Here is a 144,179-nt window from a genome sequence, read left to right on the forward strand (position 1 = left end):
ATCTAGTGCCATGACACATATTTTGAAATGGATACCTAGAAAATGTTGGTTGCTACAACATGTTGCAAAGAACCTTTACATGTTTGTTATTCTTTGTGTAAACTTTGTGTAATGCCTTCTGTGAGTTGCCGTTTTAAAGGTTCCAGTTTACTTGTCAACCAATCATAAATTGTATTTAAATATTGTGTTTTATTCCTTGTTTTTATCTTAATGAATAAAGAAACAACCGGCCTTGTGCTTGTAGCTTTTTTCACATTAAAGCCCTGTGATAACCATGAAAAAGTGCAGTTTGCTGACTAATCTTTTTTTGTAGAATATAATCCTTTGAAAGATGACAAAGAGTTAGAACCCGAACAAGAAGAAACAGACGAAGAAGTACCCACTTTGTGAGTCATTTTCCTAATAATATTGCTTTGTTCAACGATAGAAGTAGACTATATTTCTATAGACTGTATAATCAATTTGGCAGACCATTTCGGCCCATAAAACATCTTAAAAAACACCGAAATACCGCCTAGATAATTTTCTAACAAGTCGCAGGTGATGTTGACCACAACATTAAAGCAGTGGATGGTCGATTGGTCGTGCATCACACACCTTACATAGGATTTTTTACATGAATACTGGGATTTTTACATAAATACAGGTTAAATACTGGAAATATATTTCGGAAAACGGTTTTTCAAGTATAACATATCACCTCGAGTGGAAAGTCTGTTGGAAAAAACAAAATATTTTTCTACTTTTATGTACTTTTTTTAGCACAAAGTCTCTTTGAGTGCAGTTGCATGTTTTCTGAATATTAGTAATGCACATATCATCGAAGGTCTAACGGTACTATTCAAATTATAGTTTTGCTAACTTATAGAATCTAGATAAACGATAAAAGTTATCCCCCTTTCCAACTATTTTTATCCACATTTTATATATGATAACAGGCTAGCAACAGGGCGACTCGAACTTTTTTGCGCGAATATTTAATGTTTTTCCAATATTGCCGTTGTATTTTGTGTCGTCATATCTTTTGAAACAAGATTAACTCGAAATTTTTTGCGCTCGACATCACAGCGCTACAACTGTGAAGTCAATGCCCTCACAACACGTTTGCCATAATCAGCTTGTGTACAGCACGAGCAATTTGTTGTGCCAAATGCGAAAAGCCTCCTGAATTACCTACAGTTTAGCCAAATATAGATGACGTCATTGACGCATATCAGACACGATATTTTTCCAGGAACTTTTTTGAAGTAGTTCCTAACATCTTTTATGTCATGAATCAACAGAAAAACTTCTGTTGCATTTTTTTATTCTTTTCACTTGTTACTAGCTTGTTTCGCCACATGGCCAATTAAACTAACTGGGCAATATTTCATAAGAGGACAACAAATTAAATATCTTACAGTTTTTTAATGTATTTTTAAATTTCTAGAGTTTCGATTATGCGCCAGATAAAACGGAAACCGAAGATGGACATTGAGGACATTAAGGCAGGAATGTTAATGGTAAATGTTTTTATGCATTTTATTGTTTCGGTAAACCAGTTTTATGCACTCATTTTTAGTACAGAAAGCAGCAATAGTTTAACTCAGCTTTACGTTCATAAATGTTGTCGATTTTTGTGAGCATTTTGTTAGTATCGTCAATATTGTCGATTGTATAAACCATAATGTTAACATGAATGATTTTTTTAGATGATGCCAAAAAATCTTCAAACCTGGGATAAAGAATGCGAAAATGCTATGCAAAAGCTATTCAATGCCGTTGACCTAAACTCTGACAACGTGGTTGACAAACACGACAAAGCTTTTCTTAAAGGTTTAAACCGCAAGGTATAGTAACTACTTTAAAAATATTTTAACATTTTTAAAGAAAATTTTTGTTCATCTTAAGTTAAAGTATCAATCTTAGTATTTTTCTTTTCCCTGTTGAAAATCTTATGACCCATTTATACAGCTAACGACAACGAATATGTGTTTTAACTTTTTGTTTTAAAACAGGAACGTAATGGTGTAATGGATGAAGTCGAACTATTATATGAAGGACTGATAAATGCCTTTTCCAAGGCGCAGCGAGATTTCGAAACGGTAAGTAAAGCCCCCTTTTAAACTGTGTAGAGGCGGATTCAGAAATTTCGTTGAAATGCTTATATTTTATATTTTGAGCATTACAAATTTACGCTACTTCGTCATAAAATAAGAATTATAAAAAAAAAAAATATATAGCCTTATTTAAAACAATAATTTATTTTGCCTATATGAGTCAACTTTACTAAAAAAAAAAACTGCCAGTTAAATTAAAATCACTAGAAAATATCAATTCACGACCGTTCGTTAGGTAGATATTAGATTAAAATATTTATATTTATAGGATTTAATTAAGAAGATGGTTCGAATGGGCGAGGTCGACTTTAGCAGGGCAAAAGACATTTACGGCGATAAATTCCTTGAAGGGGTAACTCCGTTGAGATCAGTGAAAGAAGAACTTTAATTTAAGTAAAATTTGAATCGTGGATGTTCGGGAAAGCCGCTTTTTTGTAAAATCAATTGTAAAGTATAACTGGTTCTTATATTACCTTATAAGTTCGATTTATGCCGGTATCGTTAAACGAATTAAATTAGCTGAACAATGGAATTCTTCAATTAATCTTTTTGCGTTTTTTGTTGTTAAACTATGTTACAATACTGCCAAAATATTTGCATTTTTATTCTGTTTTTGTATTTCTGTTTTGTATGTGTGGTATATCTGACTTCCTAACCATCGTTCTACAATACTGTTATTTGTAATACTTTGAGTGCAATATTTATAATGCCTTCAGAGATTCTTAACGTTAAGGACGTGCCACTTATATTACAGATACCTGAGAGTTTATCGTACTATGTTCGTTGTTTTTACGCGACATGCTGATGTCAGAAATAAAACCTTTTAAGTCAACTGGTTCAGTATAATTGAATATAAAATTGTTGAAATTTTTTATTGCAATTTTAGAAACAACCCAAGAATATGCTCCCAAAATATTGCTTATTAATAACAAGTTATATCTCTAAAGCTATTTTCCATTTTAACGCTGAAATTACTTTTTTTCCCGAGTTTGTGTATAAATTTTGTTAGTGTCTTTTTAATTGATGTATACCAGGGAGAAACCAAACTTAAAAAAGGCCGGGTAATTAAGGATTGATGATTTTGGGCCGCAAACTGTAAAGATCTCGGGCGGGGAGGGGGCATACCAGTTTGTATTTACCTTGATTGACTTGATTAAACCAAGAAAATAATTAGTCAAAAAATGTAGTTGGCTTTATAAAATCGTCGTTTACTTAGGAAGTTCATGAAAATTTGACTTTGTTTTGCATCCGACAAACATACCCGGTATAAAACAGGGGACTCCAGCCATGAGACCGAAATTAGAACAACACTTACGCTAAAAAATCCAATGCCAAAACAGCGGCGCTTTAATGGCGCCGGTTAAACTAGGGCAGCCCAAAGTCGAAACCAAAACGTTCGATGCCAGACCGACGACCCCCGATCGTCCCATACCCTCTACCCACAGTTTCAGGCGTTATTTTGGCCATTTAGGTTTATTCCGATGAATTTAGGACGTATTCCGACAGGTTTAGGTCTCATTCAGACGATTTCGATTTTATTCTGTACCGGTTCCGGGTATTACCATACTACGTTTTTAACTTTATTATGTCGTTGGTCTTAATACTATGGTTGTATACATTTTTCTGCTGTACACTGTTAAAAATATTGGGTACTTCATTGAAAAAGTTTTGGGTAGTGCAACAGTTTACCCCGAAACAGGGCCAAAATATTTGGGTACCCCTAAAACCTACCCAAGTAGAATTGGGTAGCGTGTTTTTCATAAGAAATTTCCCTTTTTTGTTGGGTAAAAAAAAATGCTACCCAATTGGAAGAAAATGTTTTTTTGGGTAGTAAGATTTCATACCCAATTATTCATGGAACGTTTCTACCCAAAACAGGAAAATTGGGTATTAATCACAAGTACCCAATTCCAATTTCTCGAATTGGGTAATCATAACACCCTAAAAGAATTAGGTATGAGCTTTTATACCCAAAACGCCAAAATCGGTGAATTGGGTAAGGTTAACAAATACCTAATTAACAAAATGGGTACTCTTAACTTTCTAAAAACAGTGGTTTCAGCTTAGCATAAAACAAGACTCCAAAGCAAATTTTAAAACGTACAGTTTGGTTTATTTACAAAATCAAGTCAACTTAAATACACAAAAATCGGTGAATTGGGTAAAGTTAACAAATACCTAATTAACAAATTGGGTACTTATGACTTCCTAAAAATTAAATACACACAAGCAGACTGTTTCAAGGATTCTAACCTAAATTTTGGACAAACAAATTCCTCAAATGAACCAAATGGGGATACTATACATAAAGGGCGAGGAAAAAAATAATGGTTACTTCATTCAGTTTGGGTAGTGCATGAGTTTACCCCGAAAAACGGCAAAATAATTTGGGTACCCTTAAAAACAACCTAAGTAGAATTATTCAATATAATTTTGATTTTTTCTTGTGTAAAAAAACATGCTAGCCAATTAAAGAAAAATATATTATTGGGTAGTAGGATTTTATACCCAAATTCAGAGCCGAGATTTGTACCCAAAATAAATAAATTGGGTATAGTCAACATGTACCCAAATAATATCGGTAGAATGTTGGGTAAGGAATGTTCACATAATTGGGTTTGGGAACTTTGGGTATTCATAGATTTAACCCAAAACAAACTTGGGTAAAGTTTAGCACCGGGTATAAAAAACAAGTTAATGGATCATACATTTTATTGTTCATCGTAATGATCAACACAAAACTTGTTCGATAGTGGTTATGTTAGAAACAAAGAGATTTTAGTATGCCAGTGTTCAGTGCGCAAAATAAATTTATGCTGTACTGCTGCTCTAAATAGTCTTCTATATACTTGTTCCAGTGTTACAAATTAAGACACATAGAAATTGATACCATAAACTGAAAATTAATACCAAATTCTTTGAAAACATCGTTCAAACAAAAAGTTTTTGCACCTCAGTTTGCTGTGTGTAATATTTAACTAGCAAATATTATTGGTTGTGTGCTGTTTGTACGAGTGAAGCAAGCAATTAGCATTTGTAGTTACATTTAAAAAAGGTAGTTACATTTGAAATCAGTAGTTACCAAATGTCACTGAATTCAGTTAATAATTTTGCAAATTATATTATATTTGATTGCTCAGTATTGGAGTATGTTATTATAATGTTAAACTTCTCCACTTGGTTTATTTTTATAGAACTTGCTTGTATTTACTAGTTAAACTATAATAAGAACACATATTCGTCTATAACTGTGATTCAGCCATTCTGGGATTATGTTGGACATTGCTTAAAGACATATCAACAGTACACTGGAAAAATAAAAAAATAGTCAGTCTATTCCTCAAAGATACAACAAATCTGTGGTAAGAATATTGTGACAATGAGATCATAGTGTAATGCAAACCATTATAGAGTATTTATTTTACTTATAAACAAAACTTTAAACTGCCATTTGTCCATGGGTAAAGTTTAGGCCTATCTAGTTTAGGGCTACCCGAACTTTTCAGTCTGTGACTGCTTTTATTATATTAAACTTTTTGACCCACTAGGTTTAACATTTTAAAACATAACATTTCTCGATGTCTGCTTTGGCATGTATTTATTGAAGTAATGTGCATTACATAATTTGTTAAAAAAAAAATAAAGTATTCGCTCCTAATTTGTACGTTTAAAGCAAATATCTGTTTATTTAGAATTGCTGAGCCGATTTACAGTTTGAAGTATTTTCCTATTTCCACAACTACCGTTTGGTGTCATCGTTAACTGTTCACTAAACCTTGAATTGAAAGCCTCTGGCGAAGCAGACATTTGGTAAAAAAGTAAAAGACAACGTCAAGTTGTGCCAGTTTATTAATTTTCGTTTGTGTAGTAGCCTATATCTGACTTCCTAAAATAATATTGTTAATCTTGATCTCAATAAAAAAGTCAAATAACTCTTCATGATGTTATGTACGTTTTATCGTATACAATCTTTGCTGTAAAAGAATGCGTATGCAGCTTTTGTATGTAGGCTATGACCAAGGGCATGGCCATATCGCCCCATCTAGATCCGCCCCTGATTGCCAAAACGTTTGTAAACTGCAAAATGTCGATTTTATTGAATATAATGGCTTTAATATTTTTATTGAAATTACTAAAGAACATGTATTGTTCCAAAGCTTCTTCCAAGTTTTGAACAAGTCTAATGTATATAAAATAGATTGCAGACTGTGTATGTTTAATATTTTAATGAACTTTTCGTTGACCAAAAAAAAAAACGTTTACATATTTATTTTCGTCAGACGAAATAAAGCCTTCACTGACGCATCATTTAATGTACTTAAAAATAATGTGTTACAAGTAGGGCTGCCATCCCGCGAATAGCATACAAAGTCTTGCAGGGTCGGATGCTTGCTGTATGAGCATGTTGACTTGCCCACCTACACTTAGCAGCGACCCTTCTTCTTGTCCTTGTAACTTTTCCTGAAGCCTCAAAAGGACGCGCTCGGCCAACTTGTTGGTGCTGAGCCGATCAAAACTGTAGTTTGGTGTTAGTAAATGTCATTTAATTATTAATTATTATCAACAACCACAACAAAACGATCAAATATTCAGAAAAAAACATTAGATCAATAAGAATAAACAATATGGTTTAACATTCCCATTTAATAAGTGTTCCCATTTAATTTATTTAAAGAAACCTTTCTTTCTAAACAAAACTATATATTTTCCTAACAGTTTCTAAGCAAAATCCCTTACGCCAAGTTCTGTACAATAAAAATTAGCCGACCTTCTGTTGTGAGAATATTACCGTTTAACAAAAAGCTATAATTACAATGTGTTTGAAAGTAGTAAAAATGCAATATTAAATCAGGTATAGGGAGGCACTTATACCAGATTGGCCTCGGACAAGTATATAATGGAAAATGTTTTCAGTGAAAAAGTGCCCCACACAAACATGTGTGTTCAGTTATAAAGCTCATTAATCATGAAGCTATGAAGAAAAATAATTATAGATAATTTTACAAATGTGATTACAAAGTAATTTTGCAAACCTTGGCTTCTATCATTTGAATGGTGCGCTAAGTTCGATGATTTATGAAATGTTAAGCCAATTCATACCGTATTAAACAAAAACGTGCGAACTACAATACGCACCAGTGGGTGTCCATTCCGCATTTCGACGCTATACTCGCGGCAGATAACACCGAGGCGTTTAATGCAGCCTCTGTATTCTCGGCAGTTTGACGCTGTGTTAGAAGAACAATTATATTACAATATGACATTGTGTAAAACAATTTTTTTATTTATTTTATTTAGAACACAATATTTTTCTGATTTGGTTTGTTTGGCGATTTTTCATTTGTTCTGTTCGTCAAACGAAAAAAAATCTGAAGGACGGAAGACACTAAGCTGCACCCAGCACGCCAAGATTTAACAGAAATCATATTTAGACAGATAGATTAACATGAAAAAAATAATCCCAGAAAGCGATTTCGCTCCAACGTAAAACAAATAAAGCAAAGCCACCAGTATGAGTGGTGCGCTTTAATATACTTCTCCCTTGGTAATATTATGTGATGTGCTTCGCCAAGCCGAACGCCGCCCGTTATAACATTGGTACAACCAATGCCACTAAATTAAACACCAATACGTCAATATGCGAAAATGCTAATTCACTCGAAAAACATGAAATGACGAAACCTGAATAAGACGAGCTTTGCTTGGACTTAACGTCCAATCGTGTAGTGGGTCATATAATAAGACTTCAACTATTGTAGTGATGATATCGTTGGATGTTCTCATGACTTGCATAGTGCGTTCGCAACATCTAAATAAAAAGGCGGATTAAGAATATACCTATGGCTCGTCCGTGGATGACTTACATTTAATGCACACTGTAGTGTATACACACAATCAAATCTCAAGGCGTATTTAGTTGTGTTTTTACCGATTTAGAAAAGCCTAATACCAACACGTAAATTTTAACAGAAAATTTGATAGTCGTGAGTGGCAATTATTGAAACCCTGAAGCAAACCAAGTCAACTAATTTCTGGTTCCATTGGGTTTATCAGATCTCTGTTAAATTTAATCAGTAACATATAGTCAATAAAACCGGTATTGTGACCACTCTATGTACGCAGTCTCCCTCCAGCATAATTGCTGACGTGTAACACCTCCAGGGTGACCTAAATCAACGTCACAGTCGAGTTTCCACCTTGCATGACGAAGCGTACAATTGCTATTTTCTTGCGTGCGTTTTTGCCGTTGTTACTCGTGTACATGTTTTACACACTTCTATGAGCGCTTCGAACAAGCATCATTGCTACAGCAAGACAAAAAGTAGTGGCAAAACGGAGGTTAAAATCTTCTCTAACCTGCGAAAAGCGCCCTCGACACCAGTAACGCCCATTCCATCAACGATGTCCCGCGTGAGTCGGAAAGGGACGGTTTCGGGTGTGGGAAGGCACCTTCCTTGCTCAAAAGCGACACCTAAAGGTTTGGAATTGTTCATTATAGATAACGATTCTGTGGGGAAAAAGTTTAAAAATCCTGATCCCATACCTAGATCAATATGCACAAGCTCAGCGGTGGTGAAATCGACCAGTATGTTTTGCACGTGTCGGTCGCCCAAGCCAAGCACATATCCGACAATAGAGGATGCTGCCACACTGCGGGTGTACGCGCGTCTGAAAAGCGAAGAGTTTTGTTGTAAGCACTACAAAAATAAAATAATATAAAATTTAAATCAAATTTAGTTCCACTAGGCGGGGCAATGGCACTCTTTGCTATCCTCCCTGTTCACCTGTTTGACTCACAACAACTAGCAAAATCGATAAGGGATTAACCTTTTAGAAAACCACTGGGCAGGGTCAACGTAGCGTTCGGTGAAGAAGTGTCTAAAGACGGGTTTGAAAGACGCACAAATGTCGCGGTACTTTCGCAGTTTGCTTGCGGCAGGTTTGTTGGCAACTTCCGTCATTGCCTTGCGACATTTTAGCACGGCAATGTCATTTGGTCGATAACGTTGATGAGCACCTCCATCTCCCTGTTACACAACACAAAAAACGTTACATCATGTATTAGACTAGCCTACAGTCAAATTGTTTTTCCCTTGCAAATTCCGTTTGCGACAAATCCTTAATACCGTCAAATTTAGCCGCGTTGCATAGTTGGGTATTGCTGTAAAGAGCCGAGGTAAATCAAGCACTGCTAAATATTTATCACAAAAACTTAACACATAGAGCCCGAGAAATTCTGCTAAGTAAAACTACACACGTCGACGTATTGTTTGTTACTGTGCGGTCTACAACAAGAGTTTCGCGGCGGTTTTTGCGTGGCGGAATAATGGTACTCCTAAAATGGCATATTTCGCTCGACATTTTTGTTTTGGCTTTAGGGATATTTGAGGAAACAAAACAATTTTATTATTTTGTCAAAAGCTGGGTGACCGTATCGCCCAACTAGGACTTTCTGCGTTATTTCTTAAACAGAAAAATACCGAGAGCAAAAATATAAAATACTTCAGCAAATAATTCACCTGTGCAGGATTGCCGGCCAAGTAAACACCGATTGGCACCGTGCCAACACACCACTCAACTAGACCGCTTCGTTGTGACAGGGGAACAACTTTGTACGTTCGGACTCTCAGCCCAGAAGTGGAGTGATCTTTTGACAGAAGGCTGTTCACCGTTTCAAAAACCTATTGCAAACAAAGTAACACCAAGTAGTCATTAGACACAAAACTAATATTACAATAATCTTTTAAGAACAAATCGACACAAAGCAAGTCGCTTAATCAAACGCACATTTGTTCATCAAGAATTTCCACCAATACGACGATAGTACATTAACCAAGGACTATTTTATTGATAAACGTTCGGATGCTTTTTACCAAAATGATAGAACTACCTGTTGCATGACAGCATCCTGTCTCAGGTCATCCTTTCCTTTCACAAGGTGTTTCTTAGACAAACCATCCGAACCGACGGCAATCAGTGCCTTCGGCAAATTCACCCCACCACACGTTTGGAAGTGTGGCTTAAGGTAGCGATATTTTACCAAACCTGTATCAAATGATTTTTGGTTTGGTTAAATAAAAAGCAAAATCACCTTAAAAGATAAATGAGTTAAGTGAAAAGGGCGCCTAAGGTATTCACCTGATAACGATTCATATTTGGCGGTTTTGCTTAGAGGCGTCGCTGAGACGGGAATTGCTACATCTTGTATGTTGACACACGGTTGCGACTGGGATGTGAACTTGGCAATGGCAAGTTGCTTCGGTATATCGATGAGCTTAGAAGGTTGGCTCTTCCATGGGGAAGCGTCAAAATTGGCGAATTCTGCAAACCAACTTTCTTAATGATATTTATTCGCTTTTCAGTTTAGCTTTTGCATTACGATATGATATATACGTTAATTTGTAGCAGAAATAAAAATATAGGTTTTCGTAAAACCAAATTGCGTCTTGCATCGTTGTGTCATAGTAATGTCACAGGCAAAATGTTTATCAATTAAATATTTAGGTGCACCGTTGTGCGATAGTTTTGTTTTGACCAGTGTTATTGCATAAATCGCACTACAACGAAGATACCGATGTAGGCGTTCATGACGAGCTCAGTATGGGAAACCAGAGATGCTTTCTTTTTTCTCACTCGTTCCACGAGACTGCGTGCAGCTTCCACCCGCGACGACACATTTTGCTTGTTCTACAATTAATATCAAATAATCCATCTTAGTTTGCAATCACTTGTTATACCAGTGTTTCTCAACCTTTTATGGCTAGCGGCACCCTTCAGAAATAACAAATAGATTGCGGCACCCCTACAAGATTTTTCCGTAGGTAATTCACTAGAATGTCAGAATAAACGAAACTGGAACAACACACATCAACTCCACGCAACGTAGGAAGTTATAATTGGATTTATTCGGCTCTAATATTTACAAAAAAAGTTGTAAGAGTTAAAAAAAAATCAGATTCCTAAAGATTGACAAATATCTCTCGGATCCCTTGAGCATTAGAAATGACAACCCAGGTTGAGAACCACTGTGTTATACTATAAAAAATGAACATTGCAATAATCAACTCGAAAAGCATAACGTGCTGTAACCACCGCAGTAGGACAAAATATACGAAGAAGTATACTAGAGTGGATTTCTTCGACTGCTTCCGCTTATGTGACGGGTTGGAAAGTGAAGTCAGCTCATCATCCTTGTTTGCGTTAGCGAGCGCCAGGACAACTGGAAGGACGTGATAAGGGTGGTCAACAGTGACACGTAGCAAAACCTGTCGAAAGTAGTAAAAAAGTGATATTGTCAAGGCATTTCTTACTTTGTTTTTGGTAATAAGCAGGTTACTTTTGTAGTCGACACTCCTTTTAGCCCAGTTAGTAAATTGATTATAATTATTGACGTAACCCAGCATATGTCGAAACTAGCTTTTACGAATATATAATGTTTGACTTTAAATAATATTATTTTTTCCATCTTCAGGCAAGACCCTAGCTCAGTGTTTTTCACCCTGTTTTAGCCATACCTCACGTCACTACACCCAAAACACTGGTGTCCCCGCCCCATATAGTGAAATATAAATCCGATTTAAAAATTATCTGTAACGGAATTCGAATCTAAATACAATAGAGGAGACACGAAAGGTTTGCCGAAAGAATCATTTTTGTGACCATTGGTGACATGTGAATGAGCTTGCGAAGCAATAATTTTTTCGATATATATTATATACATATATAAACTTTGTGCGAAACCTATCCTTCTTTAATAGTGAAGATTTAAAAAAGCGTATTATGCATTTCTAATCATAAAAACATTTCTGTTTATAGACTTCTGTCGAGCACTACTTATTTTCTGCATAGGGTTGGGGACTAAAAATTACAGGGAGTTAATTACGTTGAGTTAACAACGAGTAAAGCAAACTTTTTAGGTTCTAATACCTGCTGTTAAATTAAATTTTAATTCTATTAAAACAAACATACAATATATATTATGGCACGTTTTAAACGTAAAGTTAAAATTAAATAAAAATTTTAGTGATTGTCAGGAGGCAGTGCATTTAGGTTACTTACACAAATGGAGTACGAAATAATTAAAAATATAAAGGTAAACACGACAAATTTTATTTATTGCAATGTGACTGCTAATGGATCAAAAAGACTACGGTGACTACTAAATCTTGCCAAAAAAATGCCCCCTATATATGAAATTGGTTCCACGTGGGGCGCACGACCCGTATCGGAAAGCATTTTCCTAACTAGTAATTAGGCTTTATTAAAATGGTATCTCAAAATGTCATAAAACCGCCGTTCCTTTAACATTTTATTAACACAAATGCTTTGTTTCTGGATAAGGACTACCCTACCTCCCTAAGCGTGGTTTGAAATCCCGTCGAGGCATTTGCTCCGTGCATTCTTGCCGCTAGTTGGTAAGCAAGAGGTATATACTTGTAGGACGCAATGTTGCTGTGCTGTTCAGCTAAAAGACTCGCCACTGACGATAGGTTGGCGTTTTCAAGCCACAAAGCGCAAAGTCTGTGCAAAACAAATTTTTTACGTTAAAGATATAGGAGAAAAGTCTCTCAACTATTTTTTGTAAACTTAAATTGTTAGATAGTTGGGTACACTATGCACAGATCTGTAATGTATTGATGATGAATTGCAAAGCCAAAAAGTTGAGTAGATACATTAACTGAAGATGATACAAGATCGAAACGTCTTAATCTAGATGATGTCGATATTTTGGCTTTGTAATTCATTGTCAAGCTAAAATTGTTAGGTTGATTAAATTGAGATATGATTAACTGTATTAAACGATTATACCATATAACAAAGCAAAACTATTAAGTTTTAATGAATTGCGTTTTGTGTTATATGTGCAATGTGCATATAACCTGTGCATGACCATGTCGCGATCGTCTGACATTTGCAAGCATCGGATGTAACTGCGCAAAGCGGATGATAAGAAGTCGTTGCCCTTTTCATCGATTCTCGCCAGCTCACGCTTGTCAATGGTTACATTCTTGTCCACGAAGAGTACAGTCCTTTAAGGACAAAAAATCGTCTATAGAAATACTCACGACGAGAAAAAAATCAGAATACAACTTTTGGCGTACATTCAGGGTGCGTGCTGCGTTCAACCCATTTACTTCATGAAAAGCTGTTACACAAATTTGTGTGTTGGGTAAAGAACGAACGGCAGTTTTACTGATGTCTATATTTTTTTATAGACAGCAATTTCAATTTGTTTAGGCCGAGCGTTTTTTTTTTTGCATTTTGGCCTTTGTTTTCAATTTTTCCGACGGTTATCTTATGTAAAGAGCATCTTACTTTCGGCCAGGGACTTGTCCGCTCTCCTGCATGCTAACGAGGTCTTCTTTGGATGCCGATGCTAAGTGCTTCTTCTGCGCATACTCGCTGGATTTCTTGTACTTAATCACCTAATAAGGAACATCAAGTAGTGAAACTAATATAGAACAAAAAACAATGTAGGCAATATAATAAAATAATAGTTCAGACTTTTTCTTTTATTCTATAAACGCCAACGTTGGTCAAGCGGAAACTTTGTTGCCCTGAAGAAGAATATCCGAGTATGTAATAATCGAGAAATCATAAGAAAAAATCTTTGACAGAATAACCCTTTGACAAAATGCCCGACAGCAACAAAATATTAAAAATGCTATTATATGTTAAATGTTAAAAAATGTAGAACTTGATAATGTTTATAATGGCGTTGAGTAATAGGCCTGTGTTGAAGGCTATTATTTATAAAGCAGCCAGAATTACATATACAACTTTCGGGTGCTATTTTAAGTAGCCAAGGCATTCTAATCGCTATTTGAATATTTAGATGAATATTGTTTGTAAACAAATTCAACCAAGAAAATTTAATTAAAACTACATATAACCATCTTGGGCGCATTTACCTGCTGATATTGCTGGTCAGCGAATTTGGCAAGCATATAGTAGTTTTCAACCAGTTGGTCGAGCGCATTGTTTCGCAGTCGTTCGTCTGCAGTAGAGTTGCCACAAGACTTGTACACGCGCTCCACCATTGTTGCCGACTAAACAAAACGATAGGAAAACGCTCAACTCAACAACTTTGTCCGTAAGCCCACAATTGTAGAACAAAAATTTAAGCCAAACTACATCACCTGGTGGTACAAAAAAACAACTTTAAGGCGTTGTCGGCGAATATATTTTAGATCACATTAAAACTGATTGCACGCGTGTATGAATTAAGCAACATAGATAAAAATATTTATTTATGAAAAATTATTTTTGGTTTATTGATTACATTTTTCAGAACCTCTTTAACCGTTTATATCACTGGACAACAAACAAATTTTGGCATGGAAGGTAAGACCGATTTTAGAGTATATTAGGGACGCGGAGCTCGAAAATGCCATTAGTTTTTGCAAATTGGCTCTAGTTTTTAAGATATGACCGGATTTAGGTATTTTCGTACCTTCAAACAACAAAAGTGAGCAAAAGATAAAGACACAATGTGATTAGCTAGATGAAGTAGTGCTACAAATCTATTCTTTTCCACATATTCAACTCAAAAACTCCCCCTTTTATTCGTATTTTCATCAGACTCTCCTAACATATTGCAATTTGTGAGACTAAGGTTGCTATACCACCAGTATGCCTAAGCCTACACAAGAAAGACGACAATTTTGTGAAAAAAACAACACTTATAATGAACATATCTCTAATGCACAAGCTATTCACATATATAGGCCATTCCTTTTTAATCCAGTGTTGAACAGTGACCCAACTATTCCAGTAACAAATAAAGCAGGAATACTTGGTGTAGCTTAATGTCCTAAGAGAAAGTTGGCCATTTTCAAATCAATGCATATCTTCCAGTTATGCTCACTGTAAGAATTTCTTCAGGAGCATCTTTACACTTTGGTAGAATGGTAGTGTCCTTTAATACAATTAAGTAGCCAATGGGCACACGTAGGCAAACTTATTTCCGTTGTGAAGTAGCACACATTTCAAACTTCTTGGAGGAGCTGTCAATGAATAACCTTCATTCTTCTGGTTTATATTCAAGTAGACCCATAGATAAACGAAGTCCTTCGATGTTATTACAGTACAGAGAAAATCTTCTTAGGATAAAAATTGCAAACTTAGCAAAAGTAATGGCATTTTCGGACTCAGAGCCCCTGATATACCCCTAAATCGATCTAATATATCATGCCTTTTGAAAAAAAAAATTTTGTTGTCCTGTGATTTCACCAAAAAACACTGTTGCTTAAGGTTCACATTTTTCCTAAATGACTTTAAAGTTTAAACAAAGGTGGCTGTTTCAAAGACTAAAGGGAAATGTGTTTTTATAAAATCATTGCGTAAGCTTGGTCTAAGAACCATACCTTTCTTAAATAGTCATCCATAATGACCGTGGGTCCTTCGAACCTGGATGCTTGCAGCCAAGCTCCGTGCGTCCGCAGTGTTTCGGCTAGCAGGAGTTGTAAACTGGAAATGTCTCTGGATGGATACGAAGACATGGCCACCTCGATCTCACCTTGTAGATTTTGTAGTGAAGCAAGGGCAAACGACTCCTCCTTAAGTAACCACGAAGGCGGGATTATAGTAATACATCTCTTTAAACGTAAAACTGTAAAAAGTGTTTTTGTTGCATAAAGTGGTTCTCAAACGTTTTTAGCTTGAGGTGCGGCACACTCTTTACAGAACAATATAGTTGCTTTAAAATTGTCCTTAACACACCACAAGATGTGTCGATGTTTTAATCGTATCAATTTTGTTTCAGATAGTGCGCATAGTCTCAAATGCTTTGGTGTATGCCCATTTGTATGACATTTGTATAAAATAACTTCTAATCCAAAATTATAAAAAAAGTTTCACTGCACTTTAATTTAAAAGGGGGACCAATTACAGAATGGACTAATGGAATAAACACTTAAGTAAACTGCGATAAATCGGATTAGGACAAGTTTTAATTTTATACCTGATCACGACCAAACTCATGCCACTAAAGTCAAACGTCGATCGACTTACACTTTGTCGCCACAGCAGTTTTGCCTCTTCCAGTTTGACCCTATGTTTCCACACTAGTCCGCTCATGTTGGATGATCCAAGCTGCTCAACGACGGCCGCAAGTTGATAAAGAGATTTGTGTGCACTTTGCAGTCGCCCGTGGTCGCAACAAACGAGAACCGCGCTCAACAGATGAGAACGCCAACGTTCCTCGAAGTTAGTGTCCATCAATGTGGGCCTTGATGGAAGTGCACGTTAACCAACATTTAAAGGGACGGCTTTATACAAGTCCGAAAGATTTATGAACAAAAACGGTCATCTATAAAAACTAATAACAATTATTTGGAGCAAATGTTTATTTAACTTAGCCAAAACAACTCACAGAGACAAGAAAAGCTAAAACGTTTTAGCGTATTTTGTTTAATATGCCTCATTACTTTGCTATTGTAATTTCAATGGCATCTTTATTTAGCATAATATTTCTTAACTGCCATTTCCCGATAAATATTTACCGGTCCACTAAAAAGTGTTGACGAAGGTTTTTTATATTCCCCGGTCCACAATTCGTGAGAAAAATAACATTAAAAAGTTCATATAAATGTCTTAATTAGTAACTTATTAACTGTAGAATCATAGTTTACGCAAAAATATTCTACAATGTAAAACAACTACAACTACTATTTTGCCACCTGTGAAAACGCAACCAGGCTAGTAATGCATTAAACAGTTAGCGTCGAGTTAAAACGGTATATATTTTTTTCAGGTGTAGGTCGTCAACATTTCTCAACAGGGTTGTCAACTCAAGTTTTACTGAGGACATAATTTGAGTAAGTCAGGGGGCGGACCAAGATAACAATAAGCTGTTTTATCAATTGTATTTATTGTATCTGCATTAGCCTAAACCAGTGTTTATCAACCTTTTGTACTTGGGGGCCACCTAGAGACATTTAAGAACGTGACGCCGCACTTGCGAGCGAAGCGAGCGGGAAATTTTTTAGGTTTACCTGTATTTCTCTTAAATTGCTTGCAATTTTGTGTGATATAGGCTTTATAGTTGCATATCTGTAAAGGGACTTCAGCCTTGAGACCAAAATAAAAACAATATCAACTTCGGAACAAAAGACAGTTAGGAATAAGGCGAAAATAGGACTAATACCTATAGTCGCAATAATGACGAAATCGGAATCAGACCTAAATGGCCAAAATAAGGCCTATACAACCTTTTAACCCAAAACCCCACCGATAACTATCACTAACTCCCCAAATATTTTCAAACCTAACACAATTGCTAACACAACAAACTACCCACCCATAAGCCCAAACAGGGGCAAAAAAATCCAGGGCCAAAACAGCGCCGCCCAAATGTCGACAGCAAACGGCCAATACCAGACAGGTGTCTCCAATCATCCCATACCCGGCTTTCCCTACAGTCTATGACTTATTTTGTCATATTCCGATTAATTTTGGACTTATTTTGACTTGTATAGGTCTTATCTAGTTTATTTTATATTTTAGTCTGTCGTGGTTGTTACTGCGAATTTGGCGTTATTAGGTCGCTGCTGATTGTTACTTTGTAGGTCATATATTGCTGCTTTGTAGGTCAAATTGTGTTTTCCACTTGAAATTACTGTGAAATCAACGGGCTAAGCTTAATAGGAAAGTAAAAAATACATGTTTTATATATATTAAATTATTTTTTATTTTGCTCGCGGCGCACCTGGCAGACTTCCATGGCGCACCGGTTGAGAAGCGCTGGGCCCTAAATGGTAGTGTGGAAAAACATCTGACGTATTAGCAGCATTCACAAAAGCAATAAGTAGAGTGGATCGGCGCCCGCTTAAATTTTAATGTTTTCTATTGCCGAAAATTCCACGATTAAGGAAAACGTTTGTATTGTACCGATTTTAAGATCGCAAAAAATAGATTAAATTAAAATGCTCAAATTTTTTTCTCCAGATTATTACGTCGTAAATATTAAAAGTAAGCCGACCCCATTATGTACCATTCTGCGAGTGACTTGAAAATGGATGAACGAGCTGATAGAACAAGATAAATATCATCAAATTGAAAATCCAAAGTCAGGTTGGGCTTATCGTACTTAACCCAAGAGTTAAACATTTCACTTGCCGAAACTTTCTCACTCTTGACTCTACAAACAAAGGAGTAACAAAAAAATCATTAACAGGATGAGAAAATTTCTCGTTTTATATGATAATAAAATATTGTTTGTAGGTAATAACGAATTAAAATATTATACGTAATAACGAAATTGATAGGTTAGTAACACAGACATTCTCCCAATTATTTATCAGAAATATATTTAAAAAAGTTTATTTAAAGATATATTTTCAAACCAGTTTACTTATAGACATCTTCGACTTCCTTCAAACATTGTAGTCGACTTGAGGCTTGATGAAGGTCGTGGACTATTACGTTGTTCGATTGGTATTGTGTAAAGTCTCTAAAAATCGTTGAAAATTACCTTTCAAATTCAGCAGTTAAATCAGGTAAATATTTCCTTGCAATCAGCCCAAACGTTTATAAGCCAGTCAAACATTTTGTTGCAGTACGTATATCAGAAAAATTTCCGCTAATGAATATGCTCGACAATCCAAGTAATGCCCTTATAGTCAGTTATTATTAACTCGCGAGTCGCCGTTTGATTTAATTGGGTCCCCGACTGCAGTAGTTGGCTTTAAAAAAATATTAAAAAAAATGAAAATATTTACGTTTTGTTTACTTATGCCCTGGTGAGTCGTGCAACTTTTCTAAAGGCGTCGTACAAACAACACCGGCAAAAATTATTTGAAAACTTTTTAACTCCCCACTTAGCACAGTTTTGTTTTAACTCCTTACTTTACAAAATAATGGCACGCTTACCGCCAGGGGTACGCGAGAGAATTTTCGGGGGTACGCGAGCAAGTTCATTCTGCTAACACTGCGACGTTTTTCCGTTTAAGTGAAATTATTCAGTTTGTTAAGCCAAATACAAAAATAATCTTATTATATGCAACTATCACTAGCAAAATGCAATTTGTGTCTTCAATGTCTTACTCGTGATAAATTAAAAGTTTTTGATTGTTTTGTAATTATTTGCTTTTTTGCCAAGCAAACACGCTGGATTTTGAATGTTTTGAAATGCAGTATGAACGACTTACGAGTTATGTATTTATAGTTTCTGTTTTAAACGACGTGCCCCAAAATACTGCCAGTTTAAAAATCTGTTACGTCTGTTTCTGCTGTCGACAGAAAGACGTAAATTTTGCCCACATTTAATTCCGAGATTTTAAGCTTTGCGCTAAACTAGTTACAATTGATAAGACAAACATTTTGTCCACAACATTTCCAACAATTACGGTGCTGTTTTACTTCTACCTTACAAATGCCCTGTGTTGCTTTTACCTTACACAGTCCATTCTGGCCTGTTTGAGCAGAAGAGAGAAGTTTTTCCCTTCGTCGTCAAACAACGATGCGAAGCAACGATAAAGATGTTGGTGAAAACCACTTTTCCCCTTCGCTTGGCGATTCTGTATGCTAACGAGGCTCTCATCCCACTGGCCTGTATACCACAATGCCTTGTATTGCAGATCCAGGAGATTCTGTAAATTTTATTCATCAAATTTTTTTTATTGAGTATAGGAAATCCAGTATTTAAGGAAAACAATTAGATCCAATTCATACCTGGTCCATGTTGCAGGATTCAGATTCATTCGTTTTTGTTTGGAGGCTCTTCATGTAAACATTGCACAAGTATTCAAAACCAGACTGCTGCAAACTCTCAATTATGTTGCTCTACAATTTGTAAAAATAAAATTAGTAGGTACATATTTTTTTATATTTGTGAATCGTGATACTGACTAATGACAGAGATGTAAACCCGAAAGACATATTCTTTCGTTAGAAGTAGTAAATATTAAAAACACAATCAAGAAATATTTCTTTCCATTGCAAACTAAAGGCAACAGCGTATTATACACATAGGTTAGGCTGCCACTCACAGCCTGACTGGACATCGTGTTGTCTCGCGAGAGCGCAAAATCGTGAAGTTTCAACGCTTCAGTCCACCTTCCTTCTTTTTCACGAACGTGAACCAGGGTTTTGTCGTGAACAGACTTGAGCGGATAGGATCGGTAGCAGCCGTGTAAGCCGTCCAGCTCGCCGATTAAGTCGTAAGCAGCGATCAGCGTACATTTTGCCTCATCTCCTAAACGGTGGAAACGAATTATTTCTAAGTTGCACAACAAATGTGGCAAAAACAAATTTATTAGATTCTCAGTAAGAAAATAAAACCTATTTTTTCTACAGGAGATGTACATGAAAAGATAAACGTATCGCATGTTCAGATTACAGGATTGACCAAACGTCTTCTGTTTAATATATTTTTAGATCTTGTGACTTCAAAACGAAAAATATTTTTTTAATTTTAAGTGATTATAAAATAAAAGAGGAAAAGTTTATCCAGTATTAAGTTAATATCAGCACAGGGTTGACAGACTTTTATAGCACTAACGTAGCGTACTGTGTGTGCCCGCGAACAATACGCAAGTATAGTTGTGTAGCCCATATGTGCTGGCAATATCCTCACTGTGTTCGTTTAAGATAATATAGCAAAGGTATTTGCGAAATAAGGTGTTTTAAAATCCAATACTTTAGAATACTAAGTGATTTATGTTTGCACACCAGACAAGTTACATGTGACATGTATTATTTGGTGATTTATATATTTCAGAATAAACCTTTAGGAGAGGTTTGCAGGACAGACATCGGCGACTTCATTCCCTGGCATCTCCAAAGCAAAGTTTGCTGCTTTAGTTTGGCGGTTTGGTCCTGTTCGGAGTTATCCGCAGCAAATGAGAGTGCCCGGGTTGCACCTACATATGAAATTAAAATGCAAACATTTTTCAAATTAAAGAATTCTTAATAAGGTAGAACATTGTAATTTTTCCGGAGATCGACTTCCTACCTGTTCGCGACCTGTCTTTGGCAAGTTGTTCAGTTTCTAACTCATCTTCAATTTGGTCTGTTCGGCAAAAAATGTGTTAGACATTGTTAAAATCTTTAATAGTGTACCAATTATAATAGATTTATATGTACGCAATTCACATTGCGGAATATTCGTTGATAACCATTTCCCTTTTTAACTTTTATACTATGCAGATGGTTGCCGCCAATATGCAATAAAATAGCTAAAACGTGGGTCTTGTCGAGTTGTACCTTATGATTGGGTTTTACTCGGGTTTAAAAGGTTTCGTATTAAGTTGTCGACAATTTGAGCATCACTAATACTGTCACCGAAAACAACATATTTTTACAAGCTTCTATTTAAGATCGTTTTTTTTTAATAAAACTTTCATTTGGGTAGCCTTATTAAATAAGTACAAAAACAGGACAATAGGTAACGACGTACTTAAAAGTTAAAGAAAATATATTTACATAATTTTAATTGTACTTTAGAGGTTATTAAAACAAACAATAATTGTACCTGTCCAAATCTCGATAAACAGCACAGCAATAAATGGCTGTCTACATATCAGAGCAACCTTAGTTGCTAACAGCAAATCGATGTCCATTCTGCTAAAGAGTGATTGCTTGTTGATCTAACATAAAAAATCTTGTTTAATGACGCATAACACCGAATGATCTTTAAATGTTGGTTAAATTCAAGAAGACTACATAACGGAAATACAAATACAAAGTTTCTCACTTACATGTTTTCCTTTGATAGAAGGTGACTCTGTGAAATATTTACACAATAATAAATGTTTTTTGTATTAATTTATGAAAGAAGTAGGCAACTATTTTATAGAAAGCATGAGAAAAGGAAATATTATGGAAGGCAAAGTGAACATATATTATATATATATATATAATATATTTATTAAAAATCCTAAATTGTGTTGATAATCTGGTTATCAAACAATGAAAATGGTAGATTGCCATACAGATGTAACTTATTCAATGATTGTTTTCAAGTTATTAACCAAAATATTTAATTGTTTGTCAGTCTCAGGCTGGCTTTTTTGCCCAATTCTGATTTAAAAGCCATTAAAAAAAAACTTACTATCGCCGCTTTCCTCTTCACCCAGACCTCGGATATACTGAAGGACTCTAAGACCCAAAAGGAGGCACTCAGTGTTTAAAGGTGTAGTATCTGCAGATCACATACAATTATATATGTAACAAAATTTGTTGTTATTTTACATAAGCGTGGGAGAGAGATTAAATCAGGTAACTTGACGAATGTACTTGTTGCCTTCTGTAACATTGAAAACATGACACTGAAAGTTAGGCCTTTCCAATTTTGCTATTTTGCAAACACTACAGACTACATCGAGAGACTTAAATATAGACCAAACCGTCGACCATTTAAAGGATTTTTATGCAAGACAGGTTATGCTAGAAAACCTAGCCTGTAAATTCTAATTCACAACCTCTGCCACATAAAATAAACCAACTACTTTTTTACTTCGTGTGCATAGGCAGATTTCAGCACAAGGCCATGCGCCAAAACTATTGGTTGGCTTTTTGAACTATTCGTAAACGCTAAAAACATCATGCTTCTTGCAAATCGTATATTTTTATTTATATGTAACAAGCATAGAGGAAACCTTTCGAGTTTGAGTAAACCACAGTGCGTAGCATAGCACTCTGAAACCCCACCATAAATAGAAAGTTTAAGGAGATGAGTGCAATATATCCTATTTAGCCATTTAGCCAACCTTTACGATCTTTTTTCAGGAACTTTATAGCTGTCGTCTAAAATACTCACAACTTGTTTTCTATGTTAAAAATATGTCATGTTTCCTTTAAGCAAAAAACTTTTGAGTTTAACAAAAAAAAAAACAGCTCCCTGATCTGCATACCACATTTTTTATTGCATACCTTAAGTCAAACTAACCTTCAGAAAAAGCTGACTTAAACAGAATATCAAGATATTTGGCCATGGTGGCAGCACTTTCCTTGTTAGAAATTGATATCAGAACAAACAGTTCCGGAAAAATCTTCTCACAAAACAAAGGTGAAATTCTATTGATAGATGAAATAATTACAAAATGTTAATATTTTTATGTTGCAATTATTATTTCTTTATTGTTTTAATGCAAATATTCCAATATGTTGAAGTTACTTGGAAATATCTTCCATGTAGTGAATATGGTATTCTTTAGAGCATTTTATCAGTTCTTGTGTTAGTACACATAACCATGTATTGTAGGACTTCGTTCTACATGACCACATACTGGACAATGTTGTAATATCTCCAATTGCAAAGCTGATTTGAAAAGTCTTACTTGAACTAAAATTAATAAAATTTAGTAGCATACATAATACTCAAAAATAAAGACAAGCCACCTAAAATCCAAACAAGCACAAATGGACAAACCTAAAAAGACACAAATACTTTGCTGTTATGTCATCCTGGCCTTTTATTTTTTCCAAAACCTTATAAAGAGTATCACACTGACATATTGTTGATAGACATCCTGAAGCGGCTATTTGAACTTTGGGATTGGCGTCAACACAATCCTGCCACAATTGCCAAATGGCATCCAGATATGAAACTTTGTTTTCTAATTCAAATAAATAATATAACATACTAGGGTAATCCTGAAATGACATCCACTGATGTTCAATTGTATAAATTGTTTATCAACAAGAGTAATATAAAAATATCTATTTTTAGTTCTAACTAGCACCTACCAGGTACATTATACAGCACAACATTTTCATCAAAAGACAGCAAGCCCATAGAACCAAAACATTTCCCAACAGTTTCCTTAAAAATGTTTAGATTTTTATGAGGTAAAAGCAAAATAACTAATGCAGCAAAATTTCATAGCAATTAAAAAAACTTAGGGTGCTTGTAAAGCCAATCATAAGAATAAGAACATTTAAAAAAGTTAAATTTGCCAAAAGATTTTATATTAAAACTAAATTTAAAAAAATATTTAATTTACCTGCAACATTTTGTTTTGAGTATGCTGAGCCAGCCAAACAACAGCCCGCTTTGTCTGCATGGTTAAAGTTTGGTGATGTAGAACATTTAGTGCTTGAGCCTTGTAAAAAATTCCATTTAAGCTCAACAACTTTCCAACGGTTAACAAATTTTCTGTAACATTAAAAAAGGCTGACTACTGCTTAGTTTTTTTTCTGTTTATATGTTTGATTTTCCCTTTAATGAGTATAGTTCTAAAAAATACTTGAATATATAGTCAGAAATGGCAATTTACCGCAGTTAAAATTTGCTGGGTTTTGCAAATCATCATTTATTTTAGACAACTCTTTGGATATATTTGCTTCATTGATGGAGGTAGATGAACTGCTTTCACAAAACTGCAAAAAATTCAAGCCTTAATTTCATATATAACAATAAAATATTGGCACAAATTGGAGTAGGACATAACATTGAACCCTTTTAAAGTGGTTGTAGTATACAACAAAGTTTCTTAGCATACTAGAAACTAGAAAACTTACACCATAATTGATACAAAATACTAGTTATACATACCACTGGGGTATCCAGCATATCCTGGCTCAATGGTAAACTTGATGAGATCGGATTGTCTGGACAGAGTGAAATGTTTTTAAAAGAAGGTTTGTATAGCTTAGAAATCAACCTAAAAAGTTCAATAAGTTATGTTAACAAAATATTCGCTTATAAATACAAGAACCAGTGCTGATTATTTAAAAGGCAAAAAGTGTTAAATAATTTACTTGTTTTGTTTCAAGAAGGATGTAAGTTTTTTCTTGTGATACTGAAAAACTGCATCTACACTTTGTAGAGTGGGATAGTTGAGAATGAGGACAGTGGATAACTTGGAGGAATTTACAAGACACTGAATGACGGCACTCACAATCGTGGGATGGTTTAAAACTAACCAGGACTGCGAAATTTCATCACTAAGTAGAGTGCTAAAGATCAAAAAGAGCAAATCCAAACCAACTGAACATGTGAGACTGTAATTACGCATTGTATGCCAGGTGCCTGCATAAGGCATCTATAAATTAAAAATATTTAGATACGATATTATACAAAAGTTTGACACATCAATTTATGATAACGAATCAATTTTACATATTTTACCTTAAAGCAAACATTCTCAATGAGATTCGTAACCACATAAACCACACTTCTTGTTACCATCTCTTTTAAATTGTCATTTGTAAAATATGGAAAGATGAGAAGGATGAAGTATCTACAAATAAAAGATGGTGCAATAAAGATCTATACTTAAATAAATGGGGAGGTTTGTACGTCAGTCAGTCAGCCACAATGTTTGCTTTTGGGTCTTCTTGCCCTGGAAATTAGGGAGTAAATCAAGCAAAAATGCTAACCTGTTCTCAAACAGCTTCTAACCTGAAAATAATCCTGTTTGAAAATGAAAATTCCTTACTGTTCAAACTGCCAAGTCGCTTCTCCACAGTAGAGAATGTTTTTTTAGCTTATTGCAATTTGAGAACGGGATTAGGCATTATTCTTGAATATAACACAAGTCAAATAATTGGTTCTATCGTTTTGTTTGTTAGTGTTTTTTGATCACAACGAAATGTGAATCTTTATCTTTACATCCCCACAACGCCCAGAGTAGTCAATTACCAGTTGAAATCAAACAAGTAAATATTCTATTTAACCAGAGCAACACCAGGTTAGACTTAAACTGGTAAATATCCAATTTAACCTGAGAATATCCCGGGTAATTTTCTATATATATACTAAAAAGGAATACATTGTCATATTTACCTGTATGCAATAAATCGTTGTCTCAATTCTACAGAGTTTAGTGATTTTTTAATCATTTCATAAAGCAGGGACATAAAAAGATGAATTTCTGCTGGTGTTGTTGATAAAAGATTAACCAAGGATTTTACTCTTAGGTAACTTTTCTCAATGTCTGCTGATTTATTAAGAACCATCTCGATCATGATAGAAATTGTTGCTAAAACATAATTACAACTTTACAAAACAAAACAAATAGATGTACACATTTACAATGTTGCCATTATTGTTAATACTAATCACCAAATTTAAACTATACAAGCAATTTTAACATTCAAGCAATGAAATACATTGTAGAGGCACAATGGAGCTGAAAAAAGAATGTTGCACAACTATTTTTGAAATAAGAATGTTGCATTCAGGTTTTTTTTTTAAGGTTTGTTTTGGGTGACCGCTAAGTAGTTTTTAGAGACTTCATTTAAATACCATAAAGTTGCAAGTCCAAAATTTGGGAAACCGCTGGCGAAATTTGGAGAAATTTGGGACCGTTTCGGTCCCCCAAAATACCTTAAAAAAACACTGGTTGCATATATTTTTTAAGTTCCTGGAACCTTGTAAAAATTAACACAAACATCTGTTGCAACTATTTTAGGGTTATTTTTTGTCAAACCCGACTAGGCTAGCGCAAATCACATATTTAAGCAACCATCTATTAGAGTCAAAATTACCTTCAGAACACACACATTTAGAGACCTTTTTTTTTAATTTTAAGGTTTAGAATTACCATCTCTGCCCAAAGTTTTTTTAAAACTTCCATATAAGTTAATAATCTTATCCTATACCGAATACACCATTAGTCCATTACCCTCAAATAAATCTTCATCCAAAGTTACAAATGTAGATGGCGTTGGATCTAAGACAGACATGTTGCTGACAATATTGTCTTTGGTCTGAGGCTCATTCGTGGTAGAATGAAAAATGGATAGAAGGTGCACTACGATTTGGGGTAGGTAGCTTTTTATCATTTCATAACTGGAAACATATCCAAATTTAGTTGCAAGCATCTGTAGCAGGTCCGCTGCATTGAAATGCTTTAAGTTTTTATTGAAACAACCTGTACAGAAAGAAATTAGTAACACATATCTAGTGACATAAAAAGGTGAATTCTGCCAGTATCTGAGGTTATACCATTGTGGTGACAGAAAACTGCCAAAATAATTGCTGTTGTAGTTGAGAGGACATCATTACGCAATTCGCATTCATTTTTCAAAAATTCTTTACTATCTTCTGTAATTTCACTTCTTAAAACTAAGCTGATTGGAAAAGTGGAAGCAATATGTTGCATGTAGAATACTTTTCTAGAAACCCCCCACAGTGCATTCGGAAATTCCATGTACTTTTTTGTGGTTGTTAAAAATGGCCATTTGTTCATGATATACAACAAATGTCTTGTTAAAAGTGCAGGCTTCTTTAAATCTGCAGTATGAAGAAATGTTGTGACCCAGTCTTTTCATGTTAAAATATAGAATAGTAAACAAAATAAATTGTACCTGTTTGCATGTTTAGGCAACTGTGCAACCTATCAAGACAAAAATGAGTAATATTCCAGATAGTTTTGCGAAAACAAGGGCTGTTGGTACATTTTTTCAGTTTGTATGCAAAAATACAAATCTCTTGTGCTACTTCTTTCTCCAAAGAATGACACTCATGACTAAGTAGGCCACAAAGGGCAGACATGATTGAAAATGTGCTACCCAACAGAATAGTTTCTGCATTTTGTTTGTTACTACTTGCATCAGTTTCAGTTTGTGACACCATTTGTCTGATGCCTAAAATATCATTGGCATAATTAATATGTAATCTTAAAAACTGTTCAAAACACTGTACTCTAATAAATAACTTTACCATTCTTAATGCAGGATAGAGCATGTAAACTGAGGGAATTACAATCCAGAACACTGTTGAAACAATCTAAACTCGAGGTTACCAACAACATTGATTGACAAGAATAAATTGATACAGAAGAGTTTGAAAAATAAATAAACCTGGCAAGAATTGTCAAAACTGTGGAAAAAATACAACAAGATAAAATTGCATGTAAGTGTAAAAATAGAGTGGTGCTAATAACATTAAAACATTTTCAAAACATAAAAAAAAAATAATTAAGCTTAACATACATCACACCTGAAAATTTACTGCTCATTGTGTCATTTGATTCACTTTGGTTTGGCAAACATTTTGATAAACAAGTCAAGCATTTCATAAATGCTATTTTAACAAATGGTCCAGTTTTATTCTCCAACACTAATTTTCTAATAATGTCCAATACAGAAAGAATATCATCTTTGCTAAGGATAAAAATAAAACTGATATTGAAACAAAAGTCAAATAAATATTGATCAATATGTAAATTTATTTAAACCAAAACATTTAAGTAACTTTGATTTAACACTTTAACACACTGAATTAAGGTTATAGTTTTTTCAGACCTTTCTTGGGAATAAACAGCACTTTCAAATAACAAAGGAATCAAGTGTGAGAGGGCATTTAGGCATTTTCCACATATTTCCTCATCTTGATAATGTAATGTAAACAATGTTTGCAAAGTGTCTATGATAGTAGACATTTGACCAGAACTTATTTGATGTTTGTGAAGAGAGCAAATCTATAAAAAGTGGAGCAGTTAATCAAGGTAAATGCCTTAACCCAGGGATCGGGAACCTTTTTAGGCAAAAATAGTAATTTGAGCAGGGGCCCTTTTACTTTGTTCTCATTTAAGGGGCAGAACATGCTATGCACCAAAAATGAATTAGCTAAGTTTGCACAACTTTGATTACGGAGTTCCGTTGAAAAAATAGGGCCTTTTGGATATTAAGTGATCCCTTCAAACGGGATAACAGTGCCAAAAAACAAAGAGGATTTGCGCAAAGCGCCGAAAATTTGTTACTATGTGTAATAAAATAGGAAATATAAAGTTATGAAAGCGGCAATGGCCGCGTGCAGTTTTAATTGAGATCAGGCTTAAAAATGATAGCTTAGATTTTTCTGCCAGCAAGATTCTTTCATCAAAAGAGCCATACGGTGTCACAAAAAGAGTCATATATGGCTTTAAAATACCATGTCTAACACATCATAATGATGCCTGTCATCCAAATTGGTATGGGCTAAAAACAATGTTTATATGATGTTCATATTGTAATAAAGGATGTAGTGAGGTAAAATACCATGTCTAACACATCATAATGATGCCTGTCATCCAAATTGGTATGGGCTAAAAACAATGTTTATATGATGTTCATATTGTAATAAAGGATGTAGTGAGGGGTAACAAAAAACTCATTTGGACCAACCCAATTAATCAAAGTTATGATGTCATTTTAAAGTCATGAACAAAAAATCTAACAATAATATTATATATGCAATTAGCAGAGGCTTCACGATTGACACATGTGGAAGCTGAAGTACACAAAAATAGTTTGGCAAAATGATGATAGAAGGTATGACGTTGTTATGCAAAAGGTTTAAATCAAGCGAATCAAAGTTGATAAACTATTTAGCCATGGCAATATATCATAGCAATTTATCCACTTAGAAACCAGCAAGTTGTGAACTTGATGTTAGGTTTTGTTTTATAAAGATAATAGACAAATTTTCTTATATGTAGCACATAAATATCACCATAATATTTAAACAATGGTTAGTAAGGGAACACAGCTTAAATGATGCTAAACTTTAACAGAAACATGTCCATTGGCCTATGATTTAAAGCTTATTATGACAGATTTAAGAATCTTCACTAAGCCTCCTTGTAAATATACGATGTAGCTGCACAATAACATACACAACAAAACAACGATGTGCACTAAAGACTGCTAAAAACCAAACAGGTAAAAGCCCAAATGATAATTTGCAATTTATTTTTAAACATATCAAAAAACTTTTGAAATGTACAGCTCGCCAAACTTTACTTACTTGAATTGCATGAATAACAGCTTCAGCAATATGTGGCTTTGACAAAACAAGATGTTCAGCAAGCACACAATCTAAAACATCACTTGTGCTTTGGATATTCATTACTGAATTTGTCACACACAAAAACTCAAATGTTTTTTTAAAACATTCAAATGCCCATTTGGTAGACACTGTAAGTTAAATTGGTTTAGAAAAATTGTTGGCAGAACAACATAAAATTAAACACATACCAAACTGAGAAGTAAAAAAGTTCTGCTTGTTGTTTGAGGTTGAACCCATGTGTGGACGCTTTAACGCAGGTGAGTCATTTGGGATTTCACCATAACGCTTTCTTCGATAACTTGGAGGTTTTTTTAGGTGTTCTGCATATCGGTCTGACAAGGAATCAGCACTACTACTTGCGCTTGTCATAAATTGACTATCTTCTTGCATATCAGGTTTGGAAAGAAAAGTTAATGCATTTTTAGATATTTTTGCTATTTCAGTGCAAAATGCTTGTAAACCAAGTTGTATTCCTTCAATAATTTTTGATTTCTTCATTCCATTTTTACATATATTTAGCAATGTAACAGCTCTTGTCATGTTCTTGCATGTATTGATTAAGATATCAACCGTTTGTGGTGACTTTAATACATTTGAAATATGTTGACAAAAATAAACCAGCATAGCATCTACGTTGTTGACAAGTGACACAATTTCTGAAAATAATGAGTTTCCATAGTTATTATATTAACGTCAGAATGAAGTTTGTAAGTGTGGCAAATTATGTACTTACCATCAAAGGGCCAGCACACAGCTAATGTTAAGAGCACTGCGATTAGAAAAGCTGTTTGCTCCAAGAGTGCAAAAAGAAAATCACTTTGGGTATCCAACAAATGCTGCATATGTGTAACTAACAACTCAATTTTTTCCAACAAAAATTGGCAGACTTTTTTAATTGGAACCACCTCATCATCTCTTGCCATCGGGCATGATATTCTGGATTTTAGCACACAATACCTTGTAACAGTTTAGTATGCAAATGTGGCAAAATATTATTTTTGATTAGTACAACATACTTAAATAAAGGTAAATTTTGTGCGTTGGGGTATATGCTAATGTTAATAAATTTAATTGAAACACTTTTGGGTAAAACATATTTTAAAATGGTTTAAAAGTTTACCGTGAGTCAAATAACCATTCTTTTCTCTGTTTTAAGAACTCAGGTGATAACCAATTGCTCAAGTCATCTGTTATACTTTGGATGTATTCTGTTTGGTAGTACCATGGATTTTTGCAACAAAGCATAACAAGCACATCTACAAGAACTTGGACGTCAGGAAGCTTTTTAAAAGACACAGACCCATTATTGCAAAACAAATTTGGAATGTTAATAGCTTTTGTTTCTATTGCATGACTGTGGACCCCACTTTCTAAATGGGATGAATTTAATGTTCCTTGAGTCTGATTATGGAAACTGTCATTTAAGCTATTAGCTAAATTTCTTGCCATTTCCACTTCAGAGCAGCTCAATAAAAATGTTAATATGCCACATCTTAGTGGCCTTTTGGTGGTTAAAGGGTTGTCATCTTTTAAATTTGGAGCAAATGAAACCACATAAGTTTCCAAAATAGGTTGCAGGTTAATCAATGTTTTCAGAAGAGTTGAAAATGACCTAAAAAGCAAAAGAGTCAATGCAAATTAATCAAAAGGTGCAAAATTGTCATTTAAACTTACTGTAGAGGTGTTGTACAGGTAATACTTGGCCATAGCGTGTTTAAAAAGTTTGGGTAAGATGAAGGCATACAAACATTTTGTAACAAATAATTGTTGGAAAAAAAGGTGGATACAAATTGGCAACAGGCTTCACTTAAAGCAGTTGATTTTGACAAAGTAATTTGTTGTGTTGCAGCTTCCAGTGCCCTTATCCAAGTTTTATCTGCATCTAAATTATAACTATATATTACAAGATTGAACTGTTGAAGTAAATTACAACCCAGGCCAGCTTGAATTGTGCAAATCAATTAAACTCAGACATTTTCTTGTTGCTTTCATCATTGTGGTTTTCGCCACCAAAATTTTAAAACTGGATGATCAAAAAATGAGAAGAAAAGGTAATTCAATAAAACTTATAGCAACTTTTAGCAAGCCAAATTAGCTGCCTTTGTCATGTCTTTACATGTGTGCTACATATTTGATTTCAATTTACAAAAAAAAGAAGATGAAAACAAATATCAAGGTAAAAAAATAATTATGATACATTGGAAATGAATGAAAATCATTTTACAAATCCCATGTGAGAGTTTAACTTACCGGATGGTGTATTAGTGTTGCAAATCTTTGCAGCAAGGGTAGACATGCAGTTAAATACTTTGCATAAAACATCTACACATTTAGTTTCCATCAAAACTAGTTGAAAACATTCCAAGAACTTTACTGTTTCAATTGCATTCAGATTACAATTCTCATATTTCAAAAACATAAAACTGATCTACAAAAACAACATAAAACATTTTTTAAAACAATAATATTCATTAGTTTACAAACTATTTGATAGTTTGATGTTTGCCTCCAAATAAGTTTGATTCTTGTGTATCACATTCTGTTTTGTCATAAAATACTGAAAGCGCAATTTCATTTGTTTTAGAATGAAATGAGATCACAGAAATCATGAAACAACACAATACCTGAAGCCAGTAAGATAATGCAACAGTTTCTTCCATGTTCTGTATTGGTAAAAAACTTAGAACTTGAGACTTATCTTTAAAATTCAATTGTTGAACCAGGCTTGGAACTTGTGTGAAGGGCAACACCTGAAAAAATGAAAAAGTTACGACAAAGTTTTGCAGAAGGAATATTTTGTTTTGTTACTTAAGCTATATGCTAAATTGAAAACATATGATTTGACCAACCTCCTCACTAGGAACTTCATTATCGGAATATTGGTGAAACAAAATAAACAAAGCGTATGCTGCCAGCTTACAAATGCCCACATCACACACAATTTGTCTTGTCTACAACACACAATATTTATTTTACATTTTGTCTACTATTTTAGTCTATTAATCGTTATATAGTTTTTCATATAGATAACTAAGTTAATAAATATATTAAACATAGTTTTGTATTACCTTGGAGAACTTAATTGATGACGAAAAATTGACAATGTGTTGTTCGATACAATAAATAATAGATTTCAAAATGCCAAACCAAATACACTTTTCAGTTAAGTTTTGATGAAACACCTTGCCATATCCAAATGAACAATCATCAAACAAAAAAAGCTGTAGACAAAAGTGTGATGTCCCATAATACACATTGCATTTCATCATTCAAAACTACCTTACACTAAAATAAAGTGCTAGCATTGGTAAAATATTAAATAACTTATGTTTTTTTATCTAATTCTAAGTTGAGTAAAGTTACTGAACAGCAAGCAACACAATTCATCATCAATTTAAAACAAACACTAGAATTCTAATCTACTAGCATTCCTGTCAGATGTTGGAATAGTGCTACTTAGGCTAATAAAATACAACACAAAAAATACCAACCATAAAATGACAAAGTTCAACTAGGATTTGAAAGGAATCCTTTGTGCATTTTCTGCTTGACATTATGCCAACAACACAGGGAAGCACTTCTTGACTAAATAAAAGCACCCTGGTATCATTTGCACAAGCCTGCCATTTTACAAACTCAGTCAAAATATGTAGAGTCTGTTCGATGAATAAAGCAGACTGTGATTTTCTAAAAATACAGACAATTATGCTAAAAGTGTCTTTAAAATTTAGGCATAGTTTTTTAATTACTGTAATGATAGATAGATATATTTATTCAGAACATCGAACGCAAAAATAAAGAATAATAGAAACACACAGCTACTAAAATTATGGTTCTAAGTTCCTTTTTCTTATCTATCAAAAATGGCCTGAAGTTTATTTGGATTATTTGTTTACTGCTTGCACGTGGTAAGTTTTAAAACATTTTTGTTTATAAACTCTTATAAATTTTTTATATGGTAGCTGTTTATCTTGCAGGTTTAAATTTTCCCAATATTTCGCTCGTACAAATGAAAGTAACAATTTACCGGAATTTGAGTAGGGGCCAACTCTAAAAAAGTTTTGCTCATTCCGCAGCCTTGTATTATGTGAATGTGTATTATGTACTGGAGCAATGAAGTTTTAAAATGTATCTGGTAAGTTGTTATTTTGAAATTTATGTACACATTGTAAAATTTCTAACTTTATTATATCAGTAATTTTCATAATTTTATGTTCATAATACAGAGGTAATAACCTTGTTCTTGGAGGGAAGCTGCTAATGAGTTGGATCGCGCAATTTTGCAAAACCTCAATGGGGTAGTAAATTTAAATTTGAGGTTAAAATAGCTCAATATGGTATTTTTGAACATAACATCAGTTTGAATAAACAATATTTAGATTGACAGTTCTTTAAATATAGCAATAAAATACAACAAATAAGAAAGTTTTTAAATTGTAATTAAGGAAAAAGTGCAAACATGCCTTTATAACTCCATTATATGAAAAGTGCAACACACAACTAGTTTATACCAATTAACACTATATTAAACAAGGCAGTTTTTACATAAAAAAAACTATGTTATTGTTGTATAGTTTAAGTAATTTATAAAAGCGTATATAAAAAGTATAAGTATAAAATATGTTTTAGGTTTGTTACATTCAAAGTTGGAAGTGGTATGTTCTGTTTAGCGAAGTTAGACTTGCTTATACAATGTAAAAAGCACAGTTCAAATAATATGATAGAAAAGTAAAAAATACTAGTTGGCAACTATAAAGTGATCACTAGCTATCCAGTTCTTTTAAGATTGCCAGCTAAATGGCACTAATTCAGTGAAGGCAATAAATAGACTTCTAATTTACAAGACAATATAATAGGATTTACACCACAAATGGTGTGGGTTATTATTTGCACACTTCCGAGCAAATAGCTCAATAAAAAATATTAAACTTTAAATAACAATCCAAATGTATTATTTACCTTATGATAGGTATTGCCTCACTAAAAAAATTGAAAAGATAAGTAAACGTTGTAGCTTCAAATCGCGATATCACTGCCATCATAATGTGCTTAAGCACAGCACTTATTCGCACAGGTCCAACATCATCTGATGGTGAAGTATAGCAGGAACAACAATATGCAATGATATCTGAACAAAAAAATAATTTAAACTAGTTTTTATTTTCACCAAACTTCTAAACACCTACTAATTGATTGAAGTCAGTTCTACAAGTAGATAAAGATAGAGATTCGTTTATTGTTTAAAAAAGTACTAAATTTCGATCGACTTGTAGTGTGTTTGCAGTTTTGCTTTGATTGGCAGCTTTAAATACTCCTATATGGACTTAAGCAATCGGGATATTTGCAATTCCAGATAGGTAGACAAGTATGACATTCTCCAGCTAAATAAACTATATTTTTTGTCTGTTTTAATTACTTAACTGCAAAACATTTTCTTGGCCTGCGCAAACTTTATTGGCGTATTGCTATGTTTCTGTGTTGCTATTATTTCTCTTTTAAGTGCCTAATATTAAAATTGAAATTTTCTACCAATTTAACCAAGTTAATGGAATTTTTTTCGCTCTTTGTGTATTCAAACTGTTTTTTAAGTGCACATTTAGACACGAGTTCGCTCAAAAATAGCTTAACTGTATAACAGTGTCAGAGTAGAAAAAAGAAGACATGTGCACCCGCAGATTGTACTTTTTGTACACGCTTTATGTATTTATTAATAAAACAAAAAAAAAATTGTTAATGTAACGCACTCGGTGCAACTGTTGGATCACTCTTTTAGTTTAATTGCTTTGTTTATCTTCTAAACATGGCATAGTTTATACAATCATTAGGCCAACACTGCATTTAACTTCCGAGATGAGAACAAAAATCCCGAAGAATTTAGACCAAAAATGCTTGTCACCACCTGGTAATCAGTTTATTACTTTCAAAAGTACATGGAATTGTTAACTTTTAATGAATATCATGAAAAAATAACAACACACATTATAAAGTTGGTAAAATGGCAATCCCGTCAGTTATATTAACTGATTTTGTTTAACATACCACTATAAGATAAAACGGTAACTGAAACTTTAAAAGAAACTGAAATTCCTATTATCAATTTTATATAGAATATTACCTTTATACTGTTGTTGAGATATCTGATATTTATATTTCCGCTGTGTTAAAATATCTGCAGTAAACATATCCAAGTATGAACCAGCAAATATCTTTCCTTGGAAGTTTCGTTTAAGAATGAACACTATTGAATCAACCACTTCACTGCATTTTAACATTGGACCATCTAACAAAATATCAAATATGATTGCTTTTTTTTAGAATTAATTGGAAAGATATGTATTTGTGCTATTCACATTTTATCTAAAAATAGGGCATTTATATATAACAACGAATTAATCTATTTAAATAGAACTATTTGGGCTTGCTTACTTTTCACTGCAATGTGAGACACGCTTCTTAAAAGAGAGCATATTTCGTTCAGCTTAATTTTCCTATTTGATTGGGTGGTAGCATTTAAAGTATCCCACTTTGTCCGTGCAAGTTCAGATTCTTTAAGCAAATAACTAAAAATAACAAGGTTAAACTTTATAAAAAAAAAACCTAAATATTTTTTATCAGAAGTAAACAACTCTTAGCTGAATGTAATCAAGGCCTAAAATTATTTTTATCCTACCTAAATGTCTAATATAATTTAATCCAACTTTTTACTTTGATGTGTGAACATAGTTGATGTATCATTAGCTTCAATTGTTTATAGGACTATTGAAAGCGGAGGACATTTACTATGTATTTTGCCCTAATTTAGTTCACTTTTGTAGTAGTAAAAGTTTCTTAATCTGAGACGATTTATGCAATAGCTTCAATTGTAAATTGCATAGACTAAAACAAATATGAACAAACTAATATAAAAAATAGTTGAGTTCCTGGAACAAACCAAACATGGTAAATTGAACGCAACATATTTTGGCGAGTTAAAATATCACCAAAAATAGACATTATATTTTACTGCATGTAGCTTAACAAGCTGATGAAATGAAAGTTTTCCTTAGACATAACAAAATTACAAAAAAAAGCCCAAAGAAAATATATATTCAAAGCATTTGACCAAAGCGAAAATTTGTTGGAAAAAAAAATTAGGTTGAGAAAAAATAATTAGAAGACAACTCTATTGATTAGGTTAGCAAAACTGTAATTTAAAAAAATGTGTTATGCAAAAAAGCAAAAAAATGAAATTTGATTTGAAGAAACATATTAAGCATTCGTTCATCATACAGAATTATTGTTTTAGCAGAATACTGTTTGCCTGATTTAACCACTCTCTGTATTAGATACATTTTTGCATGATGTGACACAGTAATTTATGAATTGATCCAATTTATATAAAATAGAACTTTTATGACATCAGAATAAATCAATGAAACAGGAATGGGTGCAAATGGCCGCAATACCGAAATAACTTTTAAAAACAGATAACCCTCGAGCCAGCAAATAAATACAGTTTCAGAGTAAATGGGAAGGGAAACATTTCACAATTAAAATGGATTAATAAGCACATTGCTGTCTTTGTTGTGATTTGTTACTATTCAAGTTTTTTTTGTGTAAACTGCTTATTCTTCTTATTCTTTTAACAAATCCTCCAAAATCAAATGTCAAAATTCAGATGCTATCAAAGGTTGAGAACAACTGCTCCAGATACAAGGTCAAATGTTTGAAAATTTAATAAGAAAAACACACAGAAGGGTTGTTAAAATCTAATATTTATCATCAACATAATGATACAACTCACCCCTGGACTGCTTTAAAAATAGATGTATAAGTTCCTTCTTTACTTTTCCCACCAATAGACCTTTCATCAAGAACATCTTTAATCTAAAAAATATAATTTCATACTTAAATACAATTGATTAAACCCAAAAAGTTATCATCAACAATGCAAAATGCTTTTAAGACACACATCAATGCCAGGCTGAAAAGTTGGCCTACAGTGTGCATTAAATGAAAATCACCTAAAAATTTGTTAAGCCATGCAAACTTGAGTTAGCAAATGCGCAGTACTTCTGTTGCATTTACATTATTTTGGAAATAATTTATTTAAAGCTGGGCAAGTTATTAATTTTTTCGTTGAGATTCAAGGGATTCCCGGGAATTTTCATTTTTCAATCCTGTTTCCGGGAGTAAAAATTTCCGGGAAAAAGAGGAACCCTAACTCATACACCTATTTTTGAATGATTATTGATTTGGGTTGGGGTTCACAGTTGGGTTCAGGTTGTGGTATTACTGAATTGAGTTTCATGATTTTACAATATATCATTGCTTTATTTCCTAATTTATTTAGTTTACCGGTACTTTATTCGGGCAAATATGCTCATGATGTGCCTAATTGTCAAAAATGAAATTGCAAGTAAGAAATAAATATGGGAGAATAAATATAATAATATTACTTGACCCAACCAAAGACCGAAACCAAGTGCTAACCCTTACCCTTACCAAAATAATGTTAGCAATATAAAAACAAAAATGTGGTAGGATTCTTAGACAAACGCTCAAAAATGCTGGATAGTTAACCTTTGGATTTTGAAGTAAATTCTTTAAATTATCTGCATTCTTTTTTCTGTCAGTCGCCTTGTCAGATTCAAGATAATGACAACTGGAAACAATATCATCCAACAACTGCCGAGACATTATTATAAAAAAATGACACAAACTACATAACAGATGCAAAACTATTTACAAACGTGCGAAAAACACAACGGGAATTTCCCTGTTTAAGTCCTATATTGTTTCCCCCGCTTGTGATCAATGATGCATATCATATTGTCATGGATAAGTTAAAACCCTTTTGGATTATAAAGGTTATAATCTCTTTGCTTTGGATGGGTAGCCACAAACCAATGATACTATATTCCCATTAATCAAGCCGCGATCAAGTAAGCCCCTTTGCGCAGGCTTAAGAAATGAAATCGCGGGTCGGTTGTTGATTGAGTACGCCATACTTCATGTTCCCAATGTGGTTCGTTAATTAAGCCGCGTTGTTACCAACTTTATCTAGATACATATTTTTTCAGAGCGCGAGTCCATTTGTCAGCCATATCACAGGCTGACTTTTTGTTAGGTTTCCTTCAATAACTTACAATATCCAGGTGAGTGCACGATGGTTAGAACGCAAGCATGCTACTGTAGGCCTATAGGCATAATTTTCGAAAATCTAACGTTCGATGTCCTACACCAGGAGTTGGCAACCTTTTTTGCACTGCGGACCGGTTAAAAACTAAATTTTATCACGGACCGGCAATCAAAAATAAATGTGCAGTAAAGAAAATTTATTACAACTTTTTTCCAATGAGAACTTTGACTTTGAGCTTGTTTTGCCGCAACGAGATAGGCCTACTCCCACCTAGGAATTATTATACCAAGTGAAAACCGCAATGCGCCCCTCACGTCCAGTATGTTTCGGGGTTAGTACGTTTTCGGTACTGCGATCACAGAAAATCCAGACTCGCATACGCAAGACGTCGGAAATGGCAGAAAAGTATTTAAGGCTTTTATGGAAACGTCAGAGTTGTCTGGCAAGACCGTCATCCAAAAAGTTAAAGTAGAAGTAGTGGTATTAAAAGTAGGCCTGCATTTCAGAAAACCATCATTTGTAAAGTCCAGCACTTGGTCCTCTTGTCGCACAGTTATAAGGGCGATTCACCGGTTTCGAAAATAAGCGTACCGGTATTACGGATTTTACTATTTGCAGTCCTAGGGTCTTTAGTGATTGAACTCTATAGTAATATACCAAGTAACTGTTTTCAAGGTCCGAGAACGCTTGCTTGAATTCGTTTTCTTTAAAAGTCTCTGCTAAAGTTTGAACATGTCAAATGCCCCTTTGTTAACGCGTTTCTCCAATAAATTAAGTTTGTCTTTAAATGCAGCCACGTTTTGTGCCAACTTGAATTCACTTGTCGAGATGAAATATTTAGTTTGATGAGAAGATGAATATGTCACTCAAGTAGGCAAGTTTTAGAACCCCTTTTTATCAATAAATTTGCTGCAAGATCTGAAGTTTCTCCCATAGAATTATTTGCAGTGGTGAAACACTTTGTTCAATATTTTTCCTCGTCTTACTTTTTGCCAAAAAAATTGCATTTTTGCACTGCATCCATGTCCTCACATAGCTGCTTAGACAGCCGGGTGTTAAGTACATGTGCTTTGATGAGGTTGATCATTTCAACTATATCGTCGAATACACTATGAAGCTCCGGTGATAATTTGCAGCCAGCCAGCATTTCTCTGTGATTGACGCAATGAGTGGTGCGACCTCCTTTATACGAACTGTTAAACCAGACAGACAGACAATCAAGGCTGCAGCCCCATCAGTGCATACACCAACACAAAAAGACCAGTAGCCGACGTAGCCTACGGTTCGGGTTGAAATCAAATTTTTAATTTGGCAACCCTGCTACGGACCGTAACGAACTCCTCGCGGACCGGAACCGGAAATAATGCTTTGAACTGTAGGGAGAGGGTATGGAACGATGTGTGGCCTTTGGTCCCGGCCGTTTTGGTGTCGACGTTTGAACGCCTTAGTTTGAACGACGCGTTAGGGTGCCGCTGTTTTGGCACCGGATTATTTGCCTCTGTTAAGGGTTAGTGGTGATGGGTATAATGGGTGGGGAACTTCTGTTAGGGTAGAAATTAGTGGAGATGTAGTGATGTACTTTTGGGTGGGGTTTGGGGTTAGGTAGATGTTGCATAGGCCTGAATCTACTATTATTCAGACGGGCTTCGAACTTATTTCGATTTGATCGTTAAAATTATGGTATTAGCCGAATTCTGGTATTTTTTCCGAACTGTGTTTTATTCCTGCGTTGTGTTGTTCTTATTTCGGCCTTATGACTGGAGTCCATTTCTATTTATATTAGACAAGGGCAGTGCCATTAGACTGAAACTGTGCTTCGGTCATTAATTCAAAGCAATACTAATGGCGATATCATAAACATGACTGGTTCACTGAAGTAAATCTCATTAACACAATTGTTAGAGTGGCGGTTGTTATTGCTTTTTCTACTGCTAGTTTTTTCAGTTTTTATTATTTGTTTTTTCCTGACAGTTTTTCCAGAAAACAGAAGAACCATCATAAAACTACGGTTTGTTAGAAGCTGGCCGCACAGGGCTAAACTATTAATGTGTTGCGGCCGGACTATGGGACTAATCCTAATAGGAGTAATAATGTCTAAATCGGAATAAACCCTAAACCAGTCGAAACAAGCCCCAAATGGCACTATAAGGTCTATACAACATTTACCTAACTTTATCACAAAACTCCAAAACGGCCGATAGCAGACAGATGTTCGCCAATCGACATGTAGGAGTATTTTAATTACTATTCTACTTTGACCAATGATATTATTCTGTCGCTGATGTTAATACTATCTACCACTGGTTTAAGTTGTGAAGTTTTACCATTTCGAATTTAGCGATGTTATAATCATATAGTCCAGAGATAAGAATGGGGTGGGTCATAAGTTCATAGCTATCATAGAATCATAAAGGAACCCATAGGGAAAAAGGCTGTAGCGGTTTAGGTCAATTAGAATGGTAATCCAACATTACTTTATAATTTAACAAAAAAACGTAAAATGGTTATTATTGCGTTTGCCTACGTATTAATGTAGTTTTACTATTTTTTAGTCATTTTATTTTTTCTCTTTGAATGGTTTGTGAGTATTGCGTTAAAACTCAGTCAGTTGCTGCTCGAAACGGTTTGCTATCGCATAGTTCAGCGACGTCTAGAATTATTAATTTTTATCTACAGTTTTTTCAATTTTTTACTTCTGCAGTATAAGATGGCTAACGCACTCTCGTTTTAATTATTAACCCTGATGAGGTCAGCTGGTATCTGCTGCCGAAACGTCGGTTTATACTTCGTTTACACCAGAAGAGCGATTTCTATCTACTAAACAAAAAAAGTTCACATTTTTGCCCCCCAAAAATTTTTCGGTTGGCTACGCCACTGGGTCAAACCTAAGCTAAACCGATACTTGTAAATTTCTGCAATTTTGAGTTTTTAGCTACCGATTTAAACAATGAATAATTGCGGGGCTATTAAGTTTGGAATATTTGAAAATGCTTACCGAGGTGACCAGACACAATTTGGACTTTAAAATGATGTGTACATCACTACATATCCTTAAACTAGTTGGATAAGCACGCTAAACTATACCAATTTGGCTGACAAGTTTGCAAATAGTATCACACTGACACACAAAGATTGGAACCAGGGCTAGGATATGCGTCTTTTAACTAAATCACATAAAGATTGTTCTCAATTTTTAAACAATTCCACTGCAAATCTTAAGTGGCATTTTTGTTGACAGCGAAGGGCAATTTTAACTTTATTTGATTATTAATTTTCAACACATCTTGTCGTTAAAGTAGTTTTATACTCATGTGAAATAAAATGATGGTTTTATTTTAAACGCATTGCTTTACCCTATTCTTCATTTTAGATAAGCCTGTGTGTTTGCCTGAACTTAGTCATAAGCTAACGTCACGTGTTATTCACGCCAAAGTTACAGTTGATTTAATCGAATAAAAAGGAATGAACAAAAGAATAAAGACCAATGATACAGAAAACAACATTAAGGTGAACTAGAAGAAATTATAAAACAAATGATCTGAAAAAATGTATACATTTAGAATACGTAAGTCAGTTGGTAATATAAGTCACAATCAAACGCCGGTCTTTTATTGGGAAGGAATAAATCCCCAGTTACACCAACTACCTATATGGTGAACTACATCTTATATAAATTCAGTTACATGCAAAATACGAAATAGAGTGCGCTTATTTGGAAAAAAATTGGCAAACATAACAAAATGGAACACGGATATTTAGACACAAATATTATTAACTGTCCATTTGTAGGCCAGTGTTGCTTAAACTTCTATTGTTAAACTAGAAAAAATCTCAATGCTTTTCAATTACCCAAATTTTAAGTACCAAACCAATATCACTATATTCAATAAATGATAAGAACAACACAAAAATTCCACTTGGAAGTCAATTACAACTATCTTGCTAAAGCAACTAGGAAAGCTTTCTATATTATTGTAAAATTTACCTTTTAAAATATAAGTTAGTCCCTTTGGGGATTTTTACCGGAGTGAATCACTAATTTTGGCCAATTAAAGCACAAACTTCATTAATGAATAGGCATTTCTACAGTGTAAGTGAAAGGTGACATTTGATTCTTGGCACCAAATATTTAAATGATTGGCGTAATATAACGTATGATATAGTCCACAGCAAATTCAAGTTCGGTATGTAAAAACATATTATAATTTTAATGACGAATCTATTTCATTTATTAACAAAATAAATAAATATAGCACGGTTTGTATAAGATTTAACTTTTATTTTTAGGAATAACCGCGTTACATTATTTAGGCTTCATTAAACATACGATTCCTCAGCGTTTTCTAGTTCTTTCATTTTGAAAACAATTGGCGTTCGATTTTGCTCTCGGTCAACCTGGGCAACAATACAGCTTGTAATGTTGGTGTTGTTGTTGTTATCGTTGTGATAACAGCTCTGATTGTTTGGTTGCGATTTTGAACTCCTCTTTCGGCGCGACCTTCGTCTTGTCGAGGCTGAAACTTGGTCATTTTTAGAGCTAACTGTTACTTCTGCCTTACTCTGAACGACTGAACCTGGTTTCGAGAAGCTGCTTCGTGGCGTTTGTCGATTACCAAAGGCAAGAGATTCCGACAAGGAAAGCAGCGCCTCATCGGAAAGTTTTCTCGCCGCGTCATGATCAGGCGAACTATCCGGCTCACAATTCTTTGCTTTAGACGGATTCGTAGCTGAAGAATTCGTTTCATTCATCCGTGTCTCCAGGTTCTCCTTTCGCCTTCTTGCTCGTTGCGAACTTGATAGCTGCATTTTGGGATTGGGCTCGTCAAAACTCTTCACAATGGAGTCGAGGTGTGCGAAGGACACGGGCATTGAAGTCTTTCGCTCTTTGTTATGCTGAGACAGGAGTAGGTCGTGGATTGCGATGTCCGACATTTTCTTTTTGGAAAGGTTGTGGACGTTTCCGTGATTAAAAGCGTTGATCTTAGCTCTGACCGAATTCGACATTGATCTGTCAAAATTGCCACAGGGTGACAAAGTAGTGGTGGATCGCAGGCGTCTGTCGAACGAATAAACCTTTTTCAGGTTGCCGTGTCGAGTCGTATCGGCTGACGAGCTGAGAAACTCACTCGTTGAACTTTTCGAAGGAAGGCTCAAACTGAAAAGGCTCATCCCACCTCCGATGGACGAGGTTCTCAACGCTTCGTTAAGTGCTCCGACTTTTCCACGACTCCTGCGGCGACTGCGGGTAGGAGTTAGTGCGGAGTCGGAACCACCTTCTGAAAGATTACTGACGTCATCTGTACGCAAGTACGCAGGATTGGGCGTCTTTGCAACACCGCCACAAAACGTTGTTGTATAGGAATATGGCACAAAGGCCGATTTCGGCTTTTCGGTCGGCGTCTCGTCGTTCGCTTTTACGGGAGTAGAAACAGGATTGGGACTTTCACTTTCACTTTTTCTTTTAGTTTCTTCCATGGCCATTGTTGGGGAATAATCGTCTTTGTCCGACTGTACAGTATAAAAAATCTCGTTTGACTTACGCTTGCTAGCGGACGCCATTGCTATGTGGCAACCGTGGGTATAGCTGGAGCGCCTTGAAGTGTGTCGTGAACCGTGCTTTGATATAGTTTTGTGCACGGATTGCAATTCACGGTTGTTAATGAGGTCAGCGGTGGATGAACGACGACCTCCGTCGAAATTGAGTGACGTAGGTCGCTGTGATTTTTGCATTATTGCGTCATCAGCAGTGCGTTCGAACAGTGTTTCGGAAAGCAAACAGTTGTTTTCTATGAGCTTTTCCACGCTTAACTCTCCAATCGTTTTTATGTAACTTTCCGCTATTTTGTTCGTTACGATATTAATAGTGTTATTATTATTATTGTTGTTGTTGCTGTTGATTTTCATGTTGTTATTGTTGTTGTTGTTGTGGTTGCTGTTGTTGTTGTTGTTGTTATTGTTGTTGTTGTTGTTGCTGCTGCTACTGTTGGCACAAGTGGTCCCATTTAATGTTGAACTCAAATCTTCTTTAAGGGGATACGATTGTGGTTGGTTTTTTACTTGGGGATCTAAAATACATACACAAAAATGAGTTGGAAATATATTTCAATAAATCTAAACTTCAGGTTGACTACAAATATTAGGCGTAGTCAACCACCCGGATACATACACTACAAAGTATTTTGAATTGCCTTTGAAATAGGTTTGAAAGTACATTGCGATTTAAGTAATATTGTGGACTCTGTTAGCGATAGTGTTTGTTTCGAGTCAAATTTATCATTAGATTCATGAAATTCCTAAAGCTGTATTTAACAGACCTTTATTACGTTCCGCAGCAACTTTTATCGGTTGTCTCACAATGGGCTCCGATCTTCGTCTAGTGGCGGATTCGACGTGTTTAACCGTAACTCGGTCGGATCCGTCAGCAAGCCCTCTTGTGGTCGAAAAACTCCACGTACCCGAGTCCTCCTCAATGATTTTGACGCCACCTAGGAAGCCCGGTTCCACTTTTACCTTTTCCACAATGGCTTGGCCATCTTGGGATCCAAAGACATGCTCAACATTGTGACGTCGATTGTGTGAATCCTCGTCGTCTCCACTGAGCGTCGTGAATCCCGAGTCGTTGCTGAGACTGCACACGTCAGCACTGTGACGTCGATCAGCGGGCGTTCGACGTTTGTTGACGTCATACTTTTCAATCGATTTCTGCAGCTCGAGCTTTGCGCGATCCAGGACAATTTCGGCTTCGAGAATGTCTTGGTCTAAACTGTCCATTGAGGAAGCGACGTTTTTCTGTGACATCATATAATTCATTAGCACATAACGTTAGATAAGCCTATAGTTTGAACTTAATTATTTGCTACTTTGAATTGGAGTTTTATGTTTTAATAATTTAATCTGACTACAAGTTTTCAAAATCTCACAATTGAGCTGAGACTCTTTCGTGCTGATCTCCTCCTCTGGAGTTGCTTTCTGGTGGATCGTCCCCTGTCGAATTGACCAAAGTCCTCGACACCCTTTACTGAGTCCTCCCGTTCGTCTTTATCGTCCTCCGTCGTGTCATCCGCATCGCCGAAGAACTGCTGCGTCTCCTCACCTGAAGTTACCGCGTCCTCTGCAACACATAATTTTTTCGTTAAAAAACGATATTTAAGGCTTATTCAAACATCGTGTCTATAGCTTTTGACGAAGGAAAACATCCTGTTGAAGCTATAATCGTAATTTTTGCAGTTTAATTAATCATTTATAAAAGTTATGTTGGGTCAATGTGGATAAATTTGCTATAATTCTAAAATAACCATTATTAATTAATGTCACACCGTTCTTGAATAAGGATGGGTCGACGTTTTCTTCGGAAGGTTCTTTGAACAATGGTAGCTCTTCATCGCCGAACACCGTTTCGTAATTTTCAATCATAAAATGCAGCAATTCTTGTATCTGTAAGAAAGTGTTAAACGAATGCTGGTTAAAATACAAGGTGATTATCAAAGCATACTTACAGATTAAAGTTATTCGGTTAACATTGGTAAACCAAATAATAAAACAAAAGCTAAAACAACGGCGTTTTCACCAATGATTACAGAAACTAAAGCAAATTGTTTTTACCACTTTGGAACAGGACGTTTGCGTGACTAGGTCGACCGAAGGAGGCAGCCACATCAGGCTTGGGGCAAAGCACACCGAAAGGTTAAACGAGTTCATGTTGTTCTGATCCGATAAGCGAGATATTTCCTTCAGCATACATGCTAGATAGCGCAAGAGATTTCTCGACGATGCGTCCAATAAATCAATCTGCCTAAAAAAGTGACAGGCACGTATAAGGTTTAGAATATCTAATGCGAGTAACTCTTTTTTATAATTTTGTTCAATTTATAGTACTGCCGTGAATGGCTGTCTCTGGTAAGGTAGTAAAGTATCAACAAAAAAAAAACGAACAAACATCGTTACAAAAAATTACCTAATTATATTATTGTATTAATACAAGTTAGGTGACGAGGTTTCCTACACTTAGTAATACTTATTTTGTATACATTTTTTGGTTTTGAGTAACATATTACATTTTGTCTATAATTAATTGATATTGAAACCTAAAACTTGACTGTTTGGAGTTAAGGCTTTCGATTCGATTTTTCCTTGGGCCCTAAATATAAAATATGGATGTGTAGGCCTACAAAGGCGACGTTTGACAAACAACTTCCCGAGAAGAAATTGTTGTTTGACCAAGAGTTGTAAATTAAAGCGTTGTCAAATAAGTGAAGGTGTACAAAGTTTTACGCGAGACAGCGTAACGATTATTATTTCAACAATGACGTCTAGTGTACACAAAGCGCACAAATTATACATACAACGAACACATATTGTCAATGCTTTCAAATGAGATTAATGTTATAGGTTGGCATTAGCCGCCATAAAATGTACATATCAGAGTTAGTTTATTGATAAAAAAAGTATTGGTGTTAGTACAAAAAATTGCCTAACTACAATCACAGAAAACTATCCCTACCTTTTAATCGCGTCTATTCTTTTCTTTTCGTCCTCTAAATGATGAGCGTCAGACCACGCTTGAAAGTTATTGCTTCCAAGAAGTGATCCAGGAATACTGCGCAGGAACTCCTTGAAGAGAGCAGCGATTACGTGAACGTGAACTCCCGATAGGTCGTACTCAAAATCTTCGCAAAAAAATAAAATTGATTTTTTTCGAAAAAATGGTACGACAGTGCGACGGTGCGTATATACTCCGAAACATTTTACACACAGTTTTTTTTAGAATAATTTGATCATGAGGCCGACGAAAGAAGAGATTCGTGATAATTGATAAATTAATTTACGGGTTAATATCAGGACAATAAAATCATTAATCTAAGAAAAAAATTTATGGGCATCAAAAATATACCTTGGTTTAGTTTCTCTTTAACAACTCGTGTGGTTCGCACATTGGCTGATTTTCGAAATATACCATTTGTGTATGGTCCTTTGCGATAAAGTATATCCAACAGTGACTACAAAGAAAAATAAAGTTAAGAAGCTTTACAGTTATTACTGCATAATTTAAATAATAAGTCTGATTCACAGTACTGCTATTGTTCTACACATAAATCTTATAGCCATCGTAGTTTATACCTAGAAAGGAAAAGAAATACTAAAGGTTAAATTCAGCAGTAATCCACTAGACTTTTAAAACTCTAAATCAGCAGGTGTGTATTTTAGCAAACTCCTTACCATAACTGGCGTTGGAAGTTTCCCATCTTTACAGAGCTGATCCAGCGGCCGGGTGAACAGCTTGGGGGAGCTAGGGTCGTCACCCCCGGAAGGTGTGGGCGAAGGTATGAGGGAATAGTTACTTGTTAAGCTCAGATTTGCCATCGGCTCGTCACATGACTCCCACGAGTCACTGTGAGTCCTTTGATTGACGGTAAACTCCCCGTTTTCGTGGCGACGCGATCTGTTACGTGACAAACTGCGCTTTCGTGCCCAACCGAAGATTGAGCTCGGGGTCTTCGATTTAATGCGCGCAAGACGTTTTTGTCCTTGTTCTGCATAAAACATACTGTTTTACCCATTTTCTTACCTTTCTGCAGCTCGTCAGTGAACGGAGATAATGCAACGTGTTCATATTTTCTTATCTCGTTAACTCAACAAAATAAAGTAAAAACACAAATGACCAAAACCAAGGATGGCAAACCTTTTTATAGCGCAGGTCGCAAATTATGCAGTAAAATAGAATGACGCAAAGTAAAGTTAAGAAGTAAAATTGATGCTGTTGAACTTGAGGCCCACGTTGGTATACACTCTATCCCTTACCAAGGCTTTGCTTTCCGCTTCCCGTTTGATCCTGGAGGAAAAATTGACAGTCATACTTTGGAGAAAGCTTGTCGCTTGGAAGTGTGAGGAATAAAGAGTCGCCTCTAACATCTTCATATCCAGGAGATTTTGAGGCAAAGGCTTCGCGAATGCAATTCATTTTAATTGCGTGGGGCCGCTCATGTCCTTCAAAAAATTCAATTTTACGTTATTGTGGTTTCTAACGAGAGAAGAAATAAAATACAGGTTAGAATGTTTAAAAAAGGGATTAAATTACCGACAGTTATTGAGAGAAGTTTACGCCGTTAATAATTCCAATTCCACACTTGATCAAAACAACACCCATTTGGGTACCAGTAAACCAGGCTTCTGAAGGTAGCTGTTATTTTAGCTTGGTTTTCAAAAGGCCGAAATCGAATTTTGTTTGCGAACCAAGTGAGCTTAGCAAAGAGGTCAACGTGCCAAATATCAACAACTTGGTCGTACGAAGTGCGTGGTGCGATTTAAAAGCATTCCTTTAATGACGCTGCACTACTCAAAGTCACTTAGTGTGAACATCTTTGCAATAGACCAAACAATCCGTGCAAAAACTGGTAAGACTAATACCAAAGCCAACAGCCATTCAAATTAGTAATATTAGAAATTTGTTAGAATCCTGTAAATGCTATAGATCGAGGTATGTACTTAGGATAACATCAACTGATGAAAATTGGCCATTAAGCTACGTCTTTATGAGTTAGGAAGAAAAATATTTTGTAGACTGGCAAAAATTTTAGGAAATCTGAAACGTGATTTTTTAAAAAAACAAGGCATATCATAATTTACGAAACCTAAAGGCAATATCATAAATCATATTTCCAAGCCTATAACGATGTATTTCAACTAATTCTCAGATGGCTTTGGGTTGTTTTATAACGCTAGAACCGCCCACCTTGCGTGAATTGTAACACAATCAAACGGTACTGTTTTCTAAATTACTATTTACACGTTAACAATTTGTAGGTTCACTGCATTATAAATAATTAGATACGAAGATTTCATTTACAAGTAAAATTACTATAAAATACATAAAATCTTACCAATTAGAGGATAAGCTGTATTATCTTTTCCGCAAGAAACCCACAGTTGAAAGTTTTCATTGTTGTCCTGTTGTACACGAATGTTATTTTTCAATGTAAAAATAGTTGAGAAATCTTAATATAACGGGTAAATTCTAGTTTTTACCTCAGCTGAAAACGTTCTTATTGCTGCTTCCAGTGTATCCCTGGCGCTCTCCTGACTGTGTACACTCAACATTTTGCTCTACCGAATGAAAAAGCACGTAAAGTAGCCTAATAATAGAGGGATTTAAAGATTTAAATATGTTACATTTTACGTATCGCAAAAAAATATGGTATATATAATTTGCATTGGGAAAACTTGTATTCGTCATAACTCCAATGACCTTTGACAACTGTAAGAAAGAGTGGATAAAATATACAGTGTTTTTATAACATAATTGGACTACTACTGTAATCGGAAAAACGACATCGAAATAAACTATCGTGGAAAGTATTATCACCTATAAACAGTTTGATTGTATTTTTTATAAAATAGTTTGTCTATTGATAACAATTTAAAACCACATAAACAAGTAAACTTCTTTAAATTATTATTATTGTTATGTCAAAGTCAGCCAAGTACAATCGTACATATATGTCCAAAACAACAAATTGACATCTTTTACAAAATAACGAACGCTTTCTTTCAACGTACTGTTAATATGTTGTTGCTGTTTTGGAAGGAAACGCGGACGCTGACAGTTTTTGGACTTTCCCGTTCCTGGCACTCTTTCGAGAGTCTAAAAAATTAGGTTTGTAATTGAGATAATTCTGATCATTATAATTTAGGAACGTTTATCAAAAAATTATCGGTGGGTAAATATTTGAATCACAACTCACAACTCCAAAACGATTCGAACCATTTTAATGCCAACTATAGTATAATAAGAAACGACTATGAAATATAAGTCAAACGTTGATTACTTCTAATAACAGGGCAGGTTAGTTAAATTCCGTATTATTTCAGTGAACGTTTCGCCAAAAAAAACAACGTTTGTACCAACGAGTAAAAAAGCTTTATTCAGAGCACTCAAGAATGAAAAAAAGGTAATACTAACGAGCTTTTATTCTTGTAAGCCAAAACAAACATGCGCGATCAGGCGTCTGCGCATTTGGTTCAGTTAAAAAAGCCTAGACCTTAAGCCACTAGCCAGACCGGAGCGATACACAGTTACTTGCGGTCAAGCCGGGTTTTGAGCAGGAGTCATAGTTCAGTGCCTGTAATTTCTCTGGTACCGGTATACACTACCGCCTGTTAAACGCATTTCTGTGGATTTCTTCAAGTTTCATTTTACTTAATTTCTCTGGGGCTGCAATATAGCGGCCTAAACTATGGGCCATATAACTGCGTAAAATATATACTATAGTAAAATATCTTGGTTGTACACTAATATAATTTTCGGGTCGTCTTTACTTTTTTTCTTCAAATATTAAATTACGTTTAATTAAATATGATGCATTGTATGAATAACAGCAATCTATTTCAAACGCACAATTTGCAGATCGGCAAAAACTCGTAAACACTCACTGACAGCTTTTAAATGTTTGACACAATACTGAATCGCTAAATAGTAACATTAAAACTGTTTTAGAGAATAAAGTTGTTCTTAATAGTTATGTACTTTGTTATTGACATGTTTTTTGCGAAATTTGTCAAAATATTCATTTCAACTGTACAACCTATAACAAATCAAATTGTGGGCTAAGTGGTAAAGATAAAGTATTTTAGGTGCCGTAATTGGGACTTAAATGTTAAAAATAAATGCAATTTAGAAGTATTTCTAAAAAATTACTCACTCTCAGGAATGATAATGATATAATAATCATGTCTAATTTTACAATTATCCTAAATAAAACAAGCAACAGTTAAAACGTGAGAAACTGTCCATATAAGAAATAGCTTGTTGTCTGTTGTATAAAAGTGTTGTGTTTATTAACTGAAATGCGTAAACTTAAAAGTTCTTTGCGGACCGTTGAATTTAAACTGAGAATGTTGTTGTTAAAATAATAGTTTTAGGCATAAACAATGGATTCGTACGAAGCGCAATAAAATGCATTCAGGTGTAATAAGTTTGCGAAAACTCCATTGTTGACAGTTTCAATCCAGGGTAGTCATGGCGCCTAAATAACATAAGAAATTGTTTCGTGACTTTATGAAAGAGGTTGAGGGCCGAATGATTTACTTGGAGGGAAGCAGGATGTCCACCCCTATTCTATAGTTTTCGCTGACTGCTGTTACTGTTTCAAATTCATCTATCGGTGCGCAGTTGTGTTATTCCGTTTAAATTCGCATTAAAAACGGAAAAAATACCAGTGCCGTGCAAATCAAATCTCTCCAAAGTAGGCCTTCCAGTGTAGACACACCAGCCATAAAATATACGCGCGCTGATCAGCAACAGGTGACGAAGGCACGCCAGCACTCAGCACATTTAGCTGCAATCGGAATTGGGCGGAAGTAGGTAAATCGACTCCCGGGAGCAACGCGCCCCACTTGAAACCAAAGCGCCCCTGTCACGTGACCGCTTCATTGGGGGTTTGTTATCACCCCAGACCAACAACAAGCAGGGGGTCAATGCGTGTCGCGTGCTTCCTCGCAGGAATTTTGGCGTTGTATGGCAGTGTGGCAGTGTGGCTGCTGCTCAATAGGCACCGTCTTATTTAGGGGACCAAACTTGTACCAGCTGTTTCTCATGTCAATCGTTCAAACTATTTAATCCAGGCAGAAAATTTATGCCACACAACACTTCGTTAACAAGGTTTTGACGTAAACGAAAGCTGCGTCTTTAACGGCAACAATAACATTTTTGGCTCCTTAATACTTTTAAACCGAAAATGTTGCACTTTGTGGAAAGCAAATTATTTAAAACAAGTTTCGGAATTGTTGTATATAAAGAGAATTATTCAATACTAAAAACACAACGAAACGTTTAACTAAACACAATTATCACTCAGTTACTGACAACATTCTCTGAGAATATCCCAAAACAATAATTATGGGTAGCAAATGGCAGACGAGAATGCGTATAGTGCAGCCAGCAGAATACACCGCAGTCGAATCGCAACGAAAACATTTGGCGAATTATCAACAACAGTCAAAGCACAAACGTTGCGGTGCAATTACGCCTGAAATCGGCCACCGCGAGTTGCCTAACAGTGGAAGGCGGTCGTCGGCGTTTCCTCGACCACTTAAAATCGCTCACTGGCAATTTTTCGACGAGGTAACGACCACCTTTGGCGATTAACGGCGACGTTTTGAGGAGCACGCGTCCGGAAGAGCGGGCATTCAATAGCGAAAAGATTGTGGGTCGTTGGGTAACTCACATCCCTTTGTTTTTGCCTGACGGTTATACCATTGTATATGGTATATATTGTGTACAAGTTAGGACCTTAAATGTTTAAAAAATATTAAAGCGATGCGCTTATGTGTATATTCATTGGTGATGAATTAATAGAGCGCATAATTTTTAAACTAAAATAAGAAATTTTGATTTATATAATTAAACTTTGACAAATTTCGACCTAAAAATTACAAAAAAATCATTTTTTAACAAAAGTTTGACCTATTAAATGAACGTTGGCAAAAACAACGCATTTATGTACTGCATTATCTTGGCGGCGTCAGTCACATGTTTATGATGTTTTACTACTGCCACCGGTGGAACACAAATCAGTTATTTTTTGGGGTTTATGTGAAACCCCCGAAAATCCTAGTTGAAATTCTCCCATATTAAAAAGACATACAACTATAAAAATGACAAAGACAAAAATACGCTAGCTATTTTAGAAAATTGTTGCGTAAACAGTTTAGTTGAAAGAAAATGATAAAATAATTGCGCGAAATTAACGAAGAACTATCGTACAATCGAAATAGTAAATGAAATCATTGCAAATCATCAGTTTTTTTAAATGAGAGATACATAAATATTTAAGGAAAAAACGAAGTTCGAGTTGAACCTAAAGCGATAAACCAGGCCTGCGTGGTTAATTCTTGAATTTCATTTAAACTAAATTTTGATTAAAATTTAACATGAACAACAATATTACAACTTTATTTAATTATGTAAACGATTTATGTGCATTTAGTAAACGACCTGATTTGATATTACAAATTTTGACACAACGTGTAGATTTTCACTTTTTTGCCAAACAAATTTTTTTTGCTAAGTCAAAAAATTACCCAACTTTAGTAAAATGTTAAATTAATGGCTTGTTTTAAATAACTCAACTAAGTATTGGCTGAATGCCTGTGAAACAAGTTGTAGCTTTAGGGCAGTGTGATTATACAAAGCGGTATGAGTTTATATTCATACTTCCATTTACGCATATTCTTTTTGAAAAACAGTTTTCCAATGATTTTTTGGTTTCATTTAATTTGTGAAAATGCAGTCTCTGTCACTAGTAATAGACAATTTTCGACTTTAATAATAATATCGTGTGTAAAACGTTTTCTATGAAAAATGTTTACTTTATGATTTTAGAAAAGCAACACATAATCCAACGTTGAAAAAGCGCCCTAAAACTCAACATCAACAACATAATTGGATTACAACTTAAGCACTAGCGCCCAAATGAAGAACAAGACAAACCTCTTTATTCAGAGGCATAACAAATTCATAACATGAACTTCACAAGGACAAACAGGTTTAATTTATTTAATTTAAATGGACATACCTTACTAGATCGTTCCACCACAGCTCTTTCAGATCCGGTGAACTAAAACGAAAGAACAAAATAAATATCCCTTTATAGTAAATCATATTGAAGTATATTTTATGCTAAAAAGAATGAGGATTTAGTGTTTTGATTAAGCCACTTTAATGTTTAAATATATACAGCCAATAATTGTAAACAAAACTGTTATAAAGATAACGGCGCGTTCCGCAAGGGCCACTTGGAATTTCGTGCTTTTCGATTAACGACAGTCATCATTGTCAAAATGTAAAGCGTTCTTTCCTGGTTTGGTTTGACAAAACACTTGTGTCAACTGCGAAGCCCATAATTCAGTCAACCACAATGAACACATTACACTCATGGCCAAGTTCAAGTACAGCTTTAAGCCTGAATTGGCTTATTCGAAGACCGCCAAGAGTTCTGCAGAATTAAATTTGCCGAAGAACTCGATGGTGGATTAGAGCTGTAGCACAAATAACACTGGAAAGTTTGACTGGAAGCGTTCGGCTTTGGGCCCGTAAGTTTAAAAGACGCACCTATGTTCGTTGATTGATTGTTTACAAAACATAGCCTATCTGTGGGCACGACGCAAGATGCTTGCCGTGTTTTTACCTGGCCCCAAAGGCGTTGTTTAATAGACACTGAACAGAGCTTGGGTGGTTTGTTTTAATAAAAAAAATAAACAAGCACATATATACGCATTACGCACATACATTCTTAGTGATGCAAAACAAAATATTGCATAATTATATATTTAAGGTGCAATCACAACCGTACCCGGATTACCAACTGAATATAGTAGGCCCAATATTTTTAAAAGTTTTAGTCTCATATCCATTGCGTAATACTTCGAAATACTTATATTGGGGTAAGGACTTTTTAAGAAAACAAATCCTATCATAATTAAATGTTCTGCAAAATTTAAACTCGAGTTACGAATATGCAAACTTGCATTTAGCAAAGCTACTAGAGTGACCTCACAAATACTTCGTTGCCAAAATAACTAAAATGTACGTAACAGGTTTAAAGTACGTTAAATTTACCTAAAATTTGCGACGACATTGGTGGTTGGCCAGCCCAAGACAAAAGAATGATCTGAAAGTTTTGTTACTTCGCTGACGTCATCCATTCGCTCTGCACTCAGCCATATTTCGCTTAAGCGTGTCCGTTTCTTTAATTTGTAATTGGATGATGATCTAAAAGAAGGATACATGACTGTAACAAGCAGTAATAAAACTAAATATTTTATAATTTTTTTAACAAAGCAGAGTTTAGCAAACACAAAATATTTAGATAAATAGTAATCTATAGTTTTACGCCCTACGTCTATAAACAATTTCTATTTTAAAGCATTTAGGCAAAGAATAGTGAGTGGTTGAAAGAATAACCTAAATGCGCTGGAGGAGCTGCAATTGGTTAACCGCTCTCGATTTAAGAGTCCAGTTTGTGATTATTGGAAATTAATAGTATGAGGCGCGCAGATGGATTGTTGTTTTAGCTCGACAATGCGAAGTGCAGGAATTCCGGTTAGAACACGACGCGGTTTGTGGTTAAAAGCGGCGACCACATGCCCGAGAATTTGACGACAAGTCATACGCTGTTGTATAATTGCGTGGCGTGGTCCAATGATTCTAAAAATAACTAGAATTTATACAAATACATTTTAAGTTACTAATGTCTAAGTAAGTTGGTGCAATGTGGGTATTTTTTTGGATTTTATGCTCTTAACGCAACGCAGCCCATTTTAAAACATTTTAAAAATGACATTTTTTTAAACTCGCTGCTGACTCGCCTACATGCTTTCAGCCCACTGTGGATTTCGTAGGGCGTATAGGCAAAAACTAAGTCCTACATTAAAGAACTAAGTCCTACATTAGAAATATATCGAACGAATATCACCAGTCCACTACACACCACCAAAGCACTTTTGTAAACCATTTTAATATTCCCATTTATGATATACGTCTTTCCGTGTTTGGAAACTACTTTTATGGTTGCAAAACAACTTAACTATAATTAAAAATATAAGAAACTTTTGTAGATAGTTCAGTTGGTTCAATTTCGCGGACAACATTTTCGAATTCTCGGTTCCAAACTGGCAATGGATGGTAGGTTGTATGAATGCCGCGTTTGGTAGAATTTAAATCAACATTGTTAAAAAACAACTATCCTCAACAACAAAAAAACAGAAGAAAATGTCAGACTTTCGTGTTGGTATTTTATGTAAATAAAGAAAAACATGTAAAGCTACATTCGGACACTATAACCAAGTGTTCATTAAAAGTTAAAACGACAGCATTAAAATCAAGTAAACTTGTATCGATATAAAAATATGACTGCATCAAGTAATACTGTAGTGCATATTTGTAGCACAACACGGAGTAAATCGACGGAAACGGAATGCCAAATTGGCGTAATTGACGCGTTTACAGTCGAAACGCGATATCGACCAAAGACGGTTACAAACGATTTTAGACGTGGCCAAGGATAATAGATTTTCCTCAGTAACATAACTTATGGTGATTTTTTTGATAAAATTGTTTACGCACCTTACAAATAATATTACATGAAAGACATATCTTGCAGTAAAAATGCAGAATTTTTTAAACGGAAATATTTCTTACAGACACAAGCTATAAAGCACCTACTTTGACTTGGCGACAATGAGCATATCTGTAAATAAGAAAAGATAACGCTCGTGTGTCTGAAGTCCAGATGAAAGCTGGACTCGGCCTTCGCGGACGTATTTCCGTTCGATCAGATTAATGATAGGATCATGGCTGTTCAACTTAAACCCAAACGGCATACAGTCCACTTGGGAATGACTTTCTTCGACGTCATCACGACTGCTTAAAAGCACAAAGGATCAGCGATGAGCAAACTACCCCACCATTTTAAAATAAATGTTGAATAAAAATAAAGTCAGGCTCCGGCAGTATGATTCCTCGAGTTCCATTTAAATAAATGGAAATGTGTGTTTTCTCGTTTATGGCGTTAATTTACTTGCAACTAAACTAGAATTCTGAACGTAACAAGTATTATGGGCCCAAAACAATATTTTTACAAAATTAGACAAATAAAAGGTTTTGTTTACAAAAAAGCTTACTTGATTGTATAACGTTTTAATACTATTAATTTTAAAAGATGAAAAAAGAAAAAAAATAATCATTTTGAACTAACCTATCGAGAGAGACTAACCATGATGGAACTCTAATAAGGTTGGCCTGTAGCAATAAATAGGTGTTATTGTGATACATTAAATGGCATACCTGCTGTTGTGTCCGTGTCCACTTAACCGCATCGAGCGGTTGAGCACGCTTCTAATGACCACGCTGGGTGCTGACTGTCGTCTCTGCGCCATCTTTTTAAATTTGTTCTAAAAAATCGAAAGCAATTAGGTAAACACATTAAATATGAGAGTAAAATCCGTTTATATATTTTCGACAGTAAAACCCTTCTACTTTTGTTCTATTTTATTCCATATTTATACATTTTTCTTTATAATGGTGATACGCAAACTGAATCAAAACAAACGTATGTGTTTTGGAAACAGTAAGGTGCGATCTCAGCACAGCTTACCGCGGTGCATCACTTAATGTAATGCCGTTATGTCGTAGATCACAATCACTAGGGATGGTTCGGCTGATTTGCTGCATCGAACAAAGCGTCTAATTCATAAGTGTGGCATTTTCTCACATTCGAGATGCACGGTACTATCGGCGATACCAAATGTGCCCTGGGCTACAAACATTTTTAGAACGTTTTCTTATTAATTTGTATCTTTTAGTAAGTGAAAAAATCATGCATCTAATGCAGGGGTTCCCAACCTTTTTACGATCGCGTACCACTTGGACGCTCTGTACTGCCACGCGTACCACTTCTTGCAGAACAACTAATTTGACCCAAGCATATTTTTATCTTACAACTAGCATTTTGTAGATTAAGCTATAAAACAGTAGTTCATATCTACCAAGAACAATAATTTGACATAATTAACGCCCACTGTCTCACAGCGTTGTAGTCTACAGCTTTTCAAAACAACTGTGCTTCTTGACTTGTTAACAATTCACCTGACCTGTGTTTTGAAGATCGCAATGTTACGAAACTACAGGGATCGTTACGTAACAATGAATAGGCAAAAGCAGATAAACAAAACACAAATTGTGAATTCAGGTTTTTGTGAAAAAAGGAAGCTACTCGCGTACCACCTGAAAACCCTTCGCGTGTCACTAGTGGTACGCGTACCACAGGTTGGGAACCCCTGATCTATTGTAAACAAGTGTTGCTTGGCAACCAAAAAATTGTTCAACATATTTCGCAATATTATTACACAAAAATAGGTTTTAAATTTCTAGGGGATACCGTTATAAAGAATATTAAATCCTTCACTTAAAATGGAAAGCACACAGAAATGCAATACAGCATAGTTTTCAAACAAGTTGTAATGCGAATGTGATACTTAAGTAGGCTAAAAAATAGTAACACAATAAAAACCACGACTAACAATTTAATTCGCGAATAAATAGAATTGTTTTACGACAAACAAATTGTTAACTGATTTCTAGAGGCGCATTTTTGGAAATGAACTTACATTCTCATTTTCGTCTGGGCTACTGATCTCCCTGTCACACTGATAAAAATCATTGAAAATCATCTTAAAACAACTCAGTCGGCGGGGACGGCTGTCAATGCTTGCAAAAGGAGACCTGTACTATTCCAACCAGGGAGAAAGTTTTGACTAGCGCTTCTTTGCAATAACAACTGTCTTAGTCATATCCTTTTTGAAGAGAGTTACTTTTAAATACAAACGAACAGAAGGCGGTCTTCACTTTCCCTCTATGTTGCGGTAATAACTTGTTTGCGATGTAAGTGGTCTTGACAATGCGACCGTACAACTTTAAGCGGGCAAAGGCGCGTAAAACAAAATCTTCACTTGCTGGCCAGAGATGATTTTCTCACGCGCTGCGAGTGCGACTACGTTCGTGCGTTTTTCGCCGACCTTTAGTCCGCGACAACGCAATAAAACATGCCTCACGGCTGCAGATTCAAAGCGTGGTCTTAAGCGGCACCCAGCCCTTAATTGCGGCTTTTACATAATTGCTCTACCGGAAGGTTTCTCAAAACGTTTCGATAATAATCAAGATAATAAACCTGGAATTTGACCTACGTCATTTAAGTTCGATTTGCTTGCAAAAAAAAATATTAGATTCTTTCGGATACTTTATATACTGACAAACAACGTAGGCTATACAACAAGCATTGCGAGTTAAAAAAAACGTTAAAGTTTCAGTGGTCTGACTGATTTACAACATTTTTTGTATACACACTGTTTATTGTACAAAATATGCGGCATTATACTCACCAATATCAAGCAAAACCAGGCATTGCGTCTTCCATACAAACAAAATGTTACTTATTTATCACAGTTAAATTTGCCACTGCATAATGAAAGAATTAAAAAATATATATATATATATATAACAAAAATGTATATTTTCTGTATTTGGTATGTGTTATTGAATGTAGATAACTGTAAACTACAAAACAGGAACACCTTATTTTTAACTAAAGATGTATAACTAAAGAGAGTTGAACAATATTCAAAATTGACAGGAAGATATATTTATCGCGTAGTTGATCATCTTAATTATACTAGAGACAGGTCGCTATTGGAAAACACGTTCTCGAAAGAAAACAGAACGCTGAGGACCACGGACTTAGTTTACGGTCACACACGTCACGACCCGGTGTTGATTTCCACTAGCTGGTCATTGCTGTGGCAAAAATTTATCACTATAACTTGGAGGGCTAGGCCTAGATTACGTTTAACATTTTTAGTCTAAATTGCACACCGTGCATTCTATCCTAAATTACACACACATTTTTCGACGAAATATGCGTTCATTTGTTTTGAACCATAAAAATGTATATTTGTTTAAACAGCATTGTCGTAGTTTTAAAAGACTCGAATCAATACGTTAAAATTGGTTTACATAAAATAGCCTATGTCAATTTTCATTTCCAAATGTTTTGTTAAACTTTTGCGCAATAATAGAGCAAAAAAACTTACAAAATAACCGAAACAAATCGACAGTTAACTTCTTTAATGTATATCAAACAAGAATTCTCTACAAGTTAAAAATAACTTGTAACCACTTTTTATTTGCCTTTTATGTTGTTTTTATGTCATGCGCTTTGCAGAATAAGTTGCGAATAATTAGGCTGCTTAGCAAGCCTGACAGGCAACAACCGCTAGTCAACCTGCCTCATGACACCTGTATGACGTCACAGGAGAGATTTTTACGTTGCGGGTAGACCGCGATCTTTGATGCGAGAAAGTTTACAAAAAACACGGGCCAGTGCAGCTACGGCTCTGGTGGTTTTGCCTTATTTGGGCAACGTTGCAAGTTTGAGTTTTATTGTTGTTCGTGCGAGATTATGCTTTGTTCCTCAATCCTCTCACGTTTCGAGTTTGATTCTTTAAAGATCGGACGTAAATAGACCTGTGATTCGTAACCTTTTGGCACTTGCCGAACGGCAAAAATGAAATATCCTTTCAATCGCCGATAAATAGAATTTATAGCAAAGGAATCTTAAAAACTTAAGATAGTCATTGATAAACAGAATTTATAAAAAGTATTCTATTTTACAACATAATCTTAGTGCATGGCACCATAACGAAGGAACTTTTTTCTAATGGGCGACCAAAATTTAACTTTAAACGTTTAAGGTTATGCAATAGTAAAGCCTTCTTCAAAGTTGCTCGTGTGGTTTAGAACAGACAACACTATGCACTTAGTTATGCCAACTTGTAGCCGTACCCAAGAATGTAGGTTATAATAAATTTCAACCTAATCTAGAGTAACGTCAACTACTTACAGCACTTCTGTCCTGAAAAGAATACCCTAGAGCGAGCTGAAAACACCAAAAAGGAAACGCAAATTACGACAAATTATGCTTTACGCAGTTCAAGATAGCAAAAACATAGTTTGAGAACTGCACAAATAAAGAAAACGTTTTTGACGAACCGGCAAAAATATGTCGTGGACCGGTGGTTAAGAACCACTGGAATAGCTAGCCTCCAAATATTGCAGTTTACCATGCCAAAGTGAAAAATAATGGTCTTAATGTTTTCACCCTAATAAAGAAACAAAGGAAGCCCAAACGAACTTTAAATAGGCTATTTTACTCAAACAGTCTTTGTCTCAAATATTTAGCTAAAACTCTAAAATACCTTAATAAAAAATATATACTACGCACTATAGCTATATCATGACTCATCGTTCGGAACTATTATTATTGGTTCTTAAAATGTAAACAACGGACTAAGCTATGTCAACAATCCTCAGCCTCTGTTATGCTTGACGTGCCTGCTGTTTTGTAACATTTTTTGGACGAGGAAGGTTTAATTTCACACATGTTGTTTTGCCGCCCGTTGATATATCAACACAAATACTACTCACAGTGTACTTGATTCTATTACGTAAATCAATGGATTATATTTCCGACATGGTATCTATAACTGTTGTTTCAACATGCAGTTAAATAAAATATAAAGTAATCCTTTCTTCTATTAAGTGACACCCCACTGTCTATCTAGTGACTTGGTTTGTAAAGAGTATTTTATTTGCTATAGCTCACACTTAATTACTTTTAAAGTAATTGCTGCTTCAAGATACGTAATTAGCGTTACCGCAGTCACAATTTATCCCAATACATGCTTTAAAAAATTATATTTGTATCATATCTGTGAAGATATAACCTGGTCTTAAGGCATCGTAAACAAACAATTTTATCTAGCCAACCTTATACGTTAGGAATAGTTTAATTCGCAAAATATCAACAGAAATTATAGGCAGAGTAAAAGGCATCGGCGCCGACTAAAAAACGGCGACCCTGCCAATCTCCAACTCTCGAGTGAACCATGTAATTTTTGTATTTGTATAATGCGCTGCTCCGCCTCCAGTTCACTTAAACGGTTGGAAAATACTGCTTCGAAAAGAGGCGGTTTGAAATATGTACAAATACCGCCCACTTCCAAACTTCGCCTTGTTTGCTTCGGAGATTGATTAAGCACTCTCCCGTGGGATATGCGACTAACCGTTCGAAAAACATTACTTGCAGCAAGCGCAGCCAAATAAAACTTAAAAAATGTTATATTGATTTATCAGGACTTGACACGACATCAGCCATGCTGTAGTTTATTTAGTCAAGGTATCTTCTATTTTAACATGTTTTTTATTGTCGCTTATGTTAGACCAGTGGTTTCCAACTATCTTAGTATGATGGACCCTTTTGATGATTTGCTAAAAGCAAGATATACAACTAAACTGACATTGCCTATAATCTGTATGGAGAGACTGTCTGCCTGCGTTACACCGTCAATGTATTGTTACAGGTTGTCACAATATTTATGCGCGGGAGAGTGGTATCTGCTCTGCTCTTGGGCCATACGATGTGTAGTTTTCACCTGCACTGAACAAAGTGCTATTCGTGACTGTCAAAGCGACAACAGACGTAGTCCAGTTGGATTCCAACGTTTTCAGTTTGCATTAAAAACTTTTAGATAACATGCACGGCTGGTGGTAAAGTTAAAGTAAGATTTCAACTAACACCATAACAAAACCATCTCGTAAACAGTAGAAAAATAACATACATTTCTCGACTGGGCTAATATCGTCACAAACACAGAAAGGCCGGGAGTAGGGCAGCCAAGTAAAGCATTTTTTCTACTTTTCTTGCTTCAATAATACGATTTGTACTGCATTACAGTAATGTACAAGATGAATTGAAAAAAGAAGAAAAAATGTAAAATTATACAAACTATAAATAAGCAATTTAGAGGTTTGTCCAATGCTTGTCTATGCAATGACATATTTTTGGCTGCTATATTATTAGTAAATAAGTTATTTTTTAAATATAGTCCACAACTTCATGAACTTCGTTATTTCCCACAACCACAATAATTAGTACGCCACTGTTAACCGTATCACAACCAAATACTAAATATTTTATTTGAAAAGTTTGTTTCGGTATAGGGCGTAAATTTGAAGGAGGTACAGTGTAAACAGAGTTTTGCGTTTTTTCATATTTTAGCGCATATTTCATGGTAGTACGCATATACGGAAAAGTAACAACAAAAAACACTTAAAATCAGACTCAGTCAAATAAGCAAAAAAAAACAAACATTTAACTTGGCTTCGACCTCATGTCGCAAAGGCACATAAACTAATTTCCGTTAAAAAAGATAAGCAAGAAAACGAAAAATGCAAAAAGGGGGATATTTGGGTATTTGTCAGAGCTTAAGGGCCATACGTTTTAAATTTCTATGGAAAGCCAAATGTGACACTTGAAGCGCGTTATTGCATTTGCCGGCCAACAGCACTTATGCGCAACTTCTAGTCCGCTTCTAATACAAGACAAGCGAAGCGTGGATTTAAACTACCTTGGTTTCTAACAATAGAGCGAGGCGTGCGGCTATCATGGCAGGTGATCATAATGTGACGGAAATGTGACATATATTCTAAAAATGAACAGCTGAAAAATCACGTCGGCAACTCTGAGTAATTTAAAATTTCATTACTTTATTGATAAATTTGGCAGTCCGGACCGCAAGTCGTTTTGCTGCCTTTGTATGAATGAATAAAATGTGGTGTTGGCATTTTATACGCACGAGTTCCTTTGGAGCTACTTATCTTTTCCAATACAAATAAAAAGTGATTTTTTATCAAAAGTGTTATTCAAACACAAGTATAAAATTAGATGAAAGATATACAACCTACTACATCATTTGGTTGAAAACGTTTTAGCGTTTTAGGATTCGTATACGACCGTATAGGGTACGGTTCTTTCAGCTACTTGTACAACGAATGTTGCACATATTTTCGAAAGCCCAGACGCAAACACGATAGAGTGTTGAGCACAGTTTTGAATTAAACCCAGATGACTCATGAATAGAAGAAGTGTCCGCGTTTGACCCTTTCGCAATAAATGACAACAATTAGCCACCCACAGCGCACATAAACCGAAGCACCTCAGCAAACCCGCGCTTTTAAACCGATTTTATCCATACAGGAGTTTCGTAAAATTATAAAGCTATGGGCCAAAGCAAAGTTTTGTAATTTAATGCTTGATTACCAAAAATCATTTTAAAGGATTTCTGTTTGCATATCAAACTTCAGATCAATAATAAACACATGACATTACGACTTTTTCTCTCTGTTTACAATTGTTGTAACTGTTATAATTCTATATATATTTTGCGAGAAAAAAACATTAGGTAACTAAAAAAACTTGTATTAAGTATCACTCATCCACCTAACAGCTAGACAAAGCTAGCATTAATTTAAGCTATTAGTTTACGCTTACAGCCGCATTCTTTACCGACTGATAACAACTTACAAAACAAATTTTCTCCAATACGCAGAACACGCTGGCTAATCAAGTTAATCTCGGCTTTGGAAAAGTCTTTTGGGAATTTATTTCAAAAATTAACAATTTTCTTACTTCGGTTCGTCTTCCCTGATGGTCAACCTATGTCCAATGCGAGTACAAAAGCGATTAGGTAAACGGAGAGCAAGCGACGTAAAAGCCGCAGCAAGGCATCAGATAAACTACGATTGATGAACAACGTACACAAAACGCAATTTAGCGCCACCGCCGCGTGCCTTTCTTTTTACCCGAGGATCAAGTTTTTTTCAAAAACTGTCAATCTTACGATAGAAGTCCATCGAAGCGACGCGTGTAATCACCTGTCAAGTGTGGTCGTGTAACGCAGTACGGAAGTCTCGCAACACGAAGGTCACGTGGTTTGCCTCGTTTTATCAATATGTGGTTTTCGAGGTATTTTAAATACAACAAGTTAGGCTACTATGTCGCAATTCTAGATCTAAAACAAATAAAATCATTTTCTATTATATTTACGGATAACACTGTTTTTTCTGTAATGTTAAATAGTTGTTTAGAACATAACTGTGCTATAAAAGGAACGACACGTAAAAAATACTTGACTGTCAAAGCGACCTTTACTTATCAGTTTTAACTTTTAAATTAAAGTTTTCCCGCGACGCATTCTGTCTGGCAGCATAACTACAGGCGCCTTATTGATTTTGATTACATTTTTATGTTTGAAACCCAAATGCGTTAATTGCGCACGTTCTGGCCGGTAATAAGACAGTTCGTGTACTTTTTTCCTTGAAACAAATCTCCACTAACTTTTGAACACGCTGTGCTTTTCTTGTACTTCTACGCTGACCAACACTGATTTGACACAAATTAGGCAAAATAACAATTCAACAGTTCGGCATGCAATTTTTAAGACGTTTATAAACTGCTGTTATCTATTTTCGTTAAACCCTTTTATTACCGTCTCCCTACTAAATAATCCTAATTTGGTGAATACCGCTAAACAAATGCCAAAGACCAAAAAACATTGCACAGTCAGCAGGAAAATCAAAACCTACTTACTTTTTGGTCTCCCAGCAAATTCTCCGGTATACTAGACGACTTGTGCATCTTTTCAGTTTAATGCCAACCAAGAACTCGTTCACAAAGCAAATCATAAGCAGAGCTAACATGTACGCTATACACTCGAGCAGACTACTAATTTCTTTTCCGAGTCGTGCCTGAAAAAAACATACCGCCAAGCAATGTCGTGACAAATGTATTTCTATAATTGTGGGCTGAGTGGTTCGCCGAATTCACCTCACTTACGTAGCTTACGTTGCCGTACCCATATTGTCTAAACTATGTCGACATTTTTTATTTGAAAAATTAGAGTAAACAGCTAAATAGTAGAGTTTGTTACGAATTACTACAGCGAAGCATTTTTACATAGACGCATTAACTGAGGAACTAAGGCACGATTGCTGGCATTTTATTCATTGATATACAGTCGAGCTGCCTTGAATTACGGGTTACAAAGCACCGTCAGTTTGCGATATCTATGCGCCCCAAGCTAAGCAAGCGATAGAGCAATTTACATGCCCCGTAGCCCGATAATGGTTCGGCAGTGAATGTCAGTCGAATCACCTGACGTCGATCCGACCTTTTCCAAAACTATTGCAAGCACTTTGTCGATGGCACAGCTGATAGGGGATTTTAACACCTGTCTTATGGTTAAAATCGTACTCTAATAGTAGTTTACAATAGACTTTAAATATCAACAGATATTCAATATATTCATGATTTATTAATATACTAAATATATTATAACGAAAGTCATGTAACATTAATTTTATGAAATAAATAATCAAACGGCCCACATCATTTTTAATAAAAACATCAAGCACTAGTCTAAAATACACAACGATCACGACGTCAAGCGAACACCTGACTAACTGACCTCGCGGTATTCCAACAACGAAATGTTACCTGTTTCTTGAACATAAACAAAAACGCCTTTTTCCGTCTGTGCAGGAAAGTGCGACCTTATAACATCGAACGAGGAATTTCGACCCCGAACATTGACGGAGCGGGGTGCGCAGTCTCATAAACAGGGGTTAGGGAATTTGACAGCGGCAACTGCGCGAAACGAGGCGTGGAGAGTCGGATCCCGCGTTTGTCTTTGAACCAAGGCGGGCGGATTAAAAGTCTGCTGCAACTGGCAAGCCGAGCTTGCAACTGTGACTTGTTTCCCTGGTTTACCAACACTAACGAAGCCCTCGTTGATGCGGATTTGTAAAGTGTCAGGTGCTGGTGCCGGGAGAAAGATATGCGGCTTAGTCGGCACGTTAGCTGAGCGCGGTTGCAACTTGTTCGACGTAGGGCACTAGATATCTGCATCATTGCTTGTGAGATAGGAAATAACAGGTTTGTTTAGAGAAAAAAGTTTGCTTCGAAACGTCATACATTGCTGCGAACGTCATAGAAAATAATAGTCGGAAAGCGTGTCACAATTTTTTTTATTGTATAAACTCAACTGTCAAATATAACAGCCGAAATACTGCAACTCATATCATTAGCGTACCACCAAACAAGAAATCGCGTGATCTTTGAATAAAACGATTTTCTTAATGCGTTGAAAGTCAATTCACTAGAACCCACATTTTAAGATAAATCTGCTGTACTAAAGCTGAGAAACAAAAACAATGGTTATTAACCATGATGGCGCGAGAGCTCTAGAATATTTACCTTTTGTATTTTTTGTAATGGTGCCATGCTCTTAGCTTGGTGTAAGTCTAATTTAATGGTTTTCCCTAGGCTTTGAGTAACAATTACGCAGAGTGTTTCAGCAAGGCCGAAATCAGTCGAAAATATAACGCAAGGCGACTTGGCTTCGGCGTTAGACTAACTAATGATGTTGGCAATGTTGTTTATACTGAAGCCCTCGCAATACAAAACTGAACTATACTCAGTCCGAGTAGTGACCAATTAAAGCATTGTTGCCGATCCCCTTAATACACCAGTAATGCTGATTTAGAAAACTCAGCCTATGACCATACTATAGTATCTGTAGGCCTGTTGAATTCGCACTGGCTATAAACATAAACAAATAAAGTAGCCTTGAGAGTGAAACTGAACCTAAAATAAGTTGGTTAAATTTCACCAATAAGGTACATGAGTGAAGTCACTTTTTTCCAAACCAAAATAAATATGAACAAACCTGTAACAGCGGAGATAAAATAAATCCATCCGTCTGATGTCGCTGTTGGTCAGTAGCTGCGGCGATTGCGCTGCCAGGTGCAAGTCCTTCTTCGCAAGTTTCCAGTACAGACTGTTTAAACAACAATAGTTGGTTAGTCGGTACCATTTGTGACAAAACGCCGATTGACAGACCACTATTCATAATATTATATTATATTATTGTTTATATTACAGAACACTGTATGAATCTTCCATTTTAACGTAACAAGAACTTTTCAAAATATTACAACTATGCCTTAAAACACGTTTAAATATCTGGAGAATCGTGACACTTTATATTCCGCCTGTTGTCAATTCGACAAGCTAAAAAAACAACTTTAATGTAATACAATTTAACAAATACACCCGTCCTGAAAGCATAGATCGTAGTTGGAGAATACTTTTTCCCATGTTTCTCAACCTTTTTTTTAGCTTGGGGCACATTAAAAAAATCAAAAATATTCGCGCTACACTTTCTACAAACAAACAATTTTATATCCTAAACATAACCCTTAATACACGAAAATGCAATAGTTAACAGTCCTAATAGTTTCAATTTACAATGTATGTATCTAATTCTCGCTTGCCTCACTTAAATACGTGCTGTAATGTAATTGGGTTATTTTCCGCCACATATAAGCGTTAAGCGGCACGTTTGAGAATCTCAAAATGTACATGGGTATGCCGCGGCAAAAAGTTTTAGATCAGTTAGTCCCGAGGCTCACACTTGAAATGTTGGCGGTTGACACCAGAAATTAACTATAGAGATGCAACAAAATTTTAGATCAGAAATATTGTGTTAATGGGTCAAGCTTCGGTAGAACAAGGCATATGCCATATGATCCCATACGGGATCTTGTTATGCAGGACAAAGAGTATTCGATAACAGGCGAGCAACTCTACTTCGCACGAGTATCGAATGGCAAGGTATAATCGAGCGATATGGTGTCGACATTAAAATACACTGAGATGATCAGCAAAACACAAAAAGGCGTATTGCTCACCACAAGCTTGTTATTGTTGTTGCAACGTGTAGGCGTATCTTAACTCCCTGCTCTAGCAGCCACTATTTTTACAGTTTCAGATACTTTGTGCCTTTGTGCTGCAGTTGTACAGGCCAAAGCCAACCAACAGGCCAAGGCCAACCAAACTTTATTTTGTATTAACTTTTACTCTTCAAATACATATTTTTACTTTTTCTTTTGTTACTATAATTTTGTCCGTTTTAAGAAAATATATTCCGCCTAAAAGCACTATATGCAAACGGCATGTTGCTCCATGTGACTAATATAATCTACACAAGTGCAGTTGTTGTTAAATTAAACTATATACGCCGTTATTTTAAGCAAAACACGAGTCTCTTTTAGATGCCTTATACGACAACTTTTTAATGGGAATTTAAACCAAATATATATATTTTTTGCTCTTTGCGCGGTTGGACTGGATTTTAGCTGCATATTTGCGAACGAGTTCGCTCGAAAACAACAGGTGATTTAAGATTTTGGTTCATGACGCCATAATATGTCATAACTTTGTAACGCCATCCCTGAAAAATTCATACAACTTCAGTATGCTTTTATGCCTGTTGCGGACCTTTTTTGATTTGTGCAGGCCTGCAAAGCGCAAAAAGGCAAACAATGTATTTATATTGTTTCAAAAATATATTACTCAACACTGAAATTGCCTTAGTACGAAGATGGTACGATTATACGTGCAAAGCAAAAATATGCGATAAAAAGTTGAACTTGAAACAAAAAACAATTGGAAAGAGGCCGATTCAACACGTTGCTGGCCTTCTTTAAAAAATCTTTTGTAAGCGCATTTAGTTTCATCGTTCTCTGTTTTAAGTTAACAAAAAACCTAAAGTATAAATGGCCCTGTCCCCAACACCCCTGCTATAGCCGTATTATTTTACCCATTTTAAGTTGGACCAATTTTCTTTTTCGCATTTCGTCCTTCTTTCTGTCTGATTTTATATACTTTAAACAAACATGGAAAAAACACTTACTTTTCCGCACTTGTTTAAGTCGTCCGGTCGTCTCTCCAAACTACCCCTGTCCTCTAAAGAAATAAGATCCTGTCCAACGTTATAGCAGTCAAAAAGACGTAGGTCGTCGTTTGGAAACCTGGCTTGGACAGTCAACAACTGAAGATCATTTTCTCTTAAAATCTCACCATTTGCAGAGGCGACGGCCATAAGGGTACTCTGCAAGCAAACAATATTTGATGTCAGCAGCATGCCAATAAACAATCACTGTCTTGGTTGGCAGAACAAAATTGGGAAGGATGTGCGCAGTGCAGAAATTTACTGAACGAAACAGCTTGACGTTAGTAACCACACAGGAAAACAGTTTAAAACCATCAAATGCCATTATCGAACGTGACATAAACCCAAATCGAATCTTTTCAGAGGTTTGGTAGTCTTATTATGCAATATTTTCAGGTAAAGAGCATTTCCTGATGTCCTTTGATTATACTATTACACCAATTAATTCAATGTTGCTCTTTCCATGATATAAAATGTTTTAAAAGTTATCTTTCGGTAATGGTCGATTTAATTCAAACAATAAAATTTGTGGTGTTATATAAACTGCAGTTCTAATCAGAAACAAGCTAAGTATAATGAGTTCCCTACCAGTGCATCGTTAATAAATCTCACATTTGATAACCGCACGACAGCTTCCCGTTTGTCAATGTCATATTGCCCCTCACTGACCTAAGACAAGCCGAAGCTTTCACGTGTCTAATACTCGTTATTTGTATCAATTAGTTTGCAGTCGGTTATGCTCGCCACGGACTGAGTTCGGATTGAGTTTAAAGTATCTTTACTAAGGAACTAACAAAACGTCTAACCAACAAAATGATTGTTGCTAATTTGACATCAAAGAGCCACTCCTGTTAAAAACAACATCTACTTCCGCTACTTAGAACATAGAAGCATGTGCGACAATCGCTGCAATCTTCAACTATCTGTATTGTGGCGTCATAGGTACGGGCGTCAGGTGGGCTGGTATAGGGTGACCTCATATCACAAAGCAACAAAAGGTTGGAAGTTATGCCGGCTATGTTAACCATTCTGTCCATTGCGGCGACTCCAGCAACCTACTCGGGGGTTCAATACCTTTCGTCCTTCCCAGGCTGGTTTCAAATTACTGTCCTCGCTTTGCTATCGATCGAAATTCGGACAGCCACCGCGTGGTATTTTCAATTCAATTTTTCGTTACAACATTTGTGCGCGCATTGGCCGCCACTTCACGATAAACAAACATCAAAAGCACTGCCGCACATTAAAAACTTCCCAATGCTAATAAATAATAGTTTGAATCTGTTTGTAAGTTATGTAATCCACTTGAGTTAATTATATCAGCTAAAAAAATATTTTGGGGACAAATCTTGTTTGTTTTTGCTTTATTCCATAAATAAGTAATTAAAAAATCACAACAATACCTTGATATAGCCAAAAGCTTAAAATTATTCGCGTTTCGTTTAACTACTTACTGGCGAGTGGCTACCGCTAATGCAGTTCATCGATTTTTTAGGACTGTTGATTCCCAACCCTTTCGGTTTTCCGGAAAATGCCTTGTTGCATTTATCGGCGTACCAGCGTGAAACATTAGGGTCGCTTGAATTGTAAGTTGAAGACGAACTTTCGAAAACCTGAAAACAAAAATCCTTAAGAATGTATAAATGCGTATCTGATTCCATGCAGAAGTAGTGGCTATTTAAAATAGTTACCAAAATTAGAGAGACAATCAGATGGATTTAAATTAACAAATGTATCACACCACAGCTTTTACCTCATCGTCATATGGTTCCGGCTCTTCAGCAACACGTCCCAAAACCACTGTCAAATTTCGCGTTGGTGTAGTAATATTGTCACAGTTAACAGCATTTGTGGGTTGAAGATGTTCGAACGCCATAACATTTTCAATATTTCATTTTCTCATACAAAAATAAGACTACTCAAACTTTTGAATTTGGAAACTTTTCACAGGATACTGAAGTCCGACGATAAATATTAAATCAAAATCAAATAATAAATACCACCTACCCCTGAAGTTTTAATGATAAACTATATTGCTTTTTGCCTTTGCCTTTCCTATAGCCTGTCGATGTTTGTAGAACACGAATTGCCGATGGTGGACTTATAAAGGAGGAAAATGTTCGGAATAAGGTCGTAAACTTTGTTTACCAGCTGCGTGTTTCGGATTCCTTTTATTTGGAAAACTAAAATATTTCCTTTTACAAATTTCCCAATGGTTGAATAACTATCCTGCGTAGCTTGTGGCACCAACGAGATACTAAGCCTCCAACAGCGAAAGGTTTAACGATTCGTTCTTTCATAAGATGGATTCTTTGTAAGCCGTTTCACGAAAGCGAAAAGCATTGATTTTGATGGAGACTGAAATCGATTTTCCGCGAAAAGATCACCGATTAAATCACGCGTTGTTTCGTTCTAACCGACTCTACGGATTTAGGCCTAAACCTGACCAGCGGAAATTAGATCTACATTTTGGCATCGACTAAATTGTTTTTCTTTTAGCCGCCTGAAATAGTTAAACGAATTATTGAACTGCCTTGCTACAATTGCTCCTCTATGCCACACATCCAACTGTTGACAGTTGTTATTTTAAGTGATTATGTTAAAACCACATAAGGCTACGGTATCGGCTAGCCCCAACGTTTGAGGAACAATTGGCAAATTATATTGTTTACTCTTTAGTGCGAAAAATAGAACACACTTTACATTGAAACTGTATGGCTTCGTAGTTCTTGTGGCCGGTTGCATATAAACATCACTAGCTGTTCTTAGCTTGACAATTATGGCATGCAAGGGCTGTGCAAATTAAGTCATCCCGTTAGTCAGAACTGTCCTACGCGGTAGTGAGTTAGACTGAAGGAAGCTGCATGCCAGTAAATATTCAAGTAAACGACCTGTAAACATAAGCCTAGCTTTTGACAGCGCGAAACATATTACTTCCACCCCTGCTTCGTGCGTAACATTAGGTCAGTCAGGTAAAAGCTATTAATAGCCTAATTGTTGCTCAATCTTCAGCAGTTCGCAAAAAAATTAGGGTACAACAGCTTTTATTTAGGTTTAAAATAAGACCCTTAGCGAAACCTTGCTTGATTTCGGACGTTAAGAAATTATATAATTTTGTGACAACCCCAAGTACGTGCGACCTATTTAATTTTGCTTTCAAGCAAAAATATAACATTTAATCGCAAAGCCCGTTCCATTTGACGAAATACGCACGTATTATGTTACAAAAGGTTAACCGTCACCTATAAAGAGGTCTATAACGCAATTGTCTGGACACAGTGGTTCATAGCGTGGGGGGTAACGATAAGCCACAAAAACATTTTTAAGTTAATAATGTCATAGATGTTGGTCAGGTAAAAAATATTTTCAACTATGTTTTTGTGTGCGTTTGTAGTCTTTTTGATCTCAAAAAAAAAGTATTTTGTTACACATAAGAGTATCCTCGTCGCTTATGTTTGATAGGGTTGGACCGACGTACCCTATAGGAGTTGTGGCGTGAAATACCAAAAATAAAAAACGAATTTTAAAGAAAATATTTTTTTAATTCTTGGCTTGGCTTTTAAGACGAATACATGACCCTGTTTAGCAACGCATTCGGATTTTTTGTTTTAATTTTGCTTTATATTGCTTTAAAGCTGTACGTTTCTGCAATTTTGTTTTGCTTTTTATTTATTTATTTATGTGTTTTCACCAGTGAAACATCTTGACAAGTCATTGCTTAACCATAGAAACAGTACTAATATTTTAATTAGGAATGTAAACTAGGAAGCTATTTTTGTGTTGTTTTACTATAGACGAGATACGATACCCGTCAGTCCCCTGGTTAAGTCGGACATTTATCAGTTTAAATATTTTGTCGTTCTAAACTTGGTATAAAAATGCACATCGGTCTTCTTTCGTTATGCCGGCGATGTAATAAACGCCTAATTTTGCAAACTTTACCCCAAATGTCACGTGGTTACAAAAATATAGGAAGCCATCAAGCTGTCAGTCTCGAGAAGTAATGTCAAAAACAGGTGTCTATACCTCACCAAGCGTAAATATTGCTATTAAATGTTCTTCTTTCGCCCTTTAATTTCGAAGCCCAAATTCGAGCTCACGTCCCACTTGGCGTAATAAACAAGATAAGATGTCGTTTAGCTGAGGTCACTTAATACCTTTCAAAAAGGAAATCGAACTGGTTTTTGTAACTTTCTAAGGAGTCGAATCAGAACTGATCGGAATATTTTAAAGTACATTATACACTGAACGTTGCACGAACATGAACCTTTTAAAAAACGGGATTACTGCAGTATAATATCACGACTTAAATTGTAATCACTCAAGTTAAATCATGTTCAAATTTGGCGTCGTTTGCAAAGTATTAAACATAGTGTTTGCTGATAAACATGTAGGGAAGTAAAGGACATCTCTTTAGGTTATGTTTTGTCATGGAGGGTAATCATTAAATAAAATTAAAGCTATAAAATTATTTATAGAGCTGAAATAATCTACTGGAACCGTATATTTCCGATAATTCACAAAATAGTGATATTCGCTAAAACAGCGTTATTTCTAGACATTGCATTTTTATCAAATAAGACCTTAAAATTTTGTTTTGAGGTTTCGATGATTAGCTCTTTGGAAAAAACCTACAACATTTCAATTTGTTTCTGTACCAAAATTGTGGCAGTCAGACAGGAGGTTAAATTGAAATTTTGCAACAAAGGACTTACCATTTGTGTTTTAGGTTTTAGTCTTTATAAGTTAATAATGTTTTGTGCAAATTAAAAAAAAATGGGGAACCGGTGACTCGAACGCTAAAAAGTTTTAAGACTAATTTCAAACTAAATCGATCCTGATCCCAATCAAAAATCTGTAATGCTCTGGGTCAAAAATTTCAGAGCTACGTGTCGTGGGATCGTTACATGCAAAGTTGCTCCAATTTCTGAAACCAAAACTTGAAGAATTGGACGAAGAGGTTGAAATATGGTTTTAACCAAACGGAACAACAGCACATACCGCGAAAAAATTAATGAATGTTTTAAGAGAGATGTTTCCATCTCATGTCATCTCTTTACGTGGTGATGTGGGCCAGCACGTTCGCCGGATCTTTCCCTCTCCGATTTTTTTCTTTGGGGATATGCTAAGGCTGAAGCACTAAAAGCGTTTATTCGTCAAACAGTGGAAGAAATACCGCAAGAAATGACTCGCCGAGTATTCGAAAACTTTAGAAATTGCTTTCAACAATGTAGTATATCTCGAGGGCGCCATCTACAGGATGTTATCTTTAAAACATAAATACATCAAATGGTAACCTTTTAAGTTTAAGATGAGACAATAAATGTTTTGATTGCTCTTAAATTTTGTCTTTTTTTCCTAGTTTGAAATGTGGTAGGTTTTCTGTCGCACCCTATGGATTGACCCACAGTCTAAGGTTTAGCACAACTGTTGAAATGTTGAACCTGATTTCAAATTTTATAAACCGGTTTTGAAAAAAACTATGGCCGAAACAAAGTTAATGGAAACTTTTAAATTGCTGAACCGGAACCGGGTTCTGAAAACCAACAACCTGAGCTCAAAACTGATGCTGAAGCGGATAAGTGAAACGGTTTGACTTGCTCATAATACATATTTAGTTTCAGGATTTCGTGTAGTTTGCATAACAGTAAAATCTTATGAGGAATAGCAACAAACATACTGTCCATGTCAATTCATAAGTTACTAACTATGGAATAAAACGTGCGTGAAATCCAACTTAGAAAACTTCGACTCGTGTGGGGGACAGGGTTTCTCAACTTTTTCCCAATTATTTACCTCTACAAAAACGACTAGGTTTCCATCATGCACAATTGCACAACCCTCATCAGCCATCACCGTATAGAAAGAAGTTATGTTCAACATTTAGTGTTACATCCGGGAGCCTTCAGAGAGGTCAACCGAAATCAGTTCATCAATTTGGTATTTTCGTGCAAGCTATGTAAGACTACTAGAAAAACAACTAGCCTGCGGTGAGGTTTAAACTCCATACCTAGCCCATCATGGGACCGTTAAGCACTACTATAAAAACCGATGGTGAGGGGATTTGGGAAGTATGAGAAACATCGGACTACTTTAAAGTGTTATAAGCTAACCTGAAACAGTGACAGAGGATGCCCACTATACGAAGATGATTTAGTTTCCGGTCCGAAATTCGGGAAGTTTTCAATCAAGGTGTGCCGTTTTCGACTTTAAGACAAAAACAGTAATTAAAAAGTTAAATTATCTGTTAATTATTAAAATAAGCCTGTCATAACTAAAACACTAAAAAACAGGGTTACAGTCCATCAGAACAGACAGATCTTCGAGGGTACAGACTTTTTAAAGAAAGATTGACAAGTGTTTTGGTTGTATTATATTTATTTTTGGTTGTATTATACTTATTACTATCATGCTTTATGTCGTTACTATAAAACGTTGTACATCGTTCGTTTGATGTATTAACACGCACACTACCAGTGCTCAATTTGTTCGTTTTGTCACAGGGAAATTAAACTTTTAATTTAATGGCTTTATACAAGCAAAAATATTCATCAATGAAAAAATGTTTTACATAATTCTTTACCTATTTGTACTTGCTGAGCGAATTAGCCTCGGTGATGAAGAATTGTGTTTTTGTAGTTCATCTTCTCAACAGCAGAACATATTGAAAAACAATTTTCATTGAAATTTTGGCCTTTCTATAAGTATTATGACTTTGAAAAGTTGTAACACTTGCGACAGTGTCCGATTATAGCCATACTAATATGCTCACTTCACGTGCAAAATTTATTTTATTGCAATGCACAATAGTTTCAACAACTTAAAATGTAGCCAGGTTACGAAAAAGGATTCTATACTTCAAAACATAGGCACGAGGATTTCGTTTGTTATTTGAAATAAAACTATTTTGGGGGACATTTAAAACTTTAAACATACTTATTACGGCTAATATTTTTTTGTATAACGAGATTTATAAAGCCAAGATGTTTTAATAATTTACAAGTATATTATTTTCTGCGTTTTTGCGATTTCAACAAGTGATCATATTTGATCAACTTTAAGAAAGATTAATATATATGTGTAAGGGCTGGTCTGCAAAGTAGCTCTCGATCGACCTGGTCTGCATAGTGCCAAAATGTTGTCGAGACGTTGTGTTGACTTTAAAGAGTAACCTACCTATTCCACTCCAACTTCCGAAAGCCTTTTCCTTCCTCTGCTTTTGTCGTAAAGCACGATTTCGCAAAATGAAGTCCTAAATTATATAAATTAATCCATAAAAAGTATTTTTAGGTATTTTTACTGACCTAAGTATCAAACGAGAAAATTTGAAGCATTTCTGCGTGGCCATAGAGTCTGTTTTTACTTGACTGATTCAAGATAATTTTTTTACCTGATTTAAGATAAATGCAATTGCTTGCACTCTAGTGAATCTAAAATTGTTTTTCGAATAAAAGAGTCTCTGTTAAAGGTGTTAACATTGTTCCCACTAAGATTTTTTTAAATTGTGCACATGTTTGTCATAGTGAGCATGTAATTTAAGGTTTAAGTTATCAGAGTCCGACTTGAATTACAAACTTTGTGAGTAAGAAGAACCAGTATAAAAAAATTACCAAAACCAACTCACTACAAATTTGGTTCAAATACCTTTGTACTTGTTTTCACAGGTCAAATAATAATTTTCTTCACGGAACACATAAAATTTTCATAAATAGGTAAAACCTGAGGGTATTCATTGAAATCGCAAAATATGCAACTGAAATCTAAGCCTATAAATATAGCCTAAATACAATGATGGCTAAAAACCATTTGTGCAAAGCGAAAATTCATTTATTAAGTTTAAAATGAAACAAGAATTTTGAAGGAGACGTATTGGACGTCACAAAAAGATTCTCAGATTGCCTGATATAATGGTATTATCATATAATTTTGGAAAACAAATTGTGAGAGCCGTTAACCTTACAGCATATCAGTATATCTACACAAAAACTATAGGTAAAACATTAGAGCTTAGGAAAAAAACACATCGATATATGCATGAGGTTAGCAAAACTGTCATTTTAGAAAGTGAGGCTCAGGAAAATGAAATGTAATTTGCGCGAAGGAAAAATAAAACTCATTTTTTGAAATTCCGGTATTAAGATAAGCAAAAATATATTTATGATGCATTAACTGGTGAAAAAAGATTTTTTACCGGCACGGAAAAGAGTCTCGATTACACAAACTTTGTTTGTGTATGATATGAGCATTTTCGAGATGACGTCACCAGTTTACGTCATAATATATAAAAGTCCTAAAGCAAGTAACTCGAAACCTGCTCTTGTTGGAAACCTTTTTTGAAACTTGTGCGCAAAGATGCAAGTGATAATCGAGTTTAAAACTTCAAAGAAGGGTTCGTAAAGTTTTGGGGCCTCGCCCAAATCGAACCCATTTTTTGAAAGTCGCGCCCCCTTTTTTTTGCGAACAATTTGTTTGACAGCTATAAACAGCCCATATTATTTTACTATTACAAGGTCGTGTAATAGACAGTAAAAAGGGGCGATTAAATGTCTGGCAAATTCAAAAAAAAACTTGATAAACGCCAATATTTCAAGCAACATACATTTTTTTCTCTGTGATCAATGCTTTACGTCCCCCTCTAAAAAATAAAGTTTGCATTTTAAAACAAACATAGTCGCAATTTTTTCGCGCTTCGCACGACGTTTTTATGGCTTTTTCTAAATTCGACTTATATTGCACATTTTCGCACTACTCCAAACGTAATAACAAATGCGTTAGCCTATTTGTTTTATACCGAGTATGACGTTATAATGCGTGTATTTCAGATCCTATTTTTGACGCGGCCCGCCACAACATTTTAGGTTTCTTATGCGGCCCGCGGCTAAAATTAATTGTCAATCCCTGTTCTAGATGGATTAAATTTTAGGAATTTAGATTTTAGAAGTTTTTTTTTTAGATTTTTCTAAAAAAATATTGTATGATCTAGATTAGCACTCCAGCCATAAAATTAAAATATCAACAATATGAACGTCGGAAAAACACACACTTCGGAATAAGACCAATACCTAATATTCGTAAAACCGTCTAAGTCGGAAAAAAATCCTAAATCCGTCGAAATAGGGCCTAAATGGTCAGAATCACGCCTATGTCACATTTTACCTAACCCGAACACCACCTCTAAGCCCCTCTAACCCAATTTCTTATAGGCTAAAATTCTATTGGCACTCTTGGAATTGGTTGAATAACAAAAAGTATATAAATACCACAAAAATATAAACTTGAAATTTAGGTTTAAAATGTCGTTCGTGAGAACGATATTACCTATATACGTTATGTTATGAGGACGAGACCTTATATTCAGGCAAACCGTGAGAAACATTTTTTTTAATAGGCCTGCACAGAAACCCGGTAAGACGTTTAGTAAGCACAAAAACATACATTGCGTTTGTCTTTCCAAGTTGTTACTTTCGACAAATGCTTTTGAAAAAGTTTAAGACTGCACGGCGTTAAACTAAGATTATATAGCAAAGGTGTAAAAATTCGACATGACATTTTTCGAACATTGCAGCAAATTTGCTGTCATGGGAAACCCAGGTCCTGCGGAATTCACGCTTAGCCTTTCTTATTTCATTGTGCAAAGGCAAGCAAAGGTCTGCGCCAGACAAAAGCAATTGTTCTGCTTTTGTTGTGACAACCAACTTCAACCTGGTCCGTCATTGGTTGGAAGCCCTACTGACGCACGGTGTATGTGCAGCAGTCAATAGCCAAGTCTTTACTGGCACCGCAAACGTTAGATGAGAAGATTTTTCGGAACTAGCAAGTTTGTTTAGCGACACAACTATTTAACTGGTTCAGTGATGCATTACGCTTAAAGAAGAAGCACACATTGCATAAATGCTATAATAATTTTATTCACGTGTAAGCTAAGATAGCTGTTCCAATTTAATCAGAAACTTATAAATGTTGCGTTACCCTTCAAATAAACTAAAAAAAACTAAAAAATGAGAGCTGTTTATGGAATTTTAAAGGTTGCCCAAAAATTAACCTTTAAAAAACAATATCACAGAAAACGTTTAAAAACTTAGTAAATTCGACGATCATGCTTCATGCAACAACCGCAATGGCCAGATAAATGGAATGTTGTGCATGTGTAATAAACTATACCACATTAATGGGATAAATGTAGAATAATTTTCTTACTGGAGAACTTAATTTTTTTTTCATACATGGCGTCAGAAAGTTACGCCATACGTCTAAAACAAGTAACCTTAGGAAACCTCGGGTTTTCATTCAATGCCTTGCTGAACTATAGCCTACAACCAAAATCCTATACAGGTATTTTACCGGGGCGCCGTTCCGACCGTTCCGCCTTACTTTGACCACTACTTTGAGGTACATGCATGATTGTAATGTGTAACATGTTGAATTTGCAAACATTAATTATAGCCTACCCTAATATGCTGTAAATCAGTGATTGGCAACCGTGAGCCGCGCCCCAAATGTGGGTCTTATAGCATTTTTTGGTGCATAGGGCCACCAACCATCCCCCGAATCGGTGTTGAAAGTTATTTGGAACATTCCAGAACGGAATTTTCGAAGGTCCACCATACCGGTAACAACTGTTCTTGTTTCTTTTTTAACAAGTTTTTCCAAAACAAAACCAATAAACGCATATTTTTGTTTCCAATATAAAACTAATAAACGCATTTTTTCAATATAAAACCTATGAGCGCAAATTGTTTTGCTTTTGTTTTTAAGATTAATTGTTTTGTCACGGTACCTTATGACTTATGACATAACTTTGTGGCGTCCTACTTAAAACCATCCCCCTAAAAAATAGATACGCCTCTGTTGTCGTAGTGGGTACATGTATAATGAGATTTAAATAGCTATTAAAAGTGTATTTTGGTTAATTAATAAATGGAATTATTTAGAGCAGGAGTGAAATTCTTATTACGACGGGACAAAAAAGTGTATTCGGGTCAGCCCAAAAATAAACATGTACAACTGGGAGCGGATTGGACTGCGGGCAAAACGCATTTCTCATTGACCATATTTAGTTTAAGTGAAGTTCTGGCAAACCAAAGACGGTATTCATTGTTAGAACCAATCGACAACGGCATTTCGTGAACCCTATAGTTTAATAAAAGATCATCCACGAATCTAACCAAATGCCAATTTTACAGCTTAAAAAAAGGTAAAAGTTGTTCACGGCATACTAAAGCAATTTCAAGTCAGCGACAACATATCGAACATAAATACCTATTGCATAAATTACTGAAACTATTAGCTGATAAAATCTTGAAAAAGTAACTGCGCGTTTAATAGGTCAATTTAAATAGGCCATGGATCTACTCGTCACAGTGGTTGTGTAGCTGGGCATAAAACTCGCGGGTCACACAGTTGCGCTTGGTGGGCTTAGTTATAATTATTGTACCTACATTTTTAATGTTTCCGGTTTAACTAGAGAGGGTTCTCCTACATTAAAAAAAAGTAAAATCAGTCCGCCAGGTGACACAGTTTGAGAACCGTTGGCATAAATTTGCCGATAATAGAAATGTACAAACGATTTTTGTTCATTGATATTAAATACACCATTGGATTTCCGGATTACCCCTCTTATCAGACCAGATTTAGCCGTTTTGTTGCACCGCAGCTACAATTTTATTTAAGAACTACCTTTTAGCACATTCAACAATTTTCTCAATAAAAGTGGTACCGTTTCTTTGGTCTAAAAAAAAAGCTTTGGAACTTTTAAACTGGTAGGCTAAGTTGTTAGGATAGTCCTATATTATTGGATCGGAGCCGATGCCCAATGCCGAATGGTAGGATCGGTACTTATACGACAGCGTGGCAGTGTTGTAAACAAGTCATTTTAAATTGACTTAAGTCCCAGTCAAGTCATTTGTAAAACAACTTAAGTCCAAGTCAAGTGTTTTTGAATAAATAACAAGTCAAGTCCCAGTCCAAGTCATCAGTTGCGCATGTCAAGTCCCAGTCAAGTCATAATTAAGAGCAAGTAAACTTCAAGTCATGTCCTTAAAAAAAAATTTTTAATTTGTATAATTATGAGCAATAACTGAACTAAAAAATAAGAAAAAACGCAACATATGGCAAGCAATTTGTTTTATGTGCTAAAATTTGAAAAAATAGCTCAATTTTATAAAAAAATGCTTGAAAAAAAATCCTCATTTTAACCCAAGTCATTTGTCCAAATGACTTAAGTCAAGTAAATCTACACAGTAATATCTATCTTAATAAACATTCAGTTAACAACGGGAGGTAACTTAACTTCTAAACGCTGAGGCAAATTTTGGCCTTAAAACCTGAAAAAAATTACACGCAAACATTTCAATTTCAACTATTTTGCTTGTTTGGGCATAGAAATGACGTTATTTGGTATCGGATCGAATCGCGATACTTTTTGTCCGAAATATCAATATCGCTATCGAAGAAATGTCAAGTTTTGGACATCGCTGATTCTTGTGATACCTGTACCAACATCCCAACTTTAACGTATAACTACGTGTATACGTTATTTGCACAAATCAATGTCCTTACCATTACTTGCTTGAAGTTTCTTTTACATAAAATCTTTCTTCACATGTTCTGCTGGTTACCTCTCATCGTTCAGGACAAACTAGCCAATTAGCCAAAACAGATTGTGGCTGCCCACGGCAACCAATAAATCTTTGTGACATATTCCCTTTTTCTCTGGTTTAAAGGCAAGTCACACGCGGCATGCTCGCGCAGCTGCTCAGAAAAAGGCTTATTTTGTCGGTTAAAGCCAGTGGTTCTCAAGCTTTGTTAGCATGTGAGCTAAACAGTGGATTTTAAATAGAGCCGCAAAAAGTTTACCCTAAATGGTTTGAACTAATAGCAACGAAACTCACATTTTAACTATTTTAATTTGGAAATGTTTCTCTTCGCCATTACCTTTAAAACGTCCAATTTTCCTGCTGAAAAGTGCGTGTTCTCTCTGAAAGTTGTTTGACATATGTTATGTGCTGAAAAAAAAAGTATTGTCGTTTGCACCCATTCGTATTACATTGCCTAAGCTGTGATGGCATAGAATGTTTATGTTATAATACTGGAGCGCTTGATTCGTTGCATCATACAAAGCCTGTATGTCTTACACTGATATGTTACACACTTATTATCTGGTTAACAGTAAAATATGTAATGTAAATGTCATTAATGTTAAACGTAAATTTATTTAAAAATGATGGAATACCAAATCCTTTACAATTAGGCTTGCCATACCGTCCCGGTTTAGCCAGGACAGTCCCGATTTTAAGGCCTTTTCCCGGTGTCCATCCCGGTTAACCCAATTTGTCCTGGATTTTTCAATTTGAGATTTACAAAAAATTTTTAAAATGTAAAAACTCTTGAGTTAGCCATTTTAGCAATTCCTTCTCAAAACTAAGTAATACTTTTTATTTTTCATTTTTGGTTGGTTAGGCTGTCAAGCAAATTTTTTTAACATAAATTAATTATTTTTCCATCGGGTATTAAGAAATATTTTTCTGGCGGTGAGGTTCCTGGGGTTAGTTTCTTTTTTGTACGTGGTGGGAAAAAAATGTAAATGGATATTATCCGGCGGGTGCTGGGAGATATCTTTTTGAGGAAGGTAAGCGAGCGCCGTTGCAAATCGGCCACCGTTAGACAATTTTTATTTTCAACGATTTTTTTCCCGTATTTCGCAGTTTGGTGCCGGTATTATTTGCTTGAACATTAAGTCTAAACAATTGCTGTTACAACTTAAAGTTGAACGTTTGTTAGTAATTCTGGATCGATAAATGTTACGGTTTTCAGCATTAAAAATTAAATTAAAGTCATAACATACTGATTGCCTTAATATAAATAAGTTTTAATTTTTCCAACTAAATACTTATATGTTTAAAAACTTCTTGGTGTCTATTACCGCGCAAAATTTAGGTAGAGTTCATAAAACATCGCATGCGGCTGTTTTAATCGTAACCAATTTTCGGTTTCAAGCGAGATTTGACTTACGTTGGACGCAGTATGGTACCTGAGGATTACGTATCTGCTGAATATCTCGCAATGCGAACAATGGCTGCTACAACTTAAGGTTTTACGTTAGTGAGTGTTCCCTATTGATATATGTCACTGGTTTTCGTTACGTAAAAGATATTTGACGTGCTTAGCCGTTGGGTATTAAGTTGTTTCATTTCAAATAAGCACAAATTATTTGCAATTTTGTTTTAACAAAATGTAAAATTTTAGTTTGCGAAGACTAACAATTAGATGTTTCACAGTCACGCAGATAAATGCGATAATTTACAACACGTCATCCAATTAATGCTGCTTCCACACAGGCTTAAGAATGTGACTCCATTTGTGGGGAAGCATTTAGCCCATTTCAGGCACAATAAGCAAAAAAAAATAGTCAAGGAACGACCAACATATTTGCTGTATAACAATTAACGATTGGAGAAATTCAAATGTTTTATTCAGAAAAAATTCAAATGTTTACAACTTTACACACTATTTAGCACTCAAGCCAGGATATTACACTATCCGTAACACTACTTTTTAGTAACATGGTGAATTACCATTTTAAATGATCGGCAATAACACGCGGCTCAAGCAAATGAGGCAGAGCACAACATTATATGTAATAGTTTTAAGAGGCCAGCTTGATGCAATCCTACATTTTGTTTAACCTATGCTTGAGAATGATTTGGTCCGGGAATACGAATTTGTTATGGACAAATTGTTATGGACTTTGCCAATATGTATGGCCTAATATTATTGCTGCTTTCACGAGGGCCGCATTCTACTTTAATTGTAGAATGTATTTAACTGACTCTTTTTATTCAAAATACAGAACATTACTTTCGGTTACAATTAAAATTACTTAGACAAACCACCCTTAAAAATAGGGCCCTGAAAAATACCCCCTGACAAAATACAAAGCAACCGCAACCCCGTTAAGTTAATTAGTTGCATTAAATTTTTTTGTATTAGGTCTACATTAAGTTTATTTGCCGTTTTCAATATGCGTCCCGGATTAACGTTAAAAAATGGCAAGCCTATTTACAATAGACAATGATGTGTTTTTAAATATATTTCGGAGCTGCCAAAATGATGCTTGCGGTTTCGATATGATTGAAATAACCCTGGTCTGCCCCCCAAAAAATATACTGTTTTGCTGATTTTAAAAATGACGTCAGATTTTATTATTTTTCCATTTTATTGTTGATGATAAAGAGAATGAAATAGTTACAGTATAGTGTTGAACTTCATATCATCCAACACAGAACAGCTAAAAAAAATCAAAGAAAAGAAATATATCAAAACCATGATTCAAGATGACTAAGAAGGTATGATGGCTTTTAGCCAGGTTGTGCGCAGCTCTTTTGGAAAGACCAAATCACTGGATTACAAAGAACTTGTTAATTATGTTTTGTTGATTTCAATCAATATTGTGTTTACACAGAGAATTTTTGTTTTTAATCGATGTGTCGTAACGGAAAATTTTCAGTAAAAATCGTATAGTAGCCACTTCGTCATATTGTGTTTACACAGAGAATTTTTGTTTTTAATCGATGTGTCGTAACGGAAAATTTTCAGTAAAAATCTATGGCCTAAATTCTTTGCAATCCTTTAAATGTTTGCGTTACTCCTTGCAGCCAATGTGCAAACGATAAGCGGAAAGTTTTCGGTAAAATTCCGTTACGTAGATTTCTTGCAACCACATGCTAATGTTTGCGATATCCTTGCAGCGAATTTGCAAAAATTCAAATTGCTGACACCAATTTTTATGCGTCAGAGCTGTATGTGATGTGACGTATATCCGTTTAATGTGAGCGCTTTGTTTTGAAATTCGCCTTATTGTCAACAATTCGGTATTTTTTAGAATCGAACGCCAGTTACGTCGCAATGTAGATCGAAGCGCTTTTGTTCAAGCCATATTGGGACAAAAATATTATTTCCGTCTATAAGAGTCGAGAGAAAAAGGTTTATACCACGCCTTGTTATCACGTGATATTTTGTTAAGTATTATAAGAATTAATGACGTAAATCTTTCTTTGTTCGCAGAAATTTTCTTAACTGATTCTCGTCTATAAATAGCGTGTTCAATCAATATAAAATAAAAAGGCTTTTACAGCTTCTACTCAGACAGCAAACTCGAGTGCTTTTGTGACTGAAGACAGCAAAATTGACTGTTCATGTATCTGAACTAAAGGAAAGAATTGGACCTGAATGGCCTCACGAAGACAGGCCATCTCAAATCTTGTAGGAGTGTGGTCGATTCATCTTTGCAATTATATAAATGAAGACTCATTAATCGGACCCACACCCCCTCAAATTGATGCCCGCGTGTGACGAACGAACCACCTGCAAACTGCTTTCCCAAGAAGCCGGACGACGAACTCAAATTTCACGCATATGTACAAGAAAAGATGTGCCTTCCAGCTACAAGCGACCGCCTAAAAACTGTCATGTTTGGAACTTGCAAGAAGCCAGCTTTAGAAGAAAATAATCTCATCGAAAGATACGTGAAGAGACGCTCCATAGCGTCAGCAAAGCATTTGCTTGGAATTCGAAACACGAAATACAAACAAGCGTTGCCGATAAAGGCATCACCACCGTTTGGAATCATGGAAAACGAAACGGAATTATGGATTTCACAATAACTGATTCTGCCTAGTTTATCAGGTGAAAATCTATTATACTTTTAATATATATATATATATATAATTATTAAAATACCGACCGAAAGGTCTGTAAATTGTTTATGCGACATTTTTTTGAGCGATTCAAATGTGTCCAAATTTTGCCTGCGTCAAAGCACGCGTAGCGGAAATACTTCGTAAAAGCATAGTGATGTCATTCACAAGCGAAAAATATGCTTCAACTTGTGTAAGTCTATAAACACGATTTTAAGGATAAAACCCTACTCGCGTTCGTAATGTGTTAAATGTTTTATGTAAATATTTTCAATGCATCGCTTACCTTCGTGCTTTTCAAATGCAACCGAAATTAAATAGGCGTAAATCAAACAACTTCCGTAACGGCACTCCACATGGAAACTGAACTCGTTTCCAACCGCATTTTCCCTTCCTAAAACAAACAGTGTTTCTATAAACGGATCCGCAGCTACTTATAAAACGCAAGCCAGTCAAAATGACTAATTTTAAGTGTACACTTCTATACGTCTAATATATTATATCTCATGAACCATTTTGTGAAACTCACTCGCAAAAGCTTACTATTTTAACAAGGATTGCCAGTACGCGTTAAGACACTTGACCCTACCTAAAAAGTAGCTTGTTCATCTGTAAACTTACGCCCAAGGCGTGCCTGGCTTACAAGGCTTAGTTGCCACTCGATCGTTTTTGAAAATGTCGGTAAGCTAGCAACCGACAAACCCATTAGCGGTGTTTTCGTAAGTCGGCGCTTTTCGACGCCGGTACTAAATCCCTCCAAGCGAAATGTAAAGCAAAAATTCTACATTTCAAGATAAATTTTACTTATCTTTTCAAAAGAATACATAGCATACGCATTAGTTCTCAGCGAGTGCTATAAATGTATTCCGCAAGTTACCAATGATATTCGGTAACGTCAAATATCCTATTGCTTGCTCGGTCACGAGTTTTCATCGCTAACGTGTTGTTACTACGTTGACCCTAAATATATAAGCTGAAACAAGAATAAACCAATTATAACCACACACATTAGGAATTCGGTTCTGCAAATAAAGCTACCACAAGATATAGGTAGAGACGTTCTGTATCATTTGGCCAGTGGAAAATTTTTATGATGGCCAAAAATGTTGGTGACTTAAAAGATATAAGAAAGATACGTATGATCAATCTTGAGAGAGAAAAAAAACATTTTCTGTGCTGGTATTCTGTGGCGTTACTGAAAATATTACAGGTATAATTGACCACAACAACAATGAATTTGTTTACCAAACACTTCAAAATTAGATTGACCCTAAGTGACACGTCCTCTTTTGTCATCGCGACCAACTTACAACAGAAACACTTGTAACGCTCTTTTATACAGTGTATTTTGGGGTGTTAGAAGTAGGTATATAAAGTATTGCGTCAAAACAATTAACACAGAATTAATTTCTGTACTAATCGGAAACTGTAGGCCTATATCGAATGTCTTCTGACATGGACTTAAGCCATAGACACCTTAAATAGAAAGACTGGTATCTTCTATGCTCGGTATCTGAAACTTGGGTCCCAAGTTGTAACTTGGGTCCCACCATAATTTGTGTCAAATACATGGTAGAACCTTCATTCTGGTGACTCTTGGAGGGTTTTGAAGGGTGAGGAATTACTTTTTCATACTTTTAACCTTCTACGAGGTCATCTGAATTTAAAGGTCAAATCACATCAAAATAGCGCAAAATCACTCAAAATATTGCATATTTTTTTCCTTTAAACAACTGAAACACACAGTATGTTACCCTGTGACTGAATTAAAATTTATACCTGGACAATTTAGCCTGGATAGTTCAACAGAAATATATCTTAGACGAACAACTTAGTTATTTATGAAATAACACAATTGAAAGTTAATTTTTCTACAATATATATTTAACATTTTTAGGTAAAAATTGCTAGAACAATGTTATTTCAAGGGACTCACCACAATGAAATTTGTATAAATGAGTAATCAAACTACTTGTTGGCATTCTAAAGATACTTGTTCAGTTTTTAGTAGAGGGTTTTTCTTTTCTTCTCAAACAGCCGAGTTGTCTTTCTTTGTAACTGTTGTCAAGCACAAATGCTTTTAAAAGAATGTTTGACAAAGTAAGACATGCTCCTTGAATTACAACCGTTGGAATATCGACAAGAAGCAAAGCATGGCGATGAGCTCGGCAGCAATGCAAGTTGCACTTACTAAACAGTTTATAGGCTGAGTGTACGAAATGTACTGTTGAGAGTAGAGGTACAGTTAGTCTACCTCTATTTAAGTTTGTGAGAAACTCCGAATTAATCCGATGGTCGTCGTCATTTTCAGTTTCGATACGCAAGATATTAGCTCAATATTTGTGTTCCAAATATCCAGCTATAAAATACATTTATGTTTGACACTGTCATTAGATTGCACTAGGTCTTCAATGTCAGCAATGGTGATGTAAAATTGATCATCATCAATGCAAATGTTAGAGGTGCAAGGCACATCATGAGACTCGCACGGAGTTCACTCATATTTTAAAAACGCATGGAGGTTTTTGGTTTTTGCAGCTGTCTTGATATTTACAATTTCACCATAGAAATTACTTCCATTTCGTTGTCTAGCTTGACCAAAGAACTTTTCAAGGGCCTCATCAGCAAACACACCAGGTAGAACAGTAGATGAAGTTGTGTTGAGTCAGTAGCAACTCTGCGGCCTCGACGGCTCTTGTAGACCGTACAAATGCTTCTGCAGTTTGATTGGTAAGCTTCTGCGTCCGACATCGACCACCTGACCATGCATGAGAGGCTATAATGTCACTAGTTTCATCAAGTTTCTTGAAACTAGTGCAGCTCTTGGTCCATGGTTAACCACAGTCATCACATTCATCAGTTGAAACCAATCAGTGATGAATTTGACAAAAATGATGGTGCCCTAGTTAATGCCAAGTTTATCCTTTAGAGTTGAAAAAGCAGCAACTGTCTTGTCATTGAATATCTGGCATACAAAATGCGCGCTTTGTCTCTGCAAAGATTTTGGGTACACAGCTGTGTATGTGATCTTGGTAAGACGGTGGGGGAGGGGGCTTCATTGTACAGTGCTTCTATGTCCTTCCATCGTGCAATATATGTGTTTCCATCTTTTGTGAAAGAAAGTTCCTTAACATGCACCGTTATCAAGTTAATTCTTATGTTTTTAAAAGAATAAACGTAGTCAAAAACGAGGAAAGCATAATAATTTATAGCGTCAATGAAGACTGTACCAGGGCCATGTAATTTACCATTACCTGCAACATTTGAATTGCAATTATCACCTACACAAGAAATTATACTACCACTTTCCGCTACTAGAGCTTCCAGAATTTTCTTGAGTTGATCTGAATTAACTTTTTTATCAGGGTCGTACCAGAAAATCAAAAAGGAGGGTCCCAAATTTTCAACTTAGGAAATTCCCCTATCTTCCGTCTGACGTTCATGAATAATGACGTCATAAAACAGTGACAGTATGGCGTCATAGAATGGTGGTTACAAGATGCACAAAAAAACTAATCAGAAACAGCCAAAGAACGACCAGCAAAAGCGAACCTTTAGACGCAAAGCGAACACGTGCGTCGTCGACAATCCTGTCAGGCGCCAGCTGCGAAATCACAGTGTGCAATCGTTAACTTCAAGCAAAAAAAGAAACGAAGACCGTGAAATATGTGTGATTAATTGTGGTAGAAACATACATAATTCGACTATCAGCAGCGTAGTTTTCTAAGTTCCATCAACGGAACTAGCGCTAAATTACAAGCACGCCTTTCGCCACCTGCAAGGGGCAAGAGCCCCAACCCCCCTGGTACGCCGCTGGGGCAATGGATAATAAAGTATAATATTTTTAACCTTCACAATAAATACATATCACACTTACAAATATTACTAATAATCGCATTTTGAAATTCCAGAGGGGCAAGTGCCCCCACTGCCCCTCCCCCCGTGCGGGCGCCCATGTTTAACAGCATAATGCGAGTAGTCTGTTCATGTCATTGGCGACGTTCAGATGAGATAATAACATAAAATATTGGGACCATATCTATTTAAGTTGTCTATGATTGGGACCCAAGTTTCGTAACCCGAGAGTGCGAGTTACTATATAGTCCTTCTATTTAAGGTGTCTATGACTTAAGCAGTGGTGGGATTCAGCCGGTTCGCACAGGTTCTATAGAACTGTTTAACGAAATTTTATGAGATCAGCGAACCGGTTAGCATTACTCTTACTGTCAGTGGATTTTTGCATCTTATCTAAAACACCGATTTTTACGGTTCAAGGGTTCAAGTAGTTCACGTGTTTGTTTTTCAAAATGTGCAATGGTCAAGCTCGCACGTAAACATAGTCTTAATTTTTTGTAATTGTAATAATTTTTCTTTGTGATAGTTTGTCTGAAATTTGCATTGTTGCGTCATAAGTACAAGTTATGAGACGGCTGCTGCTTTTAAGTGTGTTTGTTAGCAGTGATGGGATTCAGCCGGTTCCAACCTAGGGTTGCCAATTTTGTCAATGGAAAATAAAGGACAAAAAATAATATGCATATGTTTTATATATATATATATATATATATATCCTTTTTAACAAAATATTTCAACATAACTATTATGGTTGCGTTACATAACTTAAAAGTAACAAAAACACGTATTTTCCTTTTTAACAATTTCAAAAATGGTAATTATGAGTTTATGACATGCATGAAATAACACAAATAAGAAATACATTATAGAATGTTCATTTATTCGTAGTATATTTGTAACTATTATTTTTTTAAATTATATTTTTTCTGAGCTGCATAGTGCGGAAGTAGCCTTAGCGACAGAATTATTTTCGATACCGGTACTTTTGGGAGCTAAAGGCTTAACTAAGCACTTCTAGTCTTTTATGATGGCATTATCTTGTAGCTGTTTACTCTCAGTACCATAATAAAGGACTGGAAGAAGTCTTATTGTCTTAAGCGCAACTCAAATTTGACTATACTGTTTGGCAGCGATAAAGAAACGCTCTAAACAAAACCTAGAAATTAGATTCCAATGGCACTGTCGCACAACGCGACAAACCACACACCACAGCTGCTACCTGTCAACTGAATCAGATCTTTACGCTTTAGTAACGATTTCATTTGCTTCGGTAGCTAGTAAGGCATTTTCACATACATGATACATGCTCTTGATTTTTAATAGATATTCTAAATAATAACGTTTTTGAATGAAATCTAGTACAAAAGATCAAAATAAAGGACATTTGGCGTCCTTTATGAATGTCAAAAAGGACAAGGACAAAAAAGGAAAATAAAGGACTGTCCTTTGTAATAAAGGACGGTTAGCAACCCTATTCCAACCTTTCGTGAGAACCAGGGTTGCATCCTGTTATTGCAACTGCTTTAATTAGTTGCCGAAAAAAAGACATTTTGTAACAGAGCCGGCTGAAAAATATGACTTTTGTGATAGAACCGGCTGACAAAATAATTGAATCACTGGACTTTTTGTCTAATATCTTGGGTTAAAATTAAATGTTTTTGTAAAATAATTTTAAATAAAAGACTTCACTTGTAGCCTACAAATGACTTGGCTGGGTCTTAAGTCATTTGTAAATAACTTGTTAAACACTGCACAAAATAAAAAACTTTTAACGAAATGCTAATTTTTTTTAAAAACTGTTATTTTCTAGTTCACGGAGGTAGTGCAACGAGTAGTGAAAATCAACCCTGGAAACAAGTGTGTTTTACTGATTGTCGTTTGGGTTCTATATATTAGCTCAAAACAATTCCAATTCATTTGACCTTGAAATGAAAATTATTGGTTCACGGTAGACCCCAAATGTCGGAAAACAGGTGAGAGACTTGATTCAAGTTTTTCAGACCAAGTAAAAAACAGGGATACTATAATATACAGGGGTGGATCTAGGTGCCAGTAAGCCATTGCTAACCAACACTGTAAATTGGGGCATTTTAAACTCGTTAATGCAAACCAAATTAACGTTTTGCGACTAGGTTTCTTGTATATACGACTTTGCCTATTTCAGTACTTTTCAACCGGTGGGATGGTATACGCCAGGGGTCGGCAACCCTCTCCCAAGATTCGTAAATTAGATGTCAGAGTCACAGGAGGGCTGCGGAGTCAACTCGGGACTCGAGTAAGACTAGGCAAAATGAGTCCGACGTGTGCGCATGCGCAGTACCAAATTTCAAAACTGATAATCATATGATGGCATATTTTCTATGACCCCTATGAGTGGATTGCTGAATACCCGTCTTATTTTAGTTACGTTAATGTGTGAAATTCAGTCTGTAGAATCTGAGCCGGACTCGAGACTAGATGAAATTGCACATTTGGCCGTAGTCGGACTCGGGTTGTTTTTAACCGACTCCGTAGCCGTGGTTGCCAGTGCAAAACCAAACATAGAAAAATGTTTGGCACGCGAGTTGTTGATATTTTGAAAATATTCATAAACTGGCACACTGTATACGAAAGGTTGCCGACCCCTGGTATAAGCACTTGTGCGGATGAAAAAAATTGTAATGCGAATAAATGTGCGGATAAAAATAGTGCTTATTATTATTTTTAATTATGTGGAATTACAGTAATCAAATAAGATGTTGCGCCAACATATGCGTTACAGATGCAGTAAATAGTCACTGCAGTGATTCATTGCATCTTAAGCTATTTATTTTATATCGGTTAAAGGGCTCACGGTTTTAATGCACAAACCCTTTCATTGTTGCTTGATAATAAATTGCAAAGTCAAAAAGGTCGAGTAGATCGACATCATCTTTATTAAGACGTTTCGATACGAGCTTGTATCATCAACTCTTACTTTGCCTGTTTTGTGCGGATGAAAAATATCTGAAATAACAAAGTGAAAAAAGGTTGAAAAGCACTGACCTATTTGTTAAAATGGCTTTTATTAAAGGCACTATTTGCTTTTCAACAGGACCTCAAGAATAAAGCGTTTTGGTAGCTTAAACGATTTAAAAGCGTTGTTCGCTTCGTGCGAATAGATAACATGTTTGTAACGTGTTTTTCGTATTATCAGTAGCACCTTTCCAACCAAGAACTTTAACAAAGTAACGTAGGTGTTGTTAAGGTTACATCGTTTTGACATTTAAATGTAACTTTGTGACGTTTCTCTAAAAAATCCCCTAAACAAAAATCCTGGATCCTCTACTCTTAACATACGCACGACTATGACGACAATACCAGAAGCTACACAGCACCAAAGCGCTAGCACAAAAACGATAAAGTAAAAATAAACGTATTTACGACCAAAATTTTGAAAAAAAAATTATACCACAATACTAATACTGGCCTATACTTTCTGAATATAAAAAAAAAATAAAAAAATTATGACGACAATGCACAGTTTACCTTATTAAACTTGGCAAGAGGAGTAACTTTTGCTCATCCAAGAGGTTTAACCTATATGTAAACCATTAAGTAGTCCAAAAAGTCACCAGGATTTTTTTAAATGCTGTATACAGCTTTCATGTAGTGAGGGGCACTTTAAGGTGCTAATAGTTCAGGTCGGCATGATGTTCAGTCATTCAGTGTTCAGCAAAATTACGCTGGAAACTTTCGTTTTAGAAAAAAGTGAGAGGTTCGTTTTGCCCCGCTTTCCTCTGTATGTCGACGAAAGCCATATCGCGTTTTCTGTGACCTAAATTCACAGCGTTCGCAGAAGGTGCGAATCGACTCAGTTGTTACAATAGGTTATGGATGCTATATATAGCGTCTAAAGTCTAAATCACCAGACTGTTGAAATCGACGCTTAAGCTCATTGTGAATGTCAAAAGCAAACAGAAAAAAGCTTTATATTAGTGTGTTGTCAGAAAAAAATTAAGTTTTTGTTGGCAATTGAATGTCAATCAGCAGTTTTGTTTGTAGCCTACTATGTACATCATTTTTTTGATCCCGAATTCTTCGACAAGGCACATTTAATACATTTAGTGTATTCGTGAGAAAAAGTATATCAGTATTTAGGGGCGGATACAGGGAGGGGCACATGGCCATTCTGCTAAAAAACTGTTTTGTTTTGCCTAGAAAAAAAAACCTGCATAGTTTTAGAAAACAAAACATTTATAAACTATCAACGCTCTATTAAATAATAATATTCATTATTGACTGACACAAATACTGTCCAGGTTTAATTAATAGTTGGGGGCCTTATTGAAAGATCTAATTTTAAAGGTTTTGACTCAAACTATCTGCCCTACAACACTGTCAGTCGCACTGACGCAGTTGCGCATTTCAGAAAATTGTGGGCTTACTTTAGTAAACCAAATGCTCTCAAACTCAGCGGATTAAAGTTATTTGGCAATTTTAAGCATTAAATCATTTAGTTTGTAAAATTCAAAGCTGCTTTTAACAGCTTCTACCCTGCACAAAATCCAAAGGTTTCCGTTTTGTTGCGCTGTATTCAAAATAAGTAAAACCTTATCTGCTTTCTTTATTATAGAATGAGGCCTTCTGCTGTTGTGTACTGGTTTGTCAAAGTAAGATCCTATCAACTGCTTTCAAATGGGTCGATGCTATCACCATACAAGAAAAACAATTTCTCAAGATTTCCAAAAGTAGGTTAGTGTAAAATGATTAACGGTATGTTAATGTACTGGATTACTGGATACCTAAAAAAAAAATCATAAAATATACAATATGTTATATTGTCTTAACTTCTAATTATATATATATCACTTGTATTTTTAATACATTCACATTTAGTTCTCTTTTTTCAATTTTATCATACATCCATATCAATTAAACACATTTTAAAAGTAGAAAATTTGCAGTTTGATATTATTTTTTCAAACTTATTTAATATTTCAATTGTGTTACCAAGACTTAACTCAATCGTTTATTAGGTACTGTTTGTTGTCAAATGAAAAGGTTCATTTAATTAGGTAATTTAAATGAAAACACTACTAAAATTTAGCCTAAAGTCTTATGGTGTTCTTCTCAAGGTTGTTGGCAACAAAATAAATGCTTTCATGGATCGAGTTTTCTTTCCGATAATGCTGGAGGAAATGTTGAGGAAAAGTTTAGTATTGAACAATTTGTGACACAGTCACAAGGCAACAACTCTCCTATGGAAAGTTACAACTCTCTAGTTGAATTAAACATAATTAAACCAGATGATAGACAAGTCGCTGTGCTCAAACACCTACAGGAATTGCATAAAATACTTGATGGATATTCAGCATCTCCAAACAATAATGAAACTTTCTTTAGCAAGGTACCTTTGTTTAAATTACCTTGCATGTCAACCATATTTATCTGCAATATACCCACCATTGGCTAGGCGTGATTGAGTTACTCTAATACAGTGGTTCCCAACCTTTTTTAGTCACCCCTAACTTAAAACTAACCACACTAAATCATGGAACTGTGGTCAGGTTTTTGATAAATATGTGTACTTATCATGTTGGTCATCCAGACTATTACTGTCTTTGAACTTCTACATTAAATTCAATGTGTAGTATTAAATCAACAAGGTCATCCTTACAGGAGTATTTTTTCATGGTTTAAGTCAATTAGAAAATGATTTTGAATGCATACTTCAAGCTTGAAGCTACCAAATTAAACCTTTAAAAGATGACTGCGGAATATTTCATATAAACAAATTAGTTATTCATGCAAATAAAAATGTCACTGTCTATTTGCTACTATTAGCCAATACTTTTCCACTGAGTTTTCTCTGTAGCATTTCGACTCAATGCAGCAGTAAATCCCATTCATATGGGTTCTTCTTTATATTTTTATTTTTTTCCTCAATTACAATTGGTCCTTTTGGTAAAAGTAAAGTCTAATCTGTTTTTATGCATTGCATTGTCACATCATACACAGACTATATGGTTCAACAAGTAATCTTAATCTCTTGAGTTTTGGTAAACGTGTAAATCAGCAAAAAGTAAACAAATGCACAATATGTATCTAAATGTGACATGTACCTATTTTACCAGATACCAATATTCGATAACTTCACTACTGGTAATGTCATGTAAACTTTTTTTAGCCAGCTAAATCAGCGTGCACAGGTATAGCTTAAGTTGCAGATTTAACATCCTGATGAACATGACTGTTTCCCATGATTACAGTATAATTATACATAAATCTTTCCTCGAAAATATATTTTAATTTATGGCCAAGTTTTATACTTTTCTATTTATTTTACAGCTCTTTAAAAAGCAATCTGTAAATCAGTCACCTAAGGGTTTATATATTTATGGCAATGTGGGAACTGGCAAGACAATGCTTATGGATCTTTTCTACCTCTGTGTTAATGTTGATAAGAAACAAAGAATTCATTTTAATTCATTTATGCTTGATGTTCACTCAAGTGAGTTGATTTGTATTTCTTAAAGGGTGCACATATGAACTGATCTGTATTTTTATTCTCATTTTTACAGGAATTCACAAGCTAAAAAAAGATTTGCCAAGGAACTATGGCACCAAACCAAAGCCTTATGACCCAATTAGTCCAGTGGCGAAGCAAATAAGTGCTGAAATATCTCTTTTATGCTTTGATGAATTTCAGGTTTATTTTTGTTATATATTTGAATGTGGATATATTCAGTCCCCTCTTAATAGGTAGTATTATAGTTTTTCACAGGGTTCAACTCACTGTCTAAAGCGCCATCGTTTTTTAATATCGCTGGGTCACAAGTCTTAAGAAACCAAAATCTAACAAAAATCGCTGTCTTTCGTCTAATTTTTTGCTCCTGGGTTGACCTCAGTGTTCCCTCTAATTTTTTACCAAGTGTGCAGGTGCCCAAAAGTTTGTGGAAGAGTCAAAAAACAGTGCACAAAAGTGCCCACATTATTAAACATAAAAGAGCCCAAATAGACTCCGCGAAGACTTTTTTGGTTGTAGTTTGTTAAAATCCGTGCATAGATTTTGGCGCAACGAGAGAGATCACCTTATCACTGCTTACTTGCCATTCAACAGAGTATCTTGTTTTTTTCATTGACCTCATGGGAATTCACCTGACTTGTCAATTCTATAAAAATTGTTGCCAAACGCAAAGAAATATCATTATTTTGGATACTTCTATTTTTATCAAGTGACAAATATAATCTGTAATTATTTTTGGCTTGGTTTGAGAGGCATCGCAATAAACCTAATTAAAAAGACTTTAGTTTTTCGCCTCAACGATTGCATACTAAGCGGTTTCACATCTGGCGCCTGGCAGAGTGTTCTTTCCCATTTAATCTCGTTATTATGATTAAATTGAATAACCTAAGTTTTAATTTTGTCCCTCCTTTTTGGATGCTCTATCTGCCCCTGGAATATAAGAATGTCAATTATTACATTTAACTGACTAATTAAATATTGTGACTGTTTACTTTTACATTGTAGTCTGAAAAAAACAATTAATTATTTTTTTAATGATGTATATTTTTGTTTTGTTTAGGTGACTGACATTGCTGATGCTATGATCTTAAGAAGATTATTTGCTGAACTATTTGCAAGTGGTGTTGTAATGGTAGCGACCAGCAACAGGGCTCCTGATGGTAAAACAGTTAAGATGACATATAATCTGTGTTGAGTAATTTGTTTGTATGGTGTTAGTTCCCATTTTTACTTGTTTTTTGTCATAGAGAAGGCTTAGTGCACTTAAGTCACTGTTTATTAATGATTGACTTTGACTTCTCTTTTTTGCAAAATGTCTTACTTGGACTTGACTTGAATAGTACTATGCTTTTATTCAATACATTTAGGTAATTGAGTCATTTAGGCGTCAGAATAAAAAAATATTCTGTTACGGTATCAGAAGGCACTAACCTAAACTATTCTGTATACCCTTTGTATACCTTTGTCAGTTGTATACCCTATCTTTTTAACCTGGTGTATACTTGGGTATATACAGTATATTTGTTCGAAGAGCACAACTGTTTCAACATGCTGTTGGTAATAATACTTTGGTATTTTAAATAATTTTGCTTTTGGAGCATCTTTTTAAACCCAACAAAAAATAATATCAAATTGCCACAATCACTTATAAAATCATCGACGAGAACACTAGACTTGGGTAAACTGACATGTTAATAGTTCAACATAATACTTAATAGTGAATAAAAGGCCACTGCTGAAGGCCTTTTTCCCAAAATTGGTGTAGTATAGTTCCCAAAATAGTGTATTTTATACAAATTGTAATTAATTGCTGTGACAAACGCCAGTATACAAGGTTGCAAATACCCAGTTTAGAATGATAAGTACGAATAAATGTCCTATTTAACTTTTGTACAAACAGGTATTTCGTGTAGCTAATTTTAAAAACAACACAAAAATTACATTACAATTTATATTCAAATACTTATTAAAAATATTTGTTGAAGGCTAATACCGTATTTTTGCTGTCAAGTGGTTAAATGTAGGCAGATTGAAAGGTTTCACATCATGCTTCACAATTCACATCACTGGGATAAATGCCAGTAGGCAAATTGTTACCCCATATTTGCACAATGCACTTGTTAAACAAAAAAATGTCGTAATTAAGTTTTGAGCACATAGAGCAGTGTGCTTCTTTTTTTAGCTTTCGGAACACTCATAAAAGGAATGAAAATTCGAATCACACTTCCTAAAAGTATATATCTTGTCACTTGCCCTTAACACCTGAAAAAGTAATTGTCAGAAATTTTAATGTTTTATCAGTTTTCTAATGAATAGTGTGCATTGAACTCTTACATGCTAGGCTTTTGTAATGCTAATAGATTATCTTTCAAAATTATAAAAATTTTACCAGCTCACTTGAGAATCTCTTGAGACACACTGCTGTACATTGCACAGAGTTTTGGAATCATTTTTTCAATATTTTAATTATAAACTTTGGCCAAACTACAACAATTTATTTGTATTTAACCCAAATCAAATACATTGAAATGGTCGCAAAAAATGATATTTGTTTATGTAATGTCTAGATTTGTACAAGGGTGGACTTCAGAGAAGCAATTTTATTCCCTTTATCCATAAGTTGAAGAAAACTTGCTTATCACTGCCAATCGACTCGGCAATTGACTACCGACTGTATGGAGCTCCCTGTGAAGGAAAAGTTTATCTTTTGTAAGTTTTAAAATATATATAAATTCACCTTAAAAGTTAACATTAAAATTCACTTAAATATTAATGAAATACTTCCAAAAAACACACAATATTGCAACTTTAATAAATTAAATTAAATTTGTTCTATCAATATGTAAACTAGTCCTGGTTCAAGGAGAAAACCTTGTTATACTATGTATTACCTTAGTTTGTACATGTACATATTACTTTTTGTTGTTTTTGTAGGTTGCCATTAAACTTGTTGAAAAACAATCGTTTTTTAGGTTATATACATTCTGTTAACCAAAGTAACAGTTTTACCTTATCTATTTGATTATCTCGGCTTAGATAACTTCTTCATATGACTTTCGTTTTTTAAATTATATGAATTAATCACAGCCTTGTATTACCTGAAAATGCCTAGGATGCTGTTAGTATTTTTAATTAAACTATTGATTTAAATCAACAAAAATGTGTAGTTCGTTGGATTTATCTTTGTCATTTCATGTTTGTATACGATTTGATAATGTATTTAGAACTTCAAGTGATAATGTTGATGGCAAAATGGATGACATATTTCACTATCATGTGATCAAGTCCGGTTACACAGGAGATGTCATTCCTCAATCCCGTACATTAAATGTTCTTAACCGCGAAGTACTTATTACCAATTGTTGTGGCCGCATTGCAGATTTCGCTTTTGAAGACATATGTATGAAGGTAGGAATGTTAGTATGTCCTAAATTAGGATTGTATTTGTTTATAAATGTGATTTGAATTACCTTTTGTTAAGCTTTTGACACAATTTTTTTTAATGTATCCAGAAAAAAAATTTCACTGAAATTATTTAAAATAATTATTCTGGTCTGAAATATATATGTGTTATAAACATGAGGGATGTCCTATACAATACCTTGGACAAATAATATGACAATCTTATCCGACACCAAATGACGTCTTTATTATGCTGAAACAAGCAAAATTAAAATGGTAAATTGAAATATTAAAATGAAGTGGTTTAGTTTAGTTACCCACCGCAATTGTTCTGTTATTTACCCTTTAAGGTAGAATTGCTGCGTTAGACCATACAATCATTGGCCAAAATAATATTTTAATTTGGTATCAGATCGGCATCGATACAACCCTATTATCAGACAGAGTACCGATACTACCACTTGACATAGGTTATCATCCGTGATCCGAAGTTATCGGACATCCCAATAAACATGTTTTATTTAAAAATACTTTCTTTTAAGGGATTTTAGAAATTTTGTTCTTAATAAATTGGTAACATTGCCATTTTTTTTCATTAGCCACTGGGAGCAATCGACTACATTGAAGTTGCAAAGGAATTCGACGTCGTTTTAATCCGAAACGTTCCCAAGATGAACATCTTTCGAAAAACAGAGGCCCGGCGTTTTATAACTATGATCGATACGTTTTATGACAAAAAGGTTTTGAATTACTTTTCCTAAGTTTTTTATCGTACAATTTTAGGTAATAATTCAGATATGCTTTATTGCACATCCGGCGGTGGACCAACGGTATGTGAGCACCAGGCTATGATCCCCCAAACTTTGTTTTTTTAACTTTTACACTTTTGTTAACTTCTACTCGCCTTTACTACGTTTTTGTCCGATTGAAGGAAATCTATTTAGCCGAAAGCAACTATGGCGCTTAGCAACGTGTGTACAATATCTGTTAAATTAGAGAATAATTGCCGTTATTTCAAACGATATGCGAATCTCATTTTGCAGGGTCACGTCCTTTAAAATATTCAAAGTTTTAACAATGTGATTCAAACAGACACAATTATTTTACGATTTGCGCGATTGCACTGGTATCAGCTGCATGTTTGCGCACAGGTTCGCTAGAAGACAGCTTTTATTACAATATTTGTCGGTATGACCTAACTTTGTGATGTAACCTCTGAAATTTTTATGACCCCTTCCCAAAACAAATGTTTTTTTACCTTGTTACATTGTTCTTCGTTTCGGTGACAATCATTTTACAAAACATTGCTGTATTTCGTTTACAGTCGCTTGCTTCATTAAGATGTATACAAATTGCATATTTATTTAAAATGGCAACAGATAAGTCAATAACATATTTGCAGCATAAAACGGCAACAAAGTACATTCTGTACAAACATGAAACTGCGCTGTAGTGAATACAATCGTGTGACCACAATATTATTACTTGAAGCCATGTTTTTGTAGGTTGGTGTTGTCATATCTGCCGAAGTTGCGCTAAACGATCTTTTTGCGAAAGCCACCGACGAAGAACGTGAACTGGTGCTTCAGCGTGAGAGCATCATCCTCGATGACTTGCACATTGATCAGGTAAATGGATTTAACACAGTGGTTCCCCAACTTTTTTGGCTACTAAAAACACACTAAAATATCTTACATATTTCACGACACACTTTTTTAACAGAACAACAATGGAGTCATTTTACAATCGCCCTTAACACACGACAAAGTTTGTTAAAGTCTTCATATGATTAATTTGTAATGGTTAGTGCGTGTTTAAGTCTGAAATGCTTGCCTATTGATAATGCAATTACTCTATTTACCGAAATTACATAAGTTTTGCGGCACACTTGGCAATCTCTCGAGACACACTAGTGTGCCGCGTCACATAGTTTGGGAATCGCTGGTTTAACATGAAATCATTCATTGTGTTGGACTTCGTTGTGTTTTCAATTATTATATTACGCTTCGTTTGTGCGTGTTTTATTTTTATTTTAACGGAATATATTTATTTCAGTCGAAAGAATCGTTGCGACTAAACGTGTTTTCTGGCGAAGAAGAAGAATTTGCTTTTCAACGAGCCCTCTCGCGACTTAGTGAGATCCAGACAGAAAACTACTGGAGTGAGCTGGGGTCAAAATTCACGTGAACTTTACTACCTTGGTCCCTCAACTTAGTTAGGCAATTTTATTTATGCTACTTTGACGTTTATTTAACGCCCTAGTGTCTTTACAACGCGAATCGAGTTTGCCAATGTTAAATTGTTTTGAAGTTTTTATGCCTGTTTATGAATGAAATAAACTTTTAAATATTTTACATTTATTTTCAAATTGAGTCATACTAGCAGTTTATTACGATAAAATTATAACGACTACAGTGAAAATATCTTGAATAATATTAATATTCTATGTTAACGTCTTAAAATCTATTTTCCGGTCAGTCGGTCGGTATGTTCACATTTCGCAAGAAACCAAGAAGAACAGAAAGATAGCCTTTTTTCCTGACAAAAATTACTCTTTCTACAGGAAAGGGACAAAACACGAAGTACGCGTCGTCGCAATACTCCTAAAATCGCCACAGCAATTTTCACTTTTAAACGGTCACGGTTTTGATTCTGATTTAGGCCAAATATCTTCAACTTCTTACTGTGTTTATAACTAAGAAAAATATAGGCAGATTTCGCAAAATATCGCGTTTTTGATACAGCAATTTGAACATGAAGCAATTTGATTTCAAACTGGAATTTTTATGCGTTTGACGCAGTTCAAAACCTGGTTTACGTATTATATTTGCTTGAGTATCACGCAAGTCGAACAATTGCTGCTACAAATTGGGGTTTTACGTTAATTAGTGGTTACTATAAGGGCGGTTGAACATAACATACTGTAGGTTTTGTAAAATTAAAAAAGTATTTAAAAAAAGTAAACCTTCTTAGAGAAAAAAATGAATACTATGAACTAATCGCCTAAAAGTCAAGTTTGTTTAAAAATTGTTTCAAAAATTTGGGAAATTTGAACGTATAACATATGTCTTTCCAAAGTAAACGTTTGGTCAATTTTATTCAAATAACTAGATATTTTTTCGCGCTTCGTGCGAATCTTCTATGTTTGTTTATATGTGGCACAAATTGAGAAAACGTTTGCCGGCCAATAGCTGTGCGAGTGTGCGTATAGCATGTAAACTTTTTCAACTACACAAATCAAAACGAAATAACTACGCACGAATATAAAATATGTCTAAACTATATAAATCCTTTTTTGACTTTGTGCGAATCGACATCATCTTGTCATATAAAACTAACAAAATATACGCATTGTTTATGACGTCACGTTTAGATGTAATTCACCTGGATCTGCGCCTGTATACGGGGCTCCGAACCGTTTGACTTTTCCGGTTCAGGTTCGGTTCGGGTTCAAAGATTTTTTGAAGTGCCTGTTCAGTTCCGGTTTCGGTTCGGAGCAATTAAAAAGTTCCGGTTCAGCTCCGGTTCGACTAGATTTATTTTCAAAAACCGGTTTATAAAGTTCCGGTTGGGATACAATAGTCCTTAAAATGTTGCTCATTAAATCAACCTTAAAAATGTTGCTCATTAAATATAGAGAGCAAATATTGAATTGTAACTCGTAGTCAATCTAAGTTTCGTAACGCGTTTAATACAAGCAGCTCATTATTAAAGTATCCAAAAACAATTAAAAGCAACGTTTTATTAAGATGGTATAATTTGACTATGTAAAATACGAGTTGGGGCGTCATGCTGGGTGAACCGCTTTTTTGACAGGTCCGGGTTTGTCTAAGGTTCAGGTTCTTTCAAAATATGCGGTTTAGCTTCGGTTCGGTTCCTTAAAATCTTACAAAACACGGTTCAGGTTCGGTTCGGGAAAAAATGGCCCAAAACCGGTTCGTAAAGTTGCGGTTTGGTCCCGGTTCGACTCCCTGCCTGTATATAAATCTTTGATAATTTTTCGCTTTCGCCAGAATCTGCATCGTACAATTAACACTTCTAACAATTCAAAGTTTAAGGATATATAGGCCTTTTTTTTCTGGGAAAAAAACTGATACGATTTCGTGGAACCTTACAGCTGCTGTTGGTTAAATTGCTCACAACTTGTTTGCCATACGATTAATATGTCACGACGCTTCTCAATACAAAAGGCAATTTTAACCTAATAAATGCAATATATATTTGCACTTACAGCGAACGTTTTTTCTCCCTAAATGTATTTATACTCGATTTTTGTGCATGAGTTTATCGAGAACATCAAGTGCCTGAGGTTACTTGATTAGTTTCATGCCTTTGTGCATTTCTATTTGTGATGAACACGAAGTTATAAAATCATTAAAAGTTGGCAATAATTTTAGTTTTTCCAACGCATCCTTGGAATAGTCTTTTGTTAAAACTTATTCGTTCTTCAAAAGTGTCCTTTTGGACATAAGCGAAACAAATATGCATTTAATATTCAGAGTTGCCGGTATGGTATGTCATCGTCTTATGTTACACTCCTTAATCATTAGGTTAATCTTTTACAGAGGATGCCTTTAGAGGTGTTCCATTTTTATGACGTTGTGTTTGTTTTTCTTACGTAACGGCAGTTTAAGGCAACGAACCAACACTAAAATACCACGATTGCCCTCCCCTTGTGTCTTTTTCCAAGGTTATCTGTTGAACCTCGCACGTGTTGCTGAGTCATAGCCGGACGAGAGTTTCCTTTTCGTTGTGCCTCAACGGTTTGTCCTTTCTCTATTCTCGACGAATGGCAAATGCTCATAGTTCTACATGATTTAACCATAAAGGCCCAAGCCCCAGCGTACAAATGTTTTCATGACGACGGCCGAGGAGAAGAAAAGTAAAATAGTCGCTGGTTGTTTGCGCTTCGCGTCAATAACAGTGCACCGTTCCTCGCGGCTACACCGCCGAGTCGGTCAGCTAGAGTTGACTGGGTTACCATTTTTGTTGAAAAATGAAGCTCTCGGTAAGAGAGATATTATCTTGCTGAAAATTTGTCCAAGAGCTTGCCGAATTGCTACAATATGTTGCAAAAAAACTTTCGGCGCATTTTCGAGAGGTATTGCATTTTGTATACGAGGAAGTCGGTTTTTATAGTGGCATTGTATTATGTTGGTAGCAGCTAACTAGCTATGTAGTGTTGTGTTAAATCGGTCAAGTCATTATTAGGTTAAATTTGTTTAGACGAACATAGGATACCATTATTCTACAGAGTTAGACAAGGAAAGTGTAAAACACCGTTTAATGCCATGGTTGTCATAACTAATCGCGTAAATACAAACTTGTTGGCGAATTAACCGAATCTTTTATTTTCACGTTTGCTGGCCTGTTAGAGCAAGCGTCTGTCATTATATTCATGAGGAAATGTGTCATTTGTGCACAAAACGCGTTGTTAGGCACTTCAACGCCGGCGACTTCTCGTCACTAAGCAGTAAATGTTATTGTTTTGGCCAGATATGATGTAAAGGAAGTGATTTACAAAATGTAGACAAGCAACGTGTACGCTGATTCGTTTTGTTTGGTGTTGGCATTAGCACACCTACAAAACTGAAACCAGAGTAAAAACTATAGAAAGTCGTGTTAATCTTTTGTGACGAAAATGCATTTTGAGATAGCATTTTTGAATAAAAGAGAGATCGCAGTGGACTGTGAAGGCATTGATTTTAAAGGAAGCATACAACGAGTTAAAATTTATTATCTGTGTACCTTAAGATTGTATTCTATAGTTAGAGTTTATTTGTCATTAATTTAATTGGGAAACTAAAAACTTTCCAATTAAATTGCTTTTTGCTGGATACCAAAAGTGCTTATCCCTTATCGAGACGCCAAATGTAGAGTTTTATTATGTTTCAACGTAATTGTAACATTTTTTTACATCTCGTTGATACTGCTTGCCCCATACGTGGTAAAAGCAACACAATCATAAGCTTGTTTCATACGCGTAATTTCCGGTTAAAACTCTCTTCTACGCGCACGGCAATTGGCTAAAATTGCAAGCATTTACCAATCGTTTTGTGTAGCCTTACTCTGGATTTTGACTTAGGCCAATGAATTTGTCAATTGTTTGGGGAAGTGTCATGATCATAAGTTGTCCTTCGAGTTGGGAAAATTGTTTTGAAGATGGCGGTTGATGGCAGTTGCTCCGAACCAAACTTTAGGAAAAATATGTCGTTTTCTCATTCTGACGCTCAGTGAACCATTTTTAATTTCAAAGTGCAGAGCACCAATCATGATTTTTATTTGAAGACGCATATAAACATTTTTCAGCAGTCTGTAACGTACAAAAGTAGCAGGTATCATGCAATAAAAGTTGCTTTCTGTTTGTTTTTAATTAACGAATTAGCTTTTGGGCTGACTAACCGTATGGTCATGAGCTCGTCTGTTACTTCTATACCTGGCTTGGTGTACAACAACTTTTGGAGGCCTGCGATTGAGGCGTTAAAAGAAGTGACCTTGAACGGCAAATTTCTCCAAAACAATACAGCTGATGCATGGCATCGGGATTCTGTTGAAATTTCTAGCAGTGATTGGGATTTATTGTTGAAGATAAAATGGATGTACTCGGTGGTTATTTTCCTTTTATACTGGCTTACACCGCCTCTGTTGTTTTATGGCATATACTTACTTCTATTTCGACCACTTAATCGCATCAGAAGGCTCGGTTCTATCGGGTAAGAATTCTCAATACTTTCGTTTCCTGAAACGTCTTAACGTTCTTTATTGTTTGCATTTTCTATCTAAAGAGTAGTGTATAGAAACTTATAAATTTTTGCATGGCGTGGTAATATAGTTAGGCTGTCAACAAGAAACTTTAGGCTAACCATCCTACAAGTGTTTGTCATCTTTCAACAGCCAAATACCCACATTGAAGTAATTTTTTACTAGGAACATACATCCGCTAAATTAAGTGTGTTTTATCGTTCCACAAATAATATCAATTTATAAATATAACCATTCAACTATAGTCAGTTGCTAAATCCTTTTAATACATTATAGAAGTTTACATCCTTTTTATTTAATTTGACAGGTATTTACAAAATGACGATGGTATGTCCAAACGGGACATTGCTAATATGCTCCGCAAACGACGAAAAATAGGCCAAGATTTACCCCCTGTTTTTCCAAACGGCTGGTTTCGTTTGCTGAACAGCTCTCAACTGCATTCCGGCGAAGTTAAGGAAATTACTGCAATGGGTAAATTTTTGCATTTATGTTACACAAATGGTTTTAATCGACGCGCGAAAGAAAAACTTTGTTTTGACTGATGTCCGCATTTTGACTTCTTTGTATGGCTGTTGAATTGTCACGTAGGCGTTTGGCCTTTATCATGTCAGTGTGCTTTGCTGGACGCTTCCGGTCGAGCTAATATGTAATGTAGTCTGCATTTTACAGCTAGGCATGATTATAAAAATATTTACTCACTTTGTCAATTATACAGAATACGTTTAGATTGGACATGGTCAGAAAACTGGAATTTTTAGTACCCCGCTCCAAGTAAATTATACGATGAGCAACCGTTTCGTAATGCCAAGCTTTTTGAACACTAAACATATTTGAACCAGACTGGTCCTGGCCGGCGAAACAGTGTTTGATTGAATTATTCTAAAGTTTGTTTTTGATTTGCGCACCTATAGAGGGTTTAGTCAAGCATAAGTGATTAACAAACAGCAAATACGACAATTTGTTAGGCTATGCTTTGAAACTGGTAGCCTTCTTGTAAACTTTCAATTTAAGCGGTTACGTTTGCGTACGACTGATGTAGTTTACTGCGTGTGGTCCCTCGAAAAATACGCAAATAATATTGTCGACCCACATTCCTGTCCACCTTGGACCACCCTGCCTTAAACAATGAAAAAAAATTATTTACATACAAAAATATTTTTGCTTAGATTTTTCAATGATTAATTTTGTTGGTATTACTCTTAAAAACTTCTGAAAAATACTTTCACGACTGTGGTTAAGACTAAATTTATTAAAATTGTTTTAGGAAACGAATTTCAGCGAGCATTAGTTTAAAATGTCTTCCAAAGTTTGCTTTAGATTAGCCTATCAGAGTGGAAGAAAAAGCAAATACAATCGTCGGGCAAAATCACTGCTGGTAAAGTACATTAGGCGCACTAATGTCAGCACTTTAGCAACACAAATATTATTTGAAGTAATATTTGGGCGAACCTTCTATAGTTTCCGGTGCTGTGGGTCGGCTTTTGACTTGCCAGCAAAGTTGCGTGTGCACGCAAACTACGTCATAAGAGGCAACCGTAGCTTAACAATAACATCCTGCCTTCGCGCTAACCAAAAAATCCAATAAACGCCTAAATGCATAACTACATTTGGATAAAACTCAGCGTTAAATATTTATTTGCTTCATTTATTTCCCAGCGATAGCAAATTAATAAAGATGCTTCATTGTTACCCTTTTAAAAAATTTCACTTTTTGTGTAGGAGAGCATTTTGCTGTTTATCGAGGAAGCACTGGACAAGTTCATATATTAGATGCTTATTGCCCTCACATGGGTGGAAACATGGCCCAGGGCGGAAGGGTGGAAGGCGATTGCTTGCAATGTCCGTTTCACGGCTGGACCTTTTCTGGCGATGGAAAGTGCACTGATATACCTTACGCCAAGAAAAGTAGGTGCAGCCAATTGCGTTTGCGAAACTGATTGACGACCTAGGGATCCCTTATTAATATATTACTTTTATTTTGTGAGTGAGTATTTGAACCTATCTAAACAGGAACGTTGTGTCTGTCTACAATGATTGAGCAAAACTTTATTTTCTGATACATGTTTAATATGACACTATATCGCATACTATCGCGTTTGTGACATTTTATTTACCGATTTGTTAAACAAAAAGTATCACAATCCGATACCGAATAACGTCATTACTAAGCTCAGACAAGCAAAAATAGTTTCGTTTCTTAAGTCTTGTTGACGAGCCTAAAACGGTCATAACTTTTGACTCGTCCAACAATTCGCCATTCTTATTCAGTCATCAAACAATGCTCCGTAAGTTTTCCTAAAACATGGGTTTCTGAACACATCGTGCAATCTATTAGGTTTAAAACTTTACACCCGGATTTAACTCAGGGTACTTTAATTCGAAAGTTCTGTTGATATTTTACGTGAGATGAATTTTGTGACGAAAAAAATGTGTGTAATGTTTCTTTACGCAGTTCCGCATTTCGCAAAGGCAAAATCGTGGCATTCGCGCGAAGTAAACGGAGGCATTTTTGTATGGTACCACTGTGACGAAACGAAACCGACTTGGGAAATACCGGAAATTGGAGGAATTAAAAGCGGCAAATTTACATACAAAGGCAGGGTAGAGCACCACGCCAACACACACATCCAAGTAAGGATAGAGTAACTTCCCTTTGCTTTTCTGCTATTTTTATTATAAAAAAAGTAATGCGAGCACTATAAAACTAGCAGTGAGAATATACTTCAACCGACGTTTAAACCACTTACAAAACAGTATTGGGCCAAAATGACTTTACTATTACAAATAATTAAAAAAAACATAAAACTGTTGGCGATTCCTTCCCTATAGGATGTTCCGGAGAATGGATCTGATTTAGCCCATCTTTCTCACCTTCATGTACCCAACGTTCTGTCCGGCGCAGATCTCTCAACGCAGTTTGAATCTTGGTGGAATTTCATCGAACATATATTCAAGGTGGTAGGCCTACATACGACCAATTTGCTGCAGTCTGCGATATAGCGTCACAAATACGGCCTCACTCAAAACATACTTCAATATTTTTGCTAGATACGCTTTTCTATTTTTTGTTTGTTATCATTTGTTCTTATAATAGCAGTACTATTTTTTACTTAACAAGTTACATAAGACGTTTATGTTAGGCGTGGTAAAAGAAAAAAATATTTTCGGTGTTTAGTTATTAAGTTATCATATCGGTTCCATCGTGTTGTGAAGCATGGTAGATTTAGCTATACAAAACTAGCAACGATTTTAAAATATTTACGTTAACCTGTAGGACGCTACATGTCTCACCGACGTTAAATTTTTTACGGTTTGTGCAGATGTTTAAATATTTCTCGATCTAATTACGGCTTTCAGGCGACGATGATTGTAAGACCATAGTTCTATCGCAGGAAAACGATATTTTATATGTATTTCAATTATTCTTGCTTTTTAACTATTCATTTGAACTCAAATCCGAGAAAGGTTTAATACAAATACTGGATGACTTTATAACTCAGTCAATTTAAGCCATTCCAAAAAAATCCGAACGTATACAATGTTGCAAAAATAAATTGGTTAAATATACGTTTACTTTTTTTTGGTTTGTCTTATAACAATTCAGAATTATTGTTACAAAAGGTGATTTTCTATCATTCAAATCAAACTATAAATAGTTATTTCGCATTGCAAAGTCAAACATTTTTTTATGTTTTTTTAATATTTCCCGGGCCAGGCAACTTGCGAAGGTTCAACTGACGAGAAACCACACATTTCAAAGTTCTTTCTCCACCACTACTTGTTGCTCTTCAAAACTTGGAAATGGTTTCATTTGGACCTTGTCGTTTATCAAGTAAGGATAAATAGCGCCCAGTATATGGCCTATAAAATACGAACTCTTTGCTTTTATTTTGTTTTGGTTCGATACGAAAGAATTGTCACGTGTATTATAACATCTGTTATAACGTTAAACATGTGTATACTTTAAGGGAGGCTAACCCTTGTTACTTGCGACTTGCATAACAACAAAAAGCACTAAATATTTAATGGCTTCTTTTGGTTTAATTATCTGTGGTCGTTTACAATCTACCCAAACAAGCCATAATTTGAACAAAGCAACTTAATATTATTTAAAACAAGCTTTGTCTATTTGTCAGTATAATCGTGGACTCACCCAAGTAACTATATAAGCTATGGTTATCTTTCATTTTCAAAGATAGTTTAACATTTACAACCGAAAGAAATTTTTCCAAAATCCTTTTTTGGTTTTAAGCATTGCGTCCTAACAACTTTCCGTATTTGCACTTTTGGATATTTTGTGCCTGGCTTTATTGTGCCTCCAGAGGTATAAAAGTTTAATATTTTATTTAATTTTTCGTTTATAGCTTTTAATTTATATAGGCATTTCAAACTTGCAAGTTATAATTCCAACGCTACTTTTAAATACCGTTTAATGGATCATTCTGTGATCCACTTTATCAAACCATGCTTTGAAACGATACTTATTATAATGCATAGACACGTCATTATTTGAAGGTCGAAGGAATCGCAAATGCCTTAAGCCATTTTACATTTTCAAATTCCCGTAAAAATTGATGTTTACTTATAAATTAACCATTTTGCCTCGCATTCGACCAATCTAGTAAAACTGATGCAAAAACTGCCAAGAGTTCAACATCAGTTTAAAAATTCAATAGTTCTGGTTATAATAACCTAAAAAAATGGTCGTATTTATTTGATTTGTTAGGATTTCGCACAATTCGCACGGTTTATGGCAGTTCTAATAAAATATTTTTTTCTTCTGTTTCATAAGTGTTATACTCAAAATACTGCAAAATACAAAACGAATAACCATCTTCGAAAGCGTAATGCTGTATGTAAAGAAACGATAAAGTAAATGAAAACAATGAAGACCTTTTTTGTCAAAATTTGGCTTTCTCTCGATTGTTTCGACTTTTTTCTCTCAGGTGTGACTTTTTTTCAACTTTAATTAAGACTCTTCTTGTCCGAAATTAAAATAACATCAACGTCGGATTAAAACACAGTTCGATCGAAATAGAACTAACACCTAATAGTCGAAAATAAGGCTGAATAAGAATAAAACCTTAACCCGTCAGGATACGACCTAAACGCCCAGAATAAGATCTTGAGAATCTTTTAACCGCAATCACGCCTCTTACTTCATCACTAACTCCTTAATAATGTCAATCCTAAATCAAATTTTAACCCTAACAATTACCCACACCGGACCCGAAACAGAGGCAAACATTCCGGTGCCAAATCAGCAGTAGCCAAATGGCGCTGATTAAATTAGGGCGTCCGACCGTTAAAACCAAAACGGCCGATGCTATATACCAGTGAACATTTTTTCGCGGCTCAAAATACGCTTTTCAGACCTCATCAAACGTAAAAATCAGTAAGAAAACAGTGGATACTTGACGCAGGCAAACCAAAGCAAAATATTGCTTAAAATAACGACATTTATGCAGTATAATTTAACAGAAATTGAAATGCACATTTATGAGTCACACGACGCAAAAAACATAGAATTTCGCTTCTAGCCTGAATATATTCAAGCGGCACCACATCCCATAAAAAAGTCACGTAAGAAGTTCGCACGAATCACATAAAAGGAATATACTACTTTAATCTTGTTTTAAAATTGGGATAAATGTTACTTATGATACAATACCCATATTAAAAAGTTGGATAGAAAATTACATTAACTATATATATTTTTGGTAAAAAAAGGTAAAATATTACACGGCACCTTGATGCCAAAAACATTGCACGCCATAATGTAAAACATACTAGAAAACGAAGAATATACGCGCTAAGCGCGAAAAATTATGCGTTTACATAGTTAAAGTTGGCAAAAATTATACTTTCAAAGGCACTCTCAAGGCCTGAATGACGCTGAGACAATCTAAAAATTCTTAGCCACACCAACTTTTAAAATACAGTACAATGAATGTACGGCTATCACGTGACCCACAACTACTAGCACTAAACTATTCAAAAGTAACTCGCGGTCCACTAAACAACGGCTCTGCAGCCCATGCCGATCACTGCTATATACCATTAGTCCTAATCGTCTCATACCCCCTCTCCACAGTGTTAGGTATTATAGGTCTTATTCGGGGGTAGACATTACTGCGTATTAGGCTTTATTATGTCGTTGGTCTTAATATTATGCAAATTCGGCCATAATGCATGTTGCCTACTTATACCAGTTTGAGTTTGATTTCTGCCATAAGTGATAACTCTTTAGACCAGCGGTTCTCAACCAGTGGGCAATGGCTCACTGGTGGGCCATAAGAACATTTGAGGTGGGCGACAGACCAATTTAAAAAAGCTAGATTTAGTTTTATTTGTGTCACTATATTTAATTTTATAATGGCTTGGGGAGGAAATAAAAAGGAATGTAAATTTATTGTTCTGTCGCAAGTATCTCACTAATGCACAGTTGGGTAAATAATCTGTTTAAAAATATGTTCTGCTGTGTTTTTTTCTATACCTATTTTACAATTTTTTTTTTCATAAAAATTTATTGGGCCACAGAATTTTTTTGCAACGTAAATGGGCCACGAAAGAAAAAAGGTTGAGAACCTCTGCTTTAGACTTAGAGTATGGTTCTAAATAATGTTTGGTTTTGTCGGTTCGAGGCCTACGTGACATTTCTGGCTTTCGGTCTACACGTGGGGTTATTTGTATGTCACTTGCGAGAAACGATGATACAGACGCAGACGCTTTGCTTTGAGGGCCGCTGAAAGAGCTTTTACAACAAAGCGCGCCAAATCAAATAAGGCACGGTTTGCCTGTGTTGTGCTGCCTTTTGTTTCATGATTGGCTAAACTGACTTTACAGTTGGGTCGTCGAAATAGTTATAAAAGTAAAATAGGTACCAATGAGACGTTTTTTAATTAGCTACTTTTTAAACAATACTTGATTAATTTTATTAACCAAATTATAATTTTATTAACCAAATTTCGTCAAATTATAGTGTTATACCAGTGATTCATTTATGTACGACCATTGTGAAAATAATTGTTGCGTCGACGTTTAAATAATTAAAATTGTTTGTCAGACGTAAATTGCTTTCTCTGTTGTAATAACAACCTATAGGGTTATTATCTTCTCTGTTTAGAGATGTTACACACTTTGTATTGTCTGCAAAATTGCTAAAAAGTATATCTCAAGCGAGTTTCCGCCACTTAACTCCGGCTTACCTGGTGACCATATGTCTAATGTGTGTATTAGATGTATAAAATAAATAAAAAAAGTCAAAAAAGACGAACATCAGATTTTACAGCCACAACAGACAAAGCATTTTTTAGTTAATTTAATTGTTTTCTTGAAGTTTGAAAAAGTGTTTTGTTGTCCAACATTTTACATTTCATGTACCGGTAACGGAAACCAACCCTTTGACGGAGACAGTGTGATAAATCCGTTCCCAAGTGCACCAGGCACGAAGTCACAAATAATCACAAATATTTTAATCGTTATGCAATTTATAGTTCATTAGTTTTTATCCTGGCCAACTGGAAAAGGTCATCAAAAACAAATTAATGTGCTTTATGTAAAGCCAACTGTCAACACGTATATTTGTGCATGAAAAGCAAATCTATAAAATAAAGAAAGCAATGATTTGAATTCGCATTTTCTGCGGTTCCATTGAACATACAGTTTGTTTTATGTACGGCTGCTCTGCCTTTACAGTTTTAAACATATTTAATATTGCTTTCTAGATAGGTCCTGGAATGGTTCATCTGCATTTTACAAGTCCTTTTGGTGAGGGGGTGTTTGTACAAAGCCTTACCCCCGTGGAACCGTTACATCTTGTTCTCACCCACGACCTCTATGCAACATGGAGACTCCCGATTTGGGTCGCAAAATTCTTTCTAATTTTTGAAGCTATTCAGGTATAGTAATTATTTTTACAACTTTATTGGCGAAGCGCGTTATGTAAGAGTTTTAAATCGCTGTTGGACAACCTCCGAATTTTGTTCAGGTTTTTGTTTTTTGAATTTTATTTTACTTTATTTGGAAATATTTTTTTACGTTTTGCAGCTTTATTTTGTACATCGTATTTAGAATTCATCATACAGCACTTATAGCTGTGTAAGTTAAATTCATTTTTTGCTGCAAAATTTAAAGGCCAAAACAGGTGTAGGTGGCCACTACTCACTCTGCTAAGCGCTCTGTCGCACCTACAAAATGACCCTGGATTTGTCGTATAAGAATGCTTTAGATCAGACCTGGGCAACATACATCCCGCTAAGCGATTTAATCCGGCCCGCGGCTTATTTTTGCTAAAATGCAAGCAAAAACAAGGGTAAGTTTCTATACGTTGGGTTGTACGGTATCTTATACACTCTTTCCCGCAAAACTCTATTTTTAGCCTGTTTTAAATACTAAAATAGAAACTATTTTCGCGCGAAATTTATACCGTCTTTGCAATATGGCAGTTGTACCGCAAGTAACACATCGATAATTTAAAGCCTCAAAAAGCAAAAAAACATTGTAAGTTTTTTGTTAGAAATTTTTGCGTATTTTATTCTTAACTTTTAGGTCAACGCACCCCACAACTTGATAAATGTAAATATATCAACAAGATATTGTAGTCAATATTTTTTTATCTGTGCTCAATGCGTCACGTCCCCCTATAAATCTAAATTAAAGTTGGCATTTTAAAACAAATAGAGTCGCAAACATTTCGCGCTTCGCGCAACGTCTTCTTTAAATTAGACTTAAATGGCATATTTTAGCACAACTACAAACATAATAACAAGTTTGTTAAACTATTTGTTTTATCCCGTAAGAGTATGACGTCATATTGCGTGTATTTTGAGATCTTAGTTAATAATTATTGAAGTAAATAAAACATGGATGAATCAATAACAGCTCCTATGGTAATCGTAATTGTTAACCAACGTTTCGGCAATCTTTTCAAGCTGCCTTCGTCAGGGTTTCAAAACCGTTCCAAATATGTAAAGCGTTACAAATATGTAAAGCGTTACAAATATCCACTTTTGTATGGGCTTTGCTATTCGTTCAACGTCAAACGATAACCTCTAGCCATTATGTTTTAAAATTACCTTTTTGTTTTGTCTTTTGTTTTGTAAAGTCAATTGCCTTCACAAATCGTTTACTAAAATAATCTTGTTAAAAAAGCTATTGTGTCAAGAAATGTAATAGTATTTTTTGGTCTTTTTCTAAATTGATTTTTTCGCAAATTAAGTTAAATGCAATTATTTTTTTGCTTTTTTCGCGCTTTGTGACAGACCTAACTGCTGTTAAATTTTAGCACGAGTTCACACGAGACAAATTTTTTAAGATCACTTGTTCTGTAATGTCAAGCTGCAAACTTTGTGTTGACATTCCTGAACATTCTCATGGTGCGTCACAAGTTCAAAAAACTTTTTTAAGGGTGTCGCAAGAAAAAAGTTTGACAGCCACTTGATGCGTATTAATTGTTTACAAACATTCGCAAAACTCTTTTTCCTGTTTAATTAGTTAAACTAAATAGTTTTATTTGATTTTTCATAATACTTTAGGTGGATCGTGATGTGATGATCTGGAATAACAAGACATTCAGTCCACGACCTAATCTCGTAAAAGAAGACAGCCTTATTGCTAAATATCGGCGATGGTTTTCGCAATTTTATTCCGAAAACAGTCCGAAACTTGAAATGAAATCAAACGATACTTCTTGGTAAACTGTAGGTTGCACCATAAGTATTTTATATTAATTGAAACTTGCTTTAACTTAATTTTGTTTTCCATGGTTTTATGTACATACGTTTTTTAAACAGCGGTACATAAAAAACAGGTGTGCAACGCTAACAATAACCATACCAGAATATTCCACTATCTAAGGGCCAACGAGTTTATAAATAGTCCAACAGTTTTGCACACTCCTTCATATTTTCTTGTGTAATCTAGTAAACTATTTGGATAATTTTTTTACTTCGTCCTAACACAACCGCCGTGCACATTTATTAATTAAACAAAAAGCTTGTTTTATTTGCTAAAAATTGCCATGGAAAACATATTTAAGTATTTTTTACATCGAATATTTTAAGATTTATCGAAATTACAAAAGTTTTATTTTAAATTTAATTCCATCATTATTATAACTGTATGCGTTATGTAATTTTTACTTTGGTAGCTGGTAAACAGAATGCCCGCTATGAAATTCACCTTTTGGGTTATTTTTGTTTTTATGCTTCGTGCGGCATACCTTACGGCTAATCGGTTGTGACGAAACATTTTAAATTATCGTTTTCCGAATTGTGTTCATCCTTGTGAAAGAACACAAAAGGTAGAGAGTTTAGGAAAATTGTGTGAAAGCAACCGTAGGTAGTTTACCGTTGAAGTAGACTATACCTGCCTCAAACACGGTCTATTGTTGTTAAAACTAACCATTTATGTTTAAGGGAGGATCCAGGGGGTATGGTGGGCATCAGTCCATGGCACCAAAAAACTATATTTTTTGCCTACTTTTACTATGTAAATGCACTAAAACCTATTTTTGTTTTTTTGGTATGTTTTTGTCAATTTCAGGAAGTGTGTTGAGCTAAAAGGCACTATATGCATATCTTAACATGTTGGCCACTCCAGTTTAAACCAATATACGTATTTTTCGCGCTTTGTGCAATTAGATTACATTTCAGCTGCATATTGGCGTACGAGTTTGTTCGAATAGGCTACAACATGTGTTTTAAGATAAATTGTTTTATGACGTAGCTTTGTTCCGTTATTTTAGAAAAATGTTATGCCCCCAAACAAATTTGCTGGATCCTCCCCCGTGTAAAGATATTGCTTTCATTATTATATTAAATGCGTTCCCTTTACTATGTATTTCACTTTGATACAAAAAAACACAAAGGTTTTATATTTTTTTTATTTTTGTAGTACTATGTTGTTTTTAATAAGGTTATCAAGTGTGACGTAATGCTACTGTTTCCTATATTTGGCTTAGATACTGTTTAACCAAAACGTATGCATATCGTGTGTGACCAACTCGTAATATGTTTGCGTGTAGAGTTTTTTATTTTGTTTTATAATTTAAATGATGATTATAGTATGATTATATTTCGACAATTTGAATTGACAAAAGTATTTCCATGTTAAAGTGAATGTCTTACTAATTATGGTGTCAAGAATAAATATGGATTAGCCGTTTACCCAGTAAATGTGCGAAATCTGGCACAAACAACAAGTTCCAATAATATCCCTTGTAAATTTTGTATATCTAACTGTGCGCTTTTCTAAAAAAAGTTTAGCATTATATAAGTGTGTATTTTTTGGTAAACCGAAGAATTTTTGTGAAGTAATACTGGTTTTCAAATCATGGTAACATTTTAGGAAATCACAACAGCGTTATTAAATGACAATTAAGTTGCAAAAGCAATTTTTATTAGAATTTTGATGTTTGTAAAGCCATTTAAGGTAAAGCTTTTTACAATAATACAACACCTTTTTTCTTAACATGGCCGTTACAGGGGACAAATAACTTGTTTTTTTAAATATAATTGCTGGAGGTCGCTTTTATCTTCAACAAATATGAAGGATGCTTATATCTTCACTTAAATATCAACTAATGTTGAATCGTTTTTGTTTTAACCATCTGCTGATATGTCTCTTACATTATCTTGTTAGGCGAAACACAGCTTTTTATTCAAAGCCTCCAATTTACAATGGGTAACGTAACCCTACCTTACGTGACCGTCACGTGTTTTTGTTTTCCAAATTTTGTATGTCGATGGCTTAGTGTACTGGCACCGTGTTACATTATTTATTTTTGGCGAATTCCAAACCACTACATAATCTATTAAGGTATTTGTAGTACGATTTTATAACAGATTACAAATATTTCCATTTATTAATCAGTGTTTTGACCGTTGTTATTTCGCAAATTTTAGGCTACATTCTCGTGATCAATGATTTCGCCATTATTAAATTGCAACTGCGCATTTTATATACTTACCCGAATGTAAATCCTAAACAAAATCTACTTCGTCTTGTTTGTAAGTTTTTTGAAATGTTAAAATTGTGAAATTAAACTAAGTCATCTCAATCTGTTGTCTTCAACTCGTGTGGATATCCGCATTTTAGGAGAGGAAATTTATTAAGTATTTTTTTTTATACATTACTGGAAAGAAACAACTTAGTTAATCAGCCTTCGAATCAAGCTATACAAGCGGCCTAGAGAAGTTAAAACGGTACGAAATTGCTACATTACCTTTGAAATATTAGGGTAGTCATATACCTGATGGGCCGATGGTGTCATTTAAATAATGCAGTAGAAAATGAAAGCGTTGAAGAATCCTTTAACGCCCCCCCCCCCCCCCCCCCCCCCCCTCACATCAGCTATATTGTAAGGAAACAATTATTCATTTACTTGGTAAATAAGTTTGCTGTACAGCAGGGGTCGGCAACCTTTCGAATACAGTAGCCTATGCCAGTTCATGAATAATGTCAAAATATCAACAACTCGCGTGCCAAACATTTTTCTATGTTTGGTTTTTCACAGGCAACCAATGGATCCAAAGTCAGTTACAACAACCCGAGTCCGGACTCTGGCCAAATGTGCAATTTCATCGAGTCCCGAGTACGACATTCAGCAACGTCACTCATAATATTCAGCAATTCACTCATAGGGGTCATGGGAAATATTCCATTATTAGTAGTCCACCTTAGCATTTTACAGTCTGCTGCCATATCAGTTTCGAAATTTGGTAGTGCGCATGGGCAAACGTCGGACACGGGTAGTTTTACCAAGTCTTACTCGAGTCTCAGTCCGATTTCGCAGTCCTGTTGTGATCTGACGTCTTATTTACGTATCTTGAGAGACGCCATTAAACCTAATTTTATTAGTTTAAGTCTGTAAAGATATCTTAACCCTGCTGGAAAAAAACGAAAACACACAATATTGTGCCCGCTATTTTGGAATATACTTCGACGCATTTCAGTCATAACCCAGAAGTGTTAACTATCAGTTTCGCTTTAGCTTAGTTTCAAAAACACACGTGCTTACTTTTAATGTAGAATGCCTTGTAAACATCACGCCGTTTGTTTTGGGGGCATTATTGTCCTAATACGAACAGTTAGTCGTAAACAACAAGTTTAACGCCCCAAAAAAGAATGTTATAAACATAAACAACAATGACACTAATTTGTGACAGTGTGACACGAACTGGAAATATGTGCAACTATTTAGTTGGCGTTGTAGTGATAGTGATGTAATATTTATGTTAATGATGTTGTAGTGGTGTGATGGTTGCACTTTCTTAAGTTGATATAACGTGCGCGTTAATTTTTTTGGCGTGCCCTGAAAAGTCATCTCGCGTGCCAAAAGTGGCAAGCGTGCCAGAGGTTGCCGACCCTTGCTGTACAGAGATTGCATTACGATTGCGGATGTCTTGCGATTTCGCCGGTCCGGTAGGCGCAGTCTTGGCAAGTTTGGGGACAATGCGCTCTTTAAACCCAGGTCAGGGTTCGTCCCAATTAACCAACAACCAGGAATGAAACTTGCTGCATCTCTATGATTGTACAGCACAGTGTTGTAAACAAGTAATTTCGAAATGACTTAATTCAAAATAACTTAAGTCCCAAATTTTTAAAGTCCCAAGTCTTTAGTGATATTATTTAAGTCCAAGTTTGGTCTTTTCAAAATACAACAAGTTGTCGTAAATAGGTTTAGAAGTCTTAACGTGAACTTTAGTCTATTCTTTAACATACCACAGCATTTAATTCAAAGTGTAAGAAGAGAAGAATCGTTTTATTTTGCATGCAAATAAGCTACTCAAGTGAACCATTGGTTCAAGGGTGAGGACCATTGGTTCACAACATCTTGTTGGAGAAGAACTCAATCACCGTCCAATACAAACCTAATTTTTATCGGCATTATTTGCTGTTCAATTTATATTTTTAGCAACCAAAGTTTATTAGGAAATTACTATGTCCGTACTACATGTCGCTTAGAAGCAATTTTAACGTCATCACTATCGAGTTAATAATTGCAAAGGTGGTTGTTAATACATTTACCACCAAAGGCTACCACCAAAGTTTGAAGATCTCGTAAATTTCAGTCTTGTTCGAAAACTCGTAGACAAAGATGGCGTTGCATCTCGATACCACAACCAATGTCAAATATCTATATTAAATGGAAAGGGGAAAAAATTTTTCGAGCTAATGGTTCCTAATTCGTATGATCCACTGGTCCCACATCTCCCCTAATGTTGCAAAGCACTATTTTAGTATTCGAAGTTTGGGTCGTGTTACGCCCCAACTTACAACCTCTCGGGCTCCTAATTAGTGTTGTGATGACTTAAGTCAATGACTTGACTAAGTACACATAAGCCACTGTTTGCAAATGACTAGAATTGACTTAAGTCGTTTGGGCATAATTACTTGACTTGACTTCTGTTTGGGAAAAATTACTTGACTCGAGTCTTTTGGACAAATAACTTGGGTTAAAATGAAGGTTTTTGCACTTTGTTTTTATAAAATGTGGTTATTTTTTTGAATTAAATAGCTCTAATTATGACTTGGCTGGTATAACCCTACTGGACTTGTTTTTTATTAAAAAAATATCTTGGACTTAAGTTCTTTTACAAATGACCTGAATGGGACTTTAAAACTGACTTGTTTAAAACACGTCTGCTCCTAATACAATTACTGATTGCAACACAAAACAATCTTTTGCTACACAAAATGTAAAATGACACAAATAGAGGCCGAAAATGTGTTTATAACTAATCATCGTTTAACCCTGCCGTTATGTAAGCCAGTGGTCCGCGAGGAGTTCTTAACCAGTCCGTAGCAGGGTAGTCAGATTACAAACTCCTCGTATGTAGCCTACTGTACAAATCAAGCTTTGCGATACTCAGCCCTTCCTATTAATTGCTTGCGTCTACAAGGACAAAAAGCGAACGTACAATTTTCGCACAGTAGAAAGCAAAATTCGGTATAGAAAAGGTGCAGGTTTTCTGTAAGACGAAAAAAAATGTTTAGCGCACAATACTTCACATATAAACCAAAAGGTTGCGAAAAATAAAACATACCAAAGTTGATGTCTGGCGTATACATACAGTGTCTTCGCACCATGCAGCGAAAAACAAGAGTTTATATAGCAACTAAATGGGCCCAACGGCTAGAAGCTAATTGCATTCTTTACGTGGAAGGCGCGCAGTAACGCGCCTAATTAGTAATTGTGCACCCCACCCGTCAGAAATCAGTGCAGTTCCAAGCAAAAAGGTCTACGACAATCAGTGCATTCAAAGGATCAAAAAGTCCGACTTTTTGGCTTTGAGGTCTTGGACAATGCACTAATTTGCATTAACAAATGTGCATAAGAAGATTAAGTTTAACAATACTTGACCCAACCAAACCCAAACGCTATCCAGCGCCCTAACCCAAATATATAACGCTTCAGGCCCCAATACCTCAATTTGTGACGTAATAATCTTAAATACAATGGACGAGAAACCATCTTATGCCCATCCGAGTTTGGGCTTTTTTCCCCAGCATTTAAAGAATTAATAAAATAACGCACATTATTTGGTTTGGATTCGGGTTAGCGTTAGGGTTTAGGTGGGTCAAGTGTCATTAATCCTATCTCATACTTTTTGTTATCTTTTCTGAACTTTTAATGAATATTTTTAATTTATCTACGCCGGGAGTTTACCTAAAGGTCCAAATCAGTGCATTGCCAGGACCTCAAGGTCTAAAAGTCTAGACTTTTCTGCCATTGGATGCCCTGATTGTCATAGACCTTTTTGCTTAGAAATGCACTGATTTCTAACGGATCGGGTGAATTGTGCCTATGCGATGAGTCGCGCCATTATGCGCGCGCAAAAACGAAAAATGGAGCAATAGCAAAAAACTTACATGTAATAATATAGAAGAAGGTCAATATATAATGTTTTTTTCGATGTTGAAACATGCTCGCCCTAAATTGCAATAAAATAAAATCATGCAAACAATGTTTATAAGGATTAATGTCCCATAATAAAATGCTTTATTATTTTGATGTTCAGGTAGGAAAGTGTTCGAAAAAAACGGACCCTCTAAAAAATTGTTTTTCGTGGACCAGGGCGATGTGAAATCTTTAGAAAAAGCGGCACAACTTGACGCCATAATACAAGTTTTCGGTCCAACAAATTTGAAACTAGAATATAGTCTATAATGAAGAAGAAGGTGCCGAAGCGTTATTTAAGTTAAACTCTTCCCAAAAAAAATCATCTTATCTAATTAGTTAAAATACCTTCACGGGTTCCACGCAATGGTGGGATTCGAATTTTTGGTCAGCCGGTTCTATCACAAAAGTTATATTTTTTAGCCGTTTCTGTTACAATAAGTCATATTTTTCAGCAGTCGTCTCATGACTTGTATTATGACACAACAAACAATCACAAAAGAAAAAGTGCGATAATTATAAAAATTAACACAAAGTGTAATTACGTGCGGACTTGACCAATGCGCGTTTTGAAAAAAACCCGTGAGCTACTTGGATCTCAAAAATCGGTGTATCGGATAAGATGCAAAAATACATTAAGAGTAACAGTAATGCTAACCTTACTTGAAGTGATAACTAATAAAATCGTAGTACCTTCTACTAAATCGACGGATCCATAACCCGTCGGAATAAAGGCCCGTTTACACTACAGCTACAATGAGCTGAGCAAAGCGTAATTAGCATTTAAATTCTATTGTGGCGAGCGTTTCTAGATTTTCTAAACTCAAGCCCCGTGCAGCTGGATAAAAGATACGCTTTGGAGCGATTCTCACGCTTTGCTAAACTCAATCCCAATTGCAGCTATAGAAAAACGTTACGTTTTTGAGCGATTTTTACGCCCAGTGCAGCTCAATGCAGCTGTAGTGAAAAACAATTTCACGCCCAGCTCAGCTAAGTGCTGCTGTAGTGTAAACGGGTCTTTAGATATTAATGGTCAGCATCAATCCTAAACAACACTTTACCTATAGGGCTACCATATTTTCAACACCCAAAAAGAGGAAATTTTTTTGCCTGCAAGTAAAACGAAAGTAAAATTGTTCCATATCCACAAGTAATGCATTCAGCTTCGAAATTAATACGTCCCTTTCTGAAACAAGGATACTTCTGGCGTAGCTCATCAGTAAACAGAGTTTTCCTCTTCGGCGTTATAATTTATAGATTTTTTTGCTTCATGGTTGTCTTTATTTAAAGAATAATAAAGAAAAATAAAAACATCTGCTGAAAACTACCTGTATGCTATAGACCAGTGGTTCTTAACCTTTTTTTAGCCGCGCCCGCTATATTTTCCTATGCCTTACGCCCCCCTCCCTTTGGTGGGGTCATAGATCCTGGAAAGAGCTGTTTATATGTGTTACAACGAAACATGTGTAGAATTGCACTGGTTTAGATTTTTATGAAAAATGCCGGCCGGATTAAATGGCTTGACAAGCCGTATATTGCCCAGGTCTGATCTAGAGGGTCAAAACGTTGACAACAAAACGGCCGATGCCAGACCGACGGCGCCGGATCGTACCAAACCCTCCACATACAGTTTCAGGCGTTATTTAAGCCAGTGGTTCTGAACCTTTTTAGCTTATAAGGACCAGTAAAATTTCAAAACAAACATTGCGGACCGGTGGACCTCCAAAAATTAAAATCAACCCAAAATGTAATTCAATTTATTGAGCAATTTGCTGCTGCCTTTTTGATATCATACGTATTATACTTGGTTCTATTGAAGTTTTTTACACACAACTGGTTTTAAAGTTTAAGACTTAAACGAGTTGTAGCCTACTTTTAAACCAGGGGTTCCCAGCCGGGGGTACTCGTACGAGATTAAACATCAAGGGGTACGAAGACCCTTGGGCCACAGACATGGGCGCCCGTACGGGGGGCAAGGGGTGGCACTTGCCCCCCCCCCTGGAATTTCAAAATGCGATTATTAGTATTATTTATAAGTGTAATATGTTAAAAATATTATACATTATCCATTGCCCCCAGTGGCGTATCCAGGGGGCGGGAGTTCTTACCCCCTTTTTGTAAGTGATATTATCGTTTTTTGTTCGTTTTTGTCATGGGTTAACAAACTGTTCGAAGCGGTGTGCTTTTTAAGTAATTGGGTCACGCGTCTTAATCTAATGCGAAACCAAATTCGAGTGCAAAAAACGCCGGTTTTCGTCTTTTGTTTGGTCGACCGTAAACGCTGGAAGTTTTTCTCTTTTGTTGTTTGTTGGGGTTGACTGATTAGCAAGTGTGTATTCGACAATTGACAAAAGTCAAACCTTCTTTCTTTTTTTCTCGCTGAAAAACGTCGAGTTATACGCAGTATGTTCCTCGCTGTTCGGTCTCTGCGCTAATATCCGATGTTGGTGTAACATCGACATTTGTTTAACTTAAGCAGTTTCTTAAAAGGAGGTATAATGGTGACTGTCGTGCGCGTTTCAAAGTCTCCATTTTAAAGTAATGATGATTAACGCAAAATTATGCTCTTTAAGTATACTCTAAGACCATGGGCTGAGTGTTCTTTTTATGCAAAACTCTACTGCTGCGTCGTGTTATTGTCCGGGTTTGTATTTCAAGGTTTTGGAATGATTTCCAAACTAAGATTCCCACAAATAATTAGAAGTTTAGTTAACAAATGCTGCAGTATTTTTTTTAGGCTTACAGGAGTTTAGCATTTGTTGAAACACGGTTAATGTAGGCCTACTCGTCACCCTAAAAGACTGATTTAAACAGTATAGTGCTATCTAACGAAGAACTGTATTTTTTACATTAATCCTTTTAAGAAAATGATTGATAACACTTCGGTATTTCTAGAGTGACAAGTGGGTCATTAAAAATCTGTGGTGAGTCACTTTGTGACCCGCGGGACAGTGGTTCGACATCCCTGGCCTACCTACACCGTACAGATTTCGTGCAGCACGGAAGTTATAGGAATTTCTAGACAAAACCTGCTGCCTGACACTGACAGTAATCAGTAGAGCAACTTGTTATTAACAAGCATCGAGCCATCGTCGATCACCTAACATGAGCAGGCTTTTCACATTTGGTTTAAAAAGAGAATTTTTAACGGGCAGCTACCATTTTTAACAATGCTAGGCGGGATATAACATAAAGTATATTACTCGATTTTAAGGTGACAAAAAACCACGAGATTCTTCAAGAAAACCACTAGACCACTAGATTATTTCAAAAACCACTAGATCTAGTGGAAAACCACTAGGAGTGGCAGCCCTGCAAATCATAGCTAAATCGTTCATCATGTTTTCCGAGAGAATTAGCGAAAGAAAAAGGCACGCATAATGCAGCACATAGAACTTTTGTAATCTAAAGAGAGGCACGGCTTGGCGCTGCCTCTCTTTGTGTATTAATGTATTTCAATGATTTTCACCGCGTGAACGCTTGATATGAATAACGCAACAGAAAAAGAAAAAAAAAGAAAGCACGCTTTAGGTATAGAAACGTAAAATTTGCGGTAGAGATATAACGGATATAAGTCTTGCTTGATATATCTTTGCTTTGCCAGATGTTGACAGGTGAGGCACTGCCTACCCTGACTGCACGTCCCTGTTGAGAACTGATTATGAATTTACTTGCTGCCATCATTGAACAACAAAGCACAAAGTTTGGAAGAAAATGCACCAGAAGAGGCATTCAATGTAGTCTTCTTGCAAATCTGACTCAAACGGCCTAATAGCCTATCCACTTCTAGAACAGTGTATAAGCTGGAATAAATGAGAAAATCGTGGCGAATGGGCCCCTAACCGTTGCTTACTGCAGAAGGAATATTTTCTTCACTGCTAAATAAGGGGTTTGGCGCAGATAGCAACAGAAGCGAGATGAGAACAAAAATCGTTTGATTTTGTTCATAAATTTTTTTCGCGCAGTTTTACTTACAAATGTCTTCCTAGTAAAGCGTAGGTCAATAAACAGCGGAGGTGAAGTGAACTGGGTTTTCGCTGAAAACAGGGATAAATTGGCTCGAGTGAATAAATTGCTCAAATAGATCTGCAAAAATTCAAGATGAAAAACTTTTACACTTTAGAGCAGTTTAAAAATAAAATCGAAAATTTTTAATTGAAAGCATTTTGCAAGTTCGGCGAAAAACGAAGTCAAGCGATCCCTGAACAAACCAAAACAAAATAATTTTTTTTAAAAACTATGAGCCTTTTTTGGGCTCAAAAATCGACTGTGCCTCAGGAGTTTTTGACCAAACAATATACAAAACAAGTGAAAACATGAAAAACCTCTCAAATATGATATCCTAATTTTCCTTGAGTAAAATGGAACCATCGTTTGAGCGAATTTTGTCATAGCAGCTACAAATATCCCACTAGGAATTGGTAAACAAAATAATTGACGTTTCATTTATTTTAGAGATTTTTGCAATATTGTGCGAAATACCGGTTTAACGTTTAATTGAGATATAAAAGGAATGTAGTTTAGCAACATATATCTACAATATTCCATCAAATTTTTTTGGAGGGTACGAAGAATGCTCTGACCTGACAAAGTGGTACAAACAACAAAAAAGGTTGGGAATCCCTGTTTTAAACAGTTGTGTAACACTTGCAGCATTGTGACGTACGATAAAGTCCAAAGTAGACCATTAACTCTATATTACGTCACAATACTGCAAATTACGAACCTGGCGAAGTTCTAAAAGGCTGGTTCACACTTGACGCGTCTAGCGTTAACGTCAAACGTTTTTAAAAAACGCTTTCGGTTGCGGAAAAGTTGAAATATTTCAACTTTGACGGTTTGGTTTAGAAGCGAAGAAATTTGCCGTTAACGTTGGCAACGCGTTATGTGTGAACTGGACGACGTTAGCCGTTAGACGCCAGACGCTAACGCAGAGGCGTAGCTAGGGGGGTGCGGTGGGGTACATGTCCCCGGGCGCCAAGGTACAGGGGCGCCAAAATGAGGCTTTCAAAAGTCAAAATAAGGCTGCATTAAGATTTGAATCGTTTTTTCGCATAAAGTAAGGTTTATTATGTAAATGTAATAGAAAGTGTGATTGAACATGGAGGGGCGCCAATTTTATAGTTTGCCCCCGGGCGCAAAATACCCTGGCTACGCCTCTTCGCTAACGCTAGACGTTAACGCGTCTAGTGTGAACCAGCCTTTAGTTTGATGGACAAGCTTTTAACATCTTGCATTTTCAATTGAGATATAAAATTGTAATAGCCTATATTTGGGGGACCGGCAGGAAAGTTGACGCGGACCGGCGGTTGAGAACCACTGATTTAGGACGTATTCCGACAGATTTAGATCTTATTTAGAGATTTTGATCTTATTCTGTACTGAATATTACTGCGTGTTTTGCTTTATCATTGCATTGGTCTAAAATTATAAATACGATGGTTTTATACATGTTTCTGCTTTAGGTATTGTTGCTTTTTAGGTTTTATTGTGTGTTCCCATGTTAACCGGTTCGCTGATCTCATACAATTTACGTGAGACGGATCTATAGAACCGATGCGAACCTGCTGAATCCCACCACTTCTTCCACGGACCCCGGTTCAGGAACCCCTTGGTTAGATTTATAAAATCGTTCCAAGTGGTTGAGCTGAACAGGAAATTAGAACAATAACGTTTCTATGAGTCCTTCTTTGATAAGCAGTACTTGTGTGTATAATATTACTTTAACCAGATCGGCCTCATGTGCTTCCGGCTGAAAGGATCGTTTATATCAGTGGTTCTCAAACTTTAAAAACAAAATTACGCAACGGTACCCCAGCAATTGTATTAATTGCTCACGGTCCCTTACAAATAAACCCAAAATAACAAGTTGTTTTTAATGGTATCAATGGGACGGGTGCACTTGCTTCTTTGGTGTCAGCTCGGCTATGTTAACCTCTAACGAATCACTTTATTTGAGTACAACAATCAAGAACAGTTCTAAAACCGTGACCGTGCAACTCAACACTATGACGTCACAATGGACAGTTTAACTTAAAGCGTGCAATAACGTGAATAAACAACTAATCAGTGTTATATTGCTAATATGTAGCCTTGTGGGTAGTGGGTTAAGGTGCGAGTAAGCGTTTGGGTTTGGGTAGGCCAAGTATTATTATTATATTTATTCTCCCATATTTATTTTTTCGGCGCTGGTCTAGAATTCTACCACAAGGAACATTACTTTAGGGTGCGGGTTAGCGTTTGGGTGGTGAGGCATGTATAATATTGTTAAATAATAATACTCGCCCAAACACTAACCGACACCCTAACCAAATATTGTGCTTTGCTTTTATAATTGTATCGTAGTAGGATTCTACACCAGCGCCATTTTTTTCTTGCAATTTTAATTTTGACAACTTGTATTGTTAGTTTTAAAAAATCTGTTGGAATTCTCGACCAGCGCCTTATTTATTGATATGTGATCATTATAGTTGCAAAATCGTCTTTACCGTCCAAATCCAAAGTTCCAACCTAAAGTATGACAAGTGCACCCGCAATTTTTTTTAAACAGACTAGACCTGCACCCCTAGAAAATTAATATGCACCCAGTTTTCTCATATGTTATTATGGCGGTACCACTTTTCACCTTAGTTACACCCGGTCACCCGAATTTTTTTAGCCGTGCACTCGCGATATCTCATCTAGATCTTCCATACTTTCCAGACTGGCCTATTGCACACCTGAATTGATATTGCGCATTAAATTTCAGAAAAAAAATTGCATGATTTCCAACCTAAGGTGTGCAAAAAACATCATCGAACACCTCAAAATTTGGTTATGCACACTCAAGATCTAAGCAAGAAGTGCCATAAAATAAAGACTGGGTGTCCGGGTGAATATCCTCTTCCATAATACTTGACAAATGTTAACTCACATGCTAACCCTAATAATGTTAGAAATATAAACACCAGGACACAAAATGTGATAGGATTCTAGACCAGACTCATTTTTTTTTTAGTTTTAACTTCAGATGAGCTAAACTCTATCATTTAAAGTTTTAAGTTATGTGGCCCTCATTATTTAAAAGTTTGGCCTAGCTAGGTTTTTTGTCAATTTGTAAAAAAACGATTGATAGAGTTAAGTGGTATTGATTAAATTGTGAATTTTACATTGTATGAGCAATGATAGAGATGTTGAAGTTGAATACTAAATCCTTGGATTCGAATCCAAGTGGGATTTGTATACAATTCTGCCGTTTATTTTGAGTAATTGGAACCGATATAATTTGATGTTTTATCATCGTTGGTTGCGCCTAATTGTACAAACGCTTCTCAATCAAGTATTATTGGGCAAACGACTAATGTGTAATGACAGGTGCAGATTTTGTATTTTCCTAAACTGCGTTAAGTTGCAAACGTAGCATTCCCTTGAAAACATGCTGGCCTTGGACAAAATGTGCTACAGGGTTGCCTTTAAGGTCAATTTTAAGCCAATATTCAGCTAGTTGATGCACAGCGTAATTGTCTAGATTGGTTATGCAAAAGTAGTGTTGTATTCTTTGCTGTACATCACACAGCAAATTTTAAACTGGTATGTGATAGATTGATTCTTAATGTGTTTTCGGCGCTGATTCTGAAAATGCCTTTCTTTTTTGCTCACTCATCACCTTTCTATCTGTATGGGAAAGTTCTTTTATTAACGTTTTTTGTAATTAAGTAGTTCATTTCGAGATTCTCAAAATACATTTTTTGCACACTTAGTTAAACCTATTTTGAATAAACCTGGGTTCAAAAATTACATTTTAAGCTATAAAACCCTGTCACCAAAGATTTTATAAAGGAAATAGTTGAAAATTCCATCATAGAAGTACTATTGTGGTAAATCGAGTTGTGTGTATAAAAAAATTATATGTCAGACGTTTTAAGGCCATGTATCACAGCTGTGCATTGTTTTTCAAGCGCTTTTTTCGGAAAATTAAAAATTGGTGATATCTTAAAAATGTAATGTGCTAGAGAGAAACCAAAGGTATATTCAGAATCAGCATGAAAAATACATCTAAGATGAAATACTCGCATTCTTGATTAGAAAAAAAGTGAAAATTTGTTGACCAGTGTTATTTAACTGCAACTGTGCGTTAATTTAATAATTATCGGAAAACTGGGAAAAAAAAACAAACTCAGTGGCCATAAGATAGTTCATCGTCCTTGTTACGTCATGAATTTGTTACGTCACAAATCGAAGTATTGGGACCTGAGTGTTTATATTGTGTTTATAAAGTGTAATTGTTAAATTAACGCACATTATTTGGGTTAAGGTGTGGTTAGTGTTTAGGTTTGGATGGGTCAAGTATTATTAAACCTAATCTTCTCATGCAAATTTGTTAAGTCAAATTAGTCAATTATCAAGACCTCCAAGTCTAAAAGGTGGACTTTTTGATCCTTTGAATGCACTTGTCGTAGACCTTTTTGCTTAGAACTGCACTAATTTCTGACGGATGGGGTGGTTGCATTGTACTAAATATAAAAATAATGAGTTTTGGCAACAACCTGGACATGTGTTACAGTTTGCAAAGCTGCTTTAAATGATAGGTGTTAAGAATGTTAAACATTTAAATGATTTTTTTTACAATATACACATGCTAGCAAATTGTTTTGCGATTTATTACTGTGACTGTGGTCGATGTAGTGTAGGCTATATTAGACTAATTCCTCCCACAAACAAAACCAAGGTTGAATAATTTAATAAAATATACTAGGATGCAATATTCTAGATTCGTTAATCTAGATTCGAAACCTAAATTTTTAGAATCCCTTCGGATTCTACTTTGAACATCCCTAGCAATGAGCATAATGTATACAGCTTTATTTTATTTTTACCAGTCATGTTAGCTACACTGCACCTTTTTGTGACAGTTGTTGTCAATTTTAAAGTAAGGTCAAAATGAGGGATAAGTTATTAAACCATTACATCCCAGGATGTTCTTCTTTCCATCTTTTGTGTTTCTGACTTTGTATTATGTCACACGGCAGTTAAATGTAATCAACTGCAGCCATATCCATTGTTACAGAATAGCGGTGAAAGGTGTGTCAACCTTTATACAATTTTTCATACGTTGCATAAATGTTTTTCATGTTTAAAATAGATAGTCAAATTAATTTTTACCAACTTAAACTTTTTACTGCAGTAAGTTTATCAAGCTTTCGGAAAGTTCTTTTTATAATACAATTTTTTTTTGTGGCATAGGCTTTTTTTATATAAACCAATGCTTTATAAGAAATACATAGAATTTTGGTTATTACAAAAATTTAGCATTTGCTCACATGTCAAATTTATAATGTCTTTGCAATATGGTCATTGTAATGTAAACCAAGTCTCTTAGCTTTTGTTCTTGATTAACATATATACCATATGATTTTTAAAATCATGCAAACTTTTGTGATTTTTGTGCAGCCATATTACTGTTTGTGCAATAGACTTAAACTAGTTTCCAAAAGTATCTTGGATAAATGCTCTTATATGGAGAAATGAGAGAAGTTTTTTTAATGCGTCAGATTTCTTCTAAAGTGAAAATCTGTTGATATAAACTAAAGTATTGCATTCTTCTCCTTTGCCTGAACACCTTTACATCCATACCTGACTTACCTAGGGAGTAATTAGACTTGATGTCATTTGCACATGAGTTTGACAGACATTAGTGGGTCCGTATTGTTATATATATATTTGTTTTATAACATCATGTCTTTCCCTCAACAACTAAAAAGTTATGGATCTGTTTCTACCTTCCACTACTTTATCATAATTATTTTGTCATATATAATATTTCTAACATACTCTTTTCAGGTTCTTATTTTTATAATAACAATTTAGTCTCAAATGAGTAAAAAGTATTTTCTAAGGGCAAAATCTAAATAAAGGAATGTCGGGAATAGCGGAACTAAGGTACGATACCAAGGTCTTCTCTAGTGTATAAATATAAAGTTATAATTGTGATTACCAGCTAACCAAATTGCTCAGATTTGGGAAGCATTCCAAAATATGTTGATATTGTAAAAAAGGGTGGCTAGAGACTCCTCTATAGCAGAAGTATCAGGATTTAGAACTAGAGTATATTTTAGAATCAATACACAAGAGTTTTAATTAGGGATGTCCTATACAGGATTTTTTTTTACTATAGGGCCATTTGTGTCAATTAACACAGTCATGAAATTCAACCTGTCCGATTTTCCTTAAATTCTACACACCTTTTCACTATCCTATATAATGAACATCTGCAACATTTGAGCGTAATTTGTCGATAAATGCCAGAGTTATGAAGCTTTTAGTTTGGGGGGGTCTGCCGAGGGGGCTCAATTTTTCTATTTTGGACAATGTTTGACGCCCTATTACTGCTAAACTAAATAAGGTAACAACCCAATTTTTTTACAGGTGATAGTACTTCTACCAAATATTCAAAAAACAAGATAGTTTAAATTGTCACTCTTAAAGGTCAAAGGTCTTAGACATCCAAAGTTGGCCTTTCCGAGCATTCGGCTAAAATTTTCCCTAATTTTGAAACCTCGCCAAGACCTCATTTTTGATTGGAATTAGCTAAAAATGGGTTGAAATGTTGTTTATAGAATTCTCTCTTAACTGCGAAAATTTCAGTACAAAATAATAAAGGGGTTGGAAGATATTTATTGTAAAACATGGGTTGAAATAAAAAAAAAGAACAAAGTGGTGTCCTTTTAATATCCCGGTTACCCATGACCCCGAAGAAAATTTGCACTGAAATTTTGTCCACATTTAATAAGATATGACAAGTCTACCATGCAAAATTATTTTAGTAAATGTTTTCTGATAGAAATTCTGTGTAAAATTTGGACAAAAACGCGAAAAATTACAAATGACAAAAAATTAAAATGTATTTGTAATTGTGTTTTTAACAATTGTTAGCTCACAAAACACAAGTGTTATACTTGTGACCAGGGGCGTATCCAGAAATCCAAAAAGGGGCGGGTCCCGAATTTTCAACTTCGGGAATTCCCCGTTTTTCCGGCTGACGTTAATGACATCATAAAATAGTGACAGATATGACGTCATAAAACAGCGATTGTAATGACGTCCTAAATAATAAAAATCGTCAGAAACAGCCAATTAACATCCAGCAAAAGCAAACTTTTAGACGCCAAATACACCGTCACACGGTCGTCGCCGACACTCCTGCCAGGCGCCAGCTGCGAAACCGCTTAGTGTGCAATCGTTAACTTCAGGAGAAAAACGAAAACAAGTCCGTGAAATATATGTGATCGATTATGGTAAATCCATTTACGGGACTACGCTAAATTAAAAGCACGTCTTTCGCCACCTGCAATACTAAACGAAGATCGCTTTTCCCCGGTCTTATTTGATTAGCGCAACATCGGCAAAAACGCCACTTCAATAGTCTAGTTCAGTGTTTTTAATCTTTTCAACTGAGTGCGCACCTGGCGAGCGCGAATTTTTTGGGGGAAAAACGGCATTTTAAAAAATTTCTTGCAAGTCTTTATTGCATTGCCGAAAATAAAAGTAAAAGAAATGTTGAAAAATATATGTCCAATATTTTTGAATACGTTTTCCGTTTTTCCGTGACGCATTTGGCAGCCTTCCACGGCGCAACAGTAGAGAAGCGCTAATCTATTTCAATAGACAGCACGAAAACGTAAAAAGATCATTCACGCGAAGCGCGAAAATTTTTCGCACTTAAGTAGTTAAAATAGTCAAAAAGTATTTGAAATGGACTCGTGTATAGTTTGTCAAAGAAGCAGCAGGCCCGATGAATTACAGAGACCGCTTGATTGATTGTTATTAATTGTCGAACACACACTTGTTGATCAGTCAACCCGAACGAATAACAAAATGAGAAAGAGAAAAAATATCTGCTTTTTACGGTCGACTAAACAAGAAACGAAAAAAGTGTTTTGTGTTTGATTTTGGTTTCTCATTAGCAAGACGTGTGACCCAATTACACTGAGACGGTGAGGTAAACCCTGACAAAAACGAACAAAAAACGTTAATGTCACTTCCGAAAAGGGGGGGGGGGGGTCCGAACCCCCAAACCCCCCCCCCCTGGATACGCCACTGCTTGTGACTGTAATGTGCAACTTAATAACCGGAGTATTTTTCTAATTTTTGGCCAGATTACTGTTTAATTTAAAAAAAAATCATGCATTTCTCGCCAGGCACGCTGTCACATTTGTTGTGCTATGTAGAACCTTATTTTCTATAATGGCAAAGAATTTACACTAACAAACTAAAACTTACTTTTATACTATTCAAAATTGTGAAACAATAAACAACTTGTTACTTGATTGTGATATAGATGCTGACATAATTACATTGCCAAAATGGGAGGGGCAAGAGCAGTGTTCCCAGAAATTTTTTACCATGTGCGCAGGTGCCCAAAATTTTGCGCACAAGCCGAAAATAAGTGCGTAAAGTGCCCAAATTGGATACGCGGGAGCGGGAGACCTTTTTTTCTTTTTTTTTTGTCTTCGCTATTTTCAGTCTGTTATTATCCACGAAGTTGCCAATTTACCGGGTCCTTAATAATTAGTTCGGTAGTTCTATAATTAATTATAAATATAATCTGTAATTATTTTTTGCTGGCTTTGTCAAACGGATGCTTTCGTTGCAATGGAGGGGAGCAATATGCGCAGGAGAGCACGAGAGGCGTAGCAATAATCTTAATTAATTTTTCCCAGACATAAAAATGAGTCTCTTTATTTGGCGAATAGCGCTCGCTTGAGACGTGATTTCGCTTGGACTTAGTCAAGTGTAGCGCGGTGTAATCGCCTAATGGTCGAGGTAATTATCGCGCGTAGTGCAGCGGTTTTAGCAGTAGTGGTTTTAACTTTTAAACGGGTTACACATTTTTTTAAAGTGATAACTTTGATTAGAAACAAATTTGGCCTTCACGTCTTTCCTGTTCATATTGACATAAATTTAACCTACTCTTTAGTTGACACAACACGCAACTTTGCTTTTTCGGGGTATATTGTAATTTGCATTGTACACTGTTTTGCAAAAAAAATGAGCTTAAAAGTTTTATCTTCGGAAAATCCCAACCTTTTAGGAATTAAAAAACAGCATGAAAAGTTCATTTTTGCAAATAAAAGCATATCGCAGGTAATTGTAATAATTATGTTTAAAAAAGTTTAAAGCTATTCCGACGCAATGTTTTTTATATAAAGAAAGTACTTTCGTATAAGACAAAACATACACTGCAAAATACAGATACCTTGAACTAAAAATATCTCCAAATTAGGAATAAAATAAAGTTGTAAAACGAAGATTCGCGTGTATCGCAAAAAAATTCCAGTTACTGAGAACCATGGCCTGGTGTCTACTCTAACCTCTATGCAAAACTTAGATTCCAGTCAACTACACTACCTTGTTTTGACAAAGTAAGCCCAAATCTATCGTAAAAGATTTAAATATGAGTTAAGTGAGCCTATTAGAGACACCAAGAACTAATCAACTTTGAAGTCTTGGTACAATAACTAAATTGACTTAACAAATATGCTTAAGAAGATTAAATTTAATAATACCTGCCAGCTGAGCCCAAACGCTAATGAGCACACCCTAACCCAAATAATGTGCATTGATTTAGTAATAATATAAACACTTTCGGTCCGAATACATCAATGTGTGACGTAGGGATGTTCAAAGTAGAATCCCAAGGTATTCTAGAATAATAGGTTTCGAATCTAGAATAACGAATCCAGAATAGCGAATCCTAGTATATTTTTATTAAATTATTTAACCTAGATTTTGTTTGGGGAAGGGATTAATCTTAATCTACCCTACAGGGCCCACAATCACAGCAATAAATCGCCCAAACAATTTGCTAACATGTGTACATTATAATAAAAAAATCTCCCATATGTTTAACATTCTTAACAACTGTCATTTGAAGCAGTTGTGTAAACTGTAATATGTCAACTGTCCAGGTTGTTGCCTAAACTTATATTTTTGCCAATAGTGAGTACAATGCAACACTGCACACAGAAGTCTTAAGCAATTCGGTCCTGTTTTTTCAAGCATTGTTGGGTCTTAGGGCTTATTTTTTACTAACGTGATCTGTTATGCAGTCAAATAATGTACTGCAAAGAATACAAAGTTACTATTGACTTAACGAATTCTTGACAATTACACTGCGCATAGCCGCATAACTGCATAACCTCGCTGAATATTGGCCTAAAGTTGACCTTAAGTAACCTTATAGCGCATTTTGTGGACGGCCAGCACATTTTACAACGTAATGGTACTTTTGCAACTTAACGCATTTAGGGAAATTGCGAACTCCACACCAGACATTACACGTTGATTGCTCGCCCAATAACGCTTGATTGACACTTAATTATTAGATGAACGTTATCGCGAGACGCAGTAATTGGTCGCCCGAAAAAACGCTGACACTGCACTACCAGGTTACATTTAAAGCAAGCACTATAAATTGGTCACCGCAGCAACATGCCAACTTACCACACGCGTTTGTGCAATTAGGCGCAACAATCGGCGGTAAAACATTAAATTATATCGGTTCCAATTACCCGAAATAAACGGCAGAATTGGATTCGAATCCAGATGGGATTGGATTCGATATTCTACTTTGAACATCCCTAGTGTGACGTAACAATCCTATATAACCTGGACTAGAAATTATCTTATACCCACCCGAGTTTGGGCTTTTTCCCAGCGTTTAAATAATTATTAAATTAACGCACATTATTTGAGTTAAGGAAACTGGTTATCGTTTGAGTTTGAGTGGGTCAAGTATTATTAAATCTATCTCATAGTTTTTTGTAAGTTTTTAGTCAATATTTTTTATTTATATCTGCCGGAAGTTTGCCTAAAGATCCAATTAGTGCAAATTGCCGCTACCTCAAGGTTTAAAAGTCAGACTCTCCTGCCTTTGGATGCCCTAATTGTCGTAGACCTTTTTGATTTCTGAACAGATCGGCTAATTTCTGACAGATCGGCTGAAACTACACATGCGTTTAATTTCAAAGTAAAACATAAGACACCGAATATAGGCAGAAATCATACCAGGCGTAAAATGTAACCATAAAAATTACTGCACAAAATATAAAATATTTATAGCAGAACTTGCGACGCCCTGAGAATTTGCCGGTGCTTTATTTGGGTGTGAGAGCGCCTTCCCTAGTTAAGAACCACTTTTTTTGCACGTATATCTGAAAGCAAACTAATTAGGACACTTTTTTGGTCGTACGTAGCTCAAATAAAACTAATTTGGGCATTTTTTTGTCCGTACGTAGCTAGGATAAAACTAATTTGGACACCTTTTTGTCCGTACGTAGCTCGAACCAAACTAATTTGTGAACTTTTTTAACGGTACGTAGCTTAATTAAAACTAATTTGGGCACTTTTTGTTCCGTACGTAGCTCGAATAAAACTAATTTGGGCACTTTTTATTCCATATGTAGCTCGGATAAAACTAATTTGGGCACTTTTTTGTCCGTACGTAGCTCGAATAAAACTAATTTGGGCACCAAATGGGGTACATAAGGTATTATATGTAATAATCTTTGCAAAATAGTGATAATGTGGGCCTCAGGAGACGACTGGAAATCGAATTTAAGTTAAAAAACAACTTTTAATTTTTTTTTTTTGCTTGCGCACTTCCGTGAAATAAAGTGCGCAAGTGCCCAAAATTTTGCGCAAAAAAAGTGCGCTTAGCGGGAACACTGGGCAAGAGTTTTGAAAAATTAAGCCAATGGGGTGTGGCACATAAAAGTTTGAGAAACCCTAAATAGAGGTTGTCAAATTTTTAGTTTAAATACAATATATTGTTTAATGTTATAAACAGTTAGATGAAGACATCAGAGTTATACCTTTCATAATAAGGTTCAAGCAATAGCCTCATAGTGATTGAACACTCTTAACTGAGCATCTGAAAAGCCTGGATGACTTTATTGAATCATTGTGTGACACCTTTCTCGCTTCAAAGACTTATCAAAGTTAATCACAATCAAGTTACTTGAAACAAATTAAACATAATTTAGCTGTTGATGATGTTGTAATATTACTTGATATTGCTGAGAACTACTCATTTATTGTCCAATATGCCGTGTAGGAGTTCAACAGTAATCATTCAACAATCGTTCACCCTTTTGTAATTATGCTACAAAAAATATGGAGCTTTAACGACAAAAAGCTTCTTCATAGCAAGAAAGGGGCCACAGACTGATTTAATTAAGTCACCCAGGCTTTCAGCTACTCAGTTAATTTTGTTCTATTAATGAGCCTATTGCTTAAACTTAATATAAAAGATAAAAAACTGGTATGTTCGTCTAACTGTTTATAACATTTAACAATATATACCCATAACCCAATAATAAAATTAAAATGTAGTGTCAAATATTAATACATTTTTTGCTTGCTTTAATAAGCTCTGCTAACTTTGAATATTCACTATTTTGTTAGATTATTCTTTTGAGGTATAAAGGGACATTGGCTTGCAAACCATAGCAATAATGTTATTTATTTATTTTATCTTCCAATTCAACTCAAAGAGTCTTGTTGTTCTTTTTTCGATTTGCAGCTGGTACCACGGCAGTATAACCAGACATGTTTCAGAAGCCCTTCTTATGGCAAATGGGGTTGAAGGAAGTTACTTACTAAGAGATGCAGCAGAAGAGGGAACCTATTCTATATCTGTCAGGTAAACATGCTAATGCAATGGTTCTCAAATTTTTTTTTCATATTCTTCCCTTAAAGACTTTAACACTGTTCATTCCTCCCAAAAAAATCGCAAAAAATGAATATTGCCAAAATTTCATGGTATACTGATATGATGTGCAAGGTGCGTTTTTATGATTTATCTCAGAGATAACAGTGAACATTACAAAAGTAGGGTAAAATTAAAAAACAATTACAAAAATGCAAAGAACAATTTTACCGAACTTTACATAACGTATTTCCAAAGTGTTATTCATTGTTAATGTGAACCATGAGCTTTATGCTTAAATAAAAACAATGAAAACTAGACAGGGTGTGCGTTTTTTGTATATTTTGCTAGGGGGGTATAGCGCGGTTCTACTATATTATACCAGGGGGGTATAGCGCAATTACACTATACTTTACCAGGGTGTTATTCCTTAGTTATTCTATATTATTTCAACGGGTCTTATTTGTCAGTGTCCATATACTCCCAATTTTGTGCTTCCAGTTTCGGTGCTTTAGCAGGCAAAAGCGGATGTGGCCCGAAGTTGCGTGTTATAGGTTGGACATGGTGCACTTTTACAAGATTGATTGCCAGTGGTCTTAATATAAATTTGGCTGCGAAGCAAACCTATAACTTGTCTTAATAATTAAAAAATATTTTAAAATTTTTTCTTGCACCCCTATACGCCTCTCATTGGGGACAAAAGTCAATAGTGTGACGTATAATCGATTTAGTTCTTAACAGCTATCTACTCCAATCTAGCGGCAGAAAACCTTCAACAGAGAATTCTTTCATATCGCTTGCTTTATTCTGGCCGCGAAGCGGGTGGCTCCCTGCTGTGCTTTTTTTGTCCAGCGCGTGCAACATTCATTGTGCAAAGTGTCTCGTCTTAGTGAAACTATGCGCATGCGACTTGCCTTTTAGAAAGATGCTTCTCTTAGTGAATTAACTTATTGCTCTTACAAAACAACACATTTTACTGCCGCAAGTTTAAATGAAAAATTTGCCAGGCAGTGTACACCACTCTGTTTGCAATTTTTTTGTCCATAAAAAAATCCCTTTAATTTCTATATTTTTGGTTAATTATTTTCCCCCATGGGTTAATTATTTTGAGTTGAAGGTCAAAATTTTGCTGTGAAGCAACCTATAATTTGTCTTTATAATTGAAAACTATTTAACAATGTTTTCTTTTGTTTTTAAGATACCTCCAAACACTAAAACGGCCAAATTTTAATTTTACCCCCCTAAAATACTCCCCCTTTTTCAAGAGGTAAAATGTTTATTTTAACATCAGCTTTAAATGGTTCTCTAACATTTGTGAAATTTACAGATGTTTATGTCATTTCCTTCTAGTGTAAATATATCATTGAAATATCCTAAAGTGTTTTGCATTTTGATCCCCCGGATGAACAGTTCAGGGGTAAGGTTTAAAATGTTGTTACTTAGCATTGTATATGTCATGTATCCATCATCCATGAATATATCAGATTTTTTTTACATTTTCTTATCTCTGAAAAGTGCTCAAAACCAAAATTAACAAAAAATGACAGTTTTGCCCCCCTAAAAACCACCCCTTGGAACCTGGGCAAATTTTTTTTATATTGGAAACAACTTTGGGAGGGTATTTAACAGTTGTGAAAATTTCATGTTCCAACTATGTTTTTTTCCTTGTCAAAAGTGAGCCACAAAAAATTGTCTGGAAAAGAAAAAATACATTCGGATAAAAACAACATGTGTCCAAAAAAAAATTTTTTTTTCGGGCCACATAATGAAGAGAAAAGCATGTCAGGTTTGCCTGAAAATCTCCGCGTTTGCAAATGTCAAGTGTTCCTCTTTTTTGGTTAAAATATCTGTATTGGTAAAAAAACGACATTCAAATAAATATGTAGTCGGAAATTGAAGAAGTGTTTGCTTTACAACCATTAATTTGGCATACTTAGCACAAACTTGTGGATCCAACCACATTAGCTGTTTTTTGAATGAATGAATTGGTAAACGTCGCTGTCCAGCATTTGCTTTGGCATTTTGCAGAATTTAAAATATATACTTGACCTACACTGAACTATTCCTTTAGCACTAATAAGACTAAGTCTATCAAATATTCAACTAAAGCTTATCTACAATAAGTATTATGTGATTAGAAGGATTAGCCTATCAAAATAAAACATTGTCCAGGTGACCAGGACATGATTATTGGCAGAAATATGAATCGGTACTGTCCAGTTTTGCTAAATTTTCTGTTTAACTTAGGAAGGTTTAGAAAGATTAGCTAGCAGTAGTTTTATTCATTTTGTACAAGTGGCTGCAGCTATAAGAAGTAGAAGCTACACAACCTTATGTTTCACCTTTTCTTTATTTTACTTTTACGCACTCATAACCAGTGTTTTTTTAAGGTGTTTTGGGGGACCAAAACGGTCCCCCAAATTTCTCCAGCGGTTTCCCAAAATTTCGACTTGCAACTACAGTACAAAAGTAATGGTTGTTTCTCGCTATGTCTTGTCTATAATACGAATATAGCCTACGATCAATAGTTTACGTCCGGAAAAAAGAATAAGTGTAGGTACAGCTAACAGCTGAATCAAAGAATTATTCACAAAAGAAGTGCACCTTCGATACTCGTCAATGTTTATTTCTGATTTATGGCGCATAATGATCAGTTTTTTCGTGTGGAAACATAACAAGCAGAAGCCAACAAGCACACTTTGTGAGATTGTGCAGCAAACTTCTTTGGCGGCCGTGTTGGGCAGGCTGTTTGGTCGCTGTCACAATCATTTAAGCTGTGCCTTGTCGAATAATTCATTTTATGTTGCGTTGATTTTATGTAGTTTAAATGCCTAGGTTTGTACCGCATCTTTAGATATTAATGTTTGTCCTAAAGTAACCTTTGAAATGAGAAATAACGTAATAATTGCTTTTCTTGCGACCTAGATTCGAGCTAATTCTATTCCTTCTGGACTCTTCTCTGACTTAAACTGAATATGATGAAGCTTATGATGTCATAAATGTATTTACTCAACCTGACGTTTAGTTTTAACAAATGTTTGTGACGTAACTTAACCGAAGCTTCTCGTAGGTGGGAGAATATTTTTGGCATTATATAAGGAGGCATATTTTGAGTGTAAAAGAAAGGAAGGACAGAAATTAAGAAATACGTTGAAGTGCTGACAGTTGCTATCAAGTTTTAATGCGTTATTTGCAAGTGCTATTGTAAATTACAGCGCTTTTTTTTGCCAGTCCTCTGAAGATTTTAATCAGCGATCTCAGAAGTAGAACTATTCGGCCGTTAATTGATCAGCAATCTCTTTCCTGGTAAAAGAAAAGGAAGACGTGACAGTCGCTATCTTGAGCATTTTTGAGATAGAAAGATTGTTTTTGCGATAAAATTTAGAATAGGCTATTTCTTAAATACTCTTCCTATTTTTTAACTTAAAAATTTTAAGTTTTTGTGAGTTATTTCAGGTGAAAATGTCGCAGCGTAAACGTTTATCCTCTTATAAGCCTAACAATCGAAGTATAAAGCAGTTCTTTTCTGGTAAACCGAAACCACGTACTGCTGCTCTAACCCCCGAAACCGCATCTGCCAACAGCACCACAAGTTCTGATTGTGTTTTACTGAATGACCACAATTCTGCTGAAAATGTTCAAGAGCAGTCGACTCTTCCTGTTGCATCGTCGATGACTGTTCCAACTGAGCCATCCAACAAGATATTTCAATCGTGGATTAAACTGAAAGGTTTTGATGATGCTCTACGAATAATCGTGTTCGCCCTCCATGCTGACGGAGGCATAATATGTTTGCTTTGCTCTAAGCATCCAGTAGCTATCACTGGCCGAGGCAAGTTTGCTGATGTTTACACCAGCGTACCCGCCAGACCTTAGCACCCCTCTTGTCTGGATATGCATCTGAGCTCTGAGCAACACCAGCAAGCAGTTAAACTGGAACAGAACCAACGTGTCTTGCTTTTTCACACAAAGTGTCAAACAGTGGCTGAGAGAGTACACCAAATTTACTGGGTACTGAAAGAGATAGCGAATCGAAAAGTTGCTTCCTTGCAAACACTGGTTGATCGCATTGGTCACAATGACCGGCTTCGTGACCTGCGACGTACCAGTTCAACAGAAGTGACGGATTTTATTTTGCTCATCTCCAACCATCTGACTGATCGCATCGTTGCTGATGTCAAGCAAAGCCTATGCTGAGCTACCATGGTCGA

General features: G+C 35.4%; 6 protein-coding genes and 1 pseudogene across 10 annotated transcripts in view; 4 read left to right on the plus strand and 3 right to left on the minus strand.

Moving 5' to 3' along the window:
- The window catches only part of LOC146138020 (bifunctional peptidase and (3S)-lysyl hydroxylase JMJD7-like), a 7,829-nt gene extending 4,904 nt beyond the window's left edge, over positions 1-2,925 (plus strand). Inside the window, exons 8-12 of the mRNA XM_083393852.1 lie at positions 314-386; positions 1,430-1,502; positions 1,692-1,829; positions 1,998-2,084; positions 2,368-2,925. Of these exons, the coding sequence (XP_083249978.1) occupies positions 314-386; positions 1,430-1,502; positions 1,692-1,829; positions 1,998-2,084; positions 2,368-2,487 (491 nt within the window). The 3' untranslated portion in view covers positions 2,488-2,925. The remainder of the gene's footprint in view (positions 1-313; positions 387-1,429; positions 1,503-1,691; positions 1,830-1,997; positions 2,085-2,367) is intronic.
- A 3,506-nt stretch (positions 2,926-6,431) lies between these two features.
- On the minus strand, positions 6,432-38,531 carry LOC146138021 (serine-protein kinase ATM-like). Of its 4 annotated transcripts, none has more exons than XM_083393652.1 (58): positions 38,383-38,531; positions 37,604-37,686; positions 36,247-36,380; positions 35,936-36,100; positions 34,780-34,948; positions 33,312-33,405; positions 32,889-33,041; positions 32,670-32,771; positions 32,445-32,570; positions 32,071-32,248; positions 31,495-31,702; positions 30,941-31,432; positions 30,554-30,756; positions 30,009-30,476; positions 29,779-29,948; positions 28,296-28,471; positions 27,991-28,154; positions 27,712-27,870; positions 27,357-27,635; positions 26,995-27,282; positions 26,672-26,920; positions 25,831-26,026; positions 25,174-25,285; positions 24,804-25,087; positions 24,598-24,706; positions 24,320-24,422; positions 24,047-24,198; positions 23,790-23,865; positions 23,473-23,659; positions 23,218-23,385; positions 22,990-23,117; positions 22,153-22,242; positions 21,800-21,825; positions 21,574-21,688; positions 21,055-21,111; positions 20,828-20,962; positions 20,090-20,295; positions 19,773-19,883; positions 19,494-19,690; positions 18,454-18,552; positions 18,094-18,240; positions 16,113-16,329; positions 15,467-15,658; positions 14,012-14,149; positions 13,416-13,525; positions 12,980-13,129; positions 12,452-12,620; positions 11,225-11,365; positions 10,673-10,787; positions 10,239-10,421; positions 9,991-10,145; positions 9,620-9,781; positions 8,928-9,127; positions 8,644-8,768; positions 8,457-8,571; positions 7,782-7,908; positions 7,236-7,327; positions 6,432-6,615 (listed from the first exon to the last, which is right to left on the minus strand). In XM_083393652.1, the coding sequence occupies exons 1-58, from the start codon at positions 38,497-38,499 to the stop codon at positions 6,432-6,434; spliced, it is 9,450 nt and encodes a 3,149-aa protein (XP_083249778.1). In that variant the 5' UTR covers positions 38,500-38,531. The 4 variants fall into 4 exon arrangements, with proteins under 4 accessions (XP_083249778.1, XP_083249777.1, XP_083249779.1 ...); XM_083393651.1 differs by having other exon boundaries at positions 33,312-33,507; XM_083393653.1 differs by having other exon boundaries at positions 33,312-33,507; positions 36,247-36,366; positions 38,383-38,509.
- A 3,837-nt stretch (positions 38,532-42,368) lies between these two features.
- On the minus strand, positions 42,369-77,424 carry LOC146138022 (uncharacterized). Its single transcript, XM_083393433.1, has 22 exons — positions 77,354-77,424; positions 76,761-76,821; positions 76,291-76,384; positions 71,632-71,790; positions 70,142-70,339; positions 68,114-68,224; positions 57,780-57,886; positions 57,159-57,359; positions 55,554-55,706; positions 54,511-54,552; positions 50,495-50,579; positions 49,964-50,041; positions 49,819-49,885; positions 48,740-48,925; positions 48,158-48,471; positions 47,832-47,937; positions 47,442-47,607; positions 46,544-46,733; positions 46,258-46,375; positions 45,862-46,052; positions 45,256-45,730; positions 42,369-45,006 (listed from the first exon to the last, which is right to left on the minus strand). The coding sequence occupies exons 4-22, from the start codon at positions 71,659-71,661 to the stop codon at positions 43,259-43,261; spliced, it is 4,566 nt and encodes a 1,521-aa protein (XP_083249559.1). The 5' UTR covers positions 71,662-71,790; positions 76,291-76,384; positions 76,761-76,821; positions 77,354-77,424; the 3' UTR covers positions 42,369-43,258.
- An 11,444-nt stretch (positions 77,425-88,868) lies between these two features.
- Positions 88,869-89,735, minus strand: LOC146138023 (uncharacterized; annotated as a pseudogene).
- A 4,370-nt stretch (positions 89,736-94,105) lies between these two features.
- On the plus strand, positions 94,106-102,921 carry LOC146138024 (AFG1-like ATPase). 2 transcript variants are annotated; one of them, XM_083393409.1, is made up of 10 exons: positions 94,106-95,436; positions 95,820-96,091; positions 97,033-97,195; positions 97,266-97,393; positions 98,271-98,370; positions 99,778-99,919; positions 100,435-100,618; positions 101,212-101,352; positions 102,118-102,240; positions 102,668-102,921. In XM_083393409.1, exons 1-10 carry the CDS (start codon positions 95,319-95,321, stop codon positions 102,797-102,799), a joined length of 1,503 nt encoding a protein of 500 aa, XP_083249535.1. In that variant the 5' UTR covers positions 94,106-95,318; the 3' UTR covers positions 102,800-102,921. The 2 variants fall into 2 exon arrangements, with proteins under 2 accessions (XP_083249535.1, XP_083249536.1); XM_083393410.1 differs by lacking the exon at positions 95,820-96,091 and having other exon boundaries at positions 94,106-95,432.
- Positions 102,922-105,559: 2,638 nt separating this feature from the next.
- Positions 105,560-119,438, plus strand: LOC146138025 (cholesterol 7-desaturase nvd 1-like). The gene is made up of 8 exons (XM_083393502.1): positions 105,560-107,325; positions 107,682-107,848; positions 109,097-109,282; positions 109,830-110,008; positions 110,207-110,332; positions 111,093-111,209; positions 115,105-115,278; positions 116,914-119,438. The coding sequence occupies exons 1-8, from the start codon at positions 107,018-107,020 to the stop codon at positions 117,073-117,075; spliced, it is 1,419 nt and encodes a 472-aa protein (XP_083249628.1). The 5' UTR covers positions 105,560-107,017; the 3' UTR covers positions 117,076-119,438.
- Positions 119,439-132,902: 13,464 nt separating this feature from the next.
- Positions 132,903-144,179, plus strand: part of LOC146138026 (dual adapter for phosphotyrosine and 3-phosphotyrosine and 3-phosphoinositide-like) — a 16,295-nt gene continuing 5,018 nt past the window's right edge. The window contains exons 1-2 of the mRNA XM_083393518.1: positions 132,903-133,199; positions 139,843-139,962. Of these exons, the coding sequence (XP_083249644.1) occupies positions 133,177-133,199; positions 139,843-139,962 (143 nt within the window). The 5' untranslated portion in view covers positions 132,903-133,176. The remainder of the gene's footprint in view (positions 133,200-139,842; positions 139,963-144,179) is intronic.

Source organism: Ascidiella aspersa, chromosome 7, assembly GCF_963924565.1.
Source record: "Ascidiella aspersa chromosome 7, kaAscAspe10.2, whole genome shotgun sequence".
NCBI lineage: Eukaryota > Metazoa > Chordata > Ascidiacea > Phlebobranchia > Ascidiidae > Ascidiella > Ascidiella aspersa.

Coding starts and splice junctions, on each gene's coding strand:
- LOC146138021 (XM_083393651.1), bottom strand. CDS start 38,499: ATGTCTCGGCAGTTGTTGGATGATATTGTTTCCAGTTGTCATTATCTT. Junction 28,472..29,778: donor CTGTTATTCATGCAATTCAA/GTAAGTAAAGTT, acceptor CACTTTTTATAG/ATTTGCTCTCTTCACAAACA. Junction 23,386..23,472: donor AAGTATTTGTGTCTTTTTAG/GTTTGTCCATTT, acceptor TATTAATTTTAG/TTCAAGTAAGACTTTTCAAA.
- LOC146138022 (XM_083393433.1), bottom strand. CDS start 71,661: ATGAACTGCATTAGCGGTAGCCACTCGCCA. Junction 50,042..50,494: donor ACAGCAACAACATATTAACA/GTACGTTGAAAG, acceptor TTCATTCGGTAG/AGCAAAATGTTGAGTGTACA. Junction 46,376..46,543: donor AAACGTCCTGTTCCAAAGTG/GTAAAAACAATT, acceptor ACTTTCTTACAG/ATACAAGAATTGCTGCATTT.
- LOC146138024 (XM_083393409.1), top strand. CDS start 95,319: ATGAGGCCTTCTGCTGTTGTGTACTGGTTTGTCAAAGTAAGATCCTAT. Junction 96,092..97,032: donor ATGAAACTTTCTTTAGCAAG/GTACCTTTGTTT, acceptor TTTATTTTACAG/CTCTTTAAAAAGCAATCTGT. Junction 98,371..99,777: donor CAGCAACAGGGCTCCTGATG/GTAAAACAGTTA, acceptor TGTAATGTCTAG/ATTTGTACAAGGGTGGACTT.
- LOC146138025 (XM_083393502.1), top strand. CDS start 107,018: ATGGTCATGAGCTCGTCTGTTACTTCTATACCTGGCTTGGTGTACAAC. Junction 110,333..111,092: donor TCATCGAACATATATTCAAG/GTGGTAGGCCTA, acceptor TTCCCGGGCCAG/GCAACTTGCGAAGGTTCAAC. Junction 111,210..115,104: donor TGGACCTTGTCGTTTATCAA/GTAAGGATAAAT, acceptor ATTGCTTTCTAG/ATAGGTCCTGGAATGGTTCA.